This window comes from Cyanistes caeruleus, chromosome 13, assembly GCF_971803275.1.
Source record: "Cyanistes caeruleus chromosome 13, bCyaCae1.hap1.1, whole genome shotgun sequence".
Lineage (NCBI taxonomy): Eukaryota > Metazoa > Chordata > Aves > Passeriformes > Paridae > Cyanistes > Cyanistes caeruleus.
The window spans coordinates 1,605,024-1,726,919 of NC_141713.1; the positions used below are offsets into that span (position 1 = coordinate 1,605,024).

Sequence of the window (121,896 nt, forward strand, 5' to 3'; positions counted from 1 at the left end):
GAGCTGCTGCCAGGTTATGGGGCGTAAATCAGGGCAGAATTCAACCTTCGGAGAAAACAATGGGAAGAGAGAAAAAGAAAACAGGTAGGTATTAAAAAGAATCATAAATAATCCTGACCAGAAAACCACACAAAACGTGTCACAAACCGAGAGCGTTTTAAGAATGCTGAAAGTTTCTAAAATTAATTTTCTTCATTTTACTTTATTAAAATTGCTTTCATTTATCTCCCGTGTTAAATATTTTATTTTTCCATATTAATGGCTGCAATTTCTACTGCAGCTTGTTTCTGTCATTAACACTGTACAAACTTAATATCATTAGTAGTTTTTTCCCTTAATTATGTGAGTGGAGAAGAAAAACATCAAAGTTTCCGTGAAATTGGAATAGTATATCTAAATTGCCTCATGTTTATTTTAACATTAACAGTAAATGAAGCTAATGGGCTTTTATATTATTAAAAGCAGCCATTTGTGTCCTGCCTGCTGTAATATATAGCAAAGCTTTAAAAGATGTTAAATAATTAGTTATTTAATAGGGATGCGCAAAATAGATCAAACAAAAGGCAAACTTCCTGGAAGCAGCAACTTCGGATGGAGCCGGGGCCCCTTTGTGATGCCTCAGAATTGTTTCCTGCTCACGGCTCGTGTCCCACTGTTATTCTGATTGCTTCCATCTCCTGCGGGCCCAGAGGGACAGCGGAGCTGCGTGCCCGGAGGCGATGGAATGATGGTGTCCATGGGAATGATGGCATTGATGGAACGATGGCATTGATGGAACGATGGCATCCATGGGAACGATGGCATTGATAGGGACGATGGCATCCATGGAACAATGGCATCCATGGAACGATGGCATCCATGGAACGATGGCATCCATGGGAACGATGGCATTGATAGGGACGATGGCATCCATGGGAATGATGGCATCCATGGAACAATGGCATCCATGGGAATGATGGCATCCATGGAACGATGGCATCCATGGAACGATGGCATCCATGGGAACGATGGCATCCATGGAACAATGGCATTGATAGGGAATGATGGCATTGATAGGGAATGATGGTATTGATAGGGAACGATGGCATCCATGGAACGATGGCATCCATGGAACGATGGCATCCATGGGAATGATGGCATCCATGGAACGATGGCATCCATGGTAATGATGGCATCCATGGGAATGATGGCATCCATGGGAATGATGGCATCCATGGAACAATGGCATCCATGGGAATGATGGCATCCATGGAACGATGGCATCCATGGGAACGATGGCATCCATGGAACGATGGCATCCATGGGAACGATGGCATCCATGGGAACGATGGCATCCATGGAAAGATGGCATCCATGGAACGATGGCATCCATGGGAATGATGGCATCGATGGGAATGATGGCATCGATGGGATGATGACATCAGTGGAACGATGGCATTGATAGAAAGATGGTGTCCATGCGAATGATGGCATCGATGGGAATTATAGCATCCATGGAATGATGGCATCTATGAGAATGATGGCATCGATAGTGACGATGGCACTGGGACCAGCTCCTGCCCCAGGAGCCTCTCACAGACAGCAGTGACCTTCCCTCATCCCTGGAAAAGGCTCCTGTGCTCCAGGAGGTGAAGGGGGAGATGCCAACAAAAAACCCCAAAGGTTTTCCCCGCAGGATTCCAAGGGCAGCCTCGAGATTTGGGGGTACTCAGTGTCTCCAAGCAAGGCAGCGCTTGCCAAGCATAATCCAGGAGTTACTTACTCCAAAATTCCCATTAATAAATTCTCCCTTCCTGGGAAAATCCTCTCATGGTGTGAGCAGCAAGCAGCAGTGGCAGGGTCACAGATGAGCGCTCCCTCCACCACTCGTCCCTCGGATGAACCTCTGGATTTCAGCACAAGCTCCAGAGCAAGCTGCCAACCTGTGGCCAAATAACATTTTAAGACAATCTTTGGCTAATTGAGCTGCGTGTCTAAAGGGGAGGAGCTGCAGGATCAGCACCACTTTCCTGGGTTCCCATAAGGCAGATTCCCTGATCACCTGTGATGGCACAGGATGATCATTAAACACCTCCTGGTGTCACCTCTCACCCTCTCAGCACTTTAAACCCACCCGCCTTTATCTCCCTTTCCCATTTCTTTTTTTCTGTCCTGGGGAGATGGATGGACTCAAATCACCTCCAGAGAGAAGGCGTGTGCAAGTGAGAGCGCTTCTCTCTTCCAGCCTATTAGTGCTGTTAAAAATGTGCCTGGAATTAATAATAATAACAAACTGCTGCAGCTTAAATAAAATCAATAACAAATGGCAGATTAGCAGAAGGCCTCGGGAAAAGGCTGGAAGAAGGGAGGGAGGACACAGGGAGGGGAGCACACCTGGGACTGACAGAATGCTCCGGTGCTCCCTGGCTTAACTGAAGAAAGAATTGAGTCCCAGGGGTTGTTTTTAGTTTGCTGCTCATCTCAAAACATCTTCCCAAGGGTTTTTTGAGCACCAAACCACCCCCAGCTCCAGCCTCCAGCGTAACTCCAGCCCTGGCAGGCGAAGCAATGCTATTTCCTGTGCCTTGGAGAGATGGAAAACTGTCAGGATAGGGATCACTCTGCCTCTCTGCAACATGGGCTGCACATGTAGGGCTGGGAGAAAATAAATAAACGGGCCCTGTACTGCAAGCCACAGGAATCTGTCATGTGAGGAGGAGTGGAGAGGGGAGAAATCACCGTGTGGTTGTCAATCCCATCAAGGAGAAGTAGTTCACACCAGCAGAGCGTGAGTTTGCACCCGGCTGAAGGGCCCAGTTGCTCTTTCATCACTCACAGGCACATGGCTGGACTGGAAAAAGGAGCCCCAGAAGGCAAACACAGCTTGGACAAAGCAGAGGAGGGAGCTCGGGGGGATCGGTGTGGAGAGAGGAGCGGCTGTGCCAAGTGGTTTTGCTGCAGGGAAAGGAGGAGGTGGAGTGGGAGAAGGGAGGAATTTCTTAGGGAGAGATGAGGTTTCTCTAAAACTTCCAGGCTGTGGATCTTGGGATGTCACCACGCTTGGAGTTTGCAGGCCAAGGAGTTCTCTGAGACTTTTGCCCTGCCTGGGGTGCAGCAGGGTCAGGGATGTCATGGCTCCTCAGTGTGAGCCAGGTCACGCTGCTGAGGTCCAAACTTCAACCCCAGCAGCCAAGGAGACCCCAGGAGCAAAAGGACACCCCATCACCCCTGGTGTGCAGAAACTCTGAGCATCCTGAAGTAGTGCAGGGTGTCCCTACCCATGGCAGGGGTTGGAACGAGATGAGCTTTAAGGTCCCTTCCCAACCCAAACCATTCCATGATTATGACCTGCTCCTGTTCCCAGCTGCAATTTTTGGGGAGATTCTGCACCTCCAGCAGCATCTCTGCTCTCCACCCTCTCCATCCCACAGTGGGAACCACTGTTCCCTCATCCAAGGCAGCAGAAGCCACCACGGGAAGGCAGATTTGTCCCCCTGTCCCACACCTCCGGGCAGGAGGCACGGGAGGAGCGTGGCCCGATGGCCAAGGGAGAATAATTACAGGGAAGTGGCAGCTTTCCTTCTGCTTAACTTGCTTTGGAAGGAACAGTTGGGGGTACTACAGAAACTAATGTAAGGTAATGTAATCATTTACAGAAGATTTGTGGTAAATGAATGTTTGGCCTCCGTCCAAGCGCGCAGCCAGGGCTCATTACGCCCGAGGAGATGGCAGGGAAAGCTTTCCAAGGCCACTGTTTGTCTTTCATTTCATCTCGTGTCTGACCCTCCTGACCTCGCCGAAGCCGCCGAGGACTTTGCTTTTCCAGGGCTGGGTTTCAAACGGGATTTCTGAGGGACAGCTCTGCAAAGGCTCCTTGTGCCGGGCCCTTGGCGCGGTAACGAGCCGCAGCTTTCCCAAACTCCGCCACTTTAGTCAAGAACAGATTTTTGATTTTTATTTTTTTTTTTAGATGATTATTATTATTTTTTTTCCACATGAAAACAGCAGCGAGGGCCTTGGGATAGGGTAACTTAGCAACTCCACCGCAGGGATTAGGAAAATTGACTCCAGACCAAACTAAAACAGCAGAGTTTCCTGTTTTGAGCCACTCTGGACTATATTAAAATTATTTATGAAAAGAGTAAGAAGGAGGGGAAGGATGGAGAGCTGGGGCTGCTGCTGGGGGGGATGAGCCTGGGGGGATTTTTCCATCCCACTGCTGAGCTGACAACAGAGACATGAGGATTGTCAGGGGATGGTGAGCAGGGGCTCAGCATCAGCAGCAGGGCTCACCTGCCCACGCAAAGGTTGGGACAACAAATCTATCCTTCCAACCCAGTCAGGAAAAACCCTGGGAAAGAGCCCAGCACTGCTGTGTGGGGCAGATCCAGCCAGGTGGTGAAGGAGGGAGTTGGATGGATCTGAATTTGTGGGATGAAAGTGATGGAGCCCATGAGCAAACACTGTCCCTTCACCCTGTGTGGGGATCCCACCACCCCAGGGCCTGCTTAGCACGGCAGTGTTGAGCCAGGGGCTGCAGGAGTGGGGCCACAGAGATTTTGAGGGAGCTTTTACACTTCCTTTGGCAGTTTCCATTCCAGAGACCTGGAGATGTGCTGGGAGAGCCGAGGCTTGAGCCCTCCCAGCTGCAGTTGTGTCTGGGAACCCCCCCAGATCCCAGAATCCCAGGAAGGTTTAGTTGGAAAGGATATTAAAGGGACACTTTCCGCTATCCCAGGTTCCTTCAAGCCCCATCCAACCTGGCCCTGGACACTTCCAGGGATCCAGGGGCATGTGGGGATGCTCACCAGTGGAGTGGCACAGTGCCTTTGCTCCTGGTTTTTCCCTGCTGGAAATTGTTCTTCCACTTCTTCCCTGTGGTCAGGATGTGGCAGCTCCGTTATTTTGGCACTGCCTTTTTTTTTAAATTTATTGTTAGAGATTTAAAAGAGCAGCTTTTGTTGAAGGCTTTTTTTGGTGGGGGCAGTGGGAGGAATGAAATTGAGCAAAAAGCAGTTCTGGTTTCAAACTTCCCAAGGGAAGGGAACTTCCCAAGGAGAGCCACAGGCAGCAAAGAGCTTCCTTGAAATTATCAGATGGTTTGAACCAGGAATGTCCACGTCCCAAACCTTCCTGTGAGCTATGGGAGCCTCTCCAGGGTATCTGAAAGGTGCTGGAAAGCCCCAGAGAGGAAAAAATAGCTAGAAAATGTCATTTCAGGTTGGTTAAAGTGGGCTGAGGACCCTCCCGGCATGGTCAGAGCCCACCTGACCACAGGTCCCTGCTGGAGTGTCCAGGGACAGGTTGGAGTGGCTTGGAACAGCCTGGGATAGTGGGAGGTGTCTCTGCCCATGGCAGGGATGGAATGGGATGGGCTGTAAGGTCCCAAACCACTCCAGGATTCCATGATTTATTAAAGGAGCCACGCCTTAGATGTGCAAGAAGCAAATTCAAAAGGCAGAGAAAAAGTCCCTTGTCAGAGCCCAGCTCTCCTGTCATTTATCTTTGAGTCCTTAAGACATATTAAAATAGATTTAAAAGGACTTTTAAGGTTTTTTTTTTTCTCTTTAAGGAACACATTAGTGGCTTTTGTTTTAATTAAAATAGGTATTGAAATCCTCCACAAAGCTTCAGTGGAATTGTTACAGACTGCAGTTTCCTTACGTGCAGTGCAGCCAAAATATACTGTAGTTGTTATCTTGCAACAAGGCAGAAGCCTTATTAATTTAGTTCAATCAAATCAAAGCTGCTTTAATTTACAAAGCAATAAAATCTGCAAGCATCGCTTTAGATCAAAGAACTAAAAACAGCCTAAACACAAGTGGAATGTTTATTTTGTACAATGGTCCATAACTGCATTTATGTGATTTAAAAGCTTTTTGAAGCATGTGATAATATTACATGCATATAGAATTGTGTCCTTGTTGTGGATCATTACTCCCCACAGAGACCAAAAAAGCATTTGCTGTTCAACTCCTACCTAAAATATTTCCTTTTACATTATTTTTTTTCCCCCCCTTGCCTTAAATGGGATCTCTATGGTAATTTTTTTTTTTTTATTTTTTTTTTTTTTTGTGGGGTTGTGATGCAAAATCATTTACTAAAAGGGATGGGGATGCTGGATGGCATAAAGAAAATTCAGCCAGCTTTTCAACTTTTATGAAGGGCATATTTAAGATTTTCAGAGATTTCACTCAACCTTTAGGAGCCCAACCTCACCACGGCTGTGAGGAGGAGCCCAACACCAAACAAAAAGCAAATTACACCGTTGTGGGGCCAAATTCCTCCCTCCTACGGATCTCAGCCATATCTGGATGAGGTTCAGGAGCAATGAGGAGAGCAGGGTGGTCCCATCCTGCTGGGATGAACTGGGATGAACTGGGATGTGCCTGAGGTGCTCCAATCTCTTGGTGTCCAGTGTGGCCACCAAAAAGGACCAGAAAAATCCCCGTGTTTTTAGATTTCATCCGTGTGTCTGTAAATAATCTGGTGCAACAATTCCCCCTCTACTGTACTCGGCAAGGAATGAAAAGTATTTGCACGGTGACAAAGGAATTTAATGGCTTGGGAAATGACTGGGCTTCGTTTGAGAAATCTGCACCAAGCGCTGAAAAACTGGATGTGGGTTCTCACCTAACCCCTAAATCCTTCCAGGTGTGGGCAGGAGGGAATCTCTGGGGCGCTGAATGAGCCACCCCAGCAGCGTTTGCCAGCATTGTTTGTAACACCAGTGCAGCGTTTTCTCCCTCTTGCATATTTTTGTAGATTTGGGACTATTTCTGCCAGATTTTCTTGGATGGTGCTTCACACTGAAAACCCCTGATGGTTAAAAACCCAAACCCAGAACTAAACATTTTCTCCTCCTCCTTTCCCTTGATGTTTTCATCAGGCCAGGAGATGGTGGCAAAAACTGCCATGAAAGAGTTGAAATCCAGACCTGAGTGTTTATATATTTAAAAAAAAAGAGCACTGAGAAAATCAATTGCAGTCGAACGATGGAAAACTCATGGAACTGCCACGGCTTTCTAAGAAAAAACCCAGCTCAGCCAGAGTCCTGTGTGCCATGGCTGGGTTTGTGAGCTGGAACTCAGCCTGCCAGAGCTGCAATGAAGGAGAATATACAACGAAAAAATGCTTTTTAGCATTTTTTTTAAGCAAAGTTCCGTGTTTTTCTGAACTGTTCCCAATTACCCTGACCAGACCTGGACTTCCAGACGTGCTGGTCCGTGGTTTTTGTGCCGCTCTCCCTCTCTGGCATCCCCACGGCAGAAAAAGGCAATTAAACCAAACGGATTTTTTAATTTTTTTTTTAAATTTTAGAGTCACTGTAAATAATCTGGAGCATGAGTTACGCGACGAGGGCGGCAGTAATTGCCGGCTTCTTCACTTTTTATTGCCGGCAGCACCCTGGGAGCTGCTTTATTGGCCCATTCGGCTGGGGAAGAGCCGTGCTGGGCACGTCGTGCCATCCCTAAATCTGCCTGCGAGGCCAGGCTCCCGCTGCCTTTACCTGGCTCTCATCACTCCTGTCCCCACCCCAGCCGAGATTTACGCTCTTCTGGCTCTTCCCTGAGTGATTTCCCCGAGCTCTGGAGATCTCTGGACATTTTCATCCCGTTTCTCCAATTGTTTGACCTCGAGTGCCGCGATCGGGGGTCGCATCCTGCAGGAGCCGAGCTCCCGCGCACGGATCTGCTGCCAAAATTCCAACCCAAACCCTTCATCTGCCCCCACTCCGGGTTTGGCTGAGGGGTGAATGACCCATTTTTGCGGCTCCGCGTTTGCGCCGCAAAAAAACCTCTCCCTGTGACGGTGGCCAGATGTAAATCCCAGAAAATTCCACTTTCCGTGGAAGAACCCAGTTGTTTACAGCGCTCAACCTCGTCCTGCTCTGCTACCTATTAATAAAAACAGGAGCATCTCCTCCCTCCCCCTCGCTGTCCTTGACTCGGATCCTCTCCTCCAAGATGGCTTTATAAAGGAGAGCAAACTTGGGTGGCAGCAGATGGCAGATAAGTAGGAATGGTAAATAGTTTTAATTACTGCATAATGTAAGTGAGACAATAAAGGGGAGAGAGTAGGAACAAGCTGCTGCCATGGCAGCCCTGGAACTGTTGCGGGACCCAATTTGTCTGGGAGGCAGCATGTGCTGCTCCCAGTCTTAGGAGGGCTTTAAAAGAGAACGCCGAAAAATATTAATTGCACGGCTCATCTGCCCATCCATCTTCGCAACCGAGTCGCACGCTTCCTTAATTTCAGGGGAATCGTTTTCAAATGGGAATCATGCAAATGAGTATTTTAGCTATTCATTTGTTTTACTGCAAGCGCTTTGTGAGCAAATGGCCTACAGCTTGCAATGAATTAAAAGACACGGGCACTGGAGACCGATTTTTAATACAAAGTCTTGACACAGAGACGACCCCGACCGGCAACACAGAAAATGTTGGCATAACAACTTTGGGCATTTTCATGCAAATTGGCTCCTGTATAGATGATACCAATGCAATGTTTTCCTTCAACTAATCATCATAAAATTAGTTTCACTATATTTAAATGCTCCTACTTAATGCATTATATCCATATGCATGAAATTGCCTCCGCTAATGCAGTACATAAAATGCCAAAGATACAATGAATAGCCAAATTGCAAACAGTTATGTTATCTCCCATAAAAACTCTTTTTTTTTTTTCCCTTATTGAATGCCTGGGCCCCAGAGGCATCTATCACAAATTGCTATTAATGCACGCACACACACCCCACACACGGGAGCATGCACCCACACGCTAAACCACCCACATTTAAGTAACACCCAGGCTGTTATGCAACCCAAAACAAGCCCAAAATTTAATCCAGTTCTTGCTGCTGCATGGCTGTGTGTTTGTGAACATGCTGCTCATCAGAACCTGAAGTTCTGTTGTTATAAACTCAGTTTTCTAAACTTCAAGGAGTATCATTTTGCATGAAATGACCTCTGTGCCCGTCCCTGGGTTGCATCCCACTGCTTCTTGCAATGCTCAGTTTGCTGAGAGGAAAGGAAAAAATTGCTGCTGAATTTCCTTGCCTTTGACTATTTTATCCCAAATTCTGCTGCTAAACTGCACTTAGGGGCTTTCTTAAAAAAAAAAATTTATCTTTTATACCTAGACACCAGCGACTGAAGTACAGGTTGGTCCTGCACATGTCTTTGTTTAACATTTGCTCTCTGATTTGGGGTAGAATCTGCCAACAGAGGAATTCCCAGTGACTTCCCAAGGGGCTCCTGGATGTCTGCAAACAAGAGATGTTCCTCTCTTGTGGAAGGCTCTGTGCTCCAGACAAGGTTTGCAGTGTCAGCCAGGACAGACTGCCAGCATATTTTGTCTGTCTAAAACACTGGGGACAATAAATCACGAGGAAAACTTTACATCCTGCTAAATGCTGCTGGGGGAGTTGTGCCTTTGGAAGCACTCGGCCATTCATCTCCTTCTCCAGCAGAAAATCCCAAGGGAAATGAGTGGGGAAATCTCTGTCCCACCTAGGAGAGGTTTTGGGTGGATCTCTGCCTTCTGTGTGTCACCGTGGAAGGGACAAAGGGGACCAGCAGACCCACGCTGGTGTGAGGGGCTGACATCTCTCTGCTCCCTGAGGACAAAAAAAAAAATCCCCAAAAGTGCAGAAGAGGAGCAGAGCCAGAATTTCGGAACTGGGAAGATCCCAAGGACCAAATCCAGTATCCACGCTCAATACTGTGCATCCTCCTCATCACAAAGTGTCTGACTGATGGCATATTTTAATTTCTCTGGGTATTGTTCCATAGAATCAGAATGCACTTCCAGGAAATGCACAATTTTCATGGAATCAGTGCTGGAAATATGGGGGATCCCAAGCCAGCAGCAAAGAGCTGTTTGGAGGCTTTTAAAGAAACCTCCAATTGTTGAACAGCTCATCTGATTATGAAATCATAAAATCATGGAATTTTTGTGTTGGAAGGGACCTTAAAGTTCATCCAGTGCCACACCTGCCATGGCCAGGGTCACCTCCCACTGTCCCAGGGTGCTCCAAGCCCCATCCAGACTGGTCTTGGGCACTTCCAGGGATCCAAGGGTAGCCACAGCTTCTCTGGGAATTCCATCCCAGCCCTCAGCACCCTCACGAAGGAGGAATTCCTTCCCAATATCCCATCCAGCCCTGCCCTCTGGCAGTGGGAAGCCATTCCCTGTGTCCTGTCCCTCCATCCCCAGTCCCTCTCCAGCTCTCCTGGGGCAATGGAATGCTGCTGTAAATTCTGGAATTCCCTCTGTGTGCGTCTCCTCATTGGTTTGGTGCCGCTGCACGGAGATAAACCACCTTTACCTCATCACTCAAGGACTAATTGCAAGATGATTTAATTAAAGTATACCTCTCCTTCCCCCAAGTTAGTTATATTTCATATTGCTCTAGTAGGAGTAATTTGCAGAAATTAAGCATTGCATGTGGCTGGAACGGTACAGGTGCAGCGGAAGAATAAAAAGCCCTTCCTGCAGCAGCAGGCAGTGCCACCAGAGCTCAGTGAAATATCTGTAATGACTCATTAATTCAGCAAATGCTGCACTTTGCAGCAAACATTCAAATTAGCCACAGAGAGGCTGTTTTAAAAACTTGTAGGTTATTCATAATTGCTCAATGAACACTTCATGCAAATGTATTTTAGCCCATTGGGCAAAGTGCTGCCTTGGAATATTTCCTGCAGAACGCACAATTAGCCCCAAGAATTTATGACATCATGGGACTTTTAAGGCCAAGAGCAGGACGAGGAGAGGAAGAACATGGACAAAGGAATACTGAGAGCTCTTTAGGGGAGCAGGAAGAGGAACAGACTCAGGATAAAACCAAGTTTTGGCCCAGCAATTGGGCAAGAAGCCGGGAAGAAATGACTTTGTGGCGCTCACAAAAGTGACCTGAGGATGCTCCTGGACCCGACCACTGAGAGCTGATTTACACACCCACAGATCTGTGCACAGCTACATCTGCCACCTCTGGAACACTCCCAACAGCCCCAACACCCATGAGGAGGAGGAGGGAGAAGGGAAACAATTCCTTGTGGGACCCACAGCACATCCCACTCTCACCGTCCCCTGCTGACAGCCGTGGCACGGGGGAAATAATCCCAACATTCACAGCTCCGCTTTCTGCCAGCGCCAACAATTTTTCAAGCTGTTAATTCTCTTCCTCTTACGACTCACGGGTGCCTCCCAGATATTGGCAGTCGTAATTTTTATTGCCAGCTATTGCAAGAGCGAAGTGTTGTTTTGTCTCCGCGTCAGCCCGGAGAGGCGGCGAGGGCAGCGGAGCAGGGGCTGCTGATGCTGCTCTCAGAGCTGCCTCCTCTGCCACATCAAGTGCTGGCACTGCCAGTGTCACCTGCCTGTCCTGCAGCACGCAGGGAGTGAGCAGAGATGGAACCTGCTGGCACTTTGGAGGATTTCCCAGTCCCACTTGGCCCTTCCCAGCTCCTCAGGCAGCGCAGGAGGAGCTTTGCCCTTCACTGACACATTAATTCCTTTCTCTCCTGCTCACATCTTTAAAGGCCACACAAATTTGAGCCAAATTTTGCTGAAAGTCCAAAAAGAGCATTTCTTTGACTTGCTACAAGCCACGTTTCATCTGCAGGCTGCACCAAGTGAGAGAGCTTGGCAGGCACCTTTGCAAACCAAATTAAATCCTGACACGGGCTGGGGCCAGGCTGGAATTCCACAAACCCAGGATCCCAGGGTGCCCAGCCCCGTTTGTCCAGGCAGATTTTCTGAATATGTGAATATTTCTGCATTCCCAAGCCCTTGATGTGTGAGCACTTCACAGCTTCCATTCCGTGGAGTTGGGAATGTGGCATTTTGCAGACCCTCCTGGCTGTGGGCTGGGACCCCAGCTCTGCAATTCACACAATCAATGCCACCTAAAGCAGGGAAGGAACGACATTTCAGGGAAATTTGGCACGAAGAGGGTCACTTTCTCTAAGATCTGTGTCTCCCTGGCTGGAGAAAGCACCTCTGCTCTGAAATGTGCTGGTCAGGCTCTCCCCATGGAATCAAGGATGGGGAAGGAGCCTGGAAAGGGAAGTGCTGCAGGGTGAGGTTTGGCACCCTGAGCTCTTCTCACCCACCATCCCCACCAAGGGGTATCCAGCTGCTCAAGAGGCCCTGGAAAACTTCTTTTTCCATAGGCAAAAATGAGTCAAACCGAGCCAAGTCTCTTCCTCCCACCCCTCTGTTCCCCAGCCCAGGTGAGAGGAACAGGGCAGCTCCCAGCAAGGCCTCTCTGTCACTCACTTAAAGCATAATTTGATATCTAGTAGCTCATTAATCTCTTTTTTTTTTTCCCCTATCCCCCTCCTCTCCCCTCCCCCAGCCAAGGGAGCGCTTCTGCTTCTCCTCAGCTAAATAACTCAGGTCATAAAAGGTAATACCATGGGTAGCAGAATGTAAACAAACACATTCTACCTCAATAAACATGCTAATTTCCAGCTCTAATATTCACAAGTAAAATATCCATCACACAGCCCCTATTTGGCAGAGGCAGCAGCCCTCATCAGTCAATGAAGTAGGCTCCTGCCAGTTCACTGCGGGAGGCAAATAGTACAACTTAACTCACTTGATGATGCCCTTGGGGGGAAAACATGAGCCTCATAAATGAGTCTGGAAATGTGATAAAAGGATAATCTTGCATAAATGAGCCTAGATCATCATTACCTGAGCAAACACGAGGTTGTTTGAGTGATGCTGCTGCTGTCTGGGAGAAATTAAGGTGGGGAGGAAGCGCTGCCCTGGTCTGGGGGGTGCTGGGGATGGAGGGGTTGGGATTCCCCTGGATCCCCCAATACCAGGGCACAGCCCCACCCCGAGGGGCAGGGCTGGGATGAGACCCTTTGGGTGGCTGAGGCTCCTGTGGGGTCAGACCAGGCTCCTCCTGCCTCTTGGACGTATCTGGATGTGCCTTTAAGTCCTGCTCCAACCAGAGGATGAACAACCAACCTCCCAAAACGGCATTAACCAGTGGAAACAACCCAAAATCACCTGGCTGAGGTGTTGAAACCCCACAGAACGAGAGATGACACCAAATGGCCAAAAATCTGGAGTACAGGGACTTCATCTCCCCTGCAATTCCAAAGGCACTTCCCAGCATCTCCCCCTGCTCTCGAGGCCCACCCAGAGCTGCTGGGAATTGTCCCAGCCCACTGCAGTGAGACGGGATCACCTGGAAAGGTCCCTTCCACCCAAATCATTCCCTGATTCTGGGATGCTCTCCCAAATTCAAAGCCTTTAACGCCCAGGAGCTCCACGATGGCACAGCACAGTGCCAAAAGCTGCTGAGGTGCAACACTCCTGTGGCCAGGGGTGCACATTTTCCCTGTGTTTCCCAAAATAAAGCATCTTTTTCACCCACTGTGCCCCATCCCAGAGGCACACGAGGATTTTGCCCATCTGAGCATCCTTCAGTGTGCATGGGGGTGGGCAGCAGGAGACAGGACAGCTGCCAAGCCACCTCCTTGTCAGGTTTGATTTTCAGGCAGTTGCTGTGGTTAAATCCCTAACAGAATATCCAAACAGGATTATTTTCACATCAATAAACAAAGGAACATCCAGCTCATCCCACCAGGCCTCTCATGTCCTTCTCTGCTGGAGCACCCTGGGGGAGAAAGTTGCTTTTGGGAAGGGTTTTAGTCCCACTGAGCAAAGGGGAAAAGAGGCAAGGAGAGCTCTGTGCTCCTGCTCCCCTCCCTGAGCCCGTCCCACAGGATCCCCGTGCCTCAGTTTCCCCAGACACTACAATGCTGAACTCACACAGAAGCTACAAGAGTTTAAAACCATTTGATTCCTCTAAAACCACAGAACTTGGAAGGAAAAGGCCCAAAGCCTTCAGAAGGATAAAATCAGTTGGGCTTTACCTTCCTTCCCAGGTTTATCTCTTGGATATCAGACAGAGATGGTTTGTGGGGATCCCCCTGGAGCTGCCAAAAGCACGAGGCACTCTCTGGAATTGTTTGGATCAGTCTCTTTGCAGCTGCAAACACAAATCTATCCCAAGTGTTCCCCACATCAAGAGCCACGCAGCTGATTTAGGGAGCATTTGAAATGCTGGTTGAAAAGGCACAATTAAAAACACGATTCTTAATTATTTGGACTATATCTTGATCTTATGGTTCCATCTGTTGCTCGGTGCTGCAGTGTCAGTGGAAATTCAGGCTCATGTCAGACCTGACCTGGGAAACAGCAGCAGCAGCAACCACGGGGATGGGGAAGAGGGGGATTTGCTCCCTGGTTTGCAGGGCAAGGATTCTCTTCCAGGTGTGTGACATTCCCAATCTGTGCCCTGCAGCCACCCAGACACAAAACCAGGAGCCTCAGGCTGCTCCCTCTGTTCTGCTGCTCAGGATTAACCCTGAGCTCCACCGAGGATGCACTTCCCCATTTTGGTTAATTCCCAGTGAATGTGGCTGTGTATTTATCACCTGAGAGTTCCAAATTCAGCAGAAAAGCCTGGAAAAGCCCTAAACCACACAACAGGGCTGTGTTTTGTACTCCATGTGCCAGGAGACAAAAGATTCTGGGTGCAGGATTTCGCTGAACCCACTCCAATCCAACCTCAGCATCCCAATCCCATTTATCTGCTGGAATCTTCCTGATAAAAGAACCTTGAACAAACACAGTGCAAAATACTGTTTTATACTCTTTTTGTTGTTGTTGTTGTTGTTTTTAGCTGCTATTTGCATTTGCAGCCACAATCCCCCTTTTAATTACACCATGCACTAAAGACTACAACACTTGAGAAACTCAGAGCTCCTTGGAAATGAAATGCAGGATTATAAATTAGCCTCTATTTCCTGAAGATTCAGACCTTTCTATTTAAGAAACCCGCATTTGCAACTGGTTAAAGCCAGGACACCTCGTGTGGAGCTGCTCTCACCCCAAACTGAGGGATCTGAGACAACTTGGAGAAGCTGAGATGCTTCAGTGAGCACCACCACGGTGTTGGGAAATCCTCTGCATTAGCACAAACCCCGAGCCCCAAGGAAGAATCTGGAGCAGCTTCTTAGGGGTTAAATCTATTTTTGTTAAGTGGCTGTTTGGGCTTGTGGAAGAAAAATAAAATAAAATAAAAAAGAAATCAATAAAATAGAGGAGCAGAAATTTTAGTTGCAAGTCTTGGCTGAGAAATGAGGTGGTTGTGCCAAAAAGTGACACATTTAAGCCGGTCATTCTGAACTCATGTCGAAATGTGTCATTTTGATCTCCGTGTTTAAAATAGTTCCCCCCATTTTTGTAAATGGAGGGTTTGCACGGGGCAGAGGGAGGGGAAGAACACTGAAAATTCACATTTCTAATCACGACAAGCCCGGGCTGGAAAATGTCCTGGCTGAAAGGGGGGGTTAAATAAAAGGGAGGGGAAAAGGTGACTCACGAGCGCAGGAAGGATGGCATGAAATGCTAACAGAGGTCTCCTGAGGAGCTGTAAGGCTTTGGAAGGGAAGCCCAGGAGCTGGGACAGCCCTGAGGGGCTGGGGGTGACCTGCACAGGAGCTCTGGGTGCTGCTAGTGGTGACCCCTGGGTGGATCCTTCTATGCCAAGTGCTCCATGCGTGGAGTTCTTGGTCATGGGGTCCCAGAGAGCATCATAACACAGACCCAGGCAGAGAGAAACCACAGATCCCCTTCTTGGTGGTGATGATGATGATGATGAGCTGCAGAGTGCACCAGCACTACGCTCTTTTGGGTCACTCCCAGGAAAAAACTAGGCTTTTCCCCTGGAAATTCCAGGAATTCCCAGGCAGTGGCAGCATGGATGGGGTTGCTGGTCCCATCACAGCCCAGCCACAGGCAGGATGCAGGGACAGGGGCCAGGCCATGGTGGGTGACACCAGAGCCTCCCAGGACATGGTGACAGAGACCTGGAGCAGTCTCGGGTCAGGTGCTGAGGATGTTTTAATAACATGAGTTTGCAATATGGGATCCTGCTGAAACGGGGTTAAAAACGCTGCACTCTCATCCTCCCATAAACCCCCAGCAGCTCTTGCCAGGCTTTTCATTCCTCACATCAAGAGCCAAACCAAGCCAAAGGGAACTGGGCATTCCCCAGGGCTGATTCCTGCTTTTAATTCCCATGTGGGCAGGGTGTAAATGCTATTTCCCAATGAATCCTCCCCTCCTGCAGCTTCCTTCTTGAGATTTATTTTTTTTAAGTTTTCCTTCCTCCCACCATCTCCCATTTATGATGCCCTTTGAATTCTGCTGCTTCACCCAAGTGGGTTCCAGCATTTGGATTTTTGGAGGGTTTGGGTTTTTGGAGGTCCACCATCACTGCAGGATGGAGATTGCTCGACGTGGAACATCCCAAAAAGGCCGTTTGGATCGGGATCCCAATTGGAAATTCGCCGCTTGGGCCCATCTCTAATTTTATTATTTCCGTTGAAATAAATTATGGACTTAATTGGAATTTCTGATTTGATCTGTCTGCTCCCCATGCTGCATAAATATCCCTCAGCATTTATTTTTTCCCCTTGCCCATAGCTCATTATATTTTCCCACCTTGGGATTCGGGTTTTTTATAGCCATTTTCTCCCATCTGTCGGGGATGGTCCTGGAGGAAATGAAGTTATTTGGGGGTTCTGCTTCCCTCCCTGCTCTCCAAGGGCTCCCCAGGAATGTGCTGGGACAGGGAGGTCCCCAGGGAGCTGCTGGCCTCGGCTCCTCCTCGTGCAAAGCCACGATTAATTACCATGGAAATGAGACTGTGCCAAACCCAGCCCTGTTTTGGGAGCCCTTTTCTGCAGCTGCACCCCCGAGTTTGCTCCGTGCTTTAAGGAAATTGTTATTTTGGGTACCAAAACACCGATTTTCTCACCCACTGCTGCTTTGTTGTCGGAGCCTCGATCTGTCTGGCAGACACTGCTCTGTTTAACTGCCCACTTCAGCTCTAAAATCACATTTAATGCCTTTATAAAAGCTCCCCCTGTGCCTCAGGAAGCCGACAATGCACAGCAGAAGGTGGCAGGGGTAAGGAGGATGATGAAAATACCCTAAATACCGCTTTTAGAATCATAAAATGTCATAGAATCATAAAAGTTGGTGAAGAAATCCACAAAGATCATCTTACCCAGCTCCTGGCCGTGCACAGGGATCCCATCCTGGGAGCATTTCCCAGCTCCTCATTCCTGCACATCCCAGGGAATGTCTTGCTGCTCCAAGCACACATGGCCACCACCCAGTGCCATTTCTCCAGCAGGTTGTGACACTGGTCACTGGAAAAATCCCCATTTATCCACCCCAACCTGGGAGTTTTCTCACTGCATCTTTTCCAGCCTCAGATCCTGCAGGCCTCACATCCCTAAATCCTTCCTCCAGCTCCCATCATCTCACTGGGACCTCAGACCAGCTCTTGCAGGGTTTTGGGGGATGTCAGCCTCAAACTGAACCTCCTGAGCATCTCTGCTCCTGTTTGAGGCATCAGTGCCCTGCTCCACGTCCCTTGTGCTCCCTTTTCACCCAGCACACCCAGGATTATTCGGGATGGGCGCAGGAACTTGCACTTTTTCCAGGCTGCCTTATCCCCAGCCCCCTTGTCTTGGCTGGAAGCTGAATTTTGTGATTTTGTGCCCTGATTTCACTGATTGCCCCCCTCAGCCTCCAGCAGCAGCACCCAGAGCCACATTCTGCCTGTGACAGCTCGGCCTCGCACAAACCACGCGTTTCACCCCATCCCTGTGTTTCACTGAGGCAAAAATTCCAGCTGTCGGGCCTGAGGAGTGCAGGGAGGGGTGGAGAGGCTTTTTTTTTAATAAAAAAACCCCAACAAATCCATTAAAATAATGGATACAAAGCAATGCCAGCAGAGCCACACTTCTCAGCCTTTAATCTCGGTGCGCGGCCCTCACGGAGGCCTGACGGGGTATCTGGTGTTCCTGGCATTTTTCTTAATGAAAAATTAGCCAGCAGAAGGAATAACTTGTCAGAATGAGAGGGGAGCATTTCATGCACGACAGATTTTTGCAGACGCTGTACCAGCGAGGGAAGCCAAGACAAATAGCGAGAGGAATTTTCATTGCCTGGAGTTGAATATGATCAGGATAAACTGCAGCCGCATTTTCAGGAGAAATTAATGTGCTGGCAGTAATCAGGCGGTTTGAGCTCTCCAACCACCACCCCTTTTCCAAATGAAAATCCAATTAATTAGTCCATTTCCCCCCCCCCCCCTCAGAACAATCTGTGACACAAAGCTAATCCCCAGCTCCCCTTTGCTTGGGGATGAAACGAGCTCCCTGAGGCTGCCCAGAGCGGTTCTGGGCATCTCCCCCTTGGTTCTGTTGCTCATTTTTCCCTTTCAAGAGGCTTTTCTCGTGATCCAAAGAACATTGTGGCTGAGCTGGAGCTGGAAAGTACCAGTGTGGAGGGTTGGGAAGGGTTCCTTGGCTCGGGAGGAGGCAGGAGAAGCTGCTCAGAGCTCCTTGAGCAGAAGCTTTGCACTTCCCACAGACCCATCACAGACTCAGAGAACCCTTGAGGATGCAGAAAACCTCAAAGATCCTCAAGTCCAACTCAGAAATGTCCACCTGAGGTGGGGAAACACCCAGGCACCCCTTCTGGCCCAGCATTGCCTCTCTTTGCTTTTCCAGGTTGAAGGAGAAGGCTGCAGACACTGATTTTCCTGGGAACAGGAGGCACACAACCTCTTCCCAGCGTGTCCAAAGCTGTTGGCAGCAGCCAGAGCTGAGCCTCTCATCCTTGTTGGGATATAAATCATGGGATGGGATGGTCCCAGCAGCTCCCCAGCAGGGCTGTGCAGGTCCTGCACTGCCCAAACTGCTGCCAAGCCCCATTAATGAGTCTCTGATTGACCTCCCAAGCTCACAGAACCCTTTGAACCAGCTCTAAATTAAATTACCAAGATTTGTTTCATTAATTTTTTTGGGTTCTTCGCTCCCAGCTGGCAGAGGAGCCTTTGTTTCACACCAAAATGCTGCAGCAAGGCCTGGGGTATCACATCCCTGTGCCTGCCACAGCGGGTCCTGGCCAAGGATCCCACCAACACCAGCACACACCCTCAATTCCCAGCCTGGAGGCTCTTCCAGTGCCCTTTTGGGTGGCACATTGGGTCGAGGGCTGGCTTTTCCCACTGCTGGAGCCACTTTTGACCTCATTTTCTCTCTCCAACATCATTCCTTGGGAGCAGCAGCACTTTGTGGGGATGAGCACGGCCTGCTCCGGCTGATCGGTGCCATTCCTCAGAACGCCTTTAGTAAATCTCCTTGGAGTGGCAGTTTAGTAAATAAAGTTTAGTAAATAAAGATCCACCATGCCCACAAAATTCCTGCACAGCCAAGCCTGGCAGTGCCATCTGCTCCTTGTTCGGTGCCACCTCGTGCCACGCTCTGGTGTCAGGAGCTCCCAAAGGGTTCTCAGGGCTGGAAAAGGCAGAGCCCAGAGAGTTCTTTCTCCACCAGCCCTTGGACCCTTGGAGAACATCACTGGGTCTCAGTGGCTCTGATTCTGATCCAGTTTTAGAATTGAATTCCAAATTGAATTGAATTGAATGCCAAAGAGAGCATTTCTGCAGCAGGGCCGGAGTCAGGAGTGAGGGCTCGGGATAACACATCCAGGCAGGAAGATTGATTGGAATTGTGTGAGATAGCCCTTAGCTCACCCGTGATTATAATTACGTTAAATTGCTATTTAATGGTTTTCACATCATCTTTGACAGTAGGTTATTTTTGTAATCTTTATTTAAAATAAACTCTTTTCCCTGCCTTGTCGCTGAAACCCTTCCCTGCTTCCTCGTGCGCTCGGTGCGTGAGGAAATCAGTTTGTTTTCATTATCCCCAGACCTCTGTGCCATTCCTTTATTAACACAGGATTAGAAAATAAGTAGCTCCCCCAAAAGGGCTTCTGGGTGAACAAACTTTCTGGGTAGAGCAGAATGAAGTGGAGCCTTTTCCTGCTCCACAGCCTGGCATTCCCTGCTGCTCCCCTGTCAGAGCAGCAGGAAAAGCCGGGCTGGGATGGAACATCCTCCCTGCAGCTCCACTCTTGGGGTGCTCCAGAGGGAGCTGGGAGCTGTGGGAAGCTCTGCCAGCTCTCAGGGTGGGAACACAATCCAGGAATCCAGACCAGTGAGTGGAAAATTAACATTTCAGCTCCAAAATGCCATGTTAAGGGCTGGGAGATGTGATCCATCCCTGCTGCTGTGACATCCAGACCATCCCAAGCAGACTCTGCTCCAGCCATCCCTGCACCTCAGAGCCTGGGGTTTGGATAAAGCCCAGCTCAAAATCCAAAGATCTTTATATCTGTCTGAACCAAAATGGGAGGGGAAAAACTTCTGGGTGGATTTGTCAGCTGGGAGCTGCTGAGTTTGAGAAGCTGGAGCATCCTCACGGAATGCTGAACCCCCAGCAGCATCCCTGCATCCACGAGCTCAAAAGCTTTTCCCACATCCACTCCTTCCTCAGCATGGAGCAAACTCTCAGCTGGGCTGGGAACCTCTCAGGTCAGAAGCTTCATCACTTGTTCCCACTCAGGGAAATGAAAGGCCCCCTTCTTGCCCTAAGTTTATCTTATTTCAATGATTCACTACGAATGATGTGATTGATTTAACACACAGCACTGGTTTTAAAAGGGGAAAAAATAAATACTTATGGTCTAAGGATTTTACCCCCTAATTCCTAGTAAAAGACCCAGATTTAAACAATAGTTTTCTTCTAAAAGAATTACAGGAAAGTATTTTAGGGATTCCTCTGACCTCATGCTCAAGCATTTTTTGCAATGAACAATTTACAGGGTTGAATCTCTAAAGAGGCTTTTGAAAAGAAGACACAACTACCTGACACCTCAAACCCCCCTGAGAAACAAGCACAGCCCATTCTGGGACCTCTGGGGTGGAAGATGGGATTTAAACCTTTCCTGTGGCCCCTCAAACCACCCCAAAAGGAGCAGCAACATTTCCATGGAGGCAAGAAAAAACTCAACAATTCTGCCCAACAAAACAAAACAAAAGGAAGAGCTCCTAAGTGAGTCAGGGGTTTTACAGCACCGAGAAGAGCAGCACGGGGCACCTGGAACTCCCAAAACCCCGTGGGGAAACACAGCTGGCATTGCTCCAGAAGGTTTTTACACTGAAGGTGGTAAAATGCTGGCAAGGGTTGCTCGGAGAGGTCAGAATCCCGACCTTGAGGAAAAGAACCCCAAGATGTTTCACACGAGGCCAGGCTGGATGGGGCTTTCAGGAGAGCGTTGGACACTTCCAAAGGGTTTCCAACCCAAAGCATCCCACGCTTCCCTGAGGAGGAGTTTTGGAAGATTTGGGTTTGGGATGCTCAGGAACACCAAGGACATCTTGAAAGAGTTTCCATGCCAGGTTCCCTGAGGAGGAATTTTGGATGATTTGGATTTTGGGTGATCAGGAGCACCATGTGGTGGGATGAAGGACACCTCAAAGGCGTTTCCATGCCAGGTTCCCTGAGGAGGAATTTTGGAGGATTTGGATGCTCAGGAGCACCGTGCAGTGGGATGAGGGACACTTCAAAGGTGTTTCTATGCCAGGTTCCCTGGGAAGGAATTTTGGAGGATTTGGAATTGGATTTTGGAGGATTTGGATTTTGGATGCTCAGGAGCACCGTGGGATGGAAGCACCCAAGGAAGAGTTTCCATGGCAGGTTCCCTGAGGAGGAATTTTGGAGAATTTTGGGTTTGGGATGCTCAGGAGCACTAAGGACACCTCAAAAGAGTTTCCATCCCAGGTTCCCTGAGGAGGACTTTTGAAGGATTTGGATGCTGGGGATCACCGTGCAGTGGGATGGAAGTACCCAAGGAAGAGTTTCCATGGCAGGTTCCCTGAGGAGGAATTTTGGAGGATTTGGATTTTGGATGCTCAGGAGCACCATGCAGTGGGATGAAGGACAGACACCTCAGAAGGGTTTCCATGCCAGGCTCCCTGAGGAGGAATTTTGGAGGATTTGGATGCCCAGGAGCACCGTGCAGTGGGATGGAAGCACCCAAGGCAGCCCCATGACCCAACCCCATCCCTCCCTGTCTCAGCCCGGCTGTTCCAGCGCTGACCCGGGCTGGGAAACGCGCGGGGTGTAATTAGCGGTAATTAACAGCCCCCTTCCCAGAGAAGGACAAAGCGGGATCCCAGCAGCCCTGAATCAGCAATCCCAGTCACATTTGTCACCCACACTTGGGGCTGCATCAACAGGCGGACTAATGAGCAGAAAATGACCTCATGCGGGGCAGGACCCCGCCGTGAATTTACTCTTTGTTGTTGCAGCCGCCTCCCTCCGACTCGGAGTAATCCCCTGGTATCCCCCAGCTCCCCTGTGTGTTTTACACAGCCGAGAAATCGCCTTTGTTTGTGCAGTTTAAATTGCCGGCCTCCATCCACCCTTAACAGTTTGTCCGGCCAGATGGAAAAATAAAAAAGTGTTTCCCACCTGTATGGAAATGTGTGGGATATACACGGCTCTTTCTTTTCAAGCTAATGATTAATTTATCACTTCTCAGCTAGGCTTTTTTTTTTTTCTTCTTCTTCTTTTTAACGTGATGGAGTAATTAGCAGGGTTTTTTTTTTTTCCTAACTAAATGTTTCTCTGTGTATGTTCACTGAGAAATACCTGAGATGCCAGCAGAAGGCAGGGAAAAATGGATTAAAGTGGGAGGAATATTTAGAAACATTAAATATTTCTAAATCCCTGGTTTTGGTTCTATAGATTTATAGAATTCTAGAATGGTTTGGGTTGGAAGGGACCTTAAAGCTCACCCAGTTCCACCCCCTGCCATGGCAGGGACATCTTCCACTGTCCCAGGCTGCTCCAAGCTCCATCCAGCCTGGCCTTGGACATTCCAGAGATCCAGGGGCAGCCCCAGCTGCTCTGGGCAAGGTCATCAAGCCAAGATTTGACTGAGCACCACCACAGCCAGCCAGAAACCACAAATCAGGACCACCGAGGCCTTTGCTGTGCTTTCCAGGGCTATCCCTCCTTACCCCAGCACCCCTCTGACCCCCAAGAGGTGCCCAGTAAAGCCCACAGCAGCCCAGTTTCACCCAGGACAAACCCAGGGCAGCACAAACACTCCAGCTGCTACCACAGCACCTCCCGAAGGCGACTCAGCAGGCTCAGAGCTGCTTTTCCTTAAATCCACATCGTTTAAAGCACACCCTTGGCTCCTGTTCCCTAAGCCCAGGGGGCAGCCAGGAGAGCTGGAGACCCTTTGCTCCATGGTTTGAACGGGAAGGGTCCATAAGCAAAGCCCCTTTGGTTTGATCTTGGCTTAAGGGGCTTCCCCAGGCTTTGAGAGCCCTGGAGTGGCTTTGGGCACAGCCCTGGCTCACACCTTGCCCCTTCTAACCCAGATCCCTCCACAAATCAACTCCTTCCTCCCCTTGGCTGGGAGCAATCCCAGCTCCTGCCATCCCCCCTCCCACCAGGCAGCCTGAAAACCCCCCAGGCTGAGGGGAGGCTCCTGCAGCTCACCTGGAGCTGTGTGGGGATGGAGCAGCTCCCACCCCTCACCTGCCATCCTCAGGTGGCAGGAAATGGGAATTTGGGTGTTGGCTGATGCCTCCCTGCTCTTTGGCTCTCGAGTTTGTCAGGTTCTTGTATTTCCACGAGGATTGGCAGGGTTTGTGCTGGGAGCTTATTCCACAGCTCTGCAGGAATAAATGTGGGATTCACTGCCCATCACCCAGCCTGCCTTCCATGAAAGGACATCCACAGCTGAGAACTCACTCACAAGGCATCAAAACCTCCAAACTGTGCCACGTGAAGGCTTTTCAAAGGTGGTTTTTTTGCAGAAGTGTTAGAGCAGAAAGCTGAAGGCTGCTGAGTGAAGCTGGATGGAAGCACAGAATTCCTGTGCTGTAGCCTGATTCCTGAGCCTGGGATGCTGGAGGCTCAGGAATCACCAGGAAAGGCTCCACCAGTGCATGTGGCCACAAATTCTCTGTTTCCATGGGATAAAGGGCTTAAAGGAAAACCCTCATGGTTTTCTTTCCCACCTGCTCATGAGCTGAGCAGCCACTGGATTGGGATGTGCCAAAATCCACGGGATTGGTGCTCCTAAGCCATCCTTTGGGAAAATCAAAGGCTGAAGTTTGTGTGTGCTGCTGAGCCTTCATCTTTTAAAATGAATTCTCACCTCTGCACATCCAGAATGAGGAGTTAAGAGCAGTGAGGCTGGGCTGGAACATTTCCCTCCAGCCACAGAGGCTTTTAGGGCAGGCCCTAAATCACCAGCATCCCACTGGGCACAGGGCTGATTCCTGACAGGTACACAAATGATAACCTGATCCATTAATTACTGCTAATTAATGCTTGCAGGGCTGAGTGCTGGGCTGTTCTCAGCTCCATCCATTGGGACTCTGGTTAGAGCAGGACTGCAGCTGGAAATCTCTTTTCCCAATAAATTTAATTCGCTTTTACACCACGTTTCTACTATTTGGACAACAAGCCCCTGCTATTGATGGGATCCTGCCTCAACATCCCCAGCAGGACCAGGATTTTGGCCAGACAACGAGGTCATGGCTCAGCACCAGCAGCAGGCCTGGTTTTATCTCAGCTGAAGTCCTATTTTTGGGACATTCAGCCTCAGCAAGGTGCAAACTTCACTTTTAAAGCACAGAAAGCTGGGCAAGGGCACGGGATGCTCCCGGGGGCAGCCGAGGGGTTAAAAACAGGAGAAAACTTTGGAGGAAAACTGCTGATGGGCTTGAAGGAATCCTTTGAGGACAGGGGACACAAACCAGCTCCTATCAAAATGTTTTTTCACTGTAGTTTACAGACTGGGCCCGTTCAGAGGAGCACCAAGAGCTCAGTGGAAGATGAAAGCCTCTCCCTGCTCCAGCATCCTGTCTCCAAGAGCAGCCAGCGCCGGATGCTCCGGAGGAAGGGAGCAAAACAATGGGAGCACTCAGACCTGGGATAATCCAGCCTCTTTCATCCAGCCCTCTAAGAAAGATCAGTTCATTTCCAGCAACCCAAGATGAAAAGTGCTTTAATGGTTTGCCTGGTTTTCTTTACTGACAGATCCCTGTGTTCCTGCCACGGTATTTTCCACTTCTATTTCCATGCAGTGGGGTCACAAAGTAGCAATTCACTGTTTGATTTTTGGGGGAGGCCTGGCAGTTTTGGTGCAAAGAAGGGGAAAGAAATGTTTGCTTGCAGAAGCCTGAAGGGTGACTCTGTGGGCTTTTAGCTTGATAAAAATAGGAATTGGTTCCTTTCCAAAGGGAAAAATAAACTGCAAAGTTTCCACTGACTTGAAGTTGCAAAAATGCAATCTTGGATTCTGGAGCACTTGGTAAAATATTGTGGTTTAGGCTTGGTAAATAGCAGAGAGCATTAGTTTGGAAATAGCAGTGTAAATACCCAGCTTAATGGGATGGTTTGTTTCGGGTTCTTTTTTGGGTTTCAGACTCAGCAACCTGTTTTAACCTTGTGTTTGAGGTTTAAGGGCAGCCCCTGGCTGGCCACACACCTCAGGTGCTCATCTGCTGCCCCAAAAAAATAAAAGAGGATTTGTGCTATCTAGGAGAACACAGGGAAAAGGATTAAACTGAAATCTGCACATTGCAAAATGCACCTGGCCAGGTGGGGTTTGTGGAGGATGGCCCAGCTCAGGAGCTCCATCCCAGCCCTGGGATCAGAGGGGTGAGGGAAAAGCAGGGAACACCCTGGAGGCTGTGTCTGCTGTCCTGCCAGGCTGCAGAGCCTGCTCTGTGCCCACAAAGCTCTGCTTTAAAGCTTCAATCAGATCCCCAAACTCAGAGATGTTGAAAAGCTGAGTTCAAAGCTTGGCAGAGCTCTTGGATGTTCTCCCACCGTGGGTGATTCCCACCCTGAGCCTGCCCCAGGGACCCTCCTTTGTCACCTGCTGCCAGCCCCAGGTGCCACAGCGTCCCCCTCCATGCCGAGCTGCACCCCAGGAGTGGCAGCTGGGAGACCCTGCTGCCTGTGCAGGGCACTCAGATACAAATTCCAGCTTGTGCTGTGCAGTAAAAATGTCACGTTTCAATCTTTTCCCCTTTCCTGTCTCAGCACGTGTCCAAAGCCCACCTTAGAGCAGGGCAGGACGTGGAGCAGGCGGCCACCAGCAGGTCCTGGCTCCCAGCCCTCCCCTCAGATCAGGGAAAATCAGACCCAGGGAATGGTGCAAAGGCCACGCTCCTGATCCTGCAGCACCTGCAGTGAACACAGGAGACCCCAGAGCAGCACCCACAGCCCCAGGGGGCTCCCCAGCCCCATCTCCCAACAACCCAGGCTGACCCCAACAATCCAGAACTGTCCCAACAATCCAGGACCAATCCCAGCAATCCAGATTGATCCCAACAATCCAGAACTGTCCCAGCAATCCAGAAATGTCCCAGCAATCCAGAACTGTCCCAACAATCCAGACTAATCCCAGCAATCCAGATTGATCCCAACAATCCAGAACTGTCCCAGCAATCCAGAAATGTCCCAACAATCCAGAAATGTCCCAGCAATCCAGAACTGTCCCAGCAATCCAGAACTGTCCCAGCAATCCAGAACTGTCCCAGCAATCCAGAACTGTCCCAACAATCGAGATTGATCCAAAAAATCCAGAACTGTCCCAGCAATCCAGGACCAATCCCAGCAATCCAGATTGATCCCAGCAATCCAGAACTGTCCCAGAAATCCAGAACTGTCCCAGCAATCCAGAACTGTCCCAGAAATCCAGAACTGTTCCAACAGTTTGGAACTCTCCCAGCATTCCAGGACTAATCCCAGCAATCCATCTGTTTCCAGCAGCAATCCCAGCCCCGGCTCCAGCCCTGCTTTGCCACTAGATGGCACAGGCCATTGAGAAATGTTGGATTTCACCGATATCCCGCGTGTTCCCCCAGCCCTGGTTTGGGTTTTGTGTCAAACACAGACACCCGGAGCTCACAGCAGGGATAAAGGGGAGGAATCCTCGCTCAGCCGGGAGATGGAGAGCTCCAGATCCCACCTCTGCCTCAACACCTTCCCCATCCTCACCTCCCTGCCCAGCTGCCAGCCTGGAAACCCTGGCTCAGATATTCCCAAAACCCCTCAAAATTTAATTTTCACAGTGCAAAAAAACCAAATTAACAGGTGAGTACTGAGCTGGTTGTTTCGGTTTTGGTTTTTTTTTTTTTTTCCTATAAAACCTAAAATTCTGGATTTCACGTGCATGAATTGGACCCAGGGCTCAGAGTGTCACACCTGGCTCAACACCTGGGCACAGCTCAGGCTCGGAAATGCTTTGTCCTGATGTGCAGCCAGTGCCTCTCCCAAGGGAAATCACATTCCTTTGCTATCAGTCTGCATTTCCAAGCGAATTCCCCCTCACTCTGCTCCCAGAGACCTTCGGGATCAGGTTTTACCAGAGAATGAATTTCCAAGCCACATGGATTCGTGGAAAGTTCATTCCAAAGCTCTCCCCAGCATCACCCAAGGCTGCTCCAGTGCTCAGTCCCACCCAGCCCAGCACTGCCTCTTCCCCAAAACACTTCTGGGAACTTCACACAGCCCTAAAATCAATTTGAAATCAGCTCCACGAATGAATTTCATCTCTTCAATCAGCCCCTGCTCACTGCTCCTGAGCTTCCACAAAATCCAGAGTTTGTAGGGAAATGCAGGCAGGGGATGATGCCACTTCCAAAATACCTGAGAGCAGCTGAGAGGCACATCCAGGTGCTGCTGATGGGTTTGAAAATACTGCAAAAGTAAAAGAAGTTTTCTCCTCCAGGTGGGAAAAAAAAAGGGATTTGTTTGGCTGTGTTTTGGATTTCCCTGCTTTTTCTCTCTCTCTATAAACACAGCACCCAAACCTTTCTCTCTGCCTCAGAGGGAGGAAGGAAAATGAACATTTTGGGTGCTTCCTGAGCAGCAGGACAGTGGCTCTGCCATCCCTGAACCATTTTCCTTCCCAGGGCAGAGCAGTTCCACCCTCACCTGTCCCTTCCAGCTCGGCCTTTCCATCCCCTCTTGCCTCCTGCCCAGCCCAGCCTCCGAGCCCTGGGGGCAGGAGGAGCTCTCTGCAGCTCCAGACATCTCTCTTTGCTGGAGAATTGTTTTTTTTCTCGAGGCCATGGCTCCTTGGAAGGCCTGCACAACCCTGACTTTGAGCTAGCATGAGTCCTTGGCACAACATTGTACCAAAGATATGAAGAAAACCAAGTGTTAATAAGACAGTGAAGAATGGATGAGAATTTAGGATGAGAAATCTGCAAAATGTATCTTGTGAAGTTTGTCAGGATGTGAATTCTGCAGAATGTATCTTATAGAACCACTTAATGTATCTTATAATTATCCACTCATAATAAAATACAGATCACATGTTACCTTTTCAAAATACTATAAAAATGTAGCTAAAACTGCAATAAAATGGAACAAGTAGCTAACTCATACTGAGTCCTCTCTTAATTCCTGAACCTGTCTCCTGCATCTCTTCACCTTTTTTTCCTCAGCTCCAGCAAGGGGCTGTGAAGGTCTTGCAGAGCATCTTCACTGAATTTGGGGCACCTCTGAATCCTGGGGTGAGAATTCAGGGCACCTTTGAGCTCTGGGGTGAGAATTTGGGGCACCTCAGAGCCCTGGGGTGAGAATTTGGGGCACCTTTGAGCCGTGGGGTGAGAATTTGGGGCACCTTTGAGCCGTGGGGTGAGAATTTGGGGCACCTCTGAGCCCTGGGGTGATGCAGGAACCCCGGCTCAGCCCAGAGCTGACCTCGGGAGAGCATCAGGACCCCCCCAAATCCCTCCCTTTTCACCTGAATTCCTGCCACCAAACGTCCTTGCATTTAAAAGCAGCCTCCATGCATAGAATCCATCAATTACTTATGCATAACATCTCAATGAGCACAAGAATTGGCTCATTTGGAGGCAGTAAACAAACACTGAGTAACCGAATTCCTGATAAATCTGCTCTTCTTCGGCTCCATTTGCATCACTGAAACGAGGCAAAACAAAATACACAGAGTCCCCTGGACTTGGCTGGGAAGAATTCACCCAAAAGCTCTGGTTGGTGCTGGAAATCAATTTTTGTGAAGGGTTTTTTGTGCTTTCTGATGTTTGATTGTAGAGCAAAGGAGCCGTGAGCAAACCTGGCTGTTCTTGGTGATGCTCTGGTTCTGTTTTGGGGTGACTCTGAGACACCTCCACAGCCCAGTAGAGCTTTGAGGGCTCTGCAAGCTTTGGAAAGCAGCAAAAATATTAATTTTATGCACCTGAAGAGCAACATTTGCAGATATTCTGGACCCACAAGTAGAAATTCTCCCACGTGCAAAGTGCAAATGCTCTTTAATATAAAATAGCTGGGATTGAATGTGTTTTAGGCTAGCTGGGTTTGGGTTTTGTTTTGCTTTTTAATAACCCTCCTGCCAATACCATCCAGTGCTCTGTGAGAAATGTTTGTGGCATTAATTGCAAGTGGGAAAAAAAAAGGGGAAAAGAAAAAGAAAAAAGGAAATGGAAAAAAAGAAAAAGTAAAAGGAAAAAGGAAAAAGGAAAATAAAAGGGAAAGAGAAAAGGGAAAAAAGGAAAAGGAAAAGAAGAAAAAGGAGAAGGAGGAGAAGGAGGAGAAGGAGGAGAAGGAGGAGAAGGAGGAGGAGAAAAAGGGAAAAGGGAAAAGGGAAAAGGGAAAAGGGAAAAGGGAAAAGGGAAAAGGGAAAAGGGAAAAGGGAAAAGGGAAAGGAAACATTTTCACAGCAGTGTAATTGCACAGACAGCAAAGGCAGAGAAGGAGGAAAATCAAAGAGCAGGGGATTAGAAAGGACACAGCATCAGAAACCTGGAATTAGCAAGCAGGGCAAATCACTCATTGGAAACACATTTTTTTGGAGTCACAAATGAATTTCTGGGGTCTGAACTGAATTTCTCAGTGAATTGAAGTGATTATCACAGGGCTGCTGTCAGGTCCTGTGGGTCAGAGCTGCCCCTCTGCAGATCCCAAGGCTGGGGCACGAGGGGCAGAGCAGCAATTTCTGCAGCTTTGGAACCGGTTTGCTCTGACAATTTCTGCAGCTTTGGAACTGATTTGCTCTGACATTTCCCTGCTGCAGCAGCCTCGGGAAAGCAGCTGGGGCAGGATTGCAGCTGCACTGCCTCCATCCCTGCATTTGGGATGCAGGAAAGGCAGCCTGGGGTCTGGTCTGACGCCAGCTGTGCACAGCAGCCACTCTGGGAAGAGCTAAAACCGCTGTGGAAACCCCAGCAAACACAGCAAGATGAGAATTTCAATGTTTGCTGCTGCATGATCCCAAATCCTCGCCCATCCCTGATCCCACCTGTCCATCTCTGCCCGCCACAGACACCTTCCAGCCCATCCCAGAACGTCCTCAGCCATCAGCCAAAGGAAGGACTGACCTGGGGGAAGGCTCAAATCCAACTTTTCCTGCAGATTCCTGCTGGAGCCGGAGCAGGGAGATGCTGCAAAGACACCGTGCTCAGGCCACGAGCCCCATTCCATGTTCATTCTCCTTCAGCAAAGCCAAAAGCAGAAGAAAAGGCACAACAAAGGGAGATGTGAACCTTTCCTGATGGGATATCCCCAGCTCCTCTCAGATTTTCCCCTGCTGAAGCTTTGGAGAGGGGAAAGGGGCTTTGCACCAAGCGCTTCCCACGGCGATGGAGGCGATGCCTGGGAGCACCACCAGTGTTGGGATTGTTATTTCCTTCATTGATGCTGCCAAACATGGGATCATTAAGGCTGGAAAAGATCTCTGAGATCGTCGAGTCCAACAGTTAAAGCAGCGCTGCCAAAAAGCTGCTGCTTGTTTTTTAACCAAAATAAAGGTGGGACACACGCAGGGAGCCTTGAGGGAAAGGCCAGCTCCCTTCTGCACAAGAACAGAGCTTGGGAGATGCTGGTTCATCACTAATCTCTGCTTCAAGAGCCTGATCTACACCCTGACACCTCAGAGACCATCGACACCCACAGCTCAACCAGCACAAGGGGAAACTGAGGCACGAGAAAAACAAGTTATCCCCCTCCACATCCCCCAAATCCAAACCCCAACCCCGGGGAGCAGCCCCAGCACCCTCCCCACAGCCAAGTTCTAATTGTTTAGAGGCTTAATAAGTTGTAACTTAAAACTGGTTTATGGCTGTACATAGGGAAAAAAAAAAAAAGCAAAAAAAAAAGCCCTGTCGTAAAGTATTTATTACACTTCCTTTGGAAATGATGACAGTCCTCCAGTGAATGTTTTTATTGTTATTCATCATCTTTCGAGAGGGTTGGACAGCTCTGAAATACAGCTTTAATATGAGAGCCAAATGAGAAAGTGCAGATTTAAGGGAAACCTCGGCGGATCAGGTTTCACTCGGTGCCTGCAGCACTCACAACATGTGTTTCTGATCTGCAGCTCCGCTTTGTTGTGCCCAGACTGAAACTGCACTCAGTTCGCTTCGAGGGGATTGTGAAAGAGCGAGGAACGCTCACAGAGCCCGGCTCCTTTTCCACGTGCTGCTCCTGCCTAATCCATGAGCTGGAGATGGAAATTTATCCCGAGCCAGCATCAGCAGCGCTGCCTCCCCAGCTCACACACCTCGGCCACGGCTCTCTCTGATCCTCCCAATCAGGGAATCTCTTTGGGAAAATACACGGAGTTTTCCTTGTGGAAGAAAAGCCTGTGCATGCACAGCCCGGGTCACCCTGCCACAAAGAGCATCTGAAAGCCCAAAGCTGAGGAAAAAGGGTTCAGCTCACACAAATCCCCTGTCCCTTCACACCAGCTCCCAGGAAAATGGGGCTGGAGTGGAGGAAAACCCAGGAGAACTGAAGAAACATCCGTGGGATTCAGATGCCGTGAGATACCGTGGCTGTTTATTAAATAGATTTAGTGTTAATTAGTGTTAATTCAGGAGTGCCTGTCTGGGGAATGAGATCCTTTGCCAAGTCCTGGGAAAAAAGTTTGCCCCGGCAAAAATAAAAGTCCAGAGAAAGACAGTTCAGCAGCTCCAAGGAATCCTATTGCATTTATCAGCCTCTCCTCACCAAGGGCTGCCCCCAGAGCCTGCTGTGCCACCACTCCTGCAGGGGATGGCAGGAGAAAACTCCTGCACAACTCACTGGAATCAGGGGCAGAAGAAATTCCTGAACTTTAGAAACACTCAGCAACATAACCCTGCTCCCCTTCCCTGTAACATCCTGCAGTGATTCCTGCCAAGTGTCAGAGCAGGCAAATCTGACTGGTTTTCATTATCTGGATGGATAAATACAGACCTGGATGGGGCTTGAGCAGAGGATTGCCTGGATAAAGAGGAAAGGGAAAACCCTTTAACCTGCAGAGGTTTGCTTGTGGGAGTGCAGGGTGATAGGAAAACATTTCAAGAGGATTGCTCTGGGTACCACCACATCCCAAGCACAGCATCCCAAATGGCATCACTTGGGTTTGTCACTGCATCCCTACAGCATCACCCTGGGTACCACAGCATCCCTACAGCATCACCCTGGGTACCACAGTGTCCCAACCACTTCACCTGGGTACCACTGCATCCCTACAGCATCACCCTGGGTACCACAGTGTCCCAACCACTTCACCTGGGTACCACTGCGTCCCTACAGCATCACCCTGGGTACCACAGCATCCCTACAGCATCACCCTGGGTACTGTTGGAGTCTGAGACACAGAGTGTGTGCCCTTATCTCTGGTACCTGGCTCTGACACCCAAGAAAACACTGAATTTCATAGAACGCCATGGAAACAACTGTTAAATAGAAAAACTAAAAGTGTGAGTGTGTAAATTAGAGAGTTTCCTTAAGTCACTGAGTGAAAAAGTTAAAGTTTGGAGTTTAAACTAGTTTAGAGAACAGAAGACAAAATGGAAGATTTAGAGTGTTGTCTCTTGTCCTTTTTTCTTCATCTTCTCCTAGAAGTTTTTAAGTAACATTAAATGGTTGGATAGAGAATGTCACAGTGCAGCACACAGGTGTTAAGTCATTAAGTCACTGAGAAAAATAATTTACAGATCTATTGTTAATTAAGCGAAAATAAGTATAAAAATAAAAGAGCTGTGTATCTCAAAGCCATTTTGTGCCTTTTGAGCCAATTTGAGCCAGGCAGTGGTGGGTTGAACTTGAGCAGAAAGTCTGGGGAAGAGCTGCCAAGTCTTTTGATAATATATTAATAAATATGAAAAACAAGAGTTTAACGAGCCTTTAGAGTATCCTTCCTGAACTAAGATAAATAAAACTCCCCATGAGGGAGTATCCCAGAAAAACTCAGCCCTAAAAGGACTGAGATTGAGCAACAGGTACCACAGCATCCCAAACCCATCACCTCGTTCATCACTTCATCCCAACTGCAGCATCCTGGTTGCCATGGGAACATCCCTGTGGGTACCAGCCCATCCCACGCCCCCAAAGCCCTCAGCTCCTTTCCCTGTTTTCCCAAAGGCCTGTCCCAGGCGGTGCTGGGGGAGGGAGGATTCCCTGGGGCAGCCCCAGCCCTTGTCTGTTTTCACTTTGTTTAACAGCTGCCCTTTGGATCCTGCTACTTCCCAGGCCGCGGACAGCGGGGCCGGCACAGGAAACGCAGCCAAACATTTACCTACCCCTCTTTGATTTAAAACAGCTTCAGAAGGGCTGGGAGCCTGTACATCAACATCCAGCTAATCCAACCTTTCCTCCTGCCAGAGAGAGCCAGCACCGAAGAGTTAATGAAAATAACTCTGCCCTAAAGAAACCAGAGCTTGGATGTGGAGTCATGCAAACTCCAAACACCCTCGCTTAACACTTGCACAGAATTATTTTAACATTTGATTTGAACTTAAATAAACACTCTCAGTGTTCCAGGCAGGGGTGTGGGAGCTGCCTGCTGCTGGGCCACCAAAAAACAAGGCAGGAGGTGTCTCCCCTGCCTGGACAGGAGAGGCCGGTGGCAGCTGGGGCACAGACACCATCCTCAACTCCGGAGCTTCGCTGTGGCTCCACTCTGTGACAGATGAAGCTTTTTTTTTTTGAGCTAGAAATGAAAAGAGAAAGGCTGCCTGGTGCTAGCCCAGAGTTGTGCTGTGCTGATGAAAAGATGCAGCTCATTCAGAGCCACCCTGGAGACATCTGCAAGACGAGAGGTCCCCGGTGACTTCTGTGTCCAGGACAGTCCCAGCCGCAGTGACCCGCTGAGAAACGCTGCCCTGACGCCCTGGCCTGCAATTTGTCCAGGGATTTTTTTTGGGAAAAGAGGGGTGGAGGAGCTCATCTGGCTGCCCCCAGCACGGGGCTGCTGCCAGGGCAGGTCTCGCCTCCCATCTGGGCTCTGAGCGGAGCCAGTCGGTCTGACGGCCACTGGCTCTTCCTCGCTCATAAATGCTGAGAACATCAGATAATCCGGGGAGGTCGGGGTCAGCTGCTGTCACTGCTTTATCTCAGCCCTGGAGCAGCTCTGCATGTGTCCCAGCACCAGCCTCTGCCTCTTTATGCTCAATATTATTTTCAAAATGCTGCTTTTATTAGCTCTTCTCACACAGTCCTGCTACAGCTGAGCGAGCTCCAACTCATCCAAAGGAGATTTCCATCCTTTCCCTGACTCTGCACAAGAGCAGGAATCCTGTGTCCCTCCCATCTCCCAGCCCTGCTCTTTGCAAACAAGAGCTTGCTCATAAAATTTAAGGTTGGGGCCTTTGGCTCATCTCATCTGCCCTGCTTTATCTGGCTTGGATTTACAGCATCCTCCCTGCCAGGTGATGCAGGAGGTGACTGAGCTCTGCTGAGCAATAACTGCTTCATTTAAGCACCTTTTCCAAAAAGTGGATGTGTCTGTGCTGCTCCAGCTCTGCTGGGAGTTCCTCCAGGAGGGACAGCCTAAAGGCTGCAGAGGGATTTGTTTTTAAGGTGCAGGTTCCCTGTTTTTCCCAGATCCTGTGGGTTTTAAACATCCTCACTCTGTGCAAGGAAGAGAGGACAGGTGCTGTTTATTGCTTCTTTTTGATTTGTTTGTTTTTTAAAGGCTCTTGTGCTCTTTCAAACCTCAAAATGGATTTTTTTCAGTGTTGGGATGAACTTTTTGGGAGCCCCCTGATGTGTCCTTGCTGGCTGGTGGGGGTGATGCACCTGCCCTGAAACATGGGAGCCACAGCTTTAAACTTTGCATTGCACTCAGTGGATATTTAGCAGGGCCAAAGCTGAAAATAACAGGAAAAACAATCCCAGGATGCCCCAGCAGAATAAAAACAAAAGTTCAAACCCTGAAAATTTTCACAAAAACCTTAAAATTGTAATTCTACAGCTGCTTGTGCTGCAGAATCGCTTGTCTCCAAGCAGTGCCTGTTTTATCAACTGCAAAGAGAAAAAGGGATTTGAGAAAGGACAGGTTGGTGCCTGGGGTCAGAGTCACTCCAGCACTCACATTTAATGCTTTTCCCTGGAAACAGTCAGGACAACAGGTTTGTCACTCTTCAAGCAGGACCTGCATTCTCACATGAGCTTTTCCAGGAGTCAGGAGGTGAAAACCAATCCTCACATGATCCAAAAACCTCCTGAAGAGCAGGTGAGGGACAACAAGCAGAGGACAAGCCCAGGGCCACAAGCTGGGGGTGCTGCAGCTCATCCCCTCCCAGAGCCCAGCTGATAAATTCATCTCTGCCACATTCAGCCAGGGAATCTGGAGCAGAGCTGAGCTCTCCCGTGTGGCCCCAGCCACAAACCAGATCCTGGCCAGATCAGAAACAATTAAAAAACATTTGTGGCAAGCAAAAAGCACATTTACAAGGAGAACACCAGGACTGCTGAAATAAAGAGAGGAAGAGCTGGGTTAAAGAGGAGCACAGCAGGATTGGAACAGCGGTACCCAGTCCTGCAGAGAAAGAAAACCTCTGTGTTTCCCAAACCCCACAACCTGTGCTCCAGGGGAAAAAAACCTTTATCTTCTGAGCAATCCACCACAGAGCTGCTGCCCATCAGCTGCCTGCCTGATGCTTGTGCTGTCCAGGCAGTAAAATATCTTTGTTTGCACCGTTTCCCTGGGATAAGTAAGAGCAGGGCTGGGCAGGATGCTCGGGAGGGCGACGCTTTTGTTCCCGGCACTCCGGCGCACCAGCTGCCCGCTCACACATTCTGTGCTTGGGAGAGAGCTTTCCCCTGGAAATTGGCACAAAATCTCATTGCCACAGTGCTCTTCCTTCTTTAAATAAACAGTGCAAGGTGTGATAATCGTGATCTGCGGCTGGAAACTTCAAATGGCCAAATTCAGGGTTTGGGGGATTTGTCACAGCAGCGCTGGAACAACTGAAAAATTCACCTGGAGCTGTGAATGTGCTGCATCCCAGGGAAGGTGCATGCCTTTATTTCTATTTTGTTTGATCATTTCTGAAGGAAGCAGGGCTTGGCTGCTCTGTTTAGATGCAACTTGTCCCACGTGGCTGCAGTTTTTAAAAGGCTGAAGGGCTCTTGGATGCAGAGCCCTCTGTGGGCATTTTCAGGGTGAAACCTCCTCTCTGCAGCATTTGAATTTATGAGGGGCAGAAAAGTACTTCCCAAAACACCACTTTTTGTGCTGGGAACCTTCCCTCTGGCCATCAGTGGGGTCACAGTGGACAGATGGGCTCCTGGCTGAGGCTGCACCAGCGAGGAGCTGATGCTTTTGGCTGGAAAAGCCCAAGGCTCCTTTTCCTTTCCCTTTCCTTTCTCCTTTCCTTTCCTTTTTCCTTTCCTTTTCCCTTTCCTTTCCCTTCCCTTCCCTTCCCTCCCTCTCCTTGCTGGAAGCAGATGGCAGAGGATTCTGCATTTCCATGGCAGTCAGGCGTGAAGGAGAGCGTGCACTTCACTAACAAGAGATCAGCCGCTATTTATCTTACACGGGTGACTGCACTGGGGAAACAGCACCAAAGAGAGGTTTAAACCTTATTCCTCACCAAAACTCCTCTCCCAGAGAGCAGCTGGGAAATGAGCAGAGCTCAGAGAGTGAAAAGGAGAAATCCTTACAGACGTGCACATTCTCGAGCTGTTGTCATTTCACCAAGTTAAGCCTTTTGTTAAATATTAAAATAGGGAAGGGAGAAGTTGCCTATGTTGCATCACTTTTTGAAACCTTTCTCTCCCTGCTGTAGGTCCTCCAGCAGCAGTTTGGTTTCTATTCCTCTTTGGTTTCTATTTTCTCTATTTACCATTTATTCCAGTTGCCCCAAGTAAGGGCTTTTTAATGGAGCAGGTGCAGCAGGGGTGACCCCATAGCTCCCGTGATTATTGTGAATGCTTCCTCAGGGCTCAGCAGGATGGAGCTGCTGGGGGATGCTGATGGATGGATGAGCTGTGGGCAGCAGGGCAGTACCTGCTGGCGGTGCCTGGCCCTGGGCCAGCCGGGATGCAGCGGGAGCAGGGAGGGACAATGGTAGGAAGTTGTTGATCAGTGACTCGCTGCTGGCTAATGACATTGGCTTCCTTTATTTCCCTTTATTTCCCACCTTTCACTGCCCTGCTGCAGTGACAGCATGGGCCTGGCTGCTGCTGCTGCCACACGACAGCCTGAGAGAGCAGGATCTTCAAAAAACCCCACAAATCCTACAAAATCCTACAAAAGCGCTGCCAGACTGGATTTTGATTTTGCAGGGAGGTGATTCCCCCAGGTACAGACACAGAGGTGCCTTGGACTGAAGTCACTGTGGCACAGGGACACCAATTGTGGATTTTCACAATCCTCAGTCCAGCTCCTGGCCCTGCACAGACACCCCAAAATCCACCCTGGGAACACTGAACAAGCACTCCTGGAACTCTGGCAGCCTTGGGAATGTCACTCTTCCCTGGAGAGCTGTTCCAGCACCCTCTGAGGGAAAAATCTTGTCCTAAAACCCCTCATAACCCTCCCTGACACATCTTCACGGCAAGATCCCTGCCATGGGGTGAGGAACTTGCAAAAAAACTGGGGAGGGTTTTAAACCTTTTCCACAATTCCCTGGCACTGACTTTGATCCATGATAAATCTTTTTGATCATCCCAAGAGACTTAGAGGAGCACAGACAGCCTGGGAAACGGGCTGGATATTCACTGAGAGCAGAAGTTTGTTCAAGACAGAGAAGAAAATAAAGAACATAAAGCAATACCGATTACCTCAGGTAATACTGAATACCTCAGGTATCATCTCCTTTTGATCTGGCTCAGACTCACACACTACAGGGTACACAGCTGTGATACCAGCCAAAAAAACCACACAAAACATGATTTTAACAGGCAAAAAGCAACTCAAAACACACTTTTAACATTTTGAATCAACAGCTCCATTTGAAATTAAGCTGAAGCAAGTGAAGAGCTTCATCCACCCTCCCCAAGGCTCACACCAACTGCAGATTCATCAGGTGGCACCATCACTTCGGGAGGAAGAAAAGCAGCTTGTTAGCATTTAAAAGAAAATGTATATGAGAGGAAAGGAAAAAAAAAAATCTCCAAAAACCACAAGGATTTCAGCATTTTAGCAAAATGGAGCTGGGAGAGGAGTGAAAGTATGGATGTGTGAACAGGGGCAGGCAGAGCCTGACAGCTCCATGGCACATTTCCTCCCCCCTGATTTCTAGAGGTGCCTTGCGTGGTCAGAGCAAACCCCATAAATCTGTCAGTGCAGGATGCTGGAGAGTTTCCTCAAGGAAACCCTCCTATATCATCCTCAATCACCCAGCAAAACCTGGCAGCTGCACTTCCCCAGCTTAAAGGCATCACAGAGGTTTAAATGAAGACATCCTTGGCTGGACTCTGCTCTGCTTTAATTGAAAGATTACGGCCCCCATCCCCTGGGGAGGGATAAAAGCGAGGCTTTGGAAGGATGAAGAACGCAGCTGCCACCACCATGGTCAAGGTTTGCCTGAGCAAATGGGTGAAATAAAACTGGAAATGGTCTCTGGCTTCCTCTGCCAAATCCCTGTCCCTGGACTGCTGTGGAAGACCCCACTTCCAGAGATCCCAGAGCCTCAAAATCCACATTGGAAAGAACACAATTAGTGCAGGCTTTATGCATCTGACGTCTTTCTGACTGCTGGAAAACTTGGAACTGGCTTTTGCATATTTTGGATGACCTATTTATCCCAGAATTGGCAAGGCTGGGGAGCAGTTTTCCTCACCAGGCAGGTCTGGGTCATGGGGAGTTGGTGGGAAGGAAGGAAGGAGGCGGAAACTTTGAGTAAATAATAACTCTCAGCCCCTCCCAGCTCCCTGCTCGTGCCCATTCCTTGGCAGGAAGGAGATGGGACATGGGCCTTTGGGTTGAAAAAAGCTAAATTCCTTTTTCAGCTGAATAACACAACCAGGCCCTCAGATCTCTGGCCAGAGGCCTATTCTCACTGTCAGATGGGCTTCAAAAATAAATATACCCCATGTCTGGTAGCGGCAGAGCTTTTCTAATTAACCAAGTGTCCTGATGGGCTCTGCTGAGCAATCTGGGGTCCCTGGTGCTGGGCACTGGCTGCCTTTGGGCTGCTCCTCATCACACAGGGACCCTCAGGAGCCCAGCTCCTCTCCAAAGCACTGTCCCCATTCCCAGATAGGAAGGAGATGCCAGGAATGTGCAAATGGGGTGGAAATCCATCGAGTGTCCATAAAGAACCCTCCAACAGGGTCTGCCCTCAATGATGGGTCAGCACCTCGAGCCTGAGGTGTGACATGCTGGGCCCACACAACATCTCAGGGTCATTTTTACACATAGGTGCTGCATTCTCCTCATGGATTAATTATTAAGAACAATTTGGCTTCCAAGAACCCTCCACAGCAGGAATTCCCTTGCCCATGGATGGTTTGTGCCAAGGAGCAGGACTGCACTGAGGAAAGGGCTGTGCTCATCCCTCCTCCTGGAAACTCCTGACAGGGACACGGAAAACTCCAGGAATCAGCCCAAAAAGGCAGGCCCTGACAGACCACACCACCCCAAAATGCCGTCCTTCTCCTGCCTTGGAACTGCAGGAGAGACCTTGCCCCACCACATCAGCTCCAGCATCCCACTGCCCAGCCCCACATTGCTTAAAAACAGCCCCACACACAGCTCATGACTTTGTCTTTAAAGCTTTTCCCATTTGTTTTTCCCCCCAGCTCTGCCATTTCCCCATTTTTTGCTCCCTCCAGACGAGCCTGGGAGCTGCAGCTGCTGGATCAGAGATTTACAAGCTTTGGCCCCCAAAACCAGTTTAAAGACTTAAAGGAATTGGTGAAGGACAAAGCCCCTGCAGCCACACGATGCTGTGACCATATCCTGCTGTGGCTGCTCAGTCCTGGACCAGCCCCACTCCTGCTATTTTTATATTCTTATTTAACAGCTCATCTTTTTCTCGCTAGTTACACTCAAGGCCTTCAAGTTTTGGAAAAAAACCCCATTATTTTCTAGGTGATGAGAAGTTCAGCGTCCTCAGCTGATGGGTGGGATGGACACCACAGCACAGGAGAATCCACTGAGAACAGAAACAACCAAGCTCCTGTTGTTCCAACACCCAAAATAGAGGGAAATTATAATCCCAGAGATAATAAAGAGGCTTTATTCCAGCTGTCAGTCAATCTGCCTCCACTCCTCGCCTGCCCTCCGGAGAATACTTTTAAAGGCCACAGCCTTGTAGGCGATGATGTTTTATTACATCTCAAAAAAGAATGAGAGCAAAAGAAAAAAAAAGAAAAAAAAAAAGAAAAAAGACCATCACACAGAGGAATGCAGTTTCATTTGCAGTTTCCTGAAACCTGAGCAGAAAGTTTATAAAAACTTTGGGTTGTGTTTGGAGTTAGGAAGCAGAATGAGAAATCACTCTCCTTTTCCTCTTTCTGTTTGCTGAGCAGCACCACCAATCCCACAACCTTCCCTCCACTTCTCCCTGTATTTTCCCCAGCAGCATCAAAGTTCCAAAGCCTGGCTCTGTTGGCTTGGACGTAAATCAGCAAGTGAGGGGCTGAACAAGATCCTTCTTGTAGTTCACACACCCTCATTTAAAAAAAAAAAACCCCACAGGATTAGGAAAGAAATTTGATTCCCACTTCCTAAGTCTGAATTGTCTGAAAACTGCTGTTCCTTCAGGTAAAAAAAATAAAAATAAAGAAAGCAGAACCTCCCTGCCTCAACCTCTGAACATCAAAACAAACAAAAGATGTTTTCCCTAAAAAGAAGGGGCTGGTGGAAAGGGAGACAGGAGCCACTCTGAGGTGTTTTACTCACTCATGATCCTCCCTCTGGGTAAAAAACCGACCCAGGAGAACAAGTCCCAGAACCCCTGTGCACCAAGGAGCGGCTGTACAGCGAGAGGAGGGAAAAGGGACACTGCTGATGGGATTTGGGCACCTGCCCCCCCAGAATGACCAACCCTGGGCACACAAGCTCCTGCTGCAAGCTTTGTGAGGCCTCCCAGGAGCAGGAACCAGCAAAGGAAGCCCAGGAGAGTGGCCAAGGGGAGCCAGGTCCCTTCATGCTCATGGTTGGGCATCACCCAGCCCAGCTCCATTTCTCTCCCAAACACTCCTCCCACGTGCTTTGATGCCTCCAGCTGTCCCAGGGCAGAAGCACAGCAGCCAGGGGACACCATCTGCCCCCCTGAGCATCTCCCCATCTCATCACCCCCCATTCCCATGGCTACACCAACAGGAGCTCCTCTCCCCAGCCCAGCTCCCAGCAGCACAATGCTGCCAAGCATGAAAAACAGCAGAAAAAGGCCAGATGGCCTCTTCCTTCCATCACTCCTTCCACTGATGGCCAGCAGCAGCAGAGAAGAAAGGCTGGAAAGCAGGGTGGGTTATTGCACAAGGAGACTGAAAGAAGTTTACAAAAGCAGCTTTATTGTACTATTTCCCAATTTTAAGACCTAAACTCTGCATCCTTCACATTCTTTTTGATAGAGCTTTTTTTTTTAAAGTGTGGTTTTAAAGCAAACACTTTGGAGGCAGCACTGGAGCCGGGCCAAGAGGGGCTGTGCTGGGCTGAGCACATGAAGGACCTGTGATATTTTGTTTTGGGGAGGAATGTCACACTTCTCCTTCAGGCCAGGAGCACCTCATTCTGGAGCCTGATCTGGCCAAGGAGGCAGAGCTACTCAGGAAAATTAATTTACTATTTCTTGTTGCTAAGCTTTAAAGGCCAGAGCAGCAGTAGCCACGAACCCAGAGCTTCACCAGGGCCAGTTCTACCTGCTCCCACTGCCCAGCAGCCAATCTTTAGATAACAAGTCAAGCTCAAAGATGTCAAAATGCCAACTTTGGGAAACATTAGCTTGGAAAATCTTTGGTTTTCCACTCCAGCAACTCACCAGCACTGGGACAATTTGCTGTGCCCCTGGGCACATGCAGTTTTTGCTGACTCTCATGGGGGATTTTGGGCCTCAAGTCCCACAACACCCCTGAAACCCCAATTTCTGGTGCTGCATGACTTCAGAGCCAGGGCCACGTGAAATGCCAGCCAGCCTATTCCAGCAGGTGGATGGAGAGTCCAGGTGCCTTTGGATTTTGTCCCATTTTGCCACATATTCATAACCACTTTACACAGAGCTAACAGACTTTAATGACTCTGTGATCACTTGGTCCACAACCAATCCTTGTGGTTTAAAAAAAAAAAATAAATCTGAAAATAATCAAGAAACTCTGTGCCACAACTGTCCAATCCAAGGAACTTAATGATCCCTGTAAGAAAAATGTATTTTCACCTCCTTTCCCTGGAGGAAGGTGCATCAGCCTGGCTCAGAACCCGTTCCTTGGCACGAGTCCCACCAGCCTGGGCTCATCTTTGCTTTCCAACTTCCTCAGGTTACACCCAATTTCCTCCCACTTTCCCACCCTGCCAGAGGAAAAGCAGGGCCTGGTGCTCAGGTTTCTGAGGGACAGCAGAGTTTTAACTCCGAGGAAGCCAGGCCAAGCTCAGCTGGAGATCTCCTGGACCCTGAGAAGCAGAGGCAGAGCTAAGCCAAGCTGGGTAATTCCAACACAGCCTCCTTCAAATCCCTCCCCCAGCAGCCACATTGGAAAAGTCGGGGTGCACCAAAATGTTCACGTGCCCAAACACCCACAAGAGGCTCCAGCAACATCCAGGTTTTCACACTGAGGGACCAGAGCTCCATGAAAACAGCTTGGAGCTGCTCACAGACATCCCCTCTTTCCACAGGGGTTGAAAAACTCCAGCTGATTTTGAGTAGGACCAGCCAAAATCAGATATCCACCAGGGAAAAGCAGCATCCATTTCTCAAAGCTCACATTTTTTTTTATTACCACCCCAAACACCCAACCCACCAACGCAAGGAGCAAGAGGGAAATGAAACATTTCCATCTCCTCCCCTCAAAGGCTGCATTACCCCTCAGCCCCTGTGCTGATTCCTAGGGATTTTCCAAGTGTTTTCCCATGTAGGGTTGGAAAGGCACTCAACCAGCGCCGTGTGCCTCGGATTGCTGCTTTCAGATGGACCACAGCTGTCTCCAGGAAACGAAGCAAAACCCAGCGTGCCTTAAAATGAAAAGTGTTTCTGACATGACAATATATTTTGCTTTTAATTCGTTTTTCGTCTCGGATTATTAGTTGCCAAAAGTTCTGCCGCCTGAACAGGTCCAACCAGCTTTCCCTGCATACCTCTCCTGAAACCAGCTCGGAATGGGGATGGTAATTATGTGTTGAGGGCAGAGGAGATCATTAAAATAAATGACTTGGATTCTGAAGCCTATAAACTGTCCTCCTCTGCAATTAAAGTAATTTCATATTTCAGTTCACTTTGTCACCTTGTCTATCTTTCCCCGAGTTGTAAATTAAGCTCAGGAAGGTTCATTAAAAGCCTGTGAAGTTGTCTGTAATAAATGGGATTCAGCATTGGCAGGAGGAGGGGATACAATGCACGAGTCACAGTCTGGGGGCTGCAAACCCCCTCGCTGTGGGCACAAAGGCCACCAAGCTGGTGGCATTGGCCCTGGAACAAAGCAGGGCTGAGCCCTCACCTGCAGCTGCCTCACTTGCCCCAGGAGCACGTTAAAGAATGTTCATGGTGTCTCTGCACCACTCAGATCCATCTCGGAGCAGGGATTTCACAACATCCTCCATCCGCAGGATCACAGGAGCAGCTCGTACTATGAACCATGTGGAAGCTGCATGGACACCTCTCCAATCCCACCACTGGACTGGGAATGTTGAAAGGCATTAGGATGCACAATGACATTAATTTTTGCACTGCCTAAGTGCAGCCTGAGAGAGGATTTGAGCACGAATGGGATCCTCAAAGCACCAACTGAAACACCACCTGTCACTGGCCCTGTCCACAGCAGGGGCTTGGAACTGGGTGATCTTTAAGATCCCTCCCAAGCCAAACCATTCCAGGATCCTGTTCCCTCTGGCTTTGTGTGAGACCTGGTTGAGGCCACAAAGGTGGCACAAAAGGCCCAGGTTCTCCGAGCTCCATCCCAACGCTCCCACAGCTCTTCGCCGCTCGGAGTGGAGGCCTCGGCCTTCATCCCACCGCGCTGTGGAAACCCAGAGTAAACATTTGACATCCCTTGGCTCAGCTCATTCATTCCGCCACAACACATCCCTTATTGTCTGCCGGACAAGCTGCGCTGTGTTGGCTTTGCCCGGAGCCCGCGGCCGCCCCAAGTGCCACCCCGCCCCGGGGCCGCATTCCGCCCGTCCCCGGCCATAGCGGCACTTTGTCACCAGGCCGCACGGCCGGACGTCACCGCGGGCCCGATGGGCAGCGCCGCAGCCTGGCTGTGCCAGCAGACCGGCCGTCGCCACCACGGGCCGGGCCCGGCGCGCCGGCGTGGGCAGCGGGCTCAGAGGAGCCGAGACCCCGCCGGCCCTGGGAGAGAAATGCCCACGGGTTTGAATGGAATCAGCAAGGCCGGGCTGGCAGCGCGTCCATGGCGTTTATTGTTCCAGCACAAGGGCGCTTTGGGGACAAGAGTTCCACGGAGGCCTCTGAGGAGGGATTAGATCGGTTCCCTGCTCTGCTCCCAGATAAAACTGCCCATGGCGGCCGAGGCAGCGGCGCCGCTGCCTTTGTGTGCTCCGGCCCCCGCAGCAGGAAAAGCGAGCCCACAGCTGGCAAAAAGGGACATTGTCCCTGTGGGTGACAGCCAGGCCGCAGCTCTGGGGTGGCACTGAGTGGCTATGGCTCAGCCACAACAGGGGGGACAGCACCGGTGACATCTGAACCTTTCGGGAATGCTTTCCTGGGAGAGGAGACGGGAGCTGCTGGAGAATGCTGCTCTGAAGGCTCAGGGGGATATTGGATGGAATATCAGATGGGAGTGTTCAGGAAACTCAAGGTTTGTTAACTTTAGAGCAGCCAAGAGGGTGATGGAGCTGGGTAGCTCCCACTCAGTACATCAGAACATTTTCCTTGCCCTGGCTCACTAACAAGCCAGTTATAAACTTAAATCATTCCAGCCATTTCTTTTCTGTAGAACACGCACATCACTGACCTCCTTCATCAACATCCATCACAAAACCCACTTGAGAGCTGATTTTTGCCTTTGCCCCCCAAATGATCCTGTATTAGCAGATGCTGATGGAGTAAAAGCACACATCATCTGGGACACACCAGCCCCACAGCACCAGCTGAGCTCCAAGCCCCTGCAGGGACCACAGAGGCAGAAGGACACGAGGTGGGAACAAGGTCCAGAGAGGAGACCCCTGCCAGGAGCCACTGTGCAAGATCCATCTTGGTGCCACCCCACCGCTGATTTCTCTTCATGGTTTTGCCTTTCAGAGCAATTACAGCCCAGTCATGTTCACAGGGCACCCCATGAATGCATCAAGGCCAGGGCTCCTCACAAACCCATCTCCAGCTCAAAGCCACCACACTTCCCTGGATGCACCGGGGAGAAGAACCGCAGAGAGCTTGGATGTCTGCAGAACAAAAGCCCTACACAAAGAATTCCTGCCCGACTCGAATGGCAGCCCGGGGTGCTGATACAGTCTCAAACGCAGTAATTATTGCTGGCTTTGAAGCCTAACTTGTGCAGAGTGCACTTTCCACACCTATTTCACCCAAACGACACCACTTACCTCATCCCCTGCGTACCTGCTCCTCCAGAGCCCTTTGTAGTCCTGCCAGGGCCGCTCATTACTGCTCTCAAACGCTGCTGCTGCTTCTGGAGCAGGAGACAGCAACTTTATGCAGGGGAAAATGCGAAATTAAAAAAGGCTGCCCTGAATTACAGCTTGAGAAAGCTTTGGTTGTATTATTTTGACCCACTTGATGGGGGGAAGTTAAAGGATTAAATTGCCAAATGGGTTTCTGTTGTGTGCAGCTCTCACATGTCCAGCCCTGGCTCATCCTTGACCTGCCACCCTGAAGGATCCTTCACTCCCAGGCCTTTCCCCATGTCCTCTCCCACCAAACCCTCTGTTTGCTTCCTCAGTGCCACTCAAATCCAACCCAATTCCTTGTGGACACATAGACTTCTTGCCATTTTACCGTGGAGGTGGCAGATGCAGAGGAAAGCTGTAATAAATCCAGGGTGGGCTTTCCCAACATCAGCCCTGCAAGACAACAACCAGACACACAAATCCCCCCTGCCAAATCCCTGAGGCAACAAGGAAGGGAAACTAACTCGGAGATAACATCAGAAAGCCCAAATAGCTCTGAGCTGGTGACGAAGAAGCAAAGCCTGTTTGCCCAAGAAAATGCTCCAAGGATATCCTAAAGGTGGCCTCAACCACGTGGAGCTGAGCCCCAGCACAGTGTCAGCAGTGAAAATAAGCTCTGCAGGGCGGCCACGCAGCACCAGGGAGCCAGAGCAGGGCTCAGCAGCCTCTGAACACCTCAATTTCCCTTCCCAGGGTCTGTTCAGGGCCAGCTGATCCCACCACACTGCTCTCCTCCCCAGCCAGTGCACGGTCAGACACACAGCGTGGCCTCAGCAGACGAGGTTCAACAGATAAATCCACCATCAGATAAAACAGGACACATAAATTTGGTCTATCTCGCTCTCCAGGAGCTGGAAGAGCCCCTCACTAAAGACTTGGTGTCCACACACCAGAAAGGGCAGGAGGTGACACACAGACCCCTAAAGGAAGGGGAATTTTGGAATTCTGGTTAAAAAAAGAGCATCACTGCCCACAGCTGATGCTGGCAGAGGCTCAGGGCTCAGTGCAATGAACAAGGTTGTGTCTGTAAAGCTCTGATACCTGGGGGTGACACAGGAACGACACAATCCCTGCAATTAGTGCAGATTTTTTTCTGGCTCCACGGAGCCCTGGTTAGGGAATAAATCCCACAAGGGTTTTCCTCACCCAGGCTGATGCCTGGCAGAGCTAAGAAGTGCCCAAACTCTGCTTTGGGGCTGCACCAGCCACTCTGATTAAGAGTTCCAGGGCTGAGCCCCAGCACCCTGCAGGGCTCAAACAAGCACAGAGGGCACAACACTGTTCCCAAACACAAGAAAGTGAATTTGGGGGAAAAGCCCACAAATCCCTATTTAAATGGAAAGCACTCCATACAGTTTGTTGTTTTTCCTTTTGTTTTTTCCTCACTGGGTGTTTTGAAGATGTTCAGAAGGGCAGAATCAATTGTGTTGGAAGGTACCTTAAAACTCTCCTCATTCCAAAACCTGCCATGGCCAGGGACACCTTCCACAAGCCCAGGTTACTCCAATTTACAAAGGAGAAAAAACCCAGATACTCTTCAACATCATCACCTGTCCCCAGCATTAATAACTGCTGGCACATTAATGAACCAAATTAACAGAAATGCTGCCCCATCCACCACTACTTGGCTCTACATTTCCAAGTCCTCATTGATATTTGGATTTTAGAGGAAACTTAAAACCCCCTCCTAACGCCATACACCAAGCACACAGTGAATTATTTAGAGTATTATAGTGAATTATTCTATTAAGAGTATTATAGTGAATTATTTTAAACCAGCTTTGAGGCACAGCTTGGTTTAAAATTTTAGGGATGGCACCTTCAGCTCTCAGAAGCCTCTCTGCTCTCTAAGCCTCCCCAAACCAGCTCCCATCCCTGCAGCTCACATCCACACCAAGCAAAAAACCCCTTTGGGTGTCTCTATCAATACAATTCCAGCCTCAATTACAGAGCACTATTAAGTACCACTATTGTTCCCTGACAAAACCCATTGAGTTATTTATTAGGGAAGGATTTGGCAAATTGAGCCCAACTGCCAAAGCTTTGATAAACTGAAGCCTGGTTTTCCCTGTGATCTCAGTGAAACAGATTTTCTTTCCCTGAATGCTTTGAAATCTCAAGTCTGGGTAGTTGTCACTAAGTGATGATGACAAAGGGCTATTCTGCTGCCACTCAGAAAATCTGAAATCTCATCTTTACAGTGACAAATGACCAGGCCAAAGCCAAGCTGGGCATTTCTCTATTCCACATCTGCACTGGGCAGCTTTTTATGTGTGGGCAGGAGAAAGCACAACTCACTGCCACTGCTCCAGGAGCTGGGAACTGCAGAATAAAGAACCACAAAATGGTTTTGCTGAGGTGGCTCCTTTCTCAACTACAGCTAATTCTGATGTGTGAGAGCAGGGCTGCCCTTCATCAAACCCCATGAGGAGCCTCCCAGCAGGAGCAGGGATTCTCAGAATCCCAGGGATGGCTCATGTGGGGTCACACTGTGGCTGGCACAGCCCAGACCTGGCTGAGCTCCTGTCAGGAACCAGTCCCTGAGTCCTGGAGACGTCACAACATCACAACACAAATTTCTCCTGCTCCCACCAGCAGCAGTGGCTGGAGACCAAACCCCACTCGGGGACTGCTGGAGAGATTTCCCAGCAGAACAACAGTTATTCCATAGATGTGCAGCAGGAAGTGACAATTCAGCCTCCAGCATTCTTTAAACACTTTTAGTTGTGAATTTATCTCACCCCCATCGGTGCAAAAATGCCTTTTCCCCTCAGTGAGTGCTGGGATGATTATGACATTCCTAACTTGTGGTTGATCCAGTCAGCATCCCATGAGGAATCCTGCAGCAGCTGTCAGGAAGAAAAGTGGGAAAGGCTGGATTTCCCTTCCTGCACTGCCCAGGATGGACCCTGATGGGCAGCTCTGCTTCCACACAAGGAGCTGCTCTGCACTGCCAACAGCTAATTCCTAAGCAAATTCTTTTCAAATGTTAATTACAGTCGAACATGCTTGAATTTTACTGACCCCATCAAATTTGACAGGCAACTTCTCATGTTACCCAGAGCCACTTAAAAGCAAAATCAAGCTGAATATATCTTCAGGCTAAAATATTTGTTAGTCTAAAACCCTGCAAGCTTCAACCATAACCTTGCAATTTCCCTTGCATGTATCTGTGTTGATAACAGGTCCAGGACAGCAATTACTGGGCTTGTAAATACAAGCAAATCTCAGGTCTCAGGGCCAAAGGCTGGAACCAGAGCGTGTCTGGTGCTCAGAACACTGGGAACTGATTGTGCTCAGTGACACACAGACAAAGGATTTCCCTCCTAGATCAAGGCAGAGTACAAGATAAGGAGTTGCCTGGGGATCAGGCAATGATATTTTTAAGAGGGTGCTCTTGGAGTCAAATCTTTGCTCTTTTAGGAGCCAAAACCCCACAGGCTCAGGCTCCTTTCTCTTGAGGGCATGGAAGGGGTAGACAGAGCATCCTTTTGGGGTTGTATTTTTTAAACAAAATTTGCCCTCCAGCCACCTGTCCATTTACCAGCAGCATCTCACTGGGCTGTGAAGAGTCCATGTGGCAAATCCTGCAGGAAATACAGGGGGATAACCAGGACCTCAGCTCTTCTGATATTAAAATCCATTAGACTGCTCCAGGGAGAGAGTGGATGCCCCAGGGACACTCCAGTGCTCTAGAAACAGGACAAGGACAGGACAAGGAGACTATCCCAGTCTGACAGCAGAGGGTGGCCCAGCTCCAAACTGGTCCAGCTGGGCCCTTCCTATTCCTCAGCACTGGTCACACAGGCAGCTCTCCCAGCACAGCCCCAGCATCACCCCACAAACCCCAAAATGCCTCCAGGAGTTCACTCACGTGTCCACATCTGACAAACGGAGTGCAGGAATTTCCCTTCCTCCTTTCCCCCCTCTTTGGAAGAAGCTGCTCTGTGCAACCACCCCAAAATGTCCCCGTGACCCTGAGGCTCACCCAGAGCTCCCCACACTCTCTGGGGTGCCTCCAATGCCTCTCCCATGCTCAAGGTCCCAGATCAAACCCCAAAATCCCAACTGCAGTCGTGCCCTGTGCTTCACCCATGTCCTTCACCCTTTCACAGGGCTCTCCCCAGAGCCCCCCTGATCCTGACAGATGCAATAAAACCCTGCCCCAGAGCAGCCCTGCAGTGACAATTCCTCATGGAAATTCATGGCTGACAAAGGTTTGGGAGCAAACAGGACACAGTATCACTGGAAACAGCTCCTCTGATGCTCAGCTCCAGGCTGCAGCCTGCAAATCCCTCCATTCCCAGATTTTCCACCACTGGGGTTCAAGGCAGGAGCTGCTGCCCCTTTCCCAAGGCTCTCCCACCCCCAGGGCAGCACAGGGAAGCTTTTCTTGCTGCCATCCATCCCCTCTGCGCTTCACTCCCATCTTTTGGGAGAGAAGAGCTGCAGGACTGCCATGACCTTCACCAGTCAGGTTTCTCCTGGTCCCAGAGCCCAGGAATGCTCCTCTCCCAAAGGAAAAAGCCTTTTGTGAAATTGAGATTATTTCCCACCCCCCAACATCTGTCAGGGCCTGTGGAATCCCACCAGCTCAGGGCTCCCACCTCACCCTCCCCTTTGGATCAGGAAGAATTCAAACCATCTGCGAAGTCACCGCCTGTGTGCTAATGGCAGCTCGCAGAACACGTTCCTGTTTTATCTCAAAGGCTTCTGGTCTCAATGTGGAGTGTTGAAACCATCACCAGAGCTTCCCACCAGGCTTCCTGCACTGCCTGCCACAGCACAGAAAAGCTTTTCCCACCCAAAAAAGGCAGCCCAGCCCCTCCTGTGCACGTCCCCCAGCCAGGTTTGCTCTTCTCCCTCCATGGGGAAGTCCAGCTGAGGTTTGGGAGCATCAGGCAGTCACTGCTTTGCCTTCTGATCTCCCCAAAATAGAATTTTTAGGCAGACCCAGCCTAAAATGCGAGCTCCCTCCAGGCCCTGAAGGCCAACCGATGACACCAGCCCAAAGTGAGCTAAATGAGTTATTGCAACTGGTGCACGGAGGCGGGGCCTGAAAATGGCATTTTTGGCTTTCTGACAGGAAAAGGGAAATGCAAACCATGAGATGCCTTTGTTTTGAAGCTTGATAGGAACGAATTTGGGAGTGGTTTATCAGACATATGCACGGCACGTGGCCTCTGGGATTTCTCGTGGCTGAATCCTTTCTTGAGGTTTTGGGTTAGGGCTGAGCAGCCTTTGAAGGCTGAGGCTGCTCGGCAGGAGGAAACATTCAGGACTCAGAACCTGGGGGAGCTGAACCCGTTTTGTCAGGGAAACCCACATCAGACACATCCCAAATGCCACTTCCATCATCCTTCAGCACAGGGATCGCTCCCCTTGTGCCAAAGGTCCCCTCTGCCCGCTCCATGTCTTTATCCAAGCTTCCCCAAAGAGAGGAGAGTTCCCTTGAGCTCACTTCCAAAAGGTTTTTCAATGCTGACCACAAGTGAAACAGGGCAAGAACTCCCCAGATTTATTCTGGCTGGTTCAAGTGTTCACTTAAGGCTCAAGCTAAAAATGGGAAAACTCCCAGAAACCTGTAGGAAATCGTTCCACTCTGGAGTTTTCCTCTCTAAGCCCTGACTGGCCCTTCTGGATTGGTACCCAGGTGCCTTTTTGACCTCCAGCTGCAGCTTGGTTGTTCACATTCAATACAAAAAGTGCCAATCTTCATCCCAGCACCTTGATTTTCCGTGAGGATCCCTAAACCCACAAATCAGGAAGCAGAAGTGGCTGCCTCCTTCCATCCTTGCTGTCACTGCTTTGCTTTCTGACATTGTACAAATAAATCCTGCTTCCAACGCCGCTGAAACATTTTGTAAACATCTTCCAAGAGAAACAGAATGTTGTTGCTGCTGATTTCATCTGAGCTGTTTGTACACATGAGCGAGTTCTGGGGACTGCAGAGCTCTGCAGCCTTAAATAGCCCAGATTTTTCCTGTCAGGCCCACGAGCCTCAGTGAATCACTCCAGGGATCGCTTTGGTCCAGGAACAAACATTTTAGACTGAATGTTTCAAAGCCAAGCCCAAAGCCTTTGGTAGGGCTTTGGCAACACCACCAAGATTAGGATTATCAAAAAGAAATCTATATTAGAAAAGCCAGGTTTATTTCTCCAAAATCACAGAGTCATTTAAGTTGGAAAAAGAGCTCCAAGATCATCAAATCCAACCATTCCTGAGCCTCGTGTTCTCAGATAACTCAGGGGCTCATTAACACTTTTATCTTGTATGAGTTCACAAAAAAAACCCTACAAAAAAAAATCATAGAAGAGATTCTGTAAAGCACATCAGCACATCATTTATAACATCAGGTTTAAAAAATCCTCTTGGGATTTTTGTGAAAGTTGTGAACAATCCCCGTTGGCAATATTGGGATTTCACCCTGAGCCACAAAAGCCAGGACACCACAGTTTTAGGCTCATTCACATTTGCTCAGCAATACAATTTCTTCAGCTCAGTTTGGGCTGGTTTATATTCATTTTGGGACCAGCATTTTCTGTGAGGCTCCATTTTTATCATCAGATAAAATCCAGCATGGATCCTGAGCTTCAGGATTCACCCCTGGAAGGTGTCAGTGCTCCCCTGTTTCTGCCAAAGCAAAGGCAAGTCCTGGAATTGGTGAAATATAAATGCAAAAATATAATTCAATAAAACCACTCAGGTTTGGCCCATGGATTTTGCCACTCATGCAGCATCCTCCAAGGCAGGAATTGTAAACCAAAGGTGACATCCTCTAAAAACCCTGCAGAGCAACACCCTGACCTGGGGAAGGGGAACTTTCCAGGGATCTTTTCCCAAAACAGGGAGAAGCTGTTCCAAGGAAAAATCTGCTGGGTCCATCACAGCCTCTCATGCTCCCCTCTCATTCCTCTCTGCTCCATCCCCCGACTTTCCAGCTAATCTGCCAAAACCTGCATTAGAAATTCGGAGTATTTCTCTTAATAAATGGGATTTCTGTGACTTTGTGTTGGCTGTTGGGAGGAAACTGCAATAAAGAGCACACAAGGTCAAACCCCAGCTAAGCCCAGCCACAGAAGCCACCTCAGCTTTGGAAATCTGTGAGAAATAAGAAAGTTTCCAATTTCCAAGCTGGCCCTCTCCACCTACTGAGCTAAACAGGTTTGTAAATGGAAAAAAATCAAAATGGAAATGAGGATTTTAAGCCCCTCAAGAGATGTGATCCCACCTCTCCTGCCTACACCCAAGGGCTCCAGCAAGAGCAGAGCTGATGGGCAAAAACCAAGGTGCTTTTCACCAACCCTAAACCACATCCATCTCCTGTCCCATTATCCCCTTATCTTCCCATTTATTTCACACCCAGTCTGCAATCAAACACCCTCATACACTCGTGCTACTCAAGGGTTAAAATATTTGCTGCTCACACACCTGATGAGGTTAAGACAGAAGCTTTGGTGCTGATTAATCATTAGCAGCTTCCTCAGCACTGTTAAAAATAAATTCACACTGAAATAGCTGCTCTAAGAGCTTTTGTGGTGCTTTAAGTAGTGAAACATCACAAGTGCAAGATAAAATTTTAAAATGTATTTTTTATATTTTTATAATATGAAATTTAAAATAGATTTTTATAATTTTAGATATTATATTTTTTAAGCTATATTTTAAAATAATTTAACCTGGATTAAACTCCCTGCAGGGCCACCTCAGGTGCAGCAAAGTTGAGATAATGCACTTTACAGCGAGTGCCTGCTCCATGAGGGATTTTGCACTTGGATTCTCATGGTGATTTCTGTATAAAAACCCTGGGAAATGTCTTTTTTTTTGGTTATATTGATACAGTTACCAAGGACATTCCTGGCCTACAAGCACAAATCTTGGCTCCAAAGGGGACCTTCAGCATCCCTGGAGGAACAAAAGTGTCTCAGTGGATTCGTTCCCATGACAAAATTAAGGAAAAGATGATCTTTGGGGGCAAAAAGCAACAAACAGAGGCTGGACCCAGCATTGATAACCAGGCACAATGATCAATATTGCCAGTGTCTAATGGTGATTTATTAAACCACCCATCCTGGGGCTGTCCCGAGGCACTGGATATCCTGAAACCTGGGAGACAGAGCTGGAAAAGTTTCATATCAGCAAATCTTCTGCAGTTTTTCATGAGGAAACAGGCTCTGGCACCGACACCAGCACACTTTGCCCCTCCAGTGCCACAGGCTGCACACAGGACAGAGCTGGAACATTTACCTGTCCCTACAGGCACAGGAAAAAGGTGACTGATCTTATGAAATCTGCTAATTAACGTTTGTGAGGATGCCGAGATGAGAGTCCTTAATTATTTCCCAGCACACCCAATTCCTTATCACAGGACCTGCTCCTAACCCCACAGAACGCTGCTCTGCTTTAACCCAGCCCTTTTCCAGCCCAGTTTGGGGCTGCCCAGTGCAGAACAAGGCTCAGCCAAGCCCTTAAAGAACAAATCAGGGTTTTAGAGCCCAGCCTATGCAGGAAGATAAAACCAATTTCAAAACTCAAGATCCGCTCTCTGTGAAGAGCGCTGGGACCGCGGAACCTCCATCCAAACCCACCAAACTCCTGCACAGGCCCTTCAGCCCCAGCCTGGTGGGAACTGGCAGCAATTCCATCGTGCTGCATCCCCAGAAAATCTGCACAGCTCCAAATCCAGCTGTTCCAGCAGCTGCAAGGAGAGCAGAGGCTGGAGCAGCCACTCCAGTGTCCCAGCAGGGAGCAGAGCCCATCCCAGCCTGGCATCTGCTGGAATGGCCAAGGAGAGCAGGATCCTGCACAGGGGGAATCACTGTGGGCTCCTGTCACCTTGAGAATTCAACCTTCTGATCCTGTTTTTATAGTTTGTAGCCACTTTCCCAGGAAAGTAACAATAAACACAGATGTTTGTATATTCCATTAAAGAAATGGCTTTTGATGGACGTTTCTCAGCACCAGTGTGGTTGGGAAGGTGGTGACCTGACTGTCCAATCCCTGGTCCTTGTTGAGAATCTATAAATACTGAAACCACTGAAGAAATCTCTCTTTTTCCTGTCACACATTGAGCTGTGTCTGTGGGAATCATTTTGTGTCCAACAGTGACGGGTTCCAAACCTCCTCTGTGCCCTGGGAACACGGGATGGACACCCTGGGAATCATCAGCCTGTCAGAGCAGGGATGGACACAGCAGCCAGGTGATTTTGAAGGGAAGGTGGTTGGGAAGGTTAAATTCCTAATTCCCAATTAATTTTTCTTGCCTTGCTCAGGGCACCTCTCCCCTCTGCTCTCGGAAGAAAAGGCAGGATCAGATTTTCCAGCAGGACAAGGCCTGTGTGTCAGGAAGGTTTTCTTTCAGCAATGTGCTAAAGAAGTGCCGAGGGTCACAGGAGCTCTGGGATGACATCAGCCTCTTTACTATTAATCCTGTGTTGAATATTACCCAGGAGAGAGTAATTTTTAATGGGGCCCTGGTTTGTCTTGTTTAAACTTGCACATACCTGAGCTACTTTTAGGCCTAAACCCACAGAAAAGAAAATAATGCAGCTTGGCTTTAGTGCAAGCAAGAGAAGTGCTAATTCCACCTTCTTTTATCTGCACATTTACTCAGGAGTACAGAGTAAACAGACCAAAATGGGGATTGTTACACTGAGTGAGGCACACCTAATAATCCTGCACCATCCTTAATGCCAATTAACTCTGGGCCCTTTCACCGTGGCACTCAGAGCACACTTCAGGTGATACAGCTGATAGAGGAGGTGAAAAACGTGGTGTGACCAGCAGCAGTGGGGAAAGCTGAACTTCCAGGAGAGGAACGAAAGCGTTTCTCCTGGCAGCACGTGGAATTTTCTGTCCTGCAGGTCTCCAGGGCTTTATCAATCTCTAACCCCTTTCCAACCCCCTCCATGCTGTTATTAAACACGAGAGATGAGCCCCAAGGTGCAGGAAAGGAATTTGGGAGCCCAGTTTTGGTGCTAATCCCAGATTTACAAATAAAGCTGGGTGTAAAGGAGCTGAGCAGCTGTGCTAAGCTTGCCCACAGAGTCCCAGAACCACAGCCTGGCTTGGGGTGGAGGGAACCTCAGGAATCAGCTCATTCCACTCTCCTGTCCTGGCCAGGGACAACTTCCAGTGGCCCAGGTTGCTCCAAGCCTTGTCCAAGGTGGGAGGGAATCAGGCATCCTGTCCCCAGAGTGCTCTTATTCCACAGGAGCAGAAACTGCCAGAGGAGCCAGGACCATCTGTGTGAGCAAAGGACCAAACTCCACCGTGGAAAGGGCACCAGGGATGGGTTTTCCCTGCCAGGATGGAGGTCACACCCAGCTCTCCAGCCCATCTGTTAGCAATGTACCAACACAGCTCTCTCAAGGTGTCCCAGAAAAGCCTCCAGGAAATGTGAAGTTGTGTTAATGATCCAAATAGATTTAAAAAGGATTTTTTTCTAATTTTTTTTTTTTTTTTGGAACCATCTGTCCGCTAAAAATGGCAAAGAGTCTCCCATGGAATTCAGCTCCAGTACTGATGCCCAGCTGGACCAGCAGCAGCAGTGCCAGCAGAGGAGACTCTGGTCCCCACAGCTCCTTCCACACATTCCAGCTCCCAGATAACCCCAGGATGCCCAGAGCTGAGCAAGAGGAACCCACAGCCAAGTGGGGAAAAGCAAGAGGCTGCAGGGCCTGAATCCCCGCGGTGAGAGAGGGAGTTTTTCATTTTCATGCTCTAAATTAAGTCATCATCGGTTATTTCTGAGATGGAAGGTATGATCTCCTTTTCTAAATATACACCTGGAAGGCTGCCAGGGGAACACAGGCCTCCAAAACCAACAGGCAATCCAGCCTGGAGGAGAGGAGAAACCCTCGGAGACCTGGGGAGCTGCTGGAAAGGTTTTTCACAGCAGGGAGGGGAAACCTTGGTTGGATTTGGGGATCAGGAGAGGTCCTGATGCAGAGCAGGGAGGAGCTGAGGAGACACAGCAGCCCTGGAGTTCAAAGGAGCTGCAGAGCCCTGCATCCAGAGGGCTCTTGGCCATCCTGAGCCAGAGCTGCTCTGGGATGAGCTCAGCTCCTCTCAAAGCTCATGGCAAGGCTGATGAAAAACCGGCTCCCAGCAGGGACAGGAGCTGTCTGACACTCCAGGCTGTGACAAAACCAGGCCCAGGATCCCAGCATCCCCACAAAGGTGGGATGTTCCGGGAGCCAGGAGCAGCAGGACCCACATCCTGGGATTTACCACACCAGGGGCATAGGAGGCTCTAAAAAACAAAACTCCCAAGGTTCTGCTTGCCCATCAAGCCCCAAGAGTGATGGTTAATTAGGGAGACGATCACTAATGGCAACACCCTACAAGGAGCCTGAAATTCTAAAGCTCATTTTACAATTCCTTAAAAAGAAGGCACTTGCCTGAAACCAGATTTAGGATGTGGACCACAATTATTTCCCCATTTACCAAACTGGGGCATGGCTCACTCCACATTTCCTATCACAGCAGCTCTCCCATTCTGCCAAAAAGTTTCTCCTCCGTGCTTGAAAATAAATTAATGTAATGAAGAACACGTCCATATTTCCATTAAAAAATAACAATTCTCCCAAAAGATTGCTGGATTTATAAAAAACTGCCCCAAACATGGGTAAGAGACAGGGCCATTCCTGCTCCCTGCTAATGGGGTGTTAAATTATCCCAATTACAAGCGTTGCAATGTCACATCTTTAGCTCCATAACAAGCAGCAAAATCTCAGGCAGGGCTTTTGGCCAAAGGCGATTGCTTATCAAACCCAGCGCCAGAGAAAAATGATAACTATTTCCTAATGCACCAGAGGAATGCTGCAGTGGGATGCAGAGCTTCATCAGCCAGAGAAGAGCCCCTTGTGGTTTGTGTGGTGGCAGGGAGGGCTGAGGCTCCTGCTGGAAATCCAGGAAGGATTTGTGGGGGCAGGGGATTTTGATTTTGCTGTTTCTCCCTGCTCCTCCTGGTTTGTTTAGGAAGCTGAGGGTTCAGCTCAGCCAGCTGAATTCACACAGAGGCTCAGCAGCTGCACGGTGAGGATTTGTGGAATTACAGAATCCTTTAGGCTGGAAAAGACCCCTAAGGTGGAGTCCAGCCATTAAACAGCACCAAAAGCAGCCTGGCTGCAGGAGCAGTCAGCAAAGCTGGGATGGGTGTCCCAAGGGCTGCTGCCTCCAGAAATCCTTCAGCATCAAGCTCAGCCTCACCTGAACAAGGAGGGATGAAGATCTGCTACCCTGAGCACCATCCAGCTCTGTGCAGGATACACAGCACACAGATTTCTCCTGTTTGGAGCACAGCAGGATTGCTCTAATCCCACAGATTCCCAGGTTTTGATTGGAAAGCCTGCAGCAACAGCTCCAGCACCCCAATCCTGCATCCCAATCCTGCTGGAACCTGGATGAGCAAAGCCTGCACTGAAGGGAAAAATAACACGGGGGGAGGAAGAAAGTGAGCTGAACTCTGCTTAACCCCACAACGAGTGCAAAGGGATTTCTTATTTTCTTCCCTCTGGTTTGTCCATCCCTAATTAGTATCTCAGAGAAAGCCACGTCAGAGTTTCGTAACCCCACCAGAGCGGGGAGGCTCAGCCAGGACTGCCTGGGCTTGCAGAAATTCAGAGTTTTTGCTCTGTCCTCCCAGCACTTCTCCCAGGCCAGAGCACGGCGTGTGCCAGGGACCAAACTGCCAGACATCACAGCACTCTTTGGCCCAAAAAATCCTCAAAAGGCCACCAAAATTGGATTGTCTGGGAGCTGGAGCTGCCTGGCCTGAAGCCAGCACAGGGAACGTGCTGGATGGGACCAGGAATGGAGGGACAAGGACTTCACCATCCAAAGATTGGTCCACAAAAGATAAAACTACAGCCTGCAGCTCCCTGTGGGGACAATTCCCCCAGATTCTGTCCATTTAATCTCAAGGGTGAGGAGCTCAGCTTTGGGAGCTGCATCCACACCAGGCACAGCTCCTCGAGGCACAGGAGACTGAGATGGAGTGGGAAGGATGCAGCCCCCTCTCCATCCCAAAACCCCAGGGCCAGCAGCTGTCTCAGGGGTTACAAATACTACTATCCATCACTAAAAACCAGGATTTCTCATCCCAGTGGGTATTTATGGCAGGGAACCACGGACACCGCCTGGAAAGCTCGGGGAAGGCTGGAGCACTCTGTGCTGCAGTTGGATTTTAAGGGCTGGTTCCTGCCAATGGGTGTGTCAGGAATATTCATTCATAACAGCCAATTCACACCAAAAATCCCAGACTTGCCATTAGATATCCACAACAAAAGTCAGGTCTGAGAGCTCAGCCAGGCCAGGGAACAAAATCAGTGCTAAATGATCCAGTATCCAGCCTGGGGAGTTACATTAAACCACCGTGACTTCCTAACAAGCCAAAATATGAGGCTGCTCATGTAGAAACTTTTGATCCTAGAGGACAACAAGTGCTTAAAAGGAATCTCTTCCATTCACCAATTCCTCCCACTCCTGGGCCACCAAAGCCTGGCCAGGACATTCCTTGGTGGAGAGATGAAGATTTTACAGCAGATGTTGGAGACTGAGCTTCAGAGCTCCACAGGACCTGCTTCAGCAGGGCTTGGTGCTGCCTGGAAGGTTCCAGGGGTGTCCTCAGTGCTCCTCATCCCCACTCAGGGCTCACAGCTCCTCCTGGAGCCATCAACAGCCAGAGGAGGGGGCTCCATGGGAGGGATTTACTCCAAAGGAGACACATCCTTCCTGATAATGTGTTCCAGCTTCCTTTTCCCTGTTCACATCTGGGCTCTATTTCTAGGTAGCCAATTTAGCTCCGTGCTTCCACACATGGCACTGCAGCATCTCTCAGAGAAAACCCTTCCTCTGCTGAGAAACAACCCCCAGCAGTGTGTAAAGCTGGACAAGGAGTGGCCAACACCAAGAAACAACAAATCAGGGAGGGGGATAGAAAAAAAAATAAAAAAGGAATAAAACACTGAATAAAGCGGTGTGACAGCTCTGGAAAAAACCAAGCAGAAATGATCCCGTTTGTATAAGATATTCCGAGAGCCGGTGTCAGTCCATCATGGTTTGTATTAAACCCAGATGGAGATCATCTCCTCTTCAAAGAGAAGTGGCTGTAGTTGTTACAGTCGGCCCAGCTGGTTTTAAGCTCCCCTTTTCCCTGCAGTGTAATATATCCCGTGCTCGTTGGAGCTCACGTCCCGTGGAATATCTGTGCAATTTGTAACCAGCACACAATGCGGCTCAGCTGCAATTCCATAAATCACCCCGCAGCCTCCGTTTAATAATAAATCTTCTGATAGCTCTGCATTGCAAAGGACCAAGCAAAGCTTTGAAAGGGTTTGGGTTTTGTTTTGGTTTGTTGGTTTTTTTTTTCCCCCTCGCCTTTCGAGGAGAAAAAGGGATTCAAAGACATTTGCAAAATCCACAAGGGGTCAGTGTCTTGGCAGAAATCCTCCTCCAGCGCTGAGGAACACAGGCATGGCCCCAGCTCCAGGATGTTTTTAATACTCCCAGACAAGGGAAGGATTTGTGGGGGCAGGGGGTTGATTTTGATGTTTCTCCCTGCCTCCTTTTTTTAATGAAAAAAAAAAAAAAAAAAAAAAGCAACTCAAGCAGCAATTCTGCTTTGCTGCGCTGTTTTTGTGCTTCGGCACGAGTGACCTCTGAGGAGTGGGAGAGCTCTGGAGGGGGATGCTGACCTTGGACCTGCATTGCTCAACCAGGGCTGGCTGCTGGGGCCAGGCAGGGAGGGGGCTCAGCCCCAGCAGCTTTCCCAGAGCTCAGAAACGTCCCCTGTGGGATGCCACAAAGGGCCAGTGGGATCACAGCCCCTCGATTCACCCCACACTGCTGCAGCTCCATGGGGAGCTCAGGGCTCCCCACTGCTGCTCCCCAGTTTTTGGGGGTTTCACCCCCACCGGGCCTGGGGACTTTGGCCAGGCAGGATGGAGCAAGGGGAGGCTGCACAGCAGAGTGGAAAGGGTCAGTAACACCCCAAAGCCACATCCCAGCACGGGGCTGGCGTTTCTGCACACACAAGGCCTCAGAGCCTTAAGTAAAGCCCAGTCCCCCTTCCCTCTCCTGACCCACCTGAGGGCCCTGACACCAAAAACAGGCCTAAGGGAGGGATGGAAACTGCAGCATCTTCCAACCCAGCCTGAGGGGGAACAGGGCATTTCCCAGCCCTGATCAAAACAATGGCCCCAGAGGTGTTCCTAAAATAAAGAACACGTCCAGTGTCGCTACTGAAGTTCATTCATGACCACAGAAGGAGGCTGAGCTTTTCCATCTGCTGCATTTTCCTGCTCACACGGAGGATTCCGAGTTGTTTTGCTGATTTTTTGATTGCCTCAGGGGCTGCTGCCCCAAGAGGTGATGCCCAGGGGCCTTGACTTGGCCTCCCTTTCTCAGGTGTGTGGCACCAGATCAGCCCAAAGCCACAGGAGGGGTCTGAGGGGGAACTGAGGGTTGGTGAGAGAGGAAGGATTGCCCAAGTCTTACTCAAGGAGCAGCTCTGACCTCCACACACCACCACTTACTTATCATGGAGGAAACATTTCACAACATCACATTAAAAAAATTCTTTCACATTTAATAAACCAAAGTTTGTGACCATTAAGCTGCTATCAAAAGCCTTTTGGAAATCTCAGCTTGTCTAATTTCAGGCTAAAAAGCTCCAAGAACATTGGTTAACTCCAAAAATCACCACAGAACCCCTTTCATCCTGTTTGATCCCAGCTCACGTGCACATTTTTGTGAGAGGTTTCCTAAGCAGGAATTCAAGGCTATCAAGGCTTTTTTTTTTAAGGGAAAAGCAATGCTGAGCTCAGTTCCCATCAGGGCACCACACATGAAGCCACCTCAGGTGCTGGGAGGTTCCTGCCCCAGTTCCTACAGCTGTGATTCCACAGGTTACTGATCCCAGGAGCAGCAAAAATCCTGCTCATTCAGCCCCAGCACAGGGGACAGCTCTGGCCCAGCTGGGTGAGATCTCCAGTTTCAGGGACTGATGAAACTGGGAAGCAGAGAGGAAGAAAGTTCTCCCATCACATTCCCACAGATGGAGGGCGATGTCAGATGTTCCCTCCAGCCACTTTCTGGAGAGCAGAGCTTGGATCCTATGGGGGATTTCTCTGCCAACACAACCAGCTGGAGGAGGGGAGGATTTGCCCCCGTGAAACAGCAGAAGCCACAACCAGAGGGGATTTCGTGCAGCACAGCTCAGTTGGGACTTTCCTGGTGGAGACTCAGAAAAGCAGAAGAGCCTTTGTGAGCATCCTCATGTACCTGCCCCTGCAAGCAGATCCAGCACCAAACCTCACATCCAGAAACCCACACCTTTGGCAGTTCTGAGAAGCAATAATGGGTTAATTATGGACTTGCCAAAGCTATTTTTAAACTGCTGCTGTGACAGAAGAGCTGCAGAAGCTGTTCCAGCACCAGCTTCCCTGGGCTGATGGTCCCACTCCATCCCCAGCATGAGAGCTGAGCCATGGGCTGGCTCACAGAGAAGAAAGAGAAAAACATGCTGAATTCCCCAGCATTTGAATCACGGAAGTGTTTGCCAAGAATGGGCCTCCCTCGTTACAGTTTCATAATTCTTCAATGCTCTCAGCCCCGCTCAGACCCCGTTTGGGTAATAATTAACTGTTCCCAGCACAGCCCTGCGTGCTCCGGCTTGGCACACAGACCTTCCCAGCTAACAGCACTGAGGAGTTTATTTCTGCTAATTGCACTGTTTTGGAAGGAGAAGAGGAAGGAAAGCAATTTCCAGAGCAGTGTGGGGGTTTTCTTCTCACCCTTCCCCCCGGCATCCTTCGGGAGAAGGCGCTTCACACCCTCCATGGAGCTTCCCCAGAAATGGGTTGTGGTTTCAATTCTGCATCCCCAGAGTGAACACAGATCCCTGCTGCCAGGGGAGGAGGTCCAGCCCTGCTCCACACACAGGCCTCAGGGGTGGCGATTTGGTTCCCTTCTCGGAGGGGTTGGTGCCACCAGCCTGGAGAGCCTCGTGTCCCAAATGCCACCCACGACCTGAGACCATCAGATGGACAGTGAAATGTTGGATGGGACCAGCAGGGACAAGCTGCAGAATCTGCTCCCCCCAAAACCTGCAAGGGAAGCTCTGGGGACTCTTCCCTTGGCTCCCATCCCTGTTCTCTCCCACTGCATGTGCTTGTCCCTGGGATGCCAGGCACACCCTGGGGACAGAGCCAGGCTGGGACCTGCTGCCACTGGGACTGAGGCACACAGGCAGCTCATCAAAAATCACACAGGCAGCTCATCAAAAATCACACAGGCAGCTCATCAAAAATGTTTTGTGGTCATTTCTTTAGGTTCCTGCCCCCCCAAGGGGTGCAGAGACGCTGGGGGACCAAGCAAGTGCCACCGACTCCTGCCCCACTCACACATTCTATGGCACTGGCAATGGAAAACCCATCCTGGACATTTTGAGAAGAGGCAAGAGGTCAGAGGCACTTTATTATTAAAAAAAAAATAAAATAAAAATTTAAAAGATCAATCAATGAAGTTTCTGAGAGTGTTTTGTAGGAGAGAACAATCTCCTTTCCTCCTCCCTGTGGCACAGGCTGGTGCCCACTCCCTGTCAGCGCGGTGGAGCACCCAGACAGTCCCACCAGCCCTGGCACGCCCCAGCCAGCCCAGGCTGGCAGCTGGAGGGTGCTGGGGCTCCCAGCACTGCCAGGGCTGTGGAGGGAGGGAGCTGGGATGCTCCAACCTCTGAGGAAACTCCTGGCAGCTGTTTTAGAGCAGCAAGGAAACCGTGAGCTCCGGGGTTCCTCTCTGTGACCACCAGCCCATGGCCCTGGCATTCCCAGACCAGCTCCCAGTGCCAACCCCTCCCACAGATGTGATCATAAACACAATCCCATAAACAGCATCCAGATGTCATTTGGGAGGCTCCAAAAACCTTCTTGATCTCCTGACAATGGTGCCCAGAAGGATTTGGAAAGCTGACAGAAAGCTTTGAAGTTTTATGTGATGTGCTTTGGACATCCACAGCAACAGCTCCACTGCTCCCATCCCACCAGGCTGAGCAGCCTTCCCACATCCCAAGGGGCTGCTGGGGCAGAGACACCAGCCTGGATTCAGGAATTGGGGAGTTTGGAGGCTGCTCCACCCTTTATCTCCACCCTGGGGGTCTGGGAACCATCCTGACGTTACCTGAGGAAAGCAGCACTTAGGACATTTCCTCTGCTTCCCTGTCCAGGCTGCAAATACTGTGGGAAAAAACATTCCCAGGAATAAATCCGGTATCTCCAAGCCTGGCAGCCAGCAGAACACGAGAGGCAGGAAAAGCAGCACATCCCAAATCCAGAGAGGAGCTGGGGGGGTTCATTTTCCAGCCAAGTTTCCTAAGGAAACACGGGAATGAGCCACCCTGCCTGTCCATCCCCACAATTCCTGAAGCACTGACTGGCCTTTAACCAAAACTGTGTGAGGATGAGCCAGAGACATTCCCTGGGGTCTGAGGTGCCACCCCCTTCCTGCCCCTGCACAGGGAAACACAGCAACGAAATCCAGCTTTAATAAGGAACCACGAGAGATGTCCCAGCCCCAAATCCCACAAGCAGAGCCTGCAGCTTCTCAGGGCAGCAGGGAAATCCAACCCTCACCTGCGATTCCACGGCAGCTGGAGCCCCCCGAGCCCCTCCCCAACAAACACCTTCGTTTTCTCCAAAGCTTTGCCTCTCCACAGGCTGGGGGCACTTCCCACCATCCTCCCAGGGCTCCATCCCACTTCTCCAAGGTCCATTTGCAGCTTTGTCCCCCTCAGCCCCGTGTCCCTCGAGCCAGGGCTGGAGGGAGGCTGAGAGAGTCACATTTCCCCAAGAAATTCCGGGAAAAGCACTCCTGCTTTTAATGAGAAGAATTTTTTCCCTCCCCTTTGCTCTCTTCCATAGCCAAGCTAATAAAAATGGAAAGCAGTAAGAAATTCCAGCAGAAGGGAGGTGTGGGGGAGGAGCAAAGGGAAGACACCACTCATTTAAACCTATCCTAAACAGAAGATAATTAGCCACATACATCCCAGAAAGAATAGCAACAGTATATGCAATTATTGGGAATGCACACTTTAAGAGCATTTGCCAAAAATGCCTGTTTTTATTAAAAAGGAATGGTTTCACAAAGGCCCAACTGTAAGAAAGGTTGTAATTTGCCCAAATAAAACTTAATTTGATCCATGAAATAGCTGTGGTTTATTGTGTAATATATGTGCTATGTGTTTTAATTTAATAGAATCCAATATAATTGTGAGCCAGTTGAGTTTCAGAGCAATTTTGGGTTGTTCCCACAGTGTGCAGAGCACAGATGCCACTTTGTGCATCGCACCAGCACATCCATAAATCAGGAATATAGGAAGGATTATCCACAAAGCAGCAAGTAATGCTTCATCACACTCCAGACAGAAAATGAGACCTTTTCAGGGGAGCAAAAGGAGTTATTTACAGGAAATATCTCGGGATGCTCTGCACTCAGCCAGCTCCTGGATGCACTTTTGGGGTATCAGCCATGGACCCCGCTGCAGTGCCCCCAGCCCAGGTGAGGGGAGATGAGGTGAATCCTTGTTTTTGTTCTCTAGGAGGGTGGTGGTCCTTGCTGGCAGCTGGTGAGAGCAGATCTGTGCTGTCCCAGCAGGGACACACGGAGGGGAAGGCACCAGGCTCTCTCCTCTCCCATCTCCTCACAAAGCTGAGCCTAAACCAGGCCAGGGAGCAGCAGATTGGCCACCAGCTTCTCTCCCAAGCCCAGGCCATGCCCTGCAGCAGGACCCACAGCCCTGTCCCCACAGCCAGCTCCAGTTACCTGCATGAGACACTTTGTCCTGGTGTTTGTCAGGGAGAACCCCACAGCCCTCACAGCTCCAGCCCAGCAGCACCTGGCAGCTGTTAAAGCTCTTCCTCCACCTCAACCCCACCCCAGAGGAGGCAGAGCCCGAGCCTGGAGCACCCAGAGGTTTGGGAAGCACAGGTTGATGTGTGAGCAGCTCTGCTGAAAGCATTAACCCACATCCCAAAGAGCTGGAGACCTTCCACACACGCAGCCCGAGGAGCTGAGCACCATCACCCCCCAAACCAAACCAAACCTCCAGCTCCTTCCTCTGCTCCAACAGGGATTTCTGTCCTTTCCCTCAGCCCACACAGAGCCCTGAACGTGAATTCCAGCTCTGAATTACACACTGAACAAACCCCTCTGCTTTTACTGTGGAGATAAAGCCTTGAGGAGGAGGATTATGGCCCAAGGACCAGCAGCCCCCATCGAACTGTGGCCAAACCTGTGCCACAAAGGGCTCTCAGCATCTCTTTCTAAGAAGAGCTGAGAGTGGATGAATTTAGCAATAATTTCTTTTCCATTCTGCCTGGTGAAAAGCATTTCTCAGTCAGCAGCAGTGGAAGTGGAGGACTGGGATGATGAATGTCTGCTCACAGGAGGAGCAGCAGCCTCTGGGTCCCACCAGCAGCAACTGCCTGCTCCCCCCAGCCCAGCAGAGTTTTAAAACCCATTACTGCTAAATGAAGAGGATCTTGTCAAATAAACACACTCCACACACCAAAGGGCTCGGGTCCAACACCAGAATTACTAATTGAGGATCTGCCCTGGAGTGGACTCAAGGTACACCCACAACACCAGGAGAATCCAGCTGGGGCCTCCAGCAAAGCCTTGGCACTCACAGAATTGTCCAGCGGGTCTCAGTGCCTCAACAGCAGCTCTGAACAGCTCCCTCTGTCCCACAGAGGATCCACGAGGAGCCAGGGGAGTCACAGCACCCATCCCAGGCTGATGGGGCCCGAGGGCCTGGGGCAGCTCCACCTGAGGAGTCCCTGCCTTGGAGGGGTGACAGGGCCGGCTGGAGCCCAGCTGAGGCACCAAACCCAGCCAGCAGCCCTGTCCTGCAGCAAATCCTGCAACCAATCCTGCAACAAATGCACCGCCTCTCACACAGTCCCTGATAATCCAGAGCAGCTCTGGGGTCAGTGCCTGGCTGGGGCCCTTCAGCTCAGTGTGACCCCTGTGTGCAGCACAGCTGCTGCTCCAGCACTCACACAGAGAAAAAACACCTCACTTCCCCCCTGCACTGCCCAAAACATCCCCCCAAAAAACCCCCTGTGATTTGTAACCACAGGGGTGACCCAGCAGCCTCCTCAGGACAAAGCTGAGCCAGCTCCAGCTCCAAGGGAGCCACACAAACCCCAGAGCAGCACCAGGAGCTGAGTCCAAGCACAGCCCCCCTCCTGCCCAGGGGGATCTTCAATTTCCACCCTTAAAATGCTGAACACCACACAGACATCACAAAACAAGGAACGTGCCACTTACCTCTGGAGCTGGGAGACCCCAATTCCTGCAGGAAGGAGGAAAAACCCCACTGGGAGAAGCTCAGGAGACCACTCAGAAAAGAGTGAGGGTGTGCCCACCCTGCTTTTATAGGGGCTGGGGCAAAGAGCAGCAGCTGTTGGTGCCGTACAGCTGAATCCCATCAGCTCCTTCATCAAACCCAACCATGCCCAGCTGCTCCTGCAAACCTGGCGGGGAATTAACTCCTCTTTCCCCCTGGAAGTGCCCTCCACCCACGGCCACCACCCCAAGGTGACAATTCCCAGCTCCCACAGGGACACAGGGGATGCACAAGGCAGGCTCCAGCTGAGCTCTGAGAGGGTCCAGTGTGGAGCTCAATAGCTTTGAAGTCCTAAAGCTCCTTGAAAGAGTTATAAGTTTCAATGATTAGAAGGTATTAAAGGGGCAAAATGAGACAGAAAAGGATACTTGATGTCTTATTTCATTGCCTCACCATAAAATCCTTTTTTATTCCCTTTAAAGCCCCGCTGTCAACTGAAATAAAACTCCAGATTTATTCCTGGGGAAGTGCATGAGTAATGAAAAAAAGAGAATTAAGCACCATCAGTGGATTGCACAAGGGAAAGCCCAGAGTTAACCCTCAAATCTGTCCTTGGTGCTTTTTTTTGTCCAAAATCTGGATGAAGTGGGTAGAAAGTGGAAAAAGGTGGCACTGCTGCACAAGAACAGGGAGCAAAGGTGTGAATGTGGTGATGGGAAATGCTGGAAAAAAGGAAAGGAAACAGGGAAAACAACTTTTGCTGCTGTTTCCCAGGTAAACTGAGGACAGTATTAGGAGAAATCTCTTTAAAAAAGCCCCCAGAACCTAAAAATGGCCTCTTGATGGACGGTGTGAAAGCGATACAGAGAGGGAGGTGGGTGGTTTGGCAGGACCCACCAAACCTAAGGCAAAGGGATAAAAAAACCCCTGCAAAGCTCTTGGAAAGCTGCTTTAAATGAGAGTGACATGTTTTGACACCGTTCCCTCAGAGTGGCTGTAACACAAACAAAAATTAATGATGTCAAGTATTAATACTGATGCTGCAGGAATTCAACCAATGTGGTCCCAATTAAACATCAAATATGGTTATAATTTGAAAAATGACTGCTGGAATGTCATTGCGACATTCCCTGCTTGGGTCCCACCCAGGTTTCTGTGCTTCCCTGTGGGATGCAGCCCTCACCATCCTCCATCCCTGGAAGTGTCCAAGGCCGGGTTGGACATGGGGCTTGGAGCACAGTGGGATGGTGGAAGGTGTGAAACAAGATGAGATCTCAGCTTTCCTCCAACCCAAACCATTCCAGGATTCCACAATTCTGTGATTCCCCACCCTCACTCACGGCTGTGGCAGGAACATCAGGTGCAGGTGCCAAAATGCAGGAGGACATGCACCAGGAAGGCTTCTGAGGAGCAAAGTTAGGCCCTATTTAATTCTTGGAGGTCTCATTGCATCTTTTTCTCTGGAAAAATGATGGTGACAGAAACACCCTCTGCAACCTCGAAAGCTTCCCAGTCCCTGGGCTCCAGAGGCTGGGATTTTATGGGAATCAAAGGCACAGGGATTTGCAGCAGAACTCTAGAGGACTTGGCAGAGCTACGCCCTGGCAATAAATAACTCCCCTGACCACGCAAAGCCCGTGTCCAACCTGCCCCTGCCAGGCCCAGCACAAGTCAGAGCAAAATCATCCTGATTTTATCCCGGATTTCCAGGGAGAGTAAATCAGCCGAGACAGGCACATCTGACCAGGACATTTTTTTGGCTGCAGCTGCTCCTCAGAGTAAATATATTCTTCCCAAAAACTCCTGGATCATTTATTGCCTGGATGACAGAGTGGGAGATCTACAGGACAAAGCTGCTCACGACTCCTCAGAGGCACTGGAGACATTCCCGAAATCCAGGCCATGCTCCAATGGAGGATCCACCCAACCATGAGCTGTCTCCGTTTGTTTCTCAACCATCAAACACGTCCAGGACGTGCAGGGCTCACAGACAACCCCTGGGTAAGGCTGAAAATCCAAACTGCTCCTGCTGGGCAGCTTTGTGGCCATGGAATAATCTGCTTTTCTCCAAGACCCACTGATGAAGATTAATCAGCATGAATGTGGATGTGCACCCTCATCCTCACCATGAGCTCAGACAGCCCTGAGTGAGAAGAGCTACAGATCTTGCTCTCACCTGCTCCCAGTGCTCCCTGGCTCTCAGCCTCCTCTAGGAACCAGCTGCAGCCTTCCAACTCATTCATTACTGCTGCCAACTTCAGCTGGGGGGGGAAGAAAAAAGACAAATCCCCCCCCATAATGCGAATACTTTATTATCAATGAGTGACTGGTATTAGCTTTTTGTCTGGGTATTAATAATATTTAAAAAAACCATACATCAAAATTAGGGCTTTCTCCTATTTTTGCTGTATAATTTTTGTTGTTTTTTTTTTTTCTTTTTTTAAAAATCTGTATTGAAAGAATTATATAAGCCAAAGTGCATTTTCTGTTTTTTGTCCATATACACATTGCACCATACATAAATAATTACATTGTAAAAATGACTCCATAATTACAAGTATAATATATATTTTCATATAATATATAAAACTTTATATTAAATCTAGGTAGATGATATTTGGGATAGTCTGTGTCTTTTTTTTTTTTCTTTTTTTTCTTTTTTTAAAACTTTTTGTGTGTGTGTGTGTGTTTTGTTGTTGTTTTCCTTTCGCCAGAGGCGTTATCGGTTGTTGCTGAGTAAGATCTCCAGCCAACAAGGACACGAGGTGATGAACTGTCTGGAATAACACGGCCCCCAGCCCTTGGCGAAGCTGATCCGGACGCTGTTGGGGTCGTAGGGCCCGTCTGCATAATCCAGCTCGGCCGTGTGCTGCAGCAGGCAGGACTTCTCGTAGTCAAACACCTTGATGGAGTAGCCCGGCATCACCTTGCGCACGATCAGAGTCCTACAGTTGGGGATGTCCAGTGTCGGGGAGTTGACGAAGATGGGATGCTCGCTGCGGTTGTAGGCCCACACCCCGTCCGGTTCCTTGCTCAGTAAAATCCCGTAGCCAATTTTACTTCGAGTCCTTCTCACAGTCTCGCTCCTGTTGTCCAGGTTTAGCTGTCCGAGGCAGAAGCCGTTTCCTTGAGGTAGGTCGTAGAAGATACTGACAGACTGTTCGTACACTGTGTAGAGGCGGCCCACGCGCGTCCGGTGCTCCCAGTAGGCCACGTTGCACCAATGGCTCCTCTTCATGGCATCGGGCGACGTGCTGGCGTCTGTGGGGAGAGAGGGGGAGTCAGGAGTGCTGGGATCACCTGGGAAACCACAGGCATGGGGGCTGCGAAACAGCTCCTCCCACCCATCAGCTTTGCTCAGTGAGAACCTCAGCTTGTGCTCAGCCCAACCCTTGTGTTCAACTCAAACTTTATGGTCAACCCAAAACTGGTGCTGAACCCAAAGATGGTGCTCAACACAGACCTTGTGTTCAACACAAACTTCATGTTCAACCCAAAGACGGTGCTCAACACAAAACTTCTGCTCAACACAAATTTCCTGCTCTTCTCAAAATCTGTGTTCAACCCAAAGATGGTGCTCAGTCCAAAAGCTTTGTTCAACGCAAAGTTCACACTCAACCCAGAACTTGTGTTCAAGCCAAAACTGGAATTTAAGCCAAAGTTCATGCTCAACCTAAAATTTGGGTTCAACACAATCTCCAGGTTCAACCCAAATTTGTATTTAACCCAAAGTGCATGCTTAGCCTAAAATATGTGCTCAGTCCAAAGTCCATCTTCAACCCCATATTAGTGCTCAACGCAAACTTGTATTTAACCCAAAATTTGTGTTCACCTCAGAAGTTTAGCCCAAAGTTTGTGCTCAGCCCAAAATACGTGCTCAACCCAAAGTCCATCTTCAACCCAAAGCTTGTGCTCAACCCAAATCCTGTCTTCAATGATTTCAAATGCCACCAAGAGTGGTGGCTCAAGCCCAGTGGAGACCCCACAGGACGCTCACCATCTCCCATGAGCTCAGCACATCTCCCTCTCTCCAATTTAATGCCCAATCCTGTGGCTGGGCCCGTGTGTCCTCAGGATATTTGAGTTCCTCCCACCGGAGCCGGTCCGGACGCTGTCCCAGTATCCTGAGCCTGCTCCCCAGCACTGCTCTGCTCCTGCAACCCCACTTCCCGAGCCCAACTTGTGCCGAGTGACCCCAGGGGATGTCCAGGACGTGCCTGGATGAGTGACCCACCAGGAGTCTCCTCTGTAATATTCTCTGTCAGCGACGCTGATCCCACGGGGAACATGAAATCTGAGGAAGTGTTTCATGCCAAGGGGGCGTAGCTGCTAGGAACTATACATGTCCTTCTAAAAACCCATTGGAACTCTCTCCAGACAATGAGAAACGTCTCTTCTTTCTAGGAATTACATTCAGGGAAGACAGGAGGGACGCAGGCTGCCAGAAATCTGTTTCATCTATGATGCCTCCACAATTTATGATGCCTCCAGAAGGAAGACAGGAAAAGAAGGAGCCCCAAAGAGGGCGAATTAACCACTTGCCGAACATCATTCCTGCTCCCACCACACCGGTTAACAGAAAACCGCCGTGGAATTTCCAGCAAGGAGCTCTGCTCCGAGCCAGCCGCGCTCCGTGGCCGGCATTAAGCTCCCTGACAATCCCTCACGTGCCCGCGGCCTGCTGACCCCGGTGCCTCCGTGCCATCACGTCCCATTAACTCACCCACGGGGTGATGCCATTATTTTGCTCCAGAGCCCCCATTGACACACCGGATTTCAGGCACAGCCCCGCTTCTTTTCAGGCTCAAATTACCCCGGAGGGGACCAGGCTCCCCTCCCCATTAACCAGCTTTGAATTAAGCGGCTTTGTTGGAGTTTAACTGGAGTTGTAACTATACAAATTTGAGGGGAGGGCCACGGGGGAGGAATGCTCATCAGCCTGAAGCAGCCCCTTCACCCACCACAGGTCACGCTTTTGGGGGAACCATGTGAGTTTGCTCCCCTTCACCCACCACAGGTCACATTTCTGAGGACACCATCTCAGTCCATCCTCCCACCATCAAGAGGAACAACTACCACTAAACCAGGGTGTTCATCCATCTTCCACAGCATCCAGTTTCCACAGTTGTTTTTCCCCTGGGACATCCTACAGATGCTCCCAGTGCCTTCCCAAAGCTCTCCCCAAATTCTGAGCTTTGCTGTTGCCCCACTCAAGTGGTCTGGGGGCTACAGACCAGCTCAGGGCCTTTCATGTGCCGGGGCTGGAGGCTGGTAGCAATTACTGAGCTCTGCATCTGTTTAACCTCCCAACCTCCTCAAAGCCCTCCATGCCCATTAGCTATGTTGGTTTTGTTATTACATTTTTGAGAAATTACTGCTCAGCCCCTGCATTTCCCTTACAGATTAAGGATGGGACAGCTTCAAACCTCCGGTGTCCCCAGCAGCTCCATTTATCAGCAATAAACATTTAAATGGGAGTTTCTCATGGTTTATTGTAAATTGATGTACCAGGGGGGAAGTGAAGTTGGGGTGCCTATCCTACAAAAATATTTTGCTGGAGGTGTCAACACCCGTGGTGCCATCTCTGCTTTCCAGGAACTGGGAAATATCTAAGCAAAATCATCCACGAAAACAGGAGAAGGGCTTTTCACATGCATCTGAAACAGCTTAATTAAAAGTCCTTCCTTGCATCTTATGGCAGGAACTTCACTGCATCCATCCCTGAATGCATCCCCCTGCCAATATGCTCCTCATCTCTGTGATGCCATAGCTCCAGCCTGGCACTGCCAGCTCACAGCACTCCTGGAGATGTCCTGTGCCCCTTCAAACAAACAAGGACGTGAGTTCCAGGTGGCTGCACCTCAAGAAGTGAGAAGTTTCCTCTCAACCCACTTCTTCTGGCCAGGGGAGAGGAAAGTCTTCAGAATCCAAAGCACAAAAAAGCCCCAGGGAAATAAACCCGTGGCAGGGGACAGCTCAAGGCTCATCTGGGCAGCCCCTGCCCGCAGGAAGCTGTCGCAGGCTCCTCTCCCTCCTTTTATCTCCCAGTGCACTCAACCAATTCCTGCAAAGATGAACTCATCCCGCAGCCCTGACATAAAACAAGCACTTCAGCAAGCCCCCAAACCAGGGGGGCCTGTGCTGTGTCTCATCCCCTGCCAAGTATTAGTTTCGCCTCCAGCTATTAGCCACTACCACTCTGCAGAGAGCAGGGGCGGCCGGCGCACCACCACCTCCTCCTCTGCCTTTTAAATAAATATTCCACTTTTCCCTCCTCTTTTTTTCTGCGCTGCCCTTTATGCACAGACAAGAAAATCCACATTTTGTTCTGTTTTCTCCCCCCTCTCTCCCACTTCTGCTGGAACAGAGGCGGGCTTGTTAGCGTTCTTTTTGAAGAAAGGAAAATATTTGAGTCCCGCAGTGGTACAGGAGGGGTTTTTAACAACTATCATTGTAGGCAGCTACAACTTGTAGCAGCTCCAGAGGGGCTGGCGTCAGGGCTATCTGCTCCATCAAAGCCACCTTCATCCATCAGATGGAGGGGCTGAAACTCTGCCTTGTGTTTACTCCTTCCTCCGCGGCAGCACATCCCAAAGTGAATTCAAACAATTAGAGATAAAGGAACAAGATAGGAGAATCAAACCCAGAATTTAAAGGGAAAAAGCTCCTGCGTGGCTCAGGCAAAAGGAATCTGGGTCTGGGAATAAATGCAGAGAGCAAACATTATAAATCCTCCTGGCGTTCGCAGCACTGCTGCTGCTGTCGCTCCCTGCAGAGTGTGGAGGTAAAGAAAATAACTTGAGGTTTGAGACTATTTGTGATTTGACAGTGTTTTATGCCAGTAAAGTTCAAAGAAGTGCTTTAAAAGAGAAAAGAAAGATGCTTTTTTCCAAAACAAAACGCTGCACAGTCCCACTGCTTGATGCTGCACTTAAAAGCAGCATGGAAAACATGGGCAGATCATGAAACACATGAAATAAATGTCTCTGATTCACATTTGGCTTTTCCAAAGCCACCAAACCTCCTCTCAGCGGGTCAAACACCCCCTAAAATACATGGCTGCAAGGAAGAGCTTCTCACAACACATTTAAGAGGTGCCCATAGGGAAGAGCACGCAGATGAAGAATCACTGCACTCCCCAGATGTGACAGGGACTTTGAATGCACATCTGGCCAACCTGGAAATGAAGCAGGATATTCAGAAGTCCCCATTTCCATGTCCCTCCCCCCTGTACCCCCTGTGTCACAGGGCAGCCTCACACTCCACTGGTCATGGAGCTCAGTTACAGCCTCCCTCAACATCTTTCCATTCACTTTTATTCCACTTTTGGACTATCAGACCCATGCTCAGTCATTTTCCTCCCCTCTGCCACAGCACAGATCTGTATTTACGCTGCCCAACACACAGGAGCAGGGAGGCAGGGAGGTCACAGCCATACACAGGTCACTGTGAACAAGGTCCAGATAAAAAGCCCAGCACAAAGAACACACACACTTCCCCAAAATCTATTAACAGTTCACTGGGGAGCCATTAGTTAAAATAATTCCCCTTTAATACCCCTGGAAACAAGCACCAGGGTAAGGAAGGGGTTAAAACTTTCCACAGCAGAAATGGAATTTTTATGGCCCCACAAAAAAAAAAAAAGGGGAAAAAAAAAAAAAGAAATTAATTGTCAATCTGCCCCAGCAAAGCTCACAACCATTTTCTTTAAGCCAATATACTTAAAATACCTCTGCCTTACAAGTTTCAGCTGGAATGCATCACTGTGCCCCCCAGAGCCCCCCTGCCACCAGCACCAACCCCAGCACGGCCCCTTGGGCTGGGGAGAGGCTGAGAGCTGTCCCCAGCACTGGGGGCCCCTCTGGGGACACAAACCAGCCACCTCCTGCCTGGCCAGCCTCACTGGGGCAGGGGTGGCACTCTGAGGGCACCTCGGAGGGGTTGGTGAGCCCCATCCCGACCCCACCGCCTGTATTTAGGGCAACATCCTCAAGCCAGCTGGGAACAGACACAGGAGGCTGGGCTGGAGCTCCTCCATGTGAAAATCCAGCTGAGGACAGGACAGTTCAGTCCCTTCCCAAAGTCCTCCTTGGTCTCTCCAGGGAAGCAGGACAGTGGGTTCCTGAGGGGAGAAGGCAGGTGGGTACAAGCAGCAGGATGGGCAGCCCTGGTTTTCCTCCTGGACATTTTCCTTAAAGCCCAGCATCAACAGAGGATCCTTCCTTGTCCCAGCTTTCACCAAGGAAAGCTTCTCCCTGGTTCACTGAGGCCCCGAAGAGCGGTCAGCAGCCGATGGTCAGCCATGGGACAGCCAGCTGGGCCTCCCCTGGGCTCTCTCCCACTCTGCTTTACTCCACTGAATCAAGGATTCAGCCCAGCTCCTATCCCAGCTATAAAACAAGAATTTTTGATTTTATGTTGTCACTAATGCGGTGTCACTGCCGGCTCCCATCTCCTGCACCCTCCCCAGGCACGTTCCTCGTGCTGGATGTGGCTGTTGGGCAGCCATGGACACCGGCCCAGCTCCTTTATCCCACAAAAACCACGGAAAAACAGCTGAGAAGAGCCTTCCCCACCACCACATCCACCATCCTCCTCTTCCAGCCCTCCCCTCGGAGCAGAGCTCTGCTGCTCCCCGGCCTCCTCTGCCAGCAGATTTAATTTGTTAACCCGGGAGATGATTAACTCCGAGGAACACTTGCGCTGGGTTAATTAATTAAATTAGTTCAAAAAAAAGGGGCTGACGAGCACCAGAGCCCGTGCAAGAGGTGTGTGGAGAGGCCTGGGGGGAAAGGGGGACATTTCCATGGCAGCCCAAGAAACAAAAGCAACACAGGACAAGGAGCCAATGCCAAGAATGAGGATGAAAACAATTTTCTCTGCATAAAAGAAACCACTCTGCAAAATCATCAGCTCATGCTAATTTTTTTTTCTATCCTTCAAAGCAAAACACATGCCATGTTTAGTTCTGCCCGGAAATTTGGAAGTCATCATCAGTTAGCTTATTTTCAAGCTAAACTCAAGGAGTTTGCTTCTAATGGACCTTCCCTGGCCATTAAATCCAAAGTCCAGAACATGAATTTAAGGTATTTTAGCACAATTTTTCCCCCCAGCTCCTCTGTTTTAGAAAGGACTTTTCAGCCAGGGGTGAAAACTGGAAAAACCCAGCTCGGGTATTTTTCACTGACATTTTTATGTGTTCCTTCTGAAAGCCAAAGTTTTCAGAGATTTAGGTGATGTTTTTAAAATGTTTTTTGAGTCCAACAGTCTCCATTAACCTCAGCTTGTCTTGCTCAGAGCTTTCAGGCACAATCCATGGCTTTTGCAGCTCCTGGGCCGTGCAGGTACCTGTGTTACACCTGGCACGTCCGAGGGAACACAACGATGTAAACACAGCTTCAAAGGGAGATCTGAACGTCACCGCCCACCTTGGCTGCCACTTCTGAAAGCATCAGACCTGTCATCAACCACAGCCTGGCTGGGACTTCTTCCCTCTTGGAAACCAGCCCTGGATAAAGCCAAACCCAGCAAAATCCTGGGGTCCTGCTTGGCATCTCCATGAGCATCCACCCCTGTGCCCCAAGCAGCTGGAGAGCGTGGAGTAAAAACGAGCTGGTGAAAAGCACCAGCAAAAAGGGGAAAGGTTGGGGAAGGGAAAATCACAATTTGATTTTCTGTAAAATGGAGTAAAAACAAGCTGGTGAAAAACACCAGCAAAAAGGGAAAAATTGGGGAAGGGAAAATCGCTATTTGATTTTCTGTAAAATCCGGAGGTTGATGAAAATCTTCCGAGCATCGGCTGGTTGGGATTGGCTTTTTCTTCTGCCTGCTCCTGACGAGGCACCAGCTCCACTCACAGGGGAGAAGGTTTGTTCCCAAGTGCCCTCTGCAGAGCAGGGTGAGGGAAGCCAGGACAAAAATGGGGAGAAAAAACCCCTTTTCTTCCGCTTCTACTCGCACATTTTCACGTCCTCCACCCAACCATGTGTGCAATCCCTTTTTTGTTCCCCCAGAGCCTGAAAAACGCCGAGAATCTGGGAGAAATCACCCCATAAATCAGCAGATGGCAGAATTCCCTTCCAGCCACAGCTCTGATGTCCAAGGCTCCTTTCCCCACGCCGCTCCCGCCTGGCCCCGCGCCCGCCGTTCATCAATCCGGGGGCTGCGATCCCAGCCACACCAACCACATCCCAGTGGGATGGGCACGGACTGGGATGGCCAAATGGGATCTCCTGGGCTCTCATCCACCTTTGGAGGCCGTTCTGGCTTGGCAGAGCAGCTGTAGGTGCTGTCGGAACCCCCTCGGGGAGCGGGATAATCCACCCAGCAGCCGGAGCCGGAGCATCCCGCGGCGGGGCCGAGGCTCTGGGAAATGGGATAAATATAAATAATCATAGTTTTCTCTCCCAGAGAAGTTTCGGCTGAGCGCTTCAAAGCCTTTTAAAAGCAGAAACTAATTAGTAGGTCCCTCAGAAGAGAAACAGGAATAACACCCCTTCCCGCCTCCATCGCGCCGCTCGGGAAGAGCACGTTGGGCGCTGGAGCCGAGCCTGGGAATCTCCTCAGCGGAGGGGGACGGGCCAGAGGCTCTGGCTGCACCAAACCAAACCCTGCTGGTTCACACCAGCACTACCCCCGAGTCATTAACGCTGGAGAGACCTCCCAGGAAGGGGTTTCTGCCAGGGTGGAGGGGGCACTGGGGTGCTGGAGCTGGTTTTGAAGCCAGAGGCCGAGCTGGTGAGGATGTCATGGAGGGGCTGCAGAGATGCTGCTTGAGCCTCCTCATTTTCCAGGCTTCTTAACAACATCAGGGTGTCCCTGGCAGAACTGACCCAGCGCTGGCTGCTTTTTATATCCAGCTGTTGGATAATCCGTGGGCACTGAGCTCCTCCAAAGCAGGAAAGCTGTCCTGCAAAGGCCAGGCAGCTCATCACCACCTCCTTGCACAGCCCAACCCCAAATTTACAGCTCAGCTCCCTCCAGGAACAACCCAAAGGTACCATTTCCAGAGGGGAATGCTCAGCTTCCCCTTCACGAGGCTTCCTTCAGAAAATCCTCTTCCCAAAACACCAGGAAAACGGGAACTTTGGGCTTCAGAGCTCACACAGCACACAGGACCCTGAGCAGGCTCGTGGCTGCAGCAGTTTTTAGTTTCCTAGCCAGAAAGGAGTGGAGCTGCCTCCCTGGGAGGAAAAGCAAAGCAACACCAAACAAAACACCACCATCAGTGTTTGGAGAGCCATCCCCTCTGGAGCAAGAGCCTCTCCCTGCTCTCCCTGCTCCATGGGATTTACTCCTGGCAGCAAGCTGATGGCTTCCAGGGCTGATGTGAGGAGCAGCAAATCCCTGATTTCTCAGCAGCCACAGCAGCACCTTCGAGGGGACAGAGCATCTGTCGGTTCCATGCCAGCACCACTGCGAGTACCAGGGACTGAGAAAGCTTCAGGAAACCATCTCTGACCTGGAAAACGACCTGTGACAGTGGAGGGGGCCACAAGCAGCAGCCCAACAAATATTTTTCTCCATAATCTGGGAATGAGCTGCTTTGCTCCTCCTTGGTCGTGCCTGACACGAGACCTCAGCTTGGGAACTCCGGTTTTCAACCCAGCCCTGTGCCAGAGGGTTCATCCCAGACCCCAGACAGGCTGTGAGTCCTCTATTCCAACCCAATCCTCTCTCCAAAAGGGCTCCAGCTGAAATCTCACCTCATCTGATAATTCTCCCCCAGCCACCCCAAAAAAAGGCGCTTTTTTCCAGCACGGTATCAATGCCCTCACATATATGGGAAGCAGACAGGGGCTGAGAGTGGAATGGGAATTCAGGCTTTGTTCTCCCTGGCCAGAGCCCAAGATCCTGCTCCTGATAAAGCTCTCCCGAGCCTCTCTGTCTGCGCAGGCACCTCGAGAGCGGAGCCACGGCTCCGGGGCTGCCACCGCGTGTCACAACGCCCACGGCTCCTGCAAGTCCTCGCTCGTGGCGGATTTGCCGGAGTTTTACAGGGAATTAAAGGATTTTGGGTGGCCTGTGCAAGGAAACAAATCCCTGCGGTGTGCTGGCCAACCTGGTCATGCTGAAAGGCTAAAGCTGTGCGGGGAGCTCAGGGGATCCTGTGTGAGGAGAGGGATCGGGGTGAGCAGCCCTGGGAAGGGCCTGGAGCAGGAATCCCGCCAGGGAGAGGTGGAAAGGAGCACAGGGATGGCTCCTACAAGGTGCCCAGGGCTGTGTGGGCACCCACACACGCCAGATTTTCCGATAGCTGCTCCGTGTAGTGGTGTGTAAACATCTGCTGGGGCCGGCCCGGCCCTCGCTCCACTCGCGACCGCTCGTGGCCAGCACCCACGGGCTCTTACTCCCACTTCAAGCAAAGACTAAACAATGACTTCAGCAACTCGGAAGCCCCAGGGCTGGTCCCTCACATCCACAGTGGAGGCAGCGAGGATGCCGTGCTGGCACCTCCTGCAAAGCAGGAGGATCTGCCCCTGAGCCATTCGTGTGCCAAGAAGGGGCCCTTCCTCTGGAAAACCCACAAATCAGAAAATGCACAGAGCACCCATTTCTGCTAAACCTGGGACAAGATCATCCCCCAAGATCAAACACATCTTAGAACTGTAGAATTGTTACAGCTGTAACTCTAAAATCATTGACTCCAGCTGTCACATTTTGATACTCCCTGGAACGGTGCTGTAAAACCTATTAAAGTGCAGATAAACAGCAAGAAAATGGGTGTGGGAAGGGGTGGGGGATGAAAATCAATGTATTTGCATGAAACCCACGACACTGAAGAGCATTCCTGCAGCCCAGAGAGGCAGCAGCACAGGTCTCCAGCCTTCAGTGTCATCTCCGAGACCAAATTCCTCACGCTGTACTTGCCCGTGGAGACTGGAGGTGACTCACACCAATTACCCTCCCTGGCCAAGAAGGACTTGTTTTCATTTCTACAAACCACAGGTTCTTTTTTTTTTTTTTTTTTTTAAAAAAAAGAGGGGGGGGAAATAGGAAAATGCCAAAATACACAGAGAACTCCATGGAATACATCCGGCCCTGCTGCACTAATATGAATCCCAGACAGCTCCAGCTTCGCTTGGGATATTCTAGGAGAAAAGGATTAATGAGTTATCACAGAATGGTTTGGGTTGGAAGGGACCTTTAAGCTCATCCCATTTCACCCCTGCCACGGCAGGGACACCTCCCACCATCCCAGGCTGCTCCAAGCCCTGTCCAACCTGACCTTGGGCGCTTGCAGGGATCCAGGGGCAGCCACAGCTGGGAAATCCGTGCCAGGGCCTCCCCACCCTCAAGAATTTCTCCCCAAGATCCCATCTTGGGCAGTGGGAAGCAATTGCCTGTGTCCTGTCCCTCCCTGCTGTGAGTTACAGCTTGGACACAGCCAGTGGAACAAGTTCTCATCTTTCTTGGGAGTTGAATTTTCGAGGTAAAAAAATAACATTTTCAGGATTGGTCTGTGTGGCTGCAGCTCCTGCACGAGCTGTTTTGGGGCTGAAAGCAAAGGCTGAACTCAGAAACTGCAAAAGCAGCACCAAATAAATGACCTTGCCATGGAGAGGGAAAGGGGAAGGAGAGGAAGGGGAGCAGGTCGGGCTCTCTGTACATCAAGGCCAGGGAGATTAAGGGAGCACGTGAAGGCATCCTCAGGGATAATGAGTTCAACACTGCAGGAGAAATATCAGATTCCTCCCCTCCCTCCAGGGAAATCTATTCTAAAAAATAAAGTAAGGAGAACTGGGGGAAACACCAGGCATCACACATTAAAAAGGCAGCTTGTCACCAGCCTAAACCAGACCCACTTTTTTTTTTTCCCCCTCATTCCATATATATCACACATATAAAGAATCCATATGGATGTAGAGAATCCCTCTGCAAAACCCCTGAAGAATAACTGGGGTGTAAAACCAGGGTCAGGTACTTTTCCAGAAATACACTCACAAAAGCTCCAATGAGCAACACAAATTCCTGCTTTGGGTAATTTTTGTCCATTATTGCAGCATTTCACACGTTTTCTGGTGGGGCTGTGGATGATGTGGAAGCCTCATCGTTCAACCCCACTCTTACACGGTACAAACAGATATTGGTGTTATAAACTCTACAGAGCTCTGCTCTAGAAATCTTTAAATTGTTAAAAATAGGAAAGAAACTGCACAGTTCACATATTTTATAAAGCTGGGTTAAATCAACATCTGCAAAAAATATCCCCGTTAAACGAAATAGCAGGATTTCATTAAGTAAATTGCAAGTTGGCAAAAATTCTGAAAGAAAGGGAAAAAGCCACAGCCAGGCCTGTAATTTAAACCTTATTTTAACTGTGACAGCATGGCTGTGAGAGGCTGCATTTCCAAAGGAAAAAAAGAAAATGAAGTTTAAAAAAAGTACCTGTTCCCCTTGTACCTCACCTCGGTGTCTGCAGTTGTTACTCAAAGGAGTTTTTCCACAGGGAGATGAAGAGGGAGCAGGACACGTTCCCACCTCTGCCATCCTCTGTGTCACATCTACCAACCCTGGAAAATTCTGGCTATTCCACCACAGGAGCACCTGGATGCTGGTGGGTGAGGGTGTCCATAAATAAATCCCCCAGAGCCCAGAGGGCTCAGGGACACCCCAGCGAGGCTGCAGCCCCCATTCCACCCCTTTCCCTGGAAAATCAGCAGCTGAAATCCGGGATGAGACTGAGCATCAGCTCCGTGTGGCTGACACTTCATCACTTGGTGTGTTTTAAACACATCCTGCTCCCCTGCAGCCACCCCATCCCCTCTGTGGGTGCCATGGAACTGGGTTCCTGCCTTGTGCATCCCAAAGAAATCCCTGAAGGTGCAGGATGTGTGCAGTGCTGCCCTGGGGAGCCCCTCTGGGAAGCTTTAGGCGGTTTTAGGGTGTTTTTTCCCAAAAGGAAGGGGCAGTTTTGGGGCAGAGCTGAGCCCTGGGGCAGGCAGGGAGTTTCCAGGCGCTTTTCCCAAGCCTCTGAGAGCTTTCCCTGCCCGGGGTGACTCAGGCAGGCTGGGCTGGGCTGCGTGGGGAAGCCGAGCTCTTCCCACAGCCCCGGCCAAGGGCCCTGCAGGAGCCATCCCTGCGGGAGCAGGGACAGGGATGGACACCCCGAGGGCACCGCTCCGGGGCCACCTCCTCCCACGACAACACCCAGCCCTCAGAACCTGAGCTCCACAACTGCAGGAACTCCAATTTCCCACCCAAAAGCTCTGCCTGTCCCAGGGGAATCACCTGGAAGCAGCACTCTGGGATCAGTAAAACCCCCCCCATCTGGCACATACTGCATCTGTTTGCTTTGAGAAGAATTGCAAAACCTCAAAACAAAACGTGAAAAGAGCAGCTCTGATCTGCAAACTTGGAGCTGAAGAGGAGCCCTCTCACAAAAAGGCCAATTATTTGCTTACAAGGTTTTGGCTTCGCTGTTTTTCCTGGCACTTACGCCCCAGGAGTTATTTTGAAGGGCTGTTTGCTTCAGGAGGAGCCGAGCAAACAGCGATCCCATTTCCTTTCGGATCTAAACATCCGTTTGCCGTGTGAGCAGGAGGAAAAAACCCAACCCCGAGTGCCTCAGGAAGCAAAGGAAAGGGGAGGTGGGTGCTGGTGGGGAGGGGAGCACAGCACCCACCCCCTGCCATCCAAGGGGGTCCCCACTCCCTGCTGGCCATCCAAGGGCTCTGGGATGCTTCTCCTTGGAGCAGACCAAGCAAAGGAGCAGTGGCTGGACCCTCCCACCTTCCTCAGCACATCCCTGGGGGCTGGACTTGATGCTCTTCACAGGTCCCTTCCCACCCAAACCAGTCCAGGATGGCACTCCTGCAGTGGGATGGAGCAGCTCCTGAGGGGGGAACTCCAGGGAATTTCACAGCCTGGTGCTGGATGAAGCAAGAAATAAAAACTGCACGGGCCCCTCGCAGTTCCCTGGAGATGCAGCATTGCTGGAGCCTTGCAAAAGGAAATTTGGGAGCAGAAGAAAGGTGGTGCTGCTGGGGGAACAGCAAGGCAAAGAAGGTCATGGAGATGCTGGAGCAATTCCAGGAGGCCACGGAGATGCTCCAAGGGAGCCCCCTCTGCTCTGGAGCCGGGCTGGGAGAGCTGGGAATGTTCCCCTGGAGAAGGGAAGGATCCAGGGAGAGCTGGGAATGTTCCCCTGGAGAAGGGAAGGATCCAGGGAGAGCTCAGAGCCCCTTGCAGGGCCTGAAGGGGCTCCAAGAGAGCTGGAGAGGGATTTGGGATAAGGGATGGAGGGACAGGACACAGGGAATGGCTCCCAGTGCCAGAGGGCAGGGAAAAGCGGGATACTGAGGAGGAATCCTCCCTGCCACGCTTTCCACCCTTCAGTGAGCAAAGGGCCAGCTCACCGGCGTGTTCCTAAATTTCCTGACTTTTGAGGATACAAGCCAGGTCATTAACATTATTTATAGGTTCCTGTGTATGAGTTTCCATTTGTTTGCCTGCTTAAAAACCAGTTAGGTGGAAAAAAAAAAAGCAATTCCTGGAGGTCAGTTAAAAACCCCCTCATGTCCGTGGGTCTGATGGACCCAAAGGATCAGCAGCTCCTTTCGAGGCATAACTGTTTCCTTAAATGCTTATTGTGTAAATATTTAAGCTACTTTATAAAACTTTTACAATGTACTTAGGAAGCATAAATCTCCCCAGCGGAGCACGGCAGGCCCCGGCAGCGCACGCTCAGGCGGCTCTGGGAACACAAACAGGGACATTTCCAATGCTAATGCTGCACCCAAGGGGCCCTGAGGTCACAATCTCAGGAAAATCATTGCTAATCCCCTCGGCTCACCCCAAAAGGGAGCGTGGTTACGTGCTCTGAGTCATTGCTGCGGGGTGACTTCGGTGGGGCTGCTCCTGAAAACAATCAGGTATTGATGGTTAGTGGGTGGTGGTGTGCATGGGGCCCTGAGGTTTTTCCTCTTCAAAGCACAGCTCTTACACTCAGATTATGTAATTCAAAAACAATCCATTGATGCTCATCCGTTTTCAGAATGAAATGTTGTTGTTTTTTTTTTTTTTTTAAGTCAAGTCCAACTGGTCAGAGCCCAATCCTGCATCCCTCAGCAGTCCAGACTGCAACCAAACCAGAGCCACCCACCCATCCCAGCCTCTCTCCTGCTGCTTTTTGGGGAGAGGAACTTCCCAGAGGTGAAAATTCCCTGACTGACACATCTGTATCCAGGCTGGTTTCCTTGGACACAAGCTCCAATTCTTCAAATAAATGAGACCTTATTTAACCCAGAAAATAACAATTTCCCTAAAACAGCTTCTCTGCTGTAATTCAGGTGTGTTTGAGGCAACAGCAACAAACACAATCAGGGAAGAACTGGAAGTTTATTCCCTCTGCAAAGCACAGCTTGCTGTTGTATATGATGAAGTACATAGAAAGTCTGGAAAAAAACTTGGAAGGGAGTTCAAACGCTGATGTTTTAAAGATGAAAGCGTGTCCTTCGATTAAATGTTTAAATAAAAGTTTTCTGGTACTAAATCATTTAAACATTTCCACATTCCTCACATTTCTAGAAGCGCCCTTGGCTTTTATTTATTGTCATAACCCAGTGCCCTCAGCAAGCCACCAGGGCCACTTGAGGCAACCTGTTTTCCAAAGGGAAAGTTCTTTCAGGATGGTAAAAAATCAGGAAGAACAGAGGAGCCTGAGTCTTATTCTCCACCCCCCATTTATTCTCCAACCCCCATCATATTTTCCTCTTTTTTTACAAACAAATCTCCCATGCTGCACACGAGCACAGCCAGCTTCTGCTCCAAATATTGACCAGAAATTCAAAGTAACTCCACTGACTTCACTGGTTGTATTTAGACAGCTGAAAATCAACAGAAATTGGCCTGGGTGTTCAAATTATCTTTTTTAGCAGCTCTTGGGCTGTTCCCAGGGTGCTGTCAGTGACAAAGTCAGAATTGCTCATGGGGACACAAAGCATGGCAGTGCCTCAAACAGCCCCAAGAAGAGGAAAACCTGAAGTCCTTGAGCTTTTTGAGAAGGTACAACTCATGCAACCAGCAAGCCCAGCGATGCAAGAAGCTCTGACCTGGCCTCTCCCAGCTCTGTCACAAAGCTTCGAGGAACTGCAGAGAGATCCAGGATAAATGGGGATAAACCTGCCATCAGTCAATTAAGAGTGGAAATGCTGGAGAAGTTTTTACTGCAGGACAATGCAGCAGTAGCAGAGGAACGAAAATGTGAATTTCTCCCAAGGCAGAGCTCGATAAACACAAGGTGGTTTCCAAAGCCAGAAGATAACTGGGCTCGGTCACCCAGCGCGCCGTTGCCGACCCTGATGTCCTTATTTCCTTGTAAATCCATCATTAAGGAACAAAAACAACAGCCCAGGCTGGAGGGGACATTGATGAGTCCCAATTCCTGCTCGCTGCTCCGGGATCCCTGATGGTTCCATCCCTGCTGCTCTCCACTGAACCTCTCCCCAGGAGCTCCCAGGGCTGTTTGCTTAACACGGCCCAGGATAAAACTCCCTATTTATTTTGGCACCGTTCGCTCTCAAGGCCCTAAAACCCAAATAAAGTCCCTTCCCCTCTGTGTGCATCCCCAGCTATTGACACTGCTCGGGACCCATTTGCAAATCCAAACAAACGCGCGTTGTGTAATGGGGCTGGAAAAACAATCAGGAAGGGGCTGGGGGTGTGCTCGCAGGTTCCTGCGGGGAGGAAGGGCTGCAAGGGCCGGCAGCACGGGCCAAGATTACAAGAAATTCAACTTTTACTCTGATAACAACAGGGGCTATTTTCTGCCCATGACATCACGCTCCCAACCCGCCACGAAGCGGCGGAGATGGTGCTGGTGGAAGTCACGGAGGACTTTGCTGGTTGTTCCAGTGGCCAACATCCTACACTTCCCTCTTTGAAAAACAGACTGGTTTTTTTTCCCCCCTTTTCAAGTGCCTCACAACCACCCAAATCCTCTATATCTCTGCTGGCTCAGGATAAATCCCAGCATCCCAAATCCATGGGAACAAGCTCAGAGCCTCCCACCTGCACTCCCCCACTAGGGAATGATGGGGGCACAACTTATCTGCACTGGTTTAGCCTTGTTCTGTAGAGAGAAGATAAATTGTGCCCTTCAGCTGTCTCTCTCTCCCTGCTGGCTGTAGTTAAATATCTAAAAAAACCATCTCAGACATGGACATCTGTATTAATCTGAGATTAAGTGCAGGAATTGCTACCCAAACACCATCAAAATGGTCCAAAACATTGTTAGGTCTTTAATCACGTGCAAAAGCAACACCTCACGAAGGGCATTCAAATCTTAAGGGTTATGTGTCACTGCCTGGATGACTGTGGATAGGAAATGGAGCTGGAAATGGATTGTGAGAATAAATACATTGCTGTATTCTACCTGCAGACACAGAATTCACGTGTGAATGGTGCCATTAAGCCACACCTAGATAACTGAAGGATGTTGGGGCTGGAAAAGCACACTGCTGTGGTGTGCAGAACAGGGTGAAGTTAAAACTCTTGCTCATGAGCCCATTATTTCAGAATGAAAGGTTAAAACCAAGACCTGCCACAAACTTCTCCTGCAGTTTGAAGGACTCTGGGATGGCCCAACCCAGAGCCCCATCCCAGCCACCACAGGGGCTCTGCCCAGCACAAAAAGGGTCTCCTTTCAGTGCAATGGAGAAGGCAGAGCAACAACTCTATTTTAGCCCTGTTGCTATGAAATGTCTACAAAAATAAGCCCTGCTCGTGCCCTCCCTTAGGCACATCCCTGTCCCAGCCAGAGCCAAACTCACCTGGTTTCAGGTTTCCTGACAAACCCCGAAACATAAATACATCCCTAATTCTGCTGGGGAAGCTGAGCCAAGTTTCTGGCAGGGCTGTGCTTGGGATTGAAGCAAGGGGGGGAAAAAGCCACAGCGGTTTAGACCCAAAACCAAGGCTCCCCCCTCTCCAACTTGGCAGCTCCCACTGGTTTTTATTTTGACTGAAAACTCAGGGCTCCAACACCCTGCTTGGGGAAGTGGGACTTTCAGAGCCCTGCAGGACACCCAGCTCCCTGCCTGACACTGGGCATATCTTGATGGAAATGTGCTGCAGCTCTCCAGTGCAGTGATGAGGAAATCCCAGCTTTCAATGCAGCAGAAACCCCAAAACACGGGAGGCTGTTCCTAAACCCTCCCTGCAGATCCATGCCCAGAGCCCGGCACTTGGAGGGCTGCACACACAAATATAGCTGCAGGCATCTTTCCGAGGGCTGCAGAGGAGAGTTTAAAATCAGGATGTTTGGCTGAGCTGCTCTTCCCTCAAATAAACACCCACGACCTCGCTCAAACGGAGAGGCACCGCTCTGGGAGCCCTGGAGTGGCTGCATTTCCAAACAGCCAGCCTTGATTTCCCTCCCCTGGCTCTGGGAGTGCCACCAGGCTGGGTGGCACCTGGGGAGGGGAGCGATGGTCACAGCTCTCCAAGGGCCACGCTGGAATTCTGGCACGTGTAGGGAAGAGTTTTCTCATCCCCCCTTTCCCACTGAGCTGCTGGGTTGAGTTAGTCAGAAAAACCCTGTTTTGGAAGCTCTGAAATGCTGAATTGGTGAGAATTTCTTTCTGCATCAGAGCTCAGGGAATGAATCCAAGGTACCCAAGCTGATGCTCCCAGTCTGGGAGTGGATCTGCATTCAACATTCCCTGTTGCCTTTTGGAGACCACCAACCCTCCAGAGTGTACATCTGCACCACTCCCAGCAGGAGCCCTGGGCTCATCCCTGTGCCACCACTAAATCCAGGATAAAGACACAGCACACTTTGGAAAAACATCTCTGCTGCCTGCTCTTCATACACCCTACACACTACTTGAGTTTATCCACGTGACACAAGCACTAGGCACAACTTTAAAGGAGAAATAAGGAATAAAAGCTCTGAGATAAGCCTGTGCTGTTTCCCTCAGGTGGCTGCACTCACCCAGGCACTGGAGAAATGTTAAATAAACCAACTTGTGCTCACCCTCACCACTCTCCTGGGGCACTGAAGGCTGGATGTGAGTGGTTTGGTCCTTACTGCAGCTGGCTCGTGGGAGCTGGTATTGCCAGAACCACTTTCATTCACTTGCCTGTCTTGGAATCATCCCCTGAATCCCTGAAACCTTCCTGGGTGTTTGAACACGACTCCAAATCCCAGTGGATGCTTCCTGTGCTCAGCACACACCGAACACTCGGCCCCAGGGATGTGCACCAAGGCATCCTGACCCACAGAGGAGCTAGAGAAACAAATAAAGCCGTGTTTTAACAACCTCTAAGCCAAGCCAGGCCGTGCTGGGATGGCTGGAGGTGGCTGGGATGGGGTGGGGAGCCGGGACTCCGCGTGGCACATCCCGAATCCGAGCGGCTCCCTGTGCCCCACCCCACGGGCACACCGGCGATGCTCCGAGGTGGGACAGCTCCAAAGCCAGCCCCAAATGCCAGGGGTACAGACAGCACTGAGAGAGGACAGAGCCAGGAGGAAAAGCGTTCTGGAGGCTGGGGGAGAGCCAGGCAGCCACGACCCGCACGGTGCCAGCTTCGCCCTGGCCCGGCCCCGCCGCAGGGGAAGCGGCTTTGGGAGGCAGCTGGTTCTCATTGAGAGCCTCTGCAGCCTGCAGGGAAGGGCAGAGCGAGGAGGAGGAGGGGCCAGAGGATGGGGATTAAAATAATATTGTGTCGAAATCTCAATGAGAGGGAGAAAAGGGGGAAGAGGAGAGAAAGGAGCGCTTTCCTTCCCAGCCCCAGGCTGATCCGGGATTATCTGCTGGCTCTCAGCAAAGTTCTGGTGCTGCATGGTTTGTCCTCGTCTCAACCTGGACTGATCCTGTTGCACACAGCCAGCCTGGGCAGCTCCTGCCCTCTGGCACACATGGACAATGCTCCCAAAACCCTTCCCCAGCCCTGTCTGGCACTGAGAGCCCCTCTCTGGGGCAGCCCAGGGCTCTGGGAGCTGACAGCCCTTCAGCCCTTCCATTAGCACCTTTTCTTTGATGGGTTTTTCCCCCGTTTCTAAAGGCATAGATTCCAAATCCTGCTGGGATGTGCATGGATACACCAGGCTGGAGAGGAAAGGGCTCCTGCCCCACTCCAACAAAACCTGTGTGGTGACAGACCTGATCTAAACCTGCCAAACTCCAGGATGTGAGACAGGTTCTCCCATTTTCCATTCTGAGATTCTATTTCTTTGGGGAAAAAAAAATAGATTTCAAGACAAGAATCAGCAAAATTCACAATATTATTTTTACTGTTCACTTTTTTTGAGTACCAGCCACAATCCAACTGAACCTCTTGTGTTTGGCTTCTCACTGTCAAGATCCCAGCTGAATTTTTTGGGACCAGCCATCCCTAATTCTCCAAATTCACACAGCTTTCCTCTCCCCCAGTGGAGAGGACCATTCCTGGCGCTGTACCAATGACACACACCAGCACATGCAGCTCCAGCACCCGTTTCCTACAGGAATAAGCCCTGGGCATCCAGTTTCCTTCAAGGCTTTGAAAAGCCACGCTCAGCTTTTCCTTCCTGCAGGTTTAACATGAGCTGACACTTCCCAGCGAGGCAGCGGCGGAGCTCGGGGGACTGCGGAGCTCAGCACATAAAACACCCAGAGCTGCAGCCTTTGAAGCACAGCCCTTCAAAGACAGGCACATACCAAATCTACTGAGGTTTTCTACACAAACAAATTCAGCATGGCAAGAGCAAAACTAATTTGCAAAGATCTTTTAATGTTGGGAGTCTCAAATGACCGACCCTTTCAAGCACAGCTGAATTCAATCCGGCTCTGAAGGTCTGTACTGGCGATTCAACATGGAAAAGACATGGATATTTCAAAATATGTGGCTGTAATTACTGGGAATAAAGAATGACTCCAATTTTCTTGTTCCAGTGATGAAGAAGCTGCCCAGTGTGCTCCTAGTCTGTAACCTGTGAAGTGTGAGTGACTTTTTTTTTTAAAAAAACTTTATTCTGCTGACATTTCCCTTCCATTCAAATAACTCAGCAATGGGGGAAGAGCAGCTCCCTGTACTCACAGGATCTTTACCTTTGCACTCTCCCAGGAATTCCCTTGTTCTGCTGGGGCTGGAAGGCTCCTCAGTCACACACATCCCTTTGTGCAAGCACTGCAACAGGCCCGGTGCAAATGCAAGAGTCAAATGAAATTTAAATTGTGGCATTTAAAGATGAGCCAAAGCAGAAATGGGCCCGTTCTGGGGTCTGCTCCTCCACAGCAGCCAGCACCTGGCTCAGGGTGGCTGGGATGGCCCCACCAGAGACAGGAGCAATCCCAGGTTAAGGTTTGAAAAGCCCTCTAAGATCAGCAGCTCCAACCATTCCACTTGTCCCCAGGTGCCACATCCCCATGGCTTTTAAATCCCCCCAGGCACGGTGGTGACAGCACAACTGCCCTGGGCTGGACAGCCCTTCAGGGGAAGGCATTTTCCTGAATATCCATCCTAAACCTCTGCTGGGACAACACCCAACGCTCCCTGCAGCACCCCTGACCTGGCACAGCCACACTGACCCTGCTTTTCCCCTGGCATCAGATCCAGGAACAGATCCAAGGTGCCACGGATGCGACTCCCATCCCGTGACCTCACCTGCAAACCCACGGGGACCCACCTGAGATGGAGCACAGAGCCCCCAGCCAGGGCTTGCAAACTCCAGAGCTGCCACCCAGCTCAGGCCCCAGCCATAAAACCAGCTCCACAACAGTGTTATTTATTTTTCTGGAGTCACAAATGATTTCCAGCAGCAGGAGGGTGAGGGATGCGGCGCTGGACCCGGCACCCGGCCAGTCTCATAAATGGTTGGCAGCCAGCAGAGCACCAAACCCATTTCTATTGAAATGAGCTTGTTACTACTAATTTTTACTGGCTTCCTGGTCGATTCATAAAGTTTTGTTGGGTTTTTTTTTGTGTTCTGTTGGGTTTTTTTTTTTTTTGCAGATCTCAGAAAGCAACTCCACGACACTTGAGGAAATCTGGGGCTTGTCTTTGCCCCCAAGGACAGCTCTGCACCCAGCCCAGGCACCCACAGCCTTGCTGGAAACCGTGTCTGTTTTCAGACCTTCATAAAACCTCAGCAGAAAGGCCAAAATCAAAACCTGCTGGACTCAGTTTTACTGTGATCAGAGCCGTGGCAGAACAGCTCGAGCCCTCGCTGGCAGCTGCAGATCACAATTTATAGGGAGGGATTGGGTCTGAGACATTAAACTGCCCATTTTCACATCTGCTCCTTCTCCCCACAGCTGGATACCCCGAGCTGCTGCACCAGACAAACCCAACCTGATCAAATCTTGGAGCCTGAGCTTTTTATAAGCACCAGGGACTGTTTGCTGTGAGACTTGGCAAAGCTCTGCTTACAATGAGGGGATGGATCACAGAATCCTGGAATGGTTTGGGTTGGAAAAGACCTTTAGGATGATCCTGTTCCACCTCCTTCCATGGGCAGGGACATCTCCCACCAGACCAGGTTCCTCCATCCAACTGGGCCTTAAACACTCCCAGGTGTGTTTGGAAGGTGTTGGTTTGGGTTATGTCACGACTTCTCTGGATTTTCAGAATGCTGGAAAATAACTTCATATAGCTCATTTTTATCTACAGCTCGCTCTAAGACTCAAAGAGCAACAAATACAAAAAAGAAAGAGGAAAAAAAATCAGGGCACAATGACTGTGTCTGGCACAGAGCTGAGGGGAAGATGCAGCAGCGCTTCCAAAGGAGCACCATTTATTCAGGAATAAGGGGAAACAGAACCACAGCAGTTCCCAGCCACCACAGCCTGTGTTTGCCTTCCCTGTGCAGGACAGGGATGCTCCCAGACCCCACAGCCTCACGCAGGGGGGGATGAATCAAGTGCCTCATTCTTCCCCGTGGACAAACTTGGCTTTTCCCGGCGCGGGATCGCACAAACGGAGCCTTGTGCGAGCGCCACGCTCAGCAACAGGAACAGGCCGGGCTTTGGGGCAGCCAGGAGGGGAAAAGAAAGGGAGGGAAGAAAAGGGATGTGCCCTGCACAGCACGTCCAGCCTCAGCAGGCAGGTGGGATAAACCCAGAGACAGCACAGAAACACAACGGGTTGGGTTGGAAGGGGCTGAAAGCTCATCCCATCCCTCCTTCCACGAGACCTGGCTGCTCCAAGCCCCATCCAGCACTTCCAGGGATGGGTCAGACACAGTTTCTCTGGGCAGCCTGTGCCAGGCCCTCACCCAGCACTGCAGGTTCCTCTTGTCCCTGATTAAACAGACAACAGCACTTTGCATCACTGTGTGTGAAAGCACAAAGCAGCTGGCACTTTCTTTTTTTTTTTTTATTATTTTTTTAAGTCCTTAACATTCTTTGGCTTCTCTCATGGAAAAATCTCAGCAAATGAAACCTTAATAAATGGAAAGAGCTGAAAAATAGCCTTTCTGCTGGCGGGTTCTGCTCATGGAATACGCAGATAAAACCAACACAGTTGTGTCTCCCACCCTTCCACGGAACCACCGTGAGAAATCCTGCCTTGAGCATCCCTGGCATCAAGAGCTGCCCCTGCAGCAGCTTGAGGAGTCCCAGCTTGGAGGAACAGGCAGCCTGATCCTTCCCAGCTGCTCCAAGCACTTAGGAGGAGGAACATCTCCAAAGCCATAAAGGAAAGGCGCAGGAAGGGGAGGGCAGCTCTTCCAAGCCAAGCTGCAGTGGGTCCAGCTGAGCATCAGTGTCCAGCTGGGACAGCAAATGTGACACGAGGGCACTTCCATGAATTGCCACTAGGAAGGGAGGGATGGCTCTGCTCCAGCACTTGCTCTGGGAACTGCACTTGGAGCGGGTGGGGGATGCTGCAGGACAGGAGCACGTGGGCTCCTCGAAGCCTCAGCAAAGACCTCCTGCATCCCCCAGGAACACAGAACTGCTGTGAAGGGCAAAACAAACTCTCCACACATCCCTCTCTCCTGCACTGTTGGGAATTTGACTTTTTGGCAGGTTTCATACATGGGCTTTTATAACCTGAAAGGCAAAATGCCGAGGGCAGGGAGCAGCATCCTGGCCTGTGCCTGATCCCTGCCAGACACTGCAGCCCTGTGGAGAGGCAGGAACAGGTTGTATTTGTGAGGGGTTTCAGCTCTGGGCCATCAGAGGCAACTCCTTACACATTTAAAGAATAAAATACGAAAAGAAATAAAGAGAGGGAAGCCTGGGGTGCAGGGCTGATTAAGGAGATGCTGGGGCAGAAGAGCTTTGGGTTTAATTCTGTTTATATCCTCTGATGCTGGTGGGTTTTTTTCCCCACGTATTTTCCCATATCCAAACCCTGGGATGAGGAAGCAGCTTCTCACTGAAGGAGAAGCTTCTCTGGGGCAGGGGTGGTGGGACAGGAGCACAGTGCAGCACTACAGTGGCAGAGCTGTTTGATCCCTGCTCCAGGAGCTGCAAAGGCCATTACCAGCCAGCACCAGCAGCCCTGCAAGAGGTCAGCCAAGACAGGCATTTCCACATGAAATGTTTTTGTTCTTACAGAAAAAACCACACCCAGACAGGAATCCCACAGCCCTCAGCATCCCAAGCCCAGACCCCAGAGCTGGAGATGTTTTCCCCTCAATCTCCATTCTCCCAGCACTCTGCCCCTGGGGTGATGCTTTTTTCCAACTCAACACCCATTTTCTGGGGCTACAGGAACGCTGGAGAAGGACTTCTCACAAGGTGGGGAGGCCCTGGCACAGTTTTCCAGAGAAGCTGTGGCTGCCCCTGCATCCCTGGCAGTGCCCAGGGCCAGGTTGGAGCAGGAGCAGCCCTGGGACAGTGGAAGGTGTCCCTGCCCATGGCAGGGGTTGAACAGGATGAGCTTTAAGCTCCCTCCCAACCCAAACCAGGATTTGATGAATCAACCAAGTGGAAGGCACAGAAAGAGCTGGGACAGGCACCACCCAAACCCAAACCCTCAGGGAGTCCATGTCCCTCCTCCATCAGCAGCCAAGCCCTGGATCCCGCTGCAGGACACGGGGCAGACTGGGAATCACAGAATCACAGCCCCACGTGCCCATCCAGGCTCCTGGAAAGCACAAAGAGCCGAGTCTCCTTTGCCAGTAAAACTGAACCTGTGGTTCCAGGGGCTGGGGACACTTCAAAGCCCGGGCAGCAGCACTGAAGGGATGGACTTTTCAGCTGTAGAGCAGAGAGGCAAACTCCACACAAACAAGCAGTGTTCCAGAAAACCAGGTTTAACCATCAGCAGCTCCCAGCGACAGGGGGGATGTTTTTTCTGAGGGTTTTTTTTTTCCCCTCCTCCTTCCAGTTTGCTTTTTTTTTTTAAAAAAAACTAAAATTTCTTACTAAAAGCCAGGCTGAGCTCCCACACCACACAGCCCTTTTGGGTCTGAGCATCCTCCAGAGGTAAAATGCTGAGTTAGGTCTTGGAGCCCGGGAAAGGAGGTGCCTTTGATGAATAGCAAATCTCCAGACTTCAATCGCTCCGGTGAGCGCCACACATTTAATAAGTTATTTCCGTGGAAAACCTTGGTAACTCAGTTATGAATCAAGCCTATAAACACCTCTCACTCATCAAAGTGCCACAAAAAAATCTATTACTGGGACTGTGAACACAAGCCTCTCTCTACAGGTCCCCTATAAGAAGCCAAAATTCCTCCTTCAAAACATCCACCGTTTTCAAAGGTCATAAATACACTGTGTCCAGTATTCAGCAAATCCCTTTAAAAAGCAAAACACAGGCACAGGGAAAAAGGAAAAGTTCAAACAAAGCCGGATCCATCGGATCCATGCTGGTTAAAGGACACAACCAGAGCTACATCAAAGGAACTTTTACTACCTAGAAAGTCATATCCAACCCCTAATAGGGTGCAAGAATGTAATGTTTAGGCTACAAAGATTAAACTAATTTACTTTTAAGTAACTTGCTTACTTCCTGATGTTTCTTTTTTTAAGAGTGATGCCTAGGTGCTTGGAGAAGTGAGGGATGTGATTACTCTGTGATTCAAGGCCAAACATCATAACTACTCAATGAAACACAGACAAAAACATATTTTATCTGGGTGCTGTACTTTCTCCAAGAACTTCTGGGTTGAAAACATCCAGACTAGCTGTGAAAATCCATGCTGGTTCCAGGTAACAGAGGGAGAAAAGGCAACTCTCTCCTTCTCTGCTGGAATACACAGAACTTCAGTGTTTTGCCTGCAAGGGAAGGAGGTGTGCTCCCCATGCTCCCCAAACACTGAACCTTCACTTCAGGGCATCATCCTGCCCAGCTCCCTCATGGAAAATTCTCCTCTGGAGTTGGGGAGCTGTGTGTACACACAAACAGAGGCATCATCTGCAAAGCAGCTTTAATCTCTGCATCAGGCACGGGGACCAAGTTTGGTCAGACCAATCTTCTTCCACCCCTTGTGCAGCCTGTGCCACCCCAGGCAGATGATCCTGAGGCTCCAGCAGCCACTTTGGAGTTTCTTTCCTTCCTTCTTCTGAACAAGGGCCAACTCCAGCTGCCCAGATTTTTTAGGGACAGCTCTGATTGTCCTCATTTCTGAAGTGTGGCCTGTTGGATGGTTATAGCAACAGCGGGACATTCTCCACCTCCCAGTGCAGGAGACACCTGCCCTCCTGTCAGACTGTTTTTGGAGGCTGCTGCACAGGATGCAAAACCTCAGAGGAACCTTCATGTCCCTCCTCAGGAGCACAAACCACCTCTTCCCACCTCCAGAAAATTCCTCAGCGGTCCCTCAGCCATCATAAAATTCATTTCCCCTCCCCAAGTTCCCAGTGCTGGCTGAGCCCTGCACTACAAGCCCATAACCCAGGGGTATTTTATACAAACAGCTGTCCCTGGCTCTGGAAACACCTCCACAGCTGCACAGCCACTGCCAGAGCTCAGTCCTTCTGCCAGAGCCACACAAGACACGGGTACAGGTGGCACCGTGAAGGTCACTGCCACCAAAGCATGGACACCCACAGCTCTGGGGAAGCCTGCTCAGGTACAGCTCAATGCTCCAGCTCTTGGTTTGGGGCCCAACATGAGTTATCCCACAGGGTTTTTATGGAAAAACAACCACATGGAGGTAACATCTCCTTCCAGTCTTGATCCAGCGTGATTCTCTTCCATTGGCAAGTCATCTGACTTGTTTAAAACTTTTCTTCAATTGCTGTTTGCTTAATGCTCTGAGCAACTTCTTCATCTGCTTACGATTTTCCTAGGTGGAATATTCTCTGCTGGGTTACTCTGAAGCTACAGGATCAGTGATCCCTTCACCTTCTGCTCCAAAGGAACGGCTGAACTGCTCCAGGAGCTGCCACCTGAGCCCCCACTGTGCCAAGCACAGATGGGCTGTGGAAAAACCCACTGCCCTCCAGAAATCCACTGGCTCCAGAGGCTTTATCACCACCCCAGAAAGACACCTTGATAGAAAATAAAGGAGCACACCTGCAGCTCTGTGAAAGGGACAGCACTGAAAGCCCAGGGCTCGGCTCCCAGAGCTTCCCCACCTTTCCCTTTCAGGGATTAATCCATGATTCACCCCTGCAGCTGGAGAAGCTGCCTTTGATGTCAGCCCCAGGCAGGGCCAGAAGCTGCACATGAGGGCAGGTTGTTGCCCTGAAGCTCTCCCATGGGGCTCCAACATCCATGGCCATCCACAGCCATGTGGGAAAAGCCTCCACAGCGAGCACAGAATTCCTCTCTGAAGCACACTGGAAAATAGATGCAGTTTATTTCCCGTTGGCAAACTGAAACTATGGAGGAAAACTGTTTAATATAAAAACATCTGACAAAGCACCTCCAGGATGTATTTTTTTGCATCAAAGAAGTAGCTCTTGGCAACAGGCTCGTTCCTCCGACCAGGAGAGGTTTTAGCCAAACCCTGATTGTTCTAGACTGCACAGGGGAAGACAAGCCAGCAAACCTACAGTTAAATATCAAAGGAAAAAAGAAACCAAAACCATTACTGACCCAAATAAACATCTGTCTGTGATTAAACTGGATGCACAGATATGTTGTGTCTTTTTTTTTATTTTTAAGGATTTCTTTCTGCAGGATTGGGGGGGAAGAAGGGATGAAAAGGCTCCAGGGTGGTGCTGGGTCAGACCCAGCCCCCAGCCCAGAGCTGGAACTGAGACACAGCAAAGCCAGAATCCATCCTCAAATCCCAACATTTCCCCCCAGAAGAAACTGCTGCCCTACTAATGAGAAAAATACCCTTTTTTTTTCTATTAACAGGTAATTCCAGAATCTCTCCCCCAGCCCGGAAAGGGCAATGTTTGCCCAGTTGCCACACACACATCCGCCTGACAGATTTAATGGGCTTTTTTTTTTTTTTTTCCTACTCCTAACACACAGGATCTTCATAAATTTCCTTGTTAGCATAAATCCTGAAGCCTGTTTTTTCTGGGGGGAGAGGAAGGGAGACGTTCACTTTCTCCATTCAGTGGGTTTTAAAATATGCTTCCTCAAGTTCATCCTAAATATTGCTGGAAGCAGAAAAAACCCTCTGGCTCTTGCCTGGAGCCGTGGCAGTGCCTCAGCAGGGCTGAGTCACCAGCTGGGGTGGATGTTCCTCCCTTTGCTGCTACAGGGACCCTGCTCCCCAAATCCAGTGCCCCCAGCACTGCCCTGCAAAAACCTCCCCATCTTCCCAGGCCTTAAAAAAATAAATAAATCAGAAATAATTTAAATAAGCTCCTGCCCATTCAGTTTGTTTCTTCTCTCTGTTAATTCCCAGCTTTCTTTCATCACTATCAGTCACCCAAGCAGAACTCATCCCCCACAAGGAGCCCAGCACCTCCTGGGCATCAGCAGAGCTGCTGGGAATAAACTCAGGCCTGTGCTTCCACTTCCAGGTGGGAAACACCTTCCTGCTGCTTTGGAGCACGGACAGGAATTCATCCCTCATCCCACAAACCACCAACTGAACATTTCTTCTTCAGGATGCACACTTTCAGCTACACACAGGCTCACCAGAGCTGAAACTCTTGGAGAGTTTTAGCACATAGGAAGTGATTTCAAAGTTTAAAAAGAACCAAAAACATCTATTTTTGGAAAAAATAAACCAGCATTTTCCCTGGGGATGGCCAAATCAGCACAGAGAGCTACAGGTGCAAAGTCACTTTTGCTGTCCCACCTGTCCTCCCCTCAGGACCTCCTGAGGTCCAGAATTTGAAGCCACCACTAACAACTTTGGTCAACTCTCATCATGGGGCTTTTTCAACAGGAATGGGCTATTCCATGGGTTTTAAGGAAAGGGCTGGTGAGGGAGAGCCCTGTGGGATTCAGAGGAAGGCAGGCAATCCCAAAGGCCACGGCAGCTGCTCCAGCACGTCCCCAGCACCCCATCCCAGCCCAGCGCTCCACACGCCTGGCAAGTCTAACGGGTACAGCAGCTTCCTGGCATGTGCTGGAGGAGCCAAGTCTGAGGGGAAGGGAAAAAAAAATTACTACAAATGTTCCACCAATTATGAGTCACGAGGCCGAGCTTTTGTTCCTGCCTTGCTGGATTTTGCCCTTTCCCTGGTATTTCCCCAGCTGCGGCTGGGAGCCGCGGTGACGCCAGGACTGGCCACGGCTCCGCCGGCTCCCGGGGGACAGACAGGCTCAGCCCAGGCCAGGGAACCACCTGGGTTTAAAATATCCCTCCCCAAACAGCAGGTTTGCTCCAGCTCTGCTCCCCAGCAGGAATGAATCTAAGGAGGAGAAGATGGAGCCCCTCCTGTGCTCTCATGAGCCTGAATGTGGCGCTGCTCGAGCTCAGGAGGAAATTTCAGCATCGGACACCTCCAAGCGCCTTTTCCCACCAACCCAGATCTTCCCAGGCCATTGCACCTCCCTGGGAAAACAGGAGCATCCCCATTCCAAGGGAAAAGCTGTGGCTGGACACTGATCCTTGGACAAACAGCTTTGTTCCAAGGCCCAAATGCTTTGAGCACGAGATGAAGAGGGCTCTGGGGTATCATCCATGGATCCAGGTCATATCCACCAAACTACCCACAACTTGTGCTTCCAGTTAGCACTGACTGCTCCTCTGAACCTCACAGTGAGCCTGACACTTCTCTGAAGGCTTTCCCTCTTTTTAAGGGCAATACTATAGCCATGAAAGGTTCTACTTCAAAAAGAGCTGTTTTTTGGTTTTTTTTAAAATTTACACATACGACAGAGATCATCTTTTGCCTTCATGCTAAAGCCTCCTGTTTAGAAGTTCATCAAGCAAAGGAGCAAGAGGAGAAGAATGGTTCTCTTTGTTACACAAAATTGAATTTTGTGGTTTTAGTAGGAAAAGCCTTTTGATGATCAAAGCTGGACCAATAAATAGCAGTGGCTTGACGCTAGACCCAAAATGTACTTATTTTTGGAAGACGAGTTAAATGCACACTGAGCTCCCTCGGTACACAAGAGGGGGCAGGGAGGACCATGTGCTTTGTGTATCACTCCCACAGGCCTACACTTCAAGCAGAGCCATTAAATGAGTTGAAACGGAGAATAAACAAACTGAAACGTGGCAGGTAGACTGGAGCCTAAGTGGGTTTTTCCCTTGTACTTCCCTGTGATGACATGTATGGGTTAACTTCAGCAGGGCTCTTATCCTCTTTCAGCAATCCTGAGCACTGGGGAAAAATAAATCACCCAGCCCCAGACTCTTATTAAAAGTTACACCATTGGAAACGGCACAGGGGGAGAGGAGGGATCCGGTTTCAGCACAATCTCGGTCACATGTTATCATTATATTGTTCAAGGAAAAGTTAAAATCTCTCTTCTCTTCCAGCAAACCCACCAGATGTCCCATAAAGACTGAGCCATGAGAGAAACTGAACCATTACATCCTCAGGAATCCCACTTTTCCAACTTGGCTGCTGGAATTAATGCCAATTATCAAGTTACAACAAAAGCCACTGGCACCGGGAGCTTTAGGGATGCACATCCAGCCCTAGGAACGTTTGTTAGGAATCACAAACACATTTATCAGAGCACAAGGCTGAATGATCTGAGTTCTGCCATCAATTGTTCCCTTGCTCTGGACACTTGGCAGCACGAGAAGAGCCCGTGGGCCGGCACACGCCAGACCCGGCACGCGGCAACCACGGCCGGCACCACAGGGGCACCTGGAAGGACCAGGAGGAGGGAAAATTCCCAGAGGGAAATGTGCCACCGTGCCATGATACAGCCCCTGTGCTGTTTGAACACCCTAACTGTGTGTTTTGATTGGCCTAAAAATCCTGAGGAATGCCCAAGTCTCACCAAAGTTCTCACGGAACTGACCGTGAACTCTTGCAGGGAAAGAAAATGAAGAGAAAAGCCACGAGCAAGGGACCAGTACCCCAAATATCCCAAATGTCCCCTCCCTTGACTCTCAGCATCCCCCCAAGCGAGCAGCAGGTTCCATCCACGTGCTCAGCAATCCAGCAATGCAGCTCAGAGGTGCCCAAGCCCCATCCCAGCCGCCAAAGGAGGCACGTGGGGCTCCACCAAAACCCACCTTTGTCTGCCTTCATCCCAGTTCTCAGACCATGAACCAGGCAAAGAAATAAACCTGCTCCTACAGCCAGGCCCCTCCTGTCCCACACAGTGAGCCCCCAGCCCAGGATGAGACAGCGAGGAGGAAGATGTGGAATGATGGAGACAGCGAGGAGGAAGATGTGGAATGATGGAGACAGCGAGGAGGAAGATGTGGAATGATCGCTGCAGCCAGAGCCCCTTGCTGAGCCAAGGAAAGCCCCAGCTCTACCTGCTGTCAGCTAAAACCACCCCAGGCCTTGCAGAGCCCCATTAAAATGAATGAAAGGTTGCAGGGTGGGGCAGAGCAAAAACCAGGACCTAATTAAGCCAAGCTTTGTTCGGGATCTTCAATGGCTCCCTAGCTGGGAGCCTGCTCATGAAAGCAGGGATTGCAGCCTGGGGCAGGGGCCCAACAGGTAACACCAGCCTGACGGACCCAGCAAGAACCACCCCATAGCCCTGCAACAACTCACTGTCCCTGCCATGGAAACACTGCCCAGAGCCCTGAACAGCCTCACTGTCCCTGCCATGGAAACAGTGCCCAGAGCCCTGAACAGCCTCACTGTCCCTGCCATGGAAACACCGCCCAGAGCCAGCCCCACAGCCTGGGATGGCTCCAGGCGGCCTCCACACAGGACACACGTGGCCCTGTGGCCACCTCCCAAAGCTCCCTGCCCATCCCACCAACAGCATCTTAGCACAGCACGGGATTCTTTAAAAACCAGCTCAAGTGACTGCTCTTTTTGTCCTTCTCCTCACACCCAGACACAAACCAAGAGCAGGACCAGCACCCCTGTCCCCTCCTGCTGTCCTGCCCCACCACCAAAAGCTGCCAACCTGAGAAATCTCCGGGCGTGACGTTGGGAGAGTTTGTAGCCTCTGTTTCAGTGTAAGACAACGTGGAATCTGATAGATCTAGGGGGGAAAAAAAAATAAAAATAAATAAATAAAAGAAAGCACTTTTAGTCCTGCTGCATTTGCCAGCGCTACGTGAGCACCCCTGGCTGCTCCACTTCCCACCACCTCCCCGAGAGAAACTCTCCACAGAGCCAGAAAGCAGCGATTAACTTTGTAGCTCCACCACGCAAATGCAAAGTTTGAATTGCCTCGACCACAAAAATAACTCCAGTTAAGTTGATCAAACAAGTAGGAACTTGGTGCTTACTGGATAAAGTTACATTAAGCCTCTAAACAAGTCAGAGTTACTATACTTAATTATCACCATTAAAATTCTTGAAGCTGTTTATTCTTGCTTCCTTCCTTCCTCTTTGCTGAAGCGAAGGAAACTTTGTTTTAACAAGTTAAGAGTCTTTGTTATTCTCTTTTGCTTACACCCCTCTAATTAAGTGCTCAACTGTTTGCTCACAGATTAACTATTATTTTTCCAATCAAACAAGCCAGTGAAGCAAATTTCAACCCCTGGCTGTTGTTTTAATAAAGTCACGTGTCGCTCACTATCATCTCTCCCTGCAGCACAAGCAGTTTTTAAAGGGAATTAACTTGCAAGGGGGAGCACAGGGAGAGACAACTCCTTTATTTTATTTTTTTGCCTCCACACCTAACAAAAAAAAAGGAAAAAAAGAAAAGAAAGCCCCCAGCAGCCAGCTTGGCCTTGCAGGATGCTCTGGTCACAGCCCTGAGGTGATGAAGGGTGCACACATGGCTGAGGCTGCTGCAGCTCCCAGGCCTGGCAGGGCAGGGATTCACCTCTGGCAGGGGCAGCTCCTGCCTTCCCCCAGGGCTGGGTGGGACAGGCAGGCACTGCTGCCCCCTCCTAGCCCTGCCAAACCCCATCTGTCTCCTCCCTGCCCCATGGGAGCAAAAGCAGCTCCCCCTGGTCGTTAACCCCAGTAAATCACTGAGCAGGGGATAAAGGGAGAAAGCCCCAGCTGCACCGATCCCAGCAAGAAATCCAAGAGGGATGTGGGATTCCTCCCTTCCCTCCAACGCTGCCATGTCTTTGCTCCCCATTTAACTGAGCAAGAAGCAGGGCTGAGAAAGGATGGTGAGGATGCAGCTGAAAACATCTGCAGGCTGCCATGCAGCACACAGGACCAGGCTGCTGGGCTCTCCAGCACCTTGCACTCCACCCCAAAGCTGCTTTCACCAGCTCTGCCCGGAAAACCTTCCATAATTCCCCAGGAAAAGTGACACCCCGCTCAGAAACGACACGGAGTTTCAAAGCCTTTCCATCTGTTTGTGAAGAGCAGGGGAAGGGTGAGAGCTGGTTCCTGCATGGAGCAGCACAGCCAGGCCTTCATGGAAATGGCACCCAGGAGCTCCCATCCCGCAGATTACACACGCAGACAAAACACGGCGGCTGGCAACCTTTCATTACGCCTTCATTAAAAATAGAGCTTCGTATTATTTTGGAAAATATGCATGTGTCTACACGGTAATTTGGTAGGATAAACTGGCATCCATTTACTTCTTAAAAGCCGTCAGCTGATGCTTGCTCAGAAATAATGAGCAGCCATAAAAGCCCGACTTGTTGGTTTTTGCCTGATGTGCCAGGTAGGGCTGTCTCAGAAGCAGCAGCACCATGAAAGGAGAACCCCAGAGATCAAAAGAGACAAAACACGTACCCAGTGGCTTTTGCTCATCATTAGGAGACAGCCGAGAGTAGGGAGGTGGTGGAGACTCTGGAGAAACAAAAGTTCAGGTTAGTGCTGTGTTCCGTGTACCAACAAACCCTCTCACTTTCCCTTCTGGGGTAGGAGCTCTTCCAAGGTTATAAACACTGGAAAACAAAACACTTGGAAGCAACTGGAGACCAAGGTTTTCCGAATTTTTGAAGAATGGGAGTTCCACCTCCAACTTTCAAAGTGGGTTTTGCTACTGGAAATGCTGCACACCCCTCTGGCCCACATCTGTGCGTGGACAGCCAGGGACTGGGTCACACAAAACATCAAATTGCTCCCCAGGAACCACATTTACATCATCTGCTTTGGGAGACAACCTTCCATCCCAGACTCCAACACACAGGGTGCTCCCCAAACACTTCACAAGTATTCAAAAGGAGTGATAAAAAGGCTCCTCTTGGCACACAGGGCTGGCACCAGAGCCAGGCTGGCTCCAGACACCAAGTCATGCAAGGAACTTTGCTCCATCCCAGAAGGCCTTGGAACAGAAGCAGCTCAGGAGCAGAGGCCACCGTGATCCCCCTCACCCTGAATCCATCCCACAAAGCTCCCAGCTGGGCTTTAAGCAGCCATGTGCTCCAAGTTCAGCAAGAGCCCAGAGGTGCTTGGCTGAATCAGGTCACCCAACCAGCTCTCGCTGTTTTTGGAAGGGTCAAGAGCAGGAGGAAGGTGGATGAAGGTCCTTCATCATCTCCAGGCCCTGATTAGAGGCGTTTCTTTTCCCCTTCCATAATATGACAGTGATTTCTCTTGTAACTTGCCAAAAGCGAGGGTGCAGCCAGCTGGGCTCTATCAGCACCGAGCTCAGTGACAAATTCACTGTCAAGTCCATCAGTGGCACCACACTGACCCCAGAGAAGGGAAATACCGGAGTGCCCCTCAGCTCCCCCCGAGTTCATCAAAAACAACCTCAGCATCCCCTGTGTGCCGGCTCTGGGGTCAGCCACTGCTTCTCAGAAAAGCCTCTCCATCTCCCCTAAGGGAGCAGGGTGCTCTTAAATCAAAAAAAAAATAAAAAAAATTAAAATAAAGGTGCTGATGTCCCCATGTGGATGTAACAGCTGGACCTGGCTGTGCTGCTCCCTCAGCAGGGATTGGTTCCAAGCAGCCCAGAGCCCTCACAAACGGGGTGGGAAGAGCAGCAGGATGATCCCTGCAGGGAGCCACTTGTGGAAAAGGGCACCAAGGCCTTCTGGCTCCTGGCACCAGCGCGGGCGGGGTCCTGGCACAGTCACCCCTTATCAAAGTGATAAGGAGCCACTTGATAACAGCTCTGCTTTCTACTACTCCCAGCACAGGGCTGGCAGCCGCTCACCGCTGGGAAAAGGAAAGGGACTGGGAAACTTCTCCCGTTTCCAAAAGAAATGTCCCGTTCCTGAAAACGCAGCTCAACTCCATCTGGAATAAAAAAGCTGCCTCCAGCCTCTAGCGACCTTCGGGAGAAGCACGCCCAGAAGAGAAGTTTCTTTGAAAGAAGTGATGCAAAGCGAGGCAGGAGCCCAGATTGCAAAAGAAATAATAAAATCCAAGTTCTTGCCAAAAAAAGGGACAGTCAGCATAGAACCACAGGATGGTTTGGGTTGGAAGGGACCTTAAAAATCAACTCCTTCATGGGCAGGGACACCGTCCACTGTCCCAGGCTGCTCCAAGCCCCATCCAGCCTGGCCTTGGGCACTGCCAGGGATCCAGGGACAGCCCCAGCTGCTCTGGGCACCCTGTGCCAGGCCCCCAGTGCCCTCCCAGGGAACAATTCGTGCCCAAAATCCCGTCTAACCCTGCCCTCTGGCAGTGGGAATCCAGCTGGCCAGTTCCATCACACTTTTTGTACAATATCATCACGATTTCTGCACCTCAAACTCCAACGCGTCTCTGCTCCATGGAACTATTCCCCGCCGACACAGACGCACGATCAAGTATTGCTCAAAAAACCCTCAAGAAAACCAAACCCAAGCTTTGCAAACGCTCACCTCTTCCCACGGTAAAAAAAAAAAAAAAAAAAAAAGAAAAAAAAAAAGAGAATTCCCCGAGAAGCGCAGGAGGAGCCCCAGATGTCCTGGCGGGTGCGGGGACATCCCCGCAGCCCCCCCGAAGCGCCTGCGGCTTTAAGCGGGCGGCGGTGACCGCCCGGCCCCGATACGAGCGAGCCAGGCTGGCGCCAGCGGGATGGAGCCGCCGATTATCGCCCCTGCGGCTCCCGGAGAGCGGGGAAACTCCGCGGGAAGGGAAAAAAAAAAACAATAAAGAGAAAAGGCTTTTTACGCACAAGTGGAAGCGCTGGTTCCGAGAGAGGGGGGGGATGCCCGGAGGGGACCCCGGACCAGGCGCGTCCCCCCGGGCATCCCCGCAACGCCGGGGCAGCGCTGCCCGCGAGGGCTCGGATAAAGGCAGGAAGGGGTCAGAAACCCCGAACCCCCAAATCGGGGGCTGTTTGTGGCCGGGGGGACCCAACGCGCCGCCGCTCACCTGGCCCACAGAGGCGGCTGAAGTGGTAGGGGTTGCAGCAGACCGTGGGTCCGTCGGCGACGCCGAAGCTCTGGCACTCGCAGAGGGGCTTCAGCTCGGCGGGGTGCTGCAGGTCGGGCCAGCGGAACAATTTGCCCAGGAGGAGGTGCGGGGGCGCCGCCAGGCCCCCCAGGCGCACCTCGGTGCGGGCCACGAGGACGCAGCCGCCGGGCATCCCCCCGCGGGACTCCACCGCCTCCAGCAGGCTGTCCAGCGAGCGCTCCTTCAGCCGCTTCAGCAGCGAGTAGGTGACGGCCTTCAGCTCCTGCTCCAGCACCAGCAGCCGCGCCCGCGCCTCCCGGCCCCGCCGCTCCGGGGAGCCGCCGTCGGCCGCGCCGTCGGGTCCGGGGGCGGCGGCCGGGGGAGGCTGGGGGCCGCCCGGCTCCCGCTCCGAGAAGAGGCAGCAGGTCACGGTCCGGCCGTCGCTCTCCGTTGCGGAGCCGGGAGCTCGGAGCCGGGCCCCGCGCCGCTCCGCCATGGGGTCCCCGCGCGGCGCCGCCTCGCCCGCCGCCCCGCGCCGCTCCTCCGCCTCCCGCAGCAGCAGGCTGCGCGCTACCGCGCGGAGCTCCGCCGAGGGGCTTTTCTCCGCGATCTTGCAGCTGCCGGTGGCTCCGAGGTCGTGGCCGCTCCTGGCGCTCCCATCTCCGCCGTCCCTGTCCGGAATGACGCGGCTCCTCCAAAGTCGCCGCACCAGCCCTGAGCGTTTGGACCTGAACATACGACCCGCGGGCGGCCGGGGGTCGCGTCGCTCTCCGCCGCCCCCCGCCCTCCTCCGCGGGGCTCCTCGCTCCGCCGCCGGCTCTATCTCATCGCAGCCCCGGAGCAGCCCGGAGTCCCCGCGGCGCTGCTGCCCAGCGGATCTCGGACGGCCCGCGGCGGGGCCGCACCATGGGGGGGGCGGCGGGGCGGCGCGGGCATAGACGGCGCCGCGGGGGCCGCTCCCGTGGCGGCGCTGGGGCTCGGGCGCGCCGCGCCGTGCCCTACATCGGCTGCCAACGCGGGCCCGGGCGGGGAGCGGCGGGGGCGAGGGCCGGGGGGAGCCCGGGGCAGCGCTCGGCTGCGCACCGCGGCCGCTCCACCATACAAGGTGGGGAGGAGCGGGGAAGCGCTCCCGGCGCGGGGGTGCCGCCCGGCGGGGAACCGGCGCCGGGGGCCGCTCGGAGGCGTCGGATCCCTTCAGCCAAAAATAGTATTTAAAAAAAAAAATAAAATAAAATAAAAAAAAAAAATTAAAAAAAAAAAAGGAGGAAAAAAAATTAAATCAGAAAGGCGAAGACGAAGCAGCAGCAGAGGCAGCAGCGCAGGCCGGTTGTCAGCGCGTCCCTTGTCCGCATCGCAGGGCGCGGCCCCGGTCCGGCGGGTCCGTGCGCGGCTCCCGGGGCCGCCGCCGCCGCCCGCTCGCGCCCGCCCGCCCCTCGCCGGCTTTTGTGTGGCCGGGGCGCGCGCGCGGGGCCCCTCGCGAGCGGCGCCGCCATTGGCTGCCGCCCATCATGTGCCAGTCTAGACACTCCGGCGGCTCCGCGCGGCACCGGCCCTTGCGCAAACACCGGCTCGGGTTTCCGACCGCTTAAAGCGCCCCGCGCCGCCCCGCGCCCGCCGCTCCCGCCCGCCGCCGGCCCCGCTCGGCCCCGCGCCGCCGGCGGGCGGGATGAGGCTGGGGTGGGTGGGGGGATCGCCCCGCGGGGAGCGGCGGAGCGGGGCGGGGGGGCGCGGCGGCAGGGGGCGGTGTGAAAGTAGGTCACGGCAGCGCGGGGGTTAACGCGCCCCCCCCGCGGGCCGCGCGCCGGACACACCCCCGCGATGTATCAACTTGTCCGCCGTGGCAAAAGTTCAGGCCCGGCGCGCTCCCATTGGCTGGCGGCCGCGTGACGCGCGCCGCCGCCGCCTCTCATTGGTCGGCGCGCGGCGCCGGCCCCGCCCCGCTCCCACCCCGGCGTGGCCGTGAATGAACGGCGGCCCCGGCGCCGCGCGGTCCCCGCGCCCGCCGCCACCCCGGGAACGGGAACGGGGAACGGGGAACGGGGGCAATGCGGGGACACGGAACCGCCCGGGGCCGCCGGCAGCGCCGCCGGGAGCCGGGGGAGCGGCGGCATCGTGTCCCGCCCCGCGCGGCCGCAGAGACGGAGTGCCCTTGGGAAGCGGCACCCCCTGGGTGGGATCCGTGCCAAATAACCCTTCCCCGAATAGAGGATAAATAAATAAATTGCCATAAAACAGCCATTCCCACCCCCCGGGACGGCTGTGCCCATCCTCGCTCCATCCCCAGGGAAGTTCCCCCACCCCTGGGATGGATCGGTGGGAACTTGCTGGAGGAAGAGCTCGGGGCCAGCCTGGAGACTTCGCTAATGAGCGAAAATTAATCTGGGCAATTAAGCCCCCAGCAGTTGAACAGTTAAGGGAAAAAACACCCAAACCCAAACCAATGAAATTATTTCTACCAACAGATCCTGGACAACCTGGATGTTCGTAGTTTTCCTCTTGGAATCTTTTGGGTGATACCTGAATGCTTCTGTCCACATTTCTGTCCACATTTCCCCAAACCTGCCCTAAGTCACCCAAGAACATAATTTAAATCTGCTGGATGAAGACTACCATTATTTTTTTTTACAGCAAACTTAATCAATGTAACATCAAATACTCCACTTAAAATCCCTAGGTGTGTGCCACCAACGTCTGCACCAGTATAAACCCAGAATGCAAATAAGCCTTTTGATTTTGGGGTCACTTCTGACCTGTAGGACCAAGAGCAAAGCTCCTTTTTGGGGTTTAGGAAATGTGCAGCTTGCCTGGTTAAAAAATATAAAAACTCATAGAAAACCTGTGAGGGCCTTGCTGCCTCTGCCACTGCTCAGCTCTCACACCTGCACCACGGTTTGCACTGAAGCCACCCCACTGTGGGCAGGAAAATGCCTTTGTTTCACAGGGAAAAGGCACAAAAGGGCTACAGAGAAATAAATTCGGCTTCAGACATGGAAGTAGAAACTGGGATTTTGTGGATCTCATGGAATCATGGAGTGGTTTGGGTTGGAAGGGACCTTAAATCCCATTTGGTTCCACCCCTCACCATGGGCAGGGACACTTTCCACCATCCCAGGTTGCTCCAAGTCCCATCCAGCCCGGCCTTGGACACTTCCAGGGATGGATCTCCAGCCCTGGCAGGATCCCTGCCCATCCTGAGGCTGCTCCAGAGACGTTCCAACACTTGTTTAAAGTCCACATGGATCACCCTGCCCTTCATGACCCCAGCATTCACCTCCCTAAACGCAGCTGATGCTTTTCCTTCCAACACTGTCTTTCCAAGCTGTCACCCAAATTACAATACATCCCAAATATGCAATTACCAACATTTAAATATATATAAATCTTAAACATAGCACTGCCAGAGCTAAGAATAGGTCATTATTCCAACAAGCAACGTCTCACCGCTCATCCAACGCTCTATAATCATGGAGTGTGCAATATGGCAGGAAGAACAATGGGGCTTTCATGGGCTCTGGAGCAGCTGAGCATCTCCACGGGCACAGGTATGCAGGATTCCACCCGGAATGCCATCCATCCCAGCTCCTGCAACAACAGCACATTGTTCCTGCCCCTACGTGGGCAGCAAACACAGAGCCCTCGATTGTGCCCGTCACAATGCACGTATAATTTATAGTAATGTTGGTTATTAAAGGATTTCTAGTGATTAGCAGCAATGTGCTCTTTCACTGCCTTTTATTTTATTTTTTTACCCTCCTCCCCCTTTTTTTATTTTATTTTTTTTTTTTTTGCCTGTCATAATAACAAACATTCCTGGGAGATGCTCTGGAACACATCCTATAGGTCTTGGCAGAGAAGCTTTTGAAATCCTGCCAGTGTTATCTGCCATGGATCTCCCAGGTACGACAGAAAGCCAAACCCTCCTGGGTCCAAGAGGACCGTGGGTGGCCAGGAGGGCACCAACCTCTTCCCAAAGCCAAACTGCAGCTGGGATGGGGAAAAAAGGGGCACAAGGACCAGCCCTGCCATTGCCAGCACCCTCAAAGGCATCAGTAGAACCCAAACCCCAACTGTGGCACTCGGCAAGGAAAATGAATATCATCATTTGCTGCTTTTTTTATTTTTAATCTTTAGTATTTGAAACATTCCTGGTCAAAAAGAAGAATGCAGGGGTTAAAACACAAAATGAATAATTGGCACTTAAATAATGTTGCAGGTTATTTTAATGCCCTGAAAATGGGGGCAGATGGGGACCCCCAAAGGGTGGGGAGGGCTGGGGGACACATTGCACCCCCTTTTCCCCCAGGAATGGGGGCTCAGAGTGTCTGAGCCCAGCCAGAGAACCACAAACCTGCTGCGCCAGAGCCAGGGGCTCTGCCAAAAATGAAAATGCCTCATAAAATCCTGCTGGTTTTGCTGGAAGCTGATTTTGAAAGGAACCAGAGAAAAAAGGTTTTGACAACATCAGAATGTCCCGTTTCCTTTGTTTTCGTGACATTGCCATGATTTTCCAGTTCAAACTGACTTTTCATTTTACTCTTGCAAATGTTATACCCTGTGTGGTAACACACTGTGATAGGACCTTGGACCCTCTTCAAAATGGAAAAAGCTAAAATCAGAACGAGGCGTTTTGATAAATCCAAAGTATATAAAAAATTAGGTTTGAAGAGTTTTTCTCCATGGAGAATTTCCCAGCTGCTGGACTCCACACTCCCAGACCTTCTTGGCACCTTGAAACCCTTCGTGCAGAGATGTGATCTCACCTCAGCCCCTCAGCCTGCGGCCCCATCCTGGAGGAGCTGCAGCCTTGGCAAAACCCTTCCCATGGGATGGAACCACACTCTGCCAACTCTCCTGGGGCATAAAATCATGGAATACTTTGGGTTGGGAGGGACCTTAAAACCCATCCAGTGCCACCCCTGCCATGGCAGGGATACCTCCCACTGTCCCAGGCTGCTCCAAACCCTGTCCAGCCTGGCCTGGGACACTTCCAGGGGCAGCCCCAGGTGCTCTGGGCACCCTGTGCCAGGTCCTGCCCACGCTTAAAGGGAAGAATTCCTTCCCAATATCCATCCATCCCTGCCCTCTGGCAGTGGAAGCCATTCCCTGTGTCCTGTCCCTCCATCCCTTGTCCCCAGTCCCTCTCCAGCTCTCCTGGAGCCCCTTCAGGCTCTGAGTTTTCCCTGGAGCCTTCTCCAGGTGAACATTCCCAGCTGTCCCAGCTTGGCTCCAGAGCAGAGGTGCAGCATCACCCCCAGTGTGAACCTGGGCCATCAGTGCAGGACCCTCTAGCCAGGCCATGGCCAGCTCAGTGCATTTACATCCCAGCCCAGGGACCAGTTTTGCTCTGGCTCCTTTCCTCCAGCTGGGATCAAAGTTTCCCCATCCATCGATCCCATCCGAATCCCACGGGATCTGTGCTGAGGCTGCATCTGCTGCCCTGGGGATGAAACTGGGGCCACAGCAGCCAAATTGTTTAGGGATGGATTGAAATGAAATATCCTCCAAAACTCATCACAGTCAGGAAGGAGAAAAAAGAGGCAAAATCCGACAGAAATTGGCCACATGCTGCGTTTCACCAGGAATTAAAGTGAACGGGTTAATGGAAACTCCGCAAGGCAGGAGCTGCTGAATTTCCAGGCTTTTCAAGGCCCTTCCCACGAGTATCTGCTGTGGGTGGGGACAAGCTGACTCACAGTTTCCAGGGCTGTAGTAACATTTCAACACCCCGGCACTCCAGCCTTGGGGACTGATGGCAAAGAGCACATTCCCAGCAGAGTGGTTGGGAAGCTTTTTGACAAAATGTTTGCTTGGGTCAGAAAATGTCACTTTGGCAAAACCAGAATTTATTTTTTTTTGTTTTGTTTTTTGGTAGCAAAGTACCAGTTTCCACAAAATGTTGCTTGGAAAAGTTTTCTGGGAGCAAGCCTGTGTTTCTAGTCAAAGCCACAGAGGTAAAATCATCTCCCCAAAGGTCCTTGGGGTGGGTGATGGCATCCATCCGTGCTGGTCCCATCCCAGGAATGGTCCCTTGCTTGGAGCAGGGACATGGATTCTTCAAATCCTTTCTAAGTGGAGCTGGGCCAATTTGTAAAATATGATGAAGCAGTTACTGAGGGGGAAAGAGTCTGACTTTAGCACTGGAGATGAGAGCCTTGATCTGAGATGGGGAATATCGGGTTCAGTTCCCTGCTTTGGCTCAGGACAAACAAGGATTGAAGCACAAGTCAGGCCAGTGCCACGAGTACAGGATTATCCCCTGTGCTCTGCTCTCATTTTTAGGAAAACAAACTGAAGCCATCCCAGAAAAGCCCTGCTGCAATCCAAGGAAAGCACTGGTGTCTTGGGGCTTGTAGCACAGGAGGAGTGCCTTCATCCAAACACAGTGCCAGCCTCCAGAGAGAAAAGTGGGGCTTTTCTCCTGAATAAAAGATTAAATTCCATTTTTCCCATGGCAGAACAAGCCAGGGGCACAGGGTCAGTCACAGGGTGAAACACAAAGCAGGAGAAGCATCTCCTGTCTTTCCCAGTGGTGCTGAAAATCCCATCTGGGAAGTCCAATCCTCTCTGAGCAGCCTTGGATGCCTCCAGGAGATGCAGGCTCAGCTCAGCAAAGCAGCAGAGGATGAAGGGCTCCAGGAGGGGTGCCCAGGCTGCCCTTGGCTGTGGCATGGAAAGGTGATCTGTGAGCACAGGGCTGCCAGCAGAGCTCCCAGTGCCCCTCCTGCTGCCCCTGACTGGGGTTCTCTGAGCCCTTCTGAACTGATGAGCAAAGGGAATGAGCTTGGAGAGGATGAAGGCATTGATTGCTGAGCCTCAGCCTGGTGCTTTATCCAGGAGGACTTCTCACCTCGTGGCATTGGGAACTCCAGTGGATCCCACGGTGGGGTGAGAAGAGGAGGGGATGGTGCAAGATCCTCCTGAAGGGAGCCCACAGGAAAGCTGGAGAGGGACTTTTTACCAGAGCCTGGAGTGACAGGACAACGGGGAATTGATTAAAACTGATGGAGAGCAGTGTTGGGTTGGATATTAGGAAGGAATCCTTCTCTGTGAGGGTGGGCAGGCCCTGGCACAGGGTGCCCAGAGCAGCTGGGGCTGCCCCTGGATCCCTGGGAGTGTCCAAGGCCAGGCTGGATGGGGCTTGGAGCAGCCTGGGACAGGGGAAGGTGTCCTGCCCATGGCAGGGGGTGGGACAGGATAAGATTGAAGATCCCTTCCAACACAAACCAGAATCTGGGATTCTCTAAGATGAAGGGGATGGGGAGGAAAAGTCACCTTCAGTAACTCCAAAAACAGTGCAGCCTCTGAGGCTCCTGCAGGAGAGAGATGCACATGCTGAGTCCAGCCTCTGTCTGCATGGGAATTTGGGAATCTGGGAATTTGGGAATTTGGACCATCTCCCTCAGCCTCAATCCTTCCTTCCCCAGCCTCAGAAGGACCAGCAGCCCCTAAACCCCTCCTGTCCTGCTGTGGCTACAGGAGCCCAGCTCTGTCACATGAAGCAGCTGCCCTGCTCAGATGGGAAGGGAAATACAACCAGAGGACTCATCCAGAAATCACACCCCCCTAACAAACAGCAGGAGTTTGTCCTCCTATCACCTTTTATTCAGCAGCTTGTGGAGACAGCCTGCCTCTCTGGAGCCTTTTCCAGGCAGATAACACCCAGTTCTGAAAATGCCCTTTACGGTCTCGTTGGCCTGGCTTTGGTGAATTGTCATTTTTGAGCTGGAAAGGGACTATTTAAGTAAGAAAAACAGCTCTGTGTGCTGCCACCACGCTGATCCAGCAACAAACTGTATAATATGCCAAGCCCAGTGTCCTGAAAAAAAATAAATCTCCCCCTCTCCATGTTTACCCATACAATTTGCAAACACAAAACTGGAAGTTCCCCAGGGGGTTAGGATTAAAAAAAGGATTATTCTATTTGGAGCTGCTCCAGAAAGCAAAGGGTGTATATATAAATGTATATGTTTATGTCCAAAATGGATTTTAATTGATGTTTGCTGTGTCCAGTGGTGCTCTGCTAGAAGCAGGAGCTAAAAACACGGTGAGGCTGGAGGAGAAGGAAGGTTGAGGAAGACACCAAAGCAAATCTGAGAAAGGTCAGCCCTAAATGGCAACCTGTCCATTTTTGCTGTAGTTTGCTCTCCTATTTATGATGGTATTTTCTGGGAAGAGCTGGCCAGAGCCAACTAGGGCAGGCTTGTAAAAAGATAATTTTTCTCCCTTAGAAAACACAAAGACAGACAGACTGGGCTGCTGGCTTTTCTCCCTGCCCAAGATCTGCTGCCCTGGGCAATTTGCTCTGTTGCAGCAGCTCTTTGCTGGAGTGAGTGGCGTCTGGGCAGCTTCAGAGCAGACGCCAGTCACTCCAGTAAAGAGCTGCTTACCACAGCTCTGGTAAATATTTTCTGCAGTGGTGCAGCAGCGTCTCACAGAGCAGCACTGTTATTTCGTAGGCATCTCCAATAATAACTCCGAGAGAAGCAGCCACAAGACATTAGCAAAAGCTGCTGCCGCTGACCAAAACTTTGGAGAAGCAGGAACAGAAGTGGGGAGAGAATAGAAATAGGGACTGAGTCACTGGCTGGAGAGGCAGCAAGGGAAAATTGAAAAAGACAGGCTGCTAAAGCTGGTCCTGGGACATGGCTGCTGGGCTGATGCTTCCCCAAATTTCTCACAGCCTCTAAATGGGGATATGAAAATCTTTATGGGAAAAAGAGAATATTGGCTTCCCTGTTTTGAGTCTGGACCAAAGGTAGCCAGAGGCACTCGCTGCTGAAGTACCAAAGCTACATCTCTTTTTGTGTTGAAACTGCCTTTTGAGTGTCCCTGCTGTGCAGGATCCCCAGGGCTGCTTTTCCAGCAAAAAGCAGGATTAGGGAGGAGAGGAGCTGACCCTGAAGTCGTTGGCACCGCTGGGTGTTACTGAGAGCAAATCACCCTTAAGCAGACACCAGGACAGAGTTTGGTCCAGCAAAGAGCCAGTTTCAACACCCAGCACAGGAGCAGGCTTTGCTGGGAGGGCAGATGGTGCCTGGAAGCCAGTCAGGTCTCCAGAGGATCTTCTCCACTCCATTGCCACACCATGGAATGAGCAAACCCCTCTCTGAGCTGGCACCCCTGGGGCCCTTCTGCTCCTCAAACTCTGCTGTGAAGCCACGTCTGTCCAGGAAAACGCTGGCTCTGACATTCCAGGCTGTTGGGAGAGGATGAGGAGCAGCAGCTCCTTCCCCAAGGCTCTGAAGGTGCCAGCAGCTCCTCTCCCTGCCTGCCAGCACAGCCACTCGTGGGCATGTTGGGCAGCTCTGGGGTGCAGGTGCCCTCTGCAGAGCCCTTTCCATCCTCTTGGAGGAAAACCTCGGGGATTTCCAGAGCTGGACTTGCATTTCTGACACTCAGCCCTTCTGCTGGTGTTTTGGTGTAGCACCTCTGTGACCCCAGACAGTCCCAGCTGCATTCTGACCTTTATTTACCTCCTGAGGAGGGTGGAACAACCTCACTGCCCAGCCTTCCCAAAATCCAGCCTGTGCTGGACCCAGCCTGGCTCAGGGATGTCAAACTGACCTGGGGTGAGAACGAGAGGATGGAGCACTGAGCAGGCACTTGATACAAAAGGGATTTTACAGAAATGAGTGGGGTTTAGTTCCCAGCCTCTTTTCATTCAGCTGGTAAATGATGGATGCAGAACAGCAGAGAGAGAGAGAGGAGTGTGGAGAGCCCAGCTGAGGGACTGCAGGAACCAAATTCTTGTCCCACTTTTCATGGGACCTTCCCTCTCCTCACTGAGCTCCACCAGCCCCGTGGTAGAGACAGCAGCTGCTCAGCACCAGCTCAGGACAAGGGAAAAAAGACAATAATGTCCCCAAGTCAGGGTAGGACAAAATTTTTGGCTGCAAGTCCTGAAGCCACCTGCAGCTGAGGCTGTGCCCATGGCAGTGACAGTGGCCCAGTGTCACCCCTGTCCCTGTGCTCTCCAGACAGGAGGGACACCTGCAGCAGGACAGAGGGACATCCCAACAGGAGCTGTTCCCATCAGCATTAGCCAAACAACAAACACTCCTCGTGAGGCCATAAAAAGCCAGGGTGGCATTTTTATTAGCTGAGGTTTCCTCTTTTCTTTCTTTTTTTTTTTTTCTTTTTCTCCTTTTTTATGGCTTTATCCACAAATGCTGAGAGCCAGAGGGAATTATTTGTTACTTACATTAAAGCAAGAAGCCCTCAGACCACAGCACTACAACCACTCCCCATATCATTATTTTCTTCTTTTTGGATTTATATGAAGTTCATTATTAAACCTGAGCTAACACAGACATCCTAACAAGGCACCCAGTGCTAATAACTGCTAAACAGCATTATTAATTATTGTAATTACAGCATTTAATTGATGATATTAAAGAGAATACTTGCCTACTTTTCCAACAACAGCAAAAAATAATCCACAAATGTAGCTTATTAACAATAATTCTATTCTTATTGGTAAAACTATTGTTAGATTTCAAAGACAGCAAGTTTGGTGTATAAACAGCACCAAAAAAGCATAAAAAAATGGCTCATGCTGGGATGCTGGGGCACGTTCCCAAACTCTGGAGTCACTTAGCTGGGATGGGAATGGAGGGAGATGGGCAAAACGAGGAATTCTGTCCCTGAAACCCGGCAGCAGCAGCACCAGTGGCTTTTAGGAGAGGCATAAATCAATATATTCCCTCCCAACAGTGCAGGCAGGCCCATGCAGGCCTGGGGAGCCAGGATCACCTCTCCAAAGGGTGCTGCTGTGCAATAAGTGGGAATGGGAATGGCAGGAAGCATCTCCAGACTCCCCTGTGGTGAGCTGTGGGTCCAGTACAGGGTTGGGATCCTGGGACAGGCTCTGTCCTCAGTGCCCCTTGTAAAGCTCAGTGGAATTATTCACGCTGAGCCCAGACACCCAAACGGCCGCATAAACACCGAGCTGCGCTTTTAATTAAAGATGTGCCGAGATAAAAAGCTGCACAAACCAATTTTCAACAATTAAAAGCAATATTAGAGGCGTTTGTCTCCCCGATCTGCATGTGTCCTGAGCAGCTGGGGAGCCTTGCTGGTTTTTACCATTGTCAGGAGATTTTGCAGCGATTCCCTGTGCAGGATGAGCCCGCGTCCAGACGTCTCTTTGCTCCAAAGAGTTAAGATTTCACTTGTCAGGCTGTTTTTGTTTCTATTCACATGTCAGTGCCTGTCATTTATTTAGTCAATGGGACATGTCCAAGGGATGGAGACAGACTGGGTTAGTCATTCTGACCGTGGGTCGCCAGTCACTGCAAACTGCCTGAGGTCATTTCCAAAAGCTCCAGGAACAATGAGAGGGAAGCTGGGCCCGGGAGACCTGCAGGAAACGCCGCGGAGATTAAAGACAGAGATAGTCCTTTGCAAAAGTACACTGGAGGAATGTTCCCTATGTTCTGTCAACAGAGTTTCTTCCTCGCTCAAGACTGTCTATTTTAAGTCTGAGCTCGCACCAAAAATGGAAATCCTTGCTCAATGGCTATCAGTGGATCTTGGGTTTCTGGGGCTGCCTCAGCCGAGGAAATGAACCCTCCAGCTCGGCTGGAGCAGCTTCAAACAATCCCTCCTTGCAGCAGCTCTGTGCTGAAGGACGGAGCTGGAGCCACGGTACTGCCCTGCTGCCCGTGAGCATCGTCCCCACGGGGTCCCCACAGAGCCCAGAATCCAGAAGGGGCCAGCTTGGAAGGGACCTCTGGTGGGGACATCTCCAACATCCCCACCCGAGCAGGGTCGTGCCAGAGCTCCTGGTGCAGGATTGCATCCCCAGCCAGAGCACTGGGAATGGCATCCCAAACCAGAGCACTGGGAATGGCATCCCCAACCAGAGCACTGGGAATGGCATCCCCAGCCAGAGCACTGGGAATGGCATCCCAAACCAGAGCACTGGGAATGGCATCCCCAACCAGAGCACTGGGAATGGCATCCCCAGCCAGAGCACTGGGAATGGCATCCCAAACCAGAGCACTGGGAATGGCATCCCCAGCCAGAGCACTGGGAATGGCATCCCAAACCAGAGCACTGGGAATGGCATCCCCAGCCAGAGCACTGGGAATGGCATCCCAAACCAGAGCACTGGGAATGGCATCCCAAACCAGAGCACTGGGAATGGCATCCCAAACCAGAGCACTGGGAATGGCATCCCCAGCCAGAGCACTGGGAATGGCATCCCCAACCAGAGCACTGGGAATGGCATCCCAAGCCTCAGCAGGGCTGCCAGGACCAGCCCAGGCTCCGTCCACACTTCCAGGACACTCTCCTGCTTTAGGGAAGGGACTGGAAAGGGAGTGCTGAAACACGACCATAAATATTTGCTGCAGCATCTTGGGCTGAGCTCAAGCCCCGTGACTGCAGATTTGGGGGAACGGGAAATTCCTCTGGCAGCCAGCTGGGCCTCAGTGCAGAGCTGAAACACAAGAGCAGTTTGAGGTGCAGAGATGAACTTTTTGCTTTTTAAGCAGAATAGGCCAGGCTGCCCTCACTTAACACATCAGGTACCTCTGGGTGTTTTGGAAAACACTAATAACAACCACATGATTGGTGTAAAACGCTGCCTTTTCCATCCACACTATTGTTTTCAGATAAATACATTCCATCTAGATTTTTTTTTCCCTGTCCTGACTTTCTGCATGTGGCTTCTGCATCTCAGGAAGATGGGAACGGGGGTTTGACCACCGTGGTGGCCCAGGAGGAGCCACTGGGCTTGGGAGTTAGGGATGGGGGCTAAACCCTGCCCTTGGTGAGCCAGAGCTATGGGACAGGGATGGAAGGGTGAGGAAAAGGAGCTGCACAGTAGATCTGTAGTAGTTTTTCTAGGGGAAAGCAGAAAATGCATTTTTTAGAACACAAACATCACACACGCACACAAACACACGCACGAGAAAACCCAAATTCCTCAGCGTGGTATTTATGAAGCCACTGGGAGACACGATACAGGCCAGCCCTGAGAGATTTCTCCACGTGTTGTTAAAGATTCAAATTACAGAGCAATTTTGAGCCTTTGAAGACGCTGGAGTGGGCACTGTGAGCCCGGGGGCTGCTCGGGGCAGGGTCTGTCTGCGCTGCGGACGGAGATAACGCAGAGCCAGGAATGACGGAGGCACTGGGGGAATTGGCTCTGCCTGCAGATAAGGGAAGCATCCTGCTTTGAGCAAGGGGTAAACAACTTTTAATACACAAGTGACTTATCTGGAGAGTCCCACGGGAGGAAGTGGCCGAGGCTCCACAGGCACATTTGTGTGGTGTGACACGGCGGGGACACGACACGGCCACAGCACCCGGGGGGTTTGGGGAAGCCAGAGGGGTTTGGGGAGCTCAGGGGGGGTTTGGGGAAGCCAGAGGGGTTTGGGGAGCTCAGGGGGGTTTGGGGAACACAGAGGGGTTTGGGGAGCTCAGGGGGGTTTGGGGAGCACAGAGGGGTTTGGGGAGCCCAGAGGGGTTTGGGGAACCCAGAGGGGTTTGGGGAGCCCAGAGGGGTTTGGGGAACCCAGAGGGGTTTGGGGAGCACAGAGGGGTTTGGGGAAGCCAGAGGGGTTTGGGGAAGCCAGAGGGGTTTGGGGAGCACAGAGGGGTTTGGGGAGCCCAGAGAGGTTTGGGGAGCCCAGAGAGGTTTGGGGAGCCTGGCTGCTCATGGGTGCTGGGGGTAAGGCTCAACCAACTTGCAAAAGGTGATGGAGAGAGATGGATTTGTCTCCAGGAGAGGATCCAGGGCTCCTGGTCCACAGGTGGCCTCGTGGTTGCACAGGTAGGGACTGAGCCACCCAAATGAAAAATCACAGAACAGATGGGCAAAATCAGAAAGACTCCAAAAAGAGACTTTAACGCTCTTTTTAAACAAAAACCTGCCAACACCAATCGTTTCCCCCACGAATAATCTAGAACACTGGATAAAATTCAGGTGTGTTTTCATTGATAATGGCAGGAAAGCACTCCCGAGCTGGAGACAACATCTCCCAGTTGTTTCATCACAGCTGGAGAAGGCTGGGTGTCTCCTGATGGCAGGGTAAGATTTGGGGAGAAACCAGGAGATGCCAGGCACTCCCTCGTGCTCCCTGTGTGGCTGCAGGGCTCATCCCCGAGCTCTGCCACCACTCCCAGGTGGCAGCCGGGGGACACGGCCCAGGGCTCGGCCCTTTGAGGTTTTTTGGGAGAGGAGCTGGAGTCAGGAGGGAGCAGGAAGAGCTGCTCTCCAGTTGAGAGCCTGATTTATGGCTGAGGCCTCAGGCAAATCCCTTACTGGCTTTGTGGTTTCATTTCCCCATCTCTACAATCTCTTTCACGGGTCATGTGTGAGGGGGAATTAACAGTCAAACTTTGTTTTTAATAAATATTTAAAGAGTTGTCTCGTGTTTTATGGATATTTCTGAATGATCTTCCTGCCCTTGCAGAAGGGTCTCTCCCTGCCAGCTCTTTAATCCAGCTCCTCTCCCTGGCGTGGAGCGATGCCTCTGCTGCAGATTTGGGCTTTCATTGAGTAACAATTAAGCTGCCTCAGTTAAATGTAAAGGCATGTGAAGAAAGTTTTCTGCTGCCAGATCAGCGCTGGGTGCCAGCAGCAAGCTCAGCTGATGGGTTCCTCTGCAAAAACCCAGCTAAAGCAGCACCCAGCACCCAGCAAGGAGCTCTGAGTGACCCCCAGCGCACCAAAATTCCCCATTTATGTGTGAAGCATGAGTAAAACTCTGTTTTCAGCAGCCCAGCGTGATTTGGAAGTGAAAGCACAGGCTTGGAGCTCCTCTGAGCTGAGGCCACTGGAAATTCAGTGTGGGTTTGACCCCAGCACTATGCCACGCTTTAGTCTCTGCCTGTTTATTGTTAAACTCATTAAAACCATCGGGGGTTTTGCATCTTAAAAGTGTTTTCTGACTTCATAAAAATATGTGAATGCTTAAGAAAGAATCTGTGTGCAACTGTATAAATAGTGACTAATGAGGAGGAATTCTGTGCTGTTCAAAGGGAGGGAAAGGAGCTGTGGGGTAATGAGTTAATTTAACTCCAGCCTACCTGGTGCCCAGCTCGCCCTCCCTCAGACCTGGCTGTGATGGGCCCTGTGCCCCTCCACCCAGATGAGTGATTTTATACAAAAAATTCAAAATTAGCTGTCTCAGACGTGCCCCAGCACAAGGTTGGTCACTTCATTTCAATATGGATATGGAATTTCAATGAGAAGAAATTCAAAGAATTTCAGAATGAAGCGTTTTGACTCTTTGGGTTGAAATCATCTCCATTTCTAATTGACACTTCATTCTAATTTTAAAACTAAAATTTGGAGAGCAAATCCACCCATCCATTCAACCAATAGTTTTGTTCAAGTCTTCATTTCCCAGAAAATAATTTGGTTTATTCAGAACTAGAACAAAAATTTGCAACTGCCAACGATCCACTTTCATCCCAGATTTTATGTAATAAACTTTCTGGAACTGCTGGAAGTCGAAGATGTCATTAAGCAGATACCTTGTACTGTCACCAGGATTCATGGAATTCCCCAAACTCATCCCAGGTTTCAGCAGCCTTGTTCAGGGGATGTTTACAGCTTATTCTCCTCTTGCAGAATGATCCCAAGCTCTAAACCTGCTGGGAGGAGCTTTGCTGTCTGTCACAGGGGCACATGCTGAAATATGGCAGTGAGAAAAGGCAGCGGCGCTCGGAGCACTGCACAATCCCAGCGGAACGAGGCACGTGAGGGATATTTTATATTTAGGCAGAGGAGGGGGAAGGCAGGAGCTGGATGATGCTGGGCTTTTCACGATAAAGAACACTTCTCCCTGCCATGGGAAAAGTTCCATGCTGTATTTTCCTGAGGAACAACTGTCTCCTGTGTTTCCCACCAGGTTGCTTATGGTACAAAGCTGGAGCAATCCTACTTCCCCTCTCCACATCCTTGACATCCCACATGGCTTTACTTGCCAGGGAAGAAGACTTGGAAAGCATAAACAAAACCCCACAACATCAGCTGC

At 50.6% G+C, this 121,896-nt stretch overlaps 1 protein-coding gene and 1 long non-coding RNA gene across 2 annotated transcripts; one reads left to right on the forward strand and one right to left on the reverse strand.

Moving 5' to 3' along the window:
• The first annotated feature begins 36,619 nt into the window (after positions 1-36,619).
• Positions 36,620-48,318, forward strand: LOC111933964 (uncharacterized). Its single transcript, XR_002866925.2, has 2 exons — positions 36,620-45,482; positions 45,587-48,318. It is a non-coding gene; the product is annotated as an uncharacterized LOC111933964 (long non-coding RNA).
• Positions 48,319-65,062: 16,744 nt separating this feature from the next.
• Positions 65,063-106,773, reverse strand: SMAD6 (SMAD family member 6). Its single transcript, XM_023933632.2, has 4 exons — positions 105,884-106,773; positions 103,364-103,420; positions 101,616-101,693; positions 65,063-70,583 (listed from the first exon to the last, which is right to left on the reverse strand). The coding sequence occupies exons 1-4, from the start codon at positions 106,638-106,640 to the stop codon at positions 70,042-70,044; spliced, it is 1,434 nt and encodes a 477-aa protein (XP_023789400.2). The 5' UTR covers positions 106,641-106,773; the 3' UTR covers positions 65,063-70,041.
• Positions 106,774-121,896: the final 15,123 nt, after the last annotated feature.

What these genes read in the sequence shown, in the direction of transcription:
- SMAD6 (XM_023933632.2), bottom strand. Translation starts at nt 106,640, where the DNA reads ATGTTCAGGTCCAAACGCTCAGGGCTGGTGCGGCGACTTTGGAGGAGC. An exon ending in CAGCCGCCTCTGTGGGCCAG is followed by an intron (nt 103,421 to 105,883) that starts GTGAGCGGCGGC and finishes TTGTTTCTCCAG; the next exon opens with AGTCTCCACCACCTCCCTAC. An exon ending in CACGCCCGGAGATTTCTCAG is followed by an intron (nt 70,584 to 101,615) that starts GTTGGCAGCTTT and finishes CTCTCCCCACAG; the next exon opens with ACGCCAGCACGTCGCCCGAT.